The sequence below is a fragment of the Gracilinanus agilis genome, chromosome 2 (assembly GCF_016433145.1).
Source record: "Gracilinanus agilis isolate LMUSP501 chromosome 2, AgileGrace, whole genome shotgun sequence".
In the NCBI taxonomy this organism is placed as follows: Eukaryota; Metazoa; Chordata; class Mammalia; order Didelphimorphia; family Didelphidae; genus Gracilinanus; species Gracilinanus agilis.
The window spans coordinates 600,269,254-600,411,334 of NC_058131.1; the positions used below are offsets into that span (position 1 = coordinate 600,269,254).

At 38.9% G+C, this 142,081-nt stretch overlaps 2 protein-coding genes and 1 non-coding gene across 4 annotated transcripts; 2 read left to right on the top strand and 1 right to left on the bottom strand.

The window, feature by feature from the left end:
* Positions 1 to 14,660: 14,660 nt before the first annotated feature.
* On the top strand, positions 14,661 to 74,759 carry FANCI (FA complementation group I). 2 transcript variants are annotated; one of them, XM_044665445.1, is made up of 37 exons: positions 14,661 to 14,744; positions 15,815 to 15,887; positions 18,083 to 18,213; positions 18,657 to 18,813; positions 19,967 to 20,024; positions 22,524 to 22,565; positions 23,074 to 23,197; positions 23,841 to 23,926; positions 24,261 to 24,387; positions 25,471 to 25,566; positions 27,223 to 27,359; positions 28,530 to 28,710; positions 30,286 to 30,373; positions 33,680 to 33,810; positions 34,299 to 34,369; positions 34,874 to 34,988; positions 38,593 to 38,715; positions 39,410 to 39,478; positions 40,656 to 40,757; positions 48,040 to 48,216; positions 48,299 to 48,420; positions 48,907 to 49,071; positions 50,483 to 50,662; positions 51,011 to 51,177; positions 53,229 to 53,305; positions 56,025 to 56,141; positions 60,508 to 60,559; positions 60,890 to 61,017; positions 61,142 to 61,210; positions 61,372 to 61,465; positions 61,690 to 61,874; positions 68,517 to 68,570; positions 68,654 to 68,713; positions 69,530 to 69,589; positions 70,577 to 70,672; positions 74,211 to 74,321; positions 74,694 to 74,759. In XM_044665445.1, the coding sequence occupies exons 1-37, from the start codon at positions 14,661 to 14,663 to the stop codon at positions 74,757 to 74,759; spliced, it is 3,975 nt and encodes a 1,324-aa protein (XP_044521380.1). The 2 variants fall into 2 exon arrangements, with proteins under 2 accessions (XP_044521380.1, XP_044521381.1); XM_044665446.1 differs by lacking the exon at positions 50,483 to 50,662.
* On the bottom strand, positions 74,648 to 105,706 carry POLG (DNA polymerase gamma, catalytic subunit). The gene is made up of 22 exons (XM_044665444.1): positions 105,033 to 105,706; positions 104,054 to 104,249; positions 103,181 to 103,348; positions 102,842 to 102,988; positions 102,474 to 102,553; positions 101,708 to 101,890; positions 101,429 to 101,577; positions 101,062 to 101,188; positions 100,187 to 100,411; positions 97,770 to 97,881; positions 96,862 to 96,921; positions 95,996 to 96,103; positions 95,146 to 95,306; positions 93,849 to 93,902; positions 93,450 to 93,567; positions 92,936 to 93,071; positions 92,549 to 92,795; positions 81,140 to 81,262; positions 80,001 to 80,169; positions 79,590 to 79,798; positions 75,431 to 75,591; positions 74,648 to 75,176 (listed from the first exon to the last, which is right to left on the bottom strand). Exons 1-22 carry the CDS (start codon positions 105,626 to 105,628, stop codon positions 75,112 to 75,114), a joined length of 3,594 nt encoding a protein of 1,197 aa, XP_044521379.1. The 5' UTR covers positions 105,629 to 105,706; the 3' UTR covers positions 74,648 to 75,111.
* A 1,893-nt stretch (positions 105,707 to 107,599) lies between these two features.
* On the top strand, positions 107,600 to 107,672 carry TRNAR-UCG. The gene has a single exon. It is a non-coding gene; the product is annotated as a tRNA-Arg (tRNA).
* The last annotated feature ends 34,409 nt before the right edge of the window (positions 107,673 to 142,081 follow it).

A 142,081-nucleotide genomic window follows, 5' to 3' on the forward strand; every position in this document is an offset into this window, starting at 1 on the left:
GGTAAGGGTTTAAATTTTTTAAAAAAGTTTGCAAAGTACTATATATGTGTGTGTGTGTATATGTACACACATGTGTACAAATATACTAGTGTGTATTTGAACATATATGCACACACATGTGCCCTTTGTTGTAACAATCTTGAAAAGTAAGAAGGAAGGAAGCATTTATTAATATAAATATATTATCTGCTATATATCAGGCACTATGCTAAGTGCTTTGCAAATATTTCATTTGATCCTCACAAATCTGGAAGGCAGATGCTAGTATAATCTCCATGTTACAGTTGAGGAAACTGAGGCAGAGAGATTAAATGATTCACCCAACTCAAAGAGCTAGGAAATACCTGAAGCAGGATTTTAACTCAAACCTTTCTATCTTCAGGCTCCAGTCTTTATCTCATGCCATTCTTAATTTCTTCTACACATATGCTTTTATTATCCCAAATGGGGAAACTGAGACCAGGGAGATTCAGTGATTTGCCCAGGGTAACACAGAAAGTAAATATATGGCAGGATTTGACCTTAGGTGTTTCTAATTCCATCTCTAACAGTCCATCCATGATGACAAACTGCCTCTACTATTAACTTTGCATGGGCAAGATAGACCTTGAAGGCTTTTGTGGGTCCTCGGTTACTGCAAAACACCACCAAGAAGCTAAAAAATATGAAGTTTGACACTCAGAATTCTCCCCCAGTTTACTTAATCTTCTCCTTTCTGATCCCACCAATAACTTTAGGGAATCTTTCTCTCCAGCATTTATACAAAGGCTCTGCACAAGAAGGTTTGAGGATGGTTTCTTCTATGTTTATGCTGCTGTTTTAAAGAAAGGTTCCTTTTGGGAGTCACCCTTCTTGCCAAGTCCTACTCGCTGGATCTTACCTCCCTCAGTTCACAGACAGGCTGCCTCTGTGGCTGGATACAACTCTCTCAAGACCACAATAATACCCACATGAGGTGGAACCAGAGCCAGTCCTAAGAAGCTGGAAGAGCCCATCGTTAAATTTTCACTGTGAGTAAATTGATCAGTGCTTGATTTATTGTTTTGTTATCTAGACTTAAGAAAGTGATGGAGAAAATGTTATTAATGGAGATTAAGCTTAAAAGTGTATCTGGTGAACATTCTACAATACCACCATCCCCTCCACCCCCAGTCATTGGGGAATCTTTTACCAGCCCAGCTATGGTTACAAGAGCCAAAAACTCCTTTGTAAAGACTGTTTGATCATCAAGAGTCTCTTTTTTCTGCGCTGAGGATTTTGGTCTTTATAGATTGAAAGGCATCTGCCCCTCAGGCAAAGAGTTCTAGGAGATATTTATAGAAAAACAGACTCAAGAGCAACCGTTATTTTGAGATCCAGGGTGACCCCTGCTGGCTAAAGTTGATTCTAACTGTTGTTGTTTAGTCATTTCAGTTGTGTCCAATTCTTCTAGACCCCATCTGAGATTTTCTTGTCAAAGACATTAAGAGTAGTTAGTCATTTCCTTCTCCAATTCATTTTCCAGATGAGGAAACTGAGGCAAACAGTGTTAAGTGACTTGCCCAGGGTAACATAGCTAGTAAATGTCTGAGGCCAGATTTGAACTTATGAAGATGATTCTGAATTCCAACTATGGATTCTATACACTATGTCCCTTAGCTGTCCATGCCAAAGGTTAAATTTAAAATCTTGGACTTTAAAAAAATTCCTCTTTACATTGCTTCCTTCTTCTCTTCTTTCCCTTCTCCCCAGATGTAATATGATTGTCTTTAAGATTTTACATTAGAAAAGTTTAGCATTGAAAGAGGTGCTGAGAGGTGGTGGCTTGATTTTAGCTAGAGCAGAAATGACAAAAATACTTTAAAATAATTTCCATACACAAATGATTAGCATAAATGAAATAAATGTTTAATTCTTCCAAGAAATGGGTGTGACTGAAGCCACAAAGGATCTTTCCTGGATGTGGATAGTTTGTTGTTCTGACGGCACAGGACAAAGCTCCTGGACCCATTCCAGTCATTTACTTTAGAGGATTAGGTCCTTGCTTCTTTCCTGGTACCCATCCTGGACCTCTGAAGGACAAGTAGCCAAGGTAGCTCAGCTGAGGACTGACTGCTCAAACTATGAAGCAACCTTCCTCAATCAGATTTAACTGATGCCTTAGAAATGGAAACTGGATTGAATAAAGTATTATGCCCCAAGGAATTAAAAGGATTAATTAAATAAATAAATGTATTTTATTATAAGTTATTATTTATTTAGATTTATATTTATTATGTATTTGCATGAATATATAAATATATTTGTGTACATATATAATACATATAAATATATTTTTATAAATATTATTGATTATTAAAATAAATAAAATTAATTAATTAAAAGGATCAAAAGAGGAAAGCGCGCGCGTGCACACATACACACACACAATGTGTTTCCAAAGAACTCTGTATCAATTAAATATCAGTTAAATTCCAGAACAGACCTTTGAAAGATGGGAAATGCTTAAGGACCATAACTGGTACAGACTTGATTGTAAGGCTAAATTGTTAAGAATATTTCTCAGGGATTCCTGACAACCATTAGCTCCATTTCCTTTGCCCATGCCCAGCCAGACATCCTGCCTTCAGGTAAGATAATAATCACTCCCTTGGTACTTTAGGCACTGGCTCAGGTTTACATACTGTGGACTGCTCTAGTCTATTAAAGAGTTCATGGTTTGGGGAACTTTTAGGCACTGCAATGAATGTAGTGAGAGACTTTTTGCTTTGGGGGGATGGGGTTCTCTTTATCCTTTTCTTTTTCGAGGAAACATTTTTTCCCCTTAGAAAACACACACACCAGATTTTTGACCTAGTGTTACCAAGAAGAAGGGACAAAGTGATTCCCAGTTTTGCAGTAGTCAAGTAAAAAAGAGTAAGGGGTTTAAATCAACCAATCTGTGAATCTGTTAGGAAAGATTTTGGCCCCTGTCGTTGAGTATTGGGGGCTATTTGGAATTATATCTGAATTCAGTTCAGGAGCTACTTCATCTTTTCCCACACTTACTGTTTCCAAAGAGGCAGATGGTTCAGCAGAAGAAGGCCAATGCCTCTGGGAGATGTTGATTTGAAGGACTGAGTAAAACACACAATACAGTGGCTGAGCTGAATGAGGGCCACGTTGGGAAAAGCAGGAAAGCTATTAACAGTTATGCATAATGGCTGGCAGGATCAGCTCCAATAAAATTTGTTTTTAGCAACTTCTCCCATTCCCTTCCAGCCTCTTGTTCTCCCAGATCCTTCCTTGAAACCAGTGAATTCAGTCCTTTGGGACACTGTAGTCATCCCACCCAGGCTTACCTTTCCAAGAAAACTTCCAAAAATCATCACTTTCTCTAACAGAGTATTTAGAACAGAATAGAGTCTTCTAGCTGGAAGAGATCTAGTCCAGCTCCCTAGTTTTATAAATTAGAAAGTTGTGGCCCAAAGACTTTAAATTATTCATCTGCAGCCACACAGCTAGTTAGCCATAAAGCTGGGAACAGAATCCTTATTTCCTAACTCTAAACCCAGGGTTCTTTGCATTCTAACATTTAATCCTTTTGCTTTCTACTTGTTTGGGATGGGGTGAGGGGTACAGAGGCTTGGGAAAAGAAAACTCCATCCTGAGAGGTCCTGGGTAAAAATCTGACCTCAGACACTTTCTGGCTGTGTGACCCTGGGAAAGTCACTTAACCCCCATTTCCTAGCCCTTGCCACTTTTCTGCCTTGGAATATATTGTATTGTATCTAATTTGGAAGGTAATACATATATGTGTGTGTGTGTGTGTGTGTGTGTGTGTGTGTGTGTGTGTGTGTGTGTGTAACCCAATGGAATTGCTTATTACCTCCAGAAGAGGGGAGGGAAGAAGGAAGGGAAACAACACGAATCATATAATCATGGGGGAAAATTAAAAAATAAAGCCTAAAAGAATAAAATAAAATGTATTTATTCAATGTATCCTACTATAAATGTGGGATGAGAGACTACAATAGTGGAGCCAACTCTAACTTCCCACCAAATGCTAAATTTTCTGTGTGATCATTTACACCTCAGAAACTGGCAAACACTACAAATCAAGACTGCTTTCTTATTTTGTTGATTGTCTAGATTTAAGAAAGTAATGAAGAAAATGTTAATAATTGGATTAAAGTTAAAAGTATAACATGTGTATAGACCCTCCCTCCCACCCCAGTCTGTTCAGCTTTACCAGCATAGCTCTAAATGCAAGTATTCTTCTTCTGCAGAGCTTCTGGTAATTCTGAAGAATTTCAGGCAATATAAAATGGAATTTCTGGCCAGATATCTCTCTTCCTTTCCACAGCCCCCACCCCCAACAGTAGGTAAATGTTTAATGGAGTGATCATGAACCTTTTAGATAAAGAGTGCCATACCACCCCCTCCCACTGAATACTGTGACCCTCCCCAACACCAAGTGCTGTGCCCTGCCCCCCTCCTTACTCCACACAGGAGAAGGAGAAAGTACTCCCATTGGGCTGCTGGGTAGGTGAAGTGAGGGATGTCCTCAGTGAGTGTAGAGAGGGGGAGGGGAGGGCCTGAGCTCTCTGCTCCCCTCCAGCTCTGCCACCTGTGAGCTGCTCACCTTCCCCTCTTTGTGCTCCCATTGGGCTGCTGGGCAGAGGGGCAGGGGATATGAAAAAAATAAAAATGTCATCAGGCGTGGTGGAGAGGGGTCAGGAAGCTCTGCCCAAGTCCCTCAGCCTTTCTAGTAACAAACAGTGGCTGTGTGCCCACAGAGACCACTCTGCGTGCCATCTTTGGCACTCATGTCTTAGGTTCGCCTTCACTGGCCTAGTACAACTAAAGAGCAGTTAGGTTCTTAGAGGACCCCTGAGGCTTATGGGAAGGCTTTTGCAATTTTGCAGGGAATGGGAGAAACCCTATTTAAATAAAGCTCCCACTTCCATGAAATCTAAAGGAAACACAGTGTCACTGAATTTTCATTGAGCAAGCACTGATTCCTCTTTTATGTAATAAGCAAAACTGATTTTGCTATAGTTACAGCAAGAGATATGTTTGCCTTATTATCCTATGAAAGGTTAACATTAGCCCGTACTTAAGCTCTGCTTGACTATTCAGGGGAAAAAAAGCAAGTGGGAGAAAGACAGAAGCTTAGGTGACCCCTTGAGGCAGTCAGGCAATAAGCATTTATTAATTGTCTAGGAGGAGGAAGCCCAAGCAGCAAGCTCTGTGTAGCAAGGGAGAGAAGGGAGGTTAGGACTAGGATAAAAAATTCTGGATGTTGAAAAAAGGAACCAACATTTCAGGAAGTCTCCCAGAGGGAACTAGACTTTGGGCTTGTTGGATAACATTTAAATTTGGCTAGGATTCCCAGAATGGATGGGGATTGTGGAGTTTATTTAGAAAATGTTTGTAGATAAAACAACTATAAGAATAATGACCTGCCATATAGGGGAGGGGATAGAGAGACAACATGGATCTCGAAATGTCAGAAAACAGTTATTTTAAATTATATCAATATGTTAAAAATTTTAATTTTTTGAAAAACTACAAAAATAAAAGGAATGTATAACATTCAACACTTATGGAAAGCCTATTATATATGTCCAAGGTATCATAAGGAATATTAAAATATCTGCCCTCGAAGAGCTTAAAATCTAGTATTGTTATATTTGTGGAAAGTACAATGAGAAGACCTCTGACTAGGAATCAGGAGACCTGAGCTCAAGACCCAGCTCAGCTGAGCTCCTGGAAAATTTGCCTAATCTTTCTAGATGATCTCCAGTGTCCCTTCCAGAACCAGTTCTGCACTCTGAGATACCATCCCTATACTTCTCCTTCGTCTCTGACATCCCTTAAGCACATGAAGTATTAGGAGAGGGGCAGGTAGGTAGGTAGCACAGTAGATAGAACACCAGGTCTGGAGAGAGGAAGTCCTGAGTTCAAATTTAACCTCAGATACTTCCTAGTTATGTGATCCTAGGCAAATTACTTAACCTCAACTGCCCAGACTTTGCTCAGCTCTTCTGTCTTAGATAGAATTGAATGCTCAGAATCAATTCTAAGAAATAAGGTAAGGATTTAAAAAAAGAGGAAGAAATGTTAGGAGAAGAGGAATGAGAAGAACAGGGCAAAAGGGGTTGTGGTCAGTTAGACATGTTACACTCATCTAATTTGTACCCCCTCTCTGAGTAGTGATCCTTGGAACAATGTTCTTCATCATTACATCATGAATCTTCATGCAGGGAGCTATACATGGAAAGTGATAAAGGCAAGTGGACCCCACAGACCAATTCAGTCTTAGCAGGACTTGGTATAAAACTTTCTGATGTTCAAGTACTCTCTCTGATGTGAGTCAGGGGGTTACTGAGCTATACAACATTGGCTTTGTGGGTTCTTCTCAGCTAATCAATCAGTGAACAGTCATTTAGTAAGTGCTTAGTATGTGCCAGAAACTGTGTTATATGCTCTTAATTTTTAATAAAAGGCTCTCAAGGAGTTCATACTTTGATGGGAAAAACAAATATGAAAATAACTAGGTACATACAAGATATATGCAGAGTAGATGGAAAGTAATATCAAAAGAGAAGATACAACAGATGCGCTAGGGGGAAAAAAAAAGGCTGAAAGCTGGATCTGAGGGACTACAGGAAAACTAAGCTAGGTGGGACAGTGGATAGAGCACTGTGTTTGGAATCAGGAAAACTCTTCATGAGTTCAAATCCAACTCAGCCACCCTCTAGTTGTGTGACCCTAGGCAAGTCACTTAACCCTGTTTGCCTCAGGGTTTCAAGCCATAAAATGAGTTTGTAAAGGAAAAGGCTGAACCATTCCAGTATCTTTGCCAAGAAAACCCTAAGTAGGGTCACGAAGAGTCTGACACCACTGAAAATGACTGCATAATAACCGCAGGAGAAAGGGAAACTAAGATTGAGAGGCAAAGAGAGAGAGCATGCCAGACATGGAGAACAGTTTATGCAAAATCAGAAGATGAAATGTCAAATATGAGGAAATAGAATTAAATCAATTTTGCTGGATCATAGAGTGTGTAGCAGGAAGTAAAGTATAAGAAGAGAGAAAAAAGTATAAGAAAGAGAGAAAGGTAATCAGTTTTAAAGAACTGTAATAGCTGAACCTCTGTTCAGCTTTTATTTGTCTCTGTTCAGACTTTATATTTGCTACTAGAAATACTAGAAAGCCACCGGAGTGTATCAAGTAGATAAGTAACATGGGCAGACCTAAACTTTAGGAAAATCACTTTGGCAGCCAAATGGAGGATGGGCTGGAGTGTGTCGAGACAAGGGTACCATTTAGAAAGCTATGACAATGCTCAAAGGATATAAACAAATAGTTCTTTTTAAAAAAATTGTAAATAGTAATGACCAAGAAAAGGATGTAGCAAATCACTAGAAAAAGAAAGAAAAACCAAAACAACTCTGATCATTCCCAGAAAATTAGTAAAAATGACAAAAGACGAAAATGGTATTGGAGGAGATTTGGAAAGACAAGCATATAACTATTCTGAAAAATAACTTGGAATTGTGCAAATAAAATGAGATTGATTCAGTTACTAAGCATCTACTCCCAAGGAAATCATTAACAAAAAGAAAGTCTATTCTTATGCCAAAATATTTATAGCAGCACATTTTGAGGTAACAATGAACAGGAAATTCAGTAGATGCCCATTATTTGGACAATGGATAAACAAATTGCTATGCATAAAAGTAATGGAATATGATTATACTGTAAGAAATGATGAGCATGATGAATACAGAGAAGCATGGAAAGACTTATATGAATTAACTCAAAGTAAAGATTTACTTTATATATATATTTACTTATATTTACATATATATTCATAATTACTGCAACAATGTAAATGGACAGAGCATCTACAGAATTAAAACTGAATATTGCTAAATGATAAAGACCAAACCCAGAAAAGGGTTATAGCAAGATACCCCTTCCATACAAAAACTACTTAGCAGGGCAGCTGGGTAGCTCAGTGGATTGAGAGTTAGGCCTAGAGACAGGAGGTCCTAGGTTCAAATCCAGCCTCAGCCACTTCCCAGCTGTGTGACCCTGGGCAAGTCACTTGGCCCCCATTGCCCACCCTTACTACTCTTCCACCTATGAGACAATACACCGAAGTTAAGGGTTTAAAAAAAAAAAAAAAACTACTTAGCAGTGATATGGGTCCACAGGTGTGGAATATTGTGTATAATGTCAGTTTTATTTGACATGGTGATTAGGTTTGCTGCTTTTTTATTTTCTTCCTTTTTTTGTTTTATTTTCTCTTATAAGAGATAATTCTCTAAGAGAGGAAATGCAGAGGGATACAAGAGAAAATGTGGGTAATATAAAAATGAAATCTATCAATGAAATCTATACAAAATTAAAACAGAAGCAAAACTAAAGTGGAAGGTAATGGTAAATGACGAGAGTCTTAACTAAGGTGGTAGTTTTGTGAGTAAAGAAGAGATGGATAGGAAAGAAGTCTTAAAGGTAGAAATGACAAGATTTGGTTACAGACTGGAGAATTCAGGTGAATGAGAGTAAGGAAGAAACACAGAAGTTTCAAGCCCAAGTGACTGGGAGGATGCTGGTGCCATTGGAAAGAGGGGAAGGTTTTGGGGAAAAGATACTTCTGTTTTGGAAAAAGGGAGGGAGGAAAGGGAACAAGCCTTTATTACATGCTTAATATATACCAGGCACTGTGTTAAGTTCTTTTTTAAATATATCTCATCTTAGATATGTTGAGAGGCTGAATTCAATATTATGTCCAAAAGACTACTGATGATGCAGGACTGGAGCTCAAGATCAGGTTAAGGACTATATAGATCTGGATATATAGATCTGGAAATCATCTACATAGAGATGATAACTGAACTCATGGGGATTAATGAGGCCACCAGGTAGATAGTATAAAGAGAAAAGAAAAAAGGGTCCAGGACAGAGCCTTGAAAATATCCCTGGTAAGTGATAATGACCTGGATACCAGTAAAGAAGACTAAGAAGTCAGCAGATAGGAGGAAAACCAGAGCAGTTATACAAAAATCTAGAAATATTTGAGTATCCAAGGAGTAAAGATCAAGAGAGTCAAATGCTGCAGAGAGCTCCAGAAGTATGAAGATTGAAAACAGACCATTATTTTTGATAACTAAGAGATCACTGGTAACTTTAAAAAGGAAGTTTCTGTTGAATAAAGATTTTAGAAGTCAGGTTGCAGAGGATTAAAAAGAGAGTAAAGAGAAGTGAAGGTATCTATTATAGACGATTTTTTCAAGGAGTAACTAAAAAGAGGGAGAGAGATATAGAATGATAGCTAGCCGGGATGATAGGTTCAAGTGAGGATTTTTTTAGTTGGAGAGCATATGGGTATAGACATTGAGGAAGAAGTTAATCGATAGGGAGAAATTGATTATAGAAAATGAAGATAGTAGTGAAGACAATCTGCTGAAAAAAAACAAGAGATGTAATCAAGGAAAGACAATCTGCTGAAAAAAACAAGAGATGTAATCAAGGACACATGTTGAAGAGTTGGATTTGGGAAGGAGAAGAACCACTTCTTCATCTGGTACAAAAGTAAAGGAAGAGATAATGGAACAATCTGAAAGATGTGAGATGAGAAAAGAGGGAACTCTTAACAAATGACTTAAATTTTTTTATCTCTTTAGTTTTCATTTTTTTCAATTACATATATAAACAATTTTGAACAATTATAATCTGACATTTTGCCATCCTTCCCCTCTCTCCCCTCCCTTCTCCTTGAGATGGCAAATAGTGTGATATAATTTATTACAGTGCTGTCAATTAGTTGATGTTTAATATTCCTCATGCCTTGAAAGAAGACATATATTACACATACCAAGAAAGACTCATGAAGGAAATAAAGTGAAAAATTATATGCTTTAATCTGTATTCAGACTGGCAATTCTTTGTGAGGCTATGGATAACATTTTTCCTCAGGAATCTTATGAGGTTATCTTGGAATCTTGCATTGCTGATAATAGTTTAGTCCTTCACAGTTGATCATTGTACGGAACTCTTCTGGCTCTGCTTACTTCACTTTGCATCAGTTCATATGAGTATTCTCAGGTTTTTCTGAATTCATCCTGTTTTTCATTTCTTATGACCCAATAGTGTTCCATTACAGTTCCATTACAGTTGATGGACATCCTCTTAGTTTCCAATTCTGTGTCACTACAAAAAAAAAAACTGCTATAAATATTTTCATACATATATTTCCTTTTCCTTTTTCTTTGATCTCTTTGGGATACAGACCCAGTGGTGAAATTGCTGGGTCAAAGGGTATGTAAAATTTTATGGACTTTTGAGTGTGGTTCTTAATTGCTCTCCAGAATGGATGAATCAGTTCATATGACTTCAATTTTTCTAAGAAATATAAGAGGACATTCCTCGCATAGTAAATAGAAGATAATTAGGGCTATCTGGAGAATGAGGTAATGAGTCAATTAGGGAGCAGTAGAATGATTGTCTTGAAGCAATCAAGGACCCAGTTGAGACTGGAAAGCATTTTTTTTATTATTTTAAATTGTTTTAAAAGTTACATAATTCATGTTGTCTTCCTCCCCTCTACCCTCCCCCTTACCAGAGCTGAAAAGCAATTCCACTGGGTTGTACTTATATTATCACTCAAAACCTACTTCCAAATTATTCATTTTTATAATAGAGTAAGCTTTTAAAACCAAAACCCCAAATCATATACCCATATAAACAAGTGATAAATCATATGTTTTCTTCTGAATTTCTATTCCCACATAAGTCCCTCAGAATTGTCCTGGATCATTGCATTGCTATTAGTAGCAAAGTCAATTGATAATCCCACAGTGTTTCAGTTACTGTGTATAATGTTCTCCTGGTTCTGCTTGTTTCACTCCCCATCAGTTCTTTTAGGTCTTTCCAGTTCTTATAGAAATCAAGCAGTTCATCATTTCTTATAGTACAACAGTATTCCATCACCATCATATACCACAATTTGTTCAGCCACTGGGCAATTGAGGGACATCCCCTCATTTTCCAATTTTTTGCCACCACAAAAGGCGCAGCTATATTTTTTGTAAGGAAAGCATAAATTTGTAGTGGACCCAATTGGCATGGCTTTATGATTCTGCACTTCCCACCCACCCACCCCCAGCCAGTAGCCCATGAATAGGAGGGAAGAAACAAGATGATACGAGTAATCCGGGGTTCCCATAGGCAAAGTATGGTCAAGAAAAAGACAAAAGATTGAGAATGTTGCAGCGTCACATTGAATTGGTTCATGCAAGAGTTGAGAAAGGACTGACATTCATTTATTGCTGTGCCAGACTCTGTGCTAAGCGCTGGGGCTACAAGAGGTTGAGCAGTCTGGAGGAGCATCAGCATGGATGCTTAAGAGAGGACTGATGTATGGGAGGATGGGACAGTAATGCATAGAGAACTACCTAAGGAGGGTGACATATCGTACCCCAATCAACCAGCTCTGCTTTGGGTGTTTGAGACTAAGAACTTCAAAATGAGGCTGCGGGGCTGCAGAGTAGAAGGGAGAATCTGAAAGGTTCGGTTAAGAATGAGACGCATCTAATCCATCCCCGCAGAAAAAAGTAAAGCTAAGACTCCAGCCTGATTATTCTAGTTTATCAAAAGTCAGGGTTTTTCCCCCTCTATACCAGCATGGGTAATTGTTTCCTACAGCCTCCTTGCTCTCTCCCCCTCAATTTAAAAGATTCTTAGTACCTTCCAAATTGCTATACCAACTTGAACGGAAGTGGGCCGTCCGGGGGTTGTGGAGGCGGGAGTTGTTGCCATTAGTAACGGATGTGAGGTCAGCATGGTTTCCAGTTTAGCGGGAGATTCGGAGTCAGGTCCGCGGCTTTTAGGCGGAAGTGTCTCGGATGATACCGGGTCGAGAAATTTGAACAGGTACTGTGCTTTGGGATGTCCTGCCCCGCTGCAAGCCGGGGCTCACTAGCTCCAGCGGTTCTGGAGCCCGGTAATGGGAGAGTGGGCACGGTTCGGGGCGCGGGGCGGAGGTGGGGCGTGCAGCTTCATCGTATTTGGTGCTTTTCATGCCTGGGCTTGTCCAGGAAAGGGCTTGGGGGAGTGGGTGAAACCATAACCAACCCAGGATCAACCCTCGCCGCTTGTTCCCAGTGTTTGTATCTCACCCCCACCCCCCCATTCCCATTCTGGACTGTACACTCCCTGAATCTAGGAGCTCTGGACCCCAGCTGTCTCCTTTGTCCAGAGCATTATTCTGCTGCAGAAAGGTTTAGAGTGAACAATCACTATACAATCAACAAAGACCAGAAATTTAATTGCTGCAAGAAATAGCCTCATTTTTTTAAATTAAGAGATGGAACCAACTCTAAAAGGCATCTAGTCAAACCTCTTCAATTTACAGATCAGGAAGCTGAAACCCCGAGAGACTTGAGTTGCCCATGATGTCATTGGCAACAGAAGAACTAGATCTAGAATCCAGCTCTATGTACCTCCACTTAGCCCAGCTCGCCTGCTTCCTAATCCCTAGGTTCTAGGTTGATCAGAATATTCTCACCTGAATGAGAGCCTAGGAATCCCCAACAGGTCTTCCAAGTGGATTAGAACATCAGTGACTTGCTAGTTCAGTTTCCAATTATGGATGTTCCCGAGTTTGGGGAGAACCTTTATCTGTTTTATGCTTTAACTTCAAGAAGATGCTCTCTACGTGTTTGTTGATTTGTATTAGATGTATCCTCTTTCCTAATATTGGCTTTGCCTCACATCTCCTCTAAGGTGTCATCTTACCTCTGGTTATCTTGGCTAGAAACTTTGGAGTCATCTTTGATTCCATCCGATTTCTCTCATATCCAACTAGTATCTGTGCCTTAGCTTAGCTTCCTACTGCTTCTCAGATTTGTCTCTTGCTTTTCAAGTGGTCTTTATCAACTTAGATTTTAGTAACTGCCTACCTAGTCTCTTTTTTGCCAGTTTTCCCTCACTACCAGATTTCTTTCTACAACACTGCTTTAATCATATTACTCCCCTGAACCTTTGAGAGTTCACCAATGGCTACAGTAGTGATAGTCCCCTCACTATTTTTTTTTTGCTCAAGATACAATTTCTTTGCAATTATATTATAGTACCCAGGACATTTAATTTGCCAGAGAAAAGAGTTCTCAGGAAGTCCATCCAATTCTTTGTATTCCTCTGCCTTTCTTTCTCCTTCTTCAACCTTTCCTCCTCTTTTTTATTTACTTTCTTAGACCTCACAACAGAGGAGACGCCTTACTATTTTGCATGAAGCTGCAGTTGTGATTTTCTTAGTGCCAAGCCAGAGAAAGCAGACAGCAGACTGTAACCAGGGATTTTGTCACACACAAAATTAGGAAATTAAGTGTGCTAAGGGACTCTAAAAACCATTGGCCTATAGGATAAGCTCTTTAGTCTGGCATTTCAGACCTTCCATAATTGACCCTACCTTTTCAACTTTATCTCCCACTATTCCTCACTTTGAAATTTCCATGACAGTTGACCTTCTCTACTTTGCCTTCACAAAAACAATTTGTGAAGTCCTATCCCATGCCTTTGATCCCACTTCAGAAGCCTTGCCTGATTATCCCAAAAGAATACCAATAGCTCTGATAGATATAGATATCTATACACCATAGTACATAGTATATCATATTGTTTCTTAATTGTATCTAACAAGTACAACAAAGATTTGTGAATTATACACTCTTTAGTTCTCATAGTACCTTGTACATGGTAGTAAATACTCAGTAAATATTTGCATTTTATAGAATTTATATGTGAACTGGTAACCATGAAGTTTAGTCTCTTATCACTAGAGTATGCTATAAATGGTTAATATATTGTTCTGAATATATAACATACCATTCATTGCAAGGCAGCATATTAAATTGACAAATAATTTACAGTCCTTAAATACTAAAAACTTGGAATATTTTCCCCTATTCCTTTTTAAAGAAGATGCTATTGTGAAAAGGATGGTTTGTCTTTTTAAGAATGTTTTCTGTGCCAATAAGATAAAATAATTAAAGATATCTTAATATTGATTTCCCTAGGGTGAAAAAAGGTAAACTTTGGAATGAAATTATAAATTTGTGAAGGCCCACTTCACATTCACTCTTAAGTAGCAGCTCAGTAATAATAATTACTAGCATTGGTACAGTGCTTTACCGTTTGTGTAGTACTTTACAAATATTTCATTTTCTCCTCATAGCATCCTTGGGATATATGTTCTTATCCTCATTTTAAGATGAGAAAACTGAGGCAAATTGAAATTAAATGATGTTCCCAGGGTTCCAAAGCTAGTAAGTGTCTAAAGCTAGATTTGAACTTGGATCTTCCTAGCTCCATGCCCAGTACAGTGTCCCCTATGTACAGTGTACATCTATTGTGACCATTTCTATTATAATTCTCTATCCTGAATAAAAACCATGAAAGTCACTTGAATATAATAGAGATTTCCTGTAAAGGGAAGATGTTGGGGAAAATCTAGAGACTTTTCAATAGATTAAAAATAAGAATGCCTTGTTATTCTGGAAGTGAGAAAAGAGAAACAGACCAATTGACCAATTAACCTGCCACCATCTCTTTCAGTTCTGGGGTTCTATGAAAATCAAGCCCTCATGTAAAATATACTTTCTCTTTAGTTTCCTTCACAAACTACAATGGATCAGAAAATTATCTCTTTAGCAACAGAAAAAACATCAGAGAAACTACAAGAATTTCTGCAGTGCCTGAAAGATGATGAAGTGAGTAATTTACTATTGATGGGGAAAATCCAACTAGATGTTTTTAGTAGTTTCTAAAATGCCATATTAAATGAATACAAAATAATGACAGTAAAAGGATAACTAATCTTTGATCATCAGAACTGTGTTTTTCCTGAAACCACGTAAGAGAGGGCAAGAATATAAGTAAATTATACATAGATGAAAAGTACTTTGATACTTCAGGGGTCTGTGATGTCATCAATGTGGTATTTGCTGGAACGGTGCCTTTTTCTCCATATCCCCTCTTGTTCATGACCTTCAAAACTGTCCCAGGAGGTCACCTCAGTAGGGGCTTCCTCTGGACCTTTGATGTGATCAGGGGTCAGCACCAGTGGAACATGTAGGCCACCTACTTGGTATCACATACTCTTGTTTTCTGAATGGCCCACCTCTTTTTCTACCCCAAAGATTTCTTGGATAAAGTATTTCAAGCCATTTCTTGACTTGTTTCATTTATAATTAAGACTGTTGAGATTAATGTGATTCAGCTCTTCTAATATTGAGTCCACTGCTTATTCACCAGCCAAATGTCTCATATTCTGAATACTAACAATTAAGCCAATGTGTAGAACTTATCACCTTCTATCTCCTTTCTGCCACCTTTGCAATACATGATGAATGAGACTGAAAGATTTTAATGTATTGGTGCTACGTAATTGAAAATTACAGAAAATTGAAAATAGGCCTATCCCATTCACTACATTATAGCAGCAATTACTTTGAACATTAAGATAAGACTTCACTCTCATTTATTCTTTGAATTATGCCAAACTGATTTTGTGGTAGCATCATACTATTTAATTGCATGAATTATGATTACTTTGTTTTACAAAGGTAAAATCAAAAAAGGTTGGGTTAGCATCAGCATTTTATTAAAATCTGCCCATGAGCTCTGTTTTAAAAAAAAAGAAGAAGATATTTGTGCTTTTTGGTACGTTAGCTAGGGATCTGTTCCTAACAAGGTATATCTTCTCTATAATTTTTCCTAGAGAAGGATGTTTCTTTCTGTTATCTAAAATTTACTACCATTCTTCTTTCTATGACTACAGCTGACTGGTCTCCTTCAGAAGCATGCAGTGAAAGGAAAATCACCTGGAACACTGCTGAAAGGCATCTTCAAGGGTAATAATGATGATGTCATTTCCTAAAAGTGATTTAAATAAATTGCCTTATTTCTTCAGTTATTTGTTAGTCATTGGATTTGTTTACTGTGAAAATATATAACTTTTACTACAGTCTGACTTGTTCCTAGCAAGTACTTTACTACTACTGCTTGTCATTCTCCACTCTCCCAAACACACACATCCAAAGGGCATTTTCCATGCCCAGGTGGTTTTATAAAATCAAACAGAGCCACAGAATAAAATGAAAGGACAGTCGAGTTTGTTATTGTTTTTGCTGATTAAAATTGTTGTTGATCTATGCCAGATTTCAAATTATACTACAAAACAAAAAGCTGATTAAAAAAACAAATTTTATTGGATAAGATTCAAATGGTATTGGTTTTTTCATGATTAGAAGCTTTTTGCCTACCATTGTCCTTGATTTGGTGTGTATTTAAGGCAACAACAGTACAGTTACTACCTGATCTATGTTTAATTTGGAGCTAAAGAGCCTGAGGGTTTAATAAAATACTTCATCCCATGGTTCTTAAAAGCAAGTAGAGCCTTTTCATTTCTATTTCTTGAACAGGTTCATGTTCTACAATGGCATAAAGTCTGTCTCATACTCCTAAAGGTGGACATGTGCTGGAAAATTACACATTAATGTGAGATAAAACAGTGAAAGTGAAAAATGGTTTTAGGTTCCTGGCAAGTAATTTTAGCTGTTTTATTTTTTCAGTAAAGACATCCTTTGCTGCAAGGCGGCAGTCTCCCACTTTTCATGAGCAAAATTTTTTAATTATTTGAAGTTAATCCCTTCTATCACAATTCATCCCATGCTAAACCCCATCGAGGAATATCTCCACTATCTTCCTTCTCTGTGACTACTCATGTTCTGCTAAAGGAAATCACATGGCCATCTTGACTGAGTCCATTACAAATTTTCATACCTTAGCTGGACACTCTGCTGCAAAGCAATAACACACTTAATGTACTCTCTGTCACACTACCTGCACGGATTGTTTCAAACATTTTTTCTTTCTTTAAGCTGTCTATCTTTCATCTTCATTTCTTTGAACAGGATTGTCTTCCAGGTCTAGAATACATTTCTTCTCCACTTTTGCCTCTTGGAAACCTTTACCTCCTGTCATCACTTAGGTTGAATTCTACATGAGGCCTTTCTTGATTCTGATCCCCCTCCTGGTATTTTTTGCATCTGCTTTGTATATTTACTTATACGTACACATGTTGTTTCTGCCAATAGAGTGTAAGTTCCTTAATGTCAGAGACAGTTTTGTTTTGGCCTTTTATGTCCCCACACCTAGTTCAGTGACTGATTATAAAATATTTAATAGGTGTTTGTAAGACTGAAAGAGAAGGAAGATCACCCCTCTTACATGAGCTTAGCAAATGAAAGAAGAATAAAAATACACTATCAGCAACCAACACCTACCACTACTGCTGCTGGAAATGTCATAATGAAAAAGATTTTTTTCCTCTCTAACCACTATACTTAGAAGTAATTATTTTGGGGGCAGCTGGGTAGCTCAGTAGATTGAGAGTCAGGCCTAGAGACAGGAGGTCCTAGGTTCAAAACTGGCCTCAGACACTTCCCAACTGTGTGACCCTGGGCAAGTCACTTGATCCCCATTGCCCACCCTGACCACTCTTCCACCTATGAGCCAATACACAGAAGTTAAGAGTTTAAAAAAAAAAAAAAAAAGAAGAAGTAATTATTTTGACACTCCTGCCAACCTCTGGTCTTATTTCTGAATTACTGAAAAGGATGGCTTTTCTGCAATAAGTGTTTGGGAGAAAGTCCCATTTTTCAAACCCTTTGTGTACATGACTGACAACTAATGACAGTATTTTAAGATGGCCTTATAGTAGAGTTATTTGACAACTATTATTGTCACAATTAATAAGAAATATTTTTTCAAAGCAATTTTTTCCCCTGTAATACCTAATTATGCATAGAAAAGAAAATTTTCTGTGCCTTTGTTACAAGTGGCCTTGTAATTTAGCACATAAAAGTACAATGAATTTGCCTTTTGGTCAAAATGCTTAGGATGCTACTGTGATTAGCATCATAAAGATGCATGATTAGTCTTTTGTCTTTCTTAATGTGCTTTCTCTATATATCCTGTAGCATAGTAATAATAGTATTTCTTCTTTTCTGCTTTTTTTTTCCACCCCTTGCTCTAAAATATTAAGGTTCTCCATGTTCAGAGGAGGCTGGAGCCCTCAGGAGACTAAAAGTATACAAATATTGTATCCTATTGGTGGAATCAGGGGATCTTCATCGAGAAGTAGCATCTGAGATCACTGGGCTACTGATGCTCGAGGTAGGATGAAAGCTAAGGATGCCTCAGGCTGTAGTTTGTAAGAAAAGGGAGTTGAGAAATTTCTGTTGTACAAAGCTAAGTGCAGTGCCATCTTTTATTATGAGCAGTGATTTTTATAAGTCTGGTTTTTTGGACCATACAACATCTTATTAATTACGTTGACTCTCTAGTGTCGTGAGCTTTTGAAAACTTGACATGTTTGTGATGCAAAAAAAAAACCAAAAAACCAAACCAGGAGTAATTGGTGGGAGATGTTATACCCCTTCAAGGGCCTGTTCTGGCATTTAGCACAAAGGAATGATTCTTTCAGATTATTGCCTGTGCTTTTGGGAGTAGTTCATCTCTAGCTAACACTTCCATTGATACAACAAAAGGTACTGCTTCTAAGAAAGATATATCATGTTCTAGCCTTCATTTGATTTCTTTGACCTTTGAACTTTTAGGCTCATAGTTTACCCGGCTCCTCACTAGTTGAGCTAGCCAATGGATTTGTCGATGTTGTCAGGGAAGGCAGCTTGGTGAATGGAAAGTCTTTGGAGTTATTACCCATTATCCTCACTGCACTTGCTACCAAAAAGGAAAACCTGGCTTATGGAAAAGGTAATTCCTTTCTACTTTTCAATAATTCAGTTCAGCAAACATTTATTGATTGCGTGATATGTACAAAGCACTGTTAGGTGCTGGGGGATATATGAAGTAAGTGCTGAGGAAGCTTGCAGTCCTGTAGAGGGATGAGATACAAATACAGACAGCTATAATACACAATACTGAAGGTTCATTGCAGAAGAGAGGTCCATAACAAAATGCTCTATGAAGGTCCAAGGGATATGTGGAAGTCTATAACACTTGAGACCTCTTTTTGTTATAGGAATATTAAGAAATGCTCTATCAGTGTCATTAATGCAAAGTCTAATGTGTCTTCTTTGTATAGTAGATAATTCAGTAATGGATCTTGATTTCCTATGTCTGAGAGACTTTGTATTGTTTGTGCTAACTAAACTAGCAGTGAAAGTGGGGATAATGTATTTATTTAATCCAATTTAAAGAGCAATCTTTACTCAAGTTGAAAGGGAACTAAGCCCTTGAAGGAAATGGTAAAGGATGGAGTGGTTAATTTGGAGCTGATATTTTCTCTAGGATACACAGATATCAGTGTTAATAAAATTCTGTTTGGTGAATCAAAAGGTAATGTTACAAAGAGTTAAAAAGAGTTGGTACTAAGGAAAAAGATACCATGCCTAAATAACTTTCACAGAAGTTTGGGAGTGAAAGGAAAGAAAGAAATGGTAACTGTATAGGACTAAGAGAAAGCTATTTAGGACTGGGCAAAATCTGTACCTATTTTGGGGAAGATCAGAAGAAATCATTGGGGAGGGAGAAATGAAAGGAGAATGGGCAACTCCTGGAGAAAGCAAGAAGGGCTGGAATCAACTGTATGAATAAAAGGAAGAATCAGACCAGAAAAAAATAAAGTGGCTGATGGTTCTTGGACACAGGGAGGAGCAGAGGTGGGGGGCTAGATTTGCTGCTTTTGGATGTTCTCAGACTTCTCAGTGAAGTGTAGGAGGCTGAATTGTCCACTATGAGTGTGGGGATTGAGAGATTAAGGAGGAGAATGTTTGGAGCAGCTTCTCTGGGAATGAGATAGGAAATCAATAAAGAAAACTGGAATAGTTGTTGAACATTAACGAAATTCAGGTCACTGTCTCTTTATTTAAGTAGATTTATTCATTAATGCACATTATATTTTCAGGGGAGCTGAATGGCGAAGAATATAAGAAGCAGCTGATTAATACTCTCTGTTCTAGCAGGTGAGTCTGTCAATCATCCTGCAGGGATTTTTTTCAGAGCTATCCATGGCCACAAAGAGCAGGGACTTTTTTCTTTGAACAGAATGTTTCTACTTGAACTCTTGTCATATGTTATACCATTATGGAATAATTTAATTTGTTTTGAATTCTTTTGGTTCATAAGAAATTAAAGCTTTTAAATGCTCTATTCATGTGCTCAGAGAAGCATTTTATTTGAACAGCTCCCTCTTAGGGTGAGGATTTGGCTCATTAAGCATTGCTTTAGGTGAGGCCTCTTCAAGTTTCAGGTATTCTCAACTTTTTCTTTTTTTTTAAACCCTTGTCTTTCATTGTAGAATCAATATCGTGGATTGGTTCCAAAGCAGAAGAGGTCCCAGGGCTGCTAGGTAGTAGAAGTTAAGTGACTTGCCCACGTTCACCCAGGTAGGAAGTGTCTGAGGCCAGATTTGATCCTAGGATCTCCTGTCTCTCGGTCTGGCTCTCAATCCATTGAGCTAGCCTAGCTGACCCCTCAGCTTTTTCTGATGGTCAGTTTCTTAAGAAAAAGAAAAGAGACATACTGTTGACCTCTCTGTATTTCTTTTTGGCATAGTCTATATACTTCTTGTCCTAGCCTATTGTCTTTTTAAGCTTTTTAATTGACTTATTAAGAAAAGGAAGAGATTTTACCTAGAAGTTTTAGCACCTATGGAAGATAAGTAACATTATTATTCTTTTGCATTTATATACTAAAGAGTCCTGCAAGTATGGAATCCAGATACTTGGACTTTATTCCTTTGTGCTAATCTTAAGTTTTTTTCTGCTTTGTTATGAGAATTAAAGGATATTTGCAAGTAACATTTGAACTCTTGAGAAAGGGATGGAAAAATAGGTTTTCAAGAGGTAAAATCTAATTTCAGTAAATATTTTGCAATGAAAATATTATGACAATGATTTCTAAGCCCTAGTTGGTAGTTTGGTAGTTTGCTTTTCTAAAGTAGTATTTAGTATAATGAAATTTTAAAACAATAGAATAATGTAGATAATCCCTATAGATTTAGTTGTTTTTTTTTTTTTAACCCTTACCTTCCGTCTTGGAGTCAATACTATGTATTGGCTTCAAGGCAGAAGAGTGGTAAGGGTAGGCAATGGGGGTCAAGTGACTTGCCCAGGGTCACACAGCTGGGAAGTGCCTGAGATCAGATTTGAACCTAGGACCTCCCATCTCTAGGCCTGGTTCTCAATGCACTGAGCTACCCAGCTGCCCCTATAGATTTAGTTTTAAAGAATTTGATCTGTTTGATTATCTAGAGTTTTTTTGCTGTGAGCAGATAATTGGAGTTGGAGTTAGATCTAACCTGGGTTTGAGTTTTAGTTCTACCGCTTATTAGTTAAATGATCTTGGGCCTTTTACACCCTAAAATGAAGGAGTTAGGCCAGATGGTTTTAAAGGCTCTTTCTACTCATAACATTGTATGCATTAATAGTCAGATTGAGAAGGTAGCAGGGGTAATGCTTTGTGAAGAGGAGAAAAGGCAATTATTTCTCCTGTGCTTCAGAGTCATAGTTTGTCAAGAAAATAATTGAATGGTTGCTTCCTAACATAATTTTATAGACTATGAGTCAAAGGTGAAAAACCTTTTGTAATGAAGAGGCTGAAAATTACTCAGAGTATTACCTATCAAGCTCTAGATTGTCATGAGCTATGGAGTATTATGTGAGCCAATTCTTAAAACATTATTACATAATGGAAATCTACAAGAGTAAGAAACAACTAAAAAACCATTGCTTCTCTGTTCTCTTACATGTAGTCTTGGGTCCTTTTGCTTTTCCGTTGTTCAAATTCTGTGTTTTTTTTTTTTAGTTGAATTCTGTACATTGTAACTGAAAAGCTGCTGAGTAGATAATTTGAAGCTCATGGAAAAACCACCAGATATTGCTTTGTTTGTTGTTTTAAATTCTGTGTCACTTACATTGCATGATGACCACTTTAAACAGAACAATTTTTTACTTACTTCTCTGTAACTACTATTATAAACACTGCTATAGTAAAGATGGAAATAAAAGAGTTGTTAAATAAAATACCCTGAAAACCAGAACCATTTTACTCAGCTATAGAGTTGCATCCTACTTGGTGTGTATTTAGACCAGTGGTTCCCAAACTTTTTTGGCCTACCACCTCCTTTCCAGAAAAAATATTACTTAGCCCCCTGGAAATTATTTTTTTTAAATTTTAATAGCAATTAATAGGAAAGATAAATGCACCTGTGGCCATCACTGCCTTCTTGGATCGCTGCAGCACCCACAAGGGGGCAGTAGCGCCCACTTTGGGAATCACTGATTTAGACAAACATGCAGAAAAGCAGAACTGAGGGTTACAAAAGCTTACCATTCTTTATCTGGATTATGCTGTTTTCTAATAGAATCAAACAAGCTTGGAGTACCTAAAATTGTTTGCTCAGCTCATTTTTGCAAATTAAAATAAGTAACTTTTCTTCTTTTGGCATTTTGTTTAATCAGATGGGACCAGCAATTTGTAATCCAGCTTACTTCTATGTTCAGGTAAATTCTAGTCTACTTTTCTTTTTCCTGTCTGGTCTTTTTAGAAACTTGTGTAATGCTCTCATTAGATGTCTGAGCTAATAATACAATGCTTTTGTATTTTATATTAAAAGCTCCTTTTCTCTTTGGCATCAATCATATGGAATAGTGAAAAAAAGTCAGAAGAGTCAGAATACTTAGATTCAAATCCTTGCTGTTCTCTAAACCTGTGTGTAACTTTGGCAAGTCACTTAATAACTGAGCTTTACTTTGATCATCTATAAAATGGACGACTTGTACTTGGTTGTCTGTAGGGTCCATTTTGTCTCTATATCCTATGCTCTTACAGATTTTTTCCATAGTCTTTGGGCTTTGCTTGGGTGAATTTATTGTTTCTTCCAAAGGGTTCTAATCAGAAATAAATTAGTCTAATAATCGCCTTGGATTTTGGTTCTTGGAAATGTAAATGCTTTGAAGCATTTGGGCATCCAGGTTATGACCACACAACATAAAAATGTCTGATCCACAGGGATGTCCCTCTAAGTATAGAAGAGTTGGAATTTGTGGTAGAAAAGGTCCTGAGGATGCTCTCCAAGTTGGACCTCCAAGAGATACCGCCTTTGGTCTACCAGCTTCTGTTGCTTTCCTCTAAGGTAGGAAAGAAAAAGATTTTTGCCTTTAAATTCCCAAATTAGCCAGATTGAAATGGGCTGTTTGGAGTGATCCAGCCTATTATTCTATTGGGGACATAGGTTACACATTTCAGCTGTCTGGGTACATATGACCATCTCACACTTTCATACTGAGAGAAACATACTCACACAGTAGCAGACTCCATTTTGTATGCAGCAACTGAATTAGTTACTGTGGCACATAGATCACAGCATAGTGTTTTCCATTGTCTGGTTTCTCAGAGGCACTCCAGATCTATATGAAAGCATTCTGTGTCTCACATGTAATCCTAGGATATAGTCTGGGTCATTAGCTTTGTGTTTAAGAATTAGAATTAGGGGCAGCTGAGTGGTTCAGTAGATTGAGTCAGGCTCAGAGATAGGAGCTCCTGGGTTCAAATCTGGCCTCAGATACTTCCTAGCTATGTGACTGGGCAAGTCACTTGACCCCCATTGCCTAGCCCTTACCACTCTTTTGCCTTGGAACCAATACACAGTATTGATTCTAAGACAGAAGGTAAGGGTTTAAAAAAAAAAAGAATCAGAATCCATAAAGGCACTGTTAAAGCTGAATGATTTGGCTCACTTTTTGGTATTTTGTTGTTTTGATTTCCTTGACTTCCAGGGAAGTAGGACCAAAGTTTTGGAAGGAATTATAGCCTTCTTCAGTCAGCTGGATAAATCACACAAAGAGGAACAGAGTGGTGATGAGTGAGTAATACACAATAGGGTTTGAAATAGTTTTTAAAAACCCATTCTCTTGTGAAACAAATGTTTTTAGTTGTACAGATAGTTCATTTTTTTTCTGTCTCCTGAGTTCCCCTACCCAGAACCTTTGTAATCTCTCTTTATTTACTCAGCATTAAGGCCGAGAACCCACTCACTTTCTTTGTCCTGGATTGCCTTATATGTTATAGACAGTCAAAAATATTTATTGAATGAATCAATTTCTATTTTATTTGAGTCCAGTATGATTAGGTATAGAGTCAACTAATCACTCAGGCTTAATGACTTGTAGCTGAGGCCCTTCTTTCTATTCTCTTAGCCTATTGGACCTTGTCACAGTACCTTCTGGTGAACTACGTCATGTGGAAGGCACCATTATCCTGCATATTGTGTTTGCCATTAAGTTGGACCGGGAACTAGGCAGAGAACTCATGAAACATTTAAAGGTAGTGACTCAGTGTCTCTGGGTGGAATGGGGAGAGATTTAAACCAGAAGTCAGTTTATGTTGGGATGATACCAGAAATCAAGTGAGAATATTATAGCATGAACTTAACTAAAAAATAGTTTATCCTTCTACACTTGGAAAAGGGAGACCAAATGATGTTCAATATATCATTAAACAAGCTAACAGGTTTTATTTAAAGCTTTACTATAATGTTTTAGTGAAAAAAGTCCTGATTCATTTGTCAGTAAGCAGTCCTCAGTTACTGTCTATGACCTTGAACTTTGGCTTCAATTTTCTACTCTTTGAAATGATGATATTATTTGTTCTTAATTGATCATTTCACAATCTTCCAATCATACTTCTTGCTGATCAATATGAGTATAGAACCCCTGAATATTAATGCATATGATCTTGTATTTAGATTTTTAAAACAATCAATAGTTTGTAGCAGATTACTCAGGTTGTTGTCTCTTGTCAATGCTCTGTGATTGGCAGCCCCAAGTAGTGGATCATAGGCTGACTGTAGAGTCTGAGGGACCTTAATCCAACACCTGTCCTGACTAGCAAATGTGTCATGGGCAGGTCTTGGAACTCCTCTTAGCTTCAGTGTCCTCCCCTGGGAAAGGCTTACACCGATAGTGTGTCCCTCATTGGCTTACTTGGGGGATCACATGAGATAAGGCATGTAAAGTACTGTAAGCTTTAAAGCTCTGTACTAATGCCAGCTATTAGCATGCAGGGTGATTTTTTAAAACTCAGTTACTGGCCCATTCTGCCTTGTTTTGAGGGCTAGGTTTCCTAACAGGGCAGGTTCAGTAGGTACTAGATCAAATAAATATCACTAACTTAACTACTCCAGAAAAAGAGCAAACCACCAGTTTCATAGAATTGCTATGAAGATGAATCATTAATTACTGTCTGTCAAATAGCTGCTGATTAGCATAAATAAACTATATTAAGTGCTTTGAGCCCCTTCAGAGAAAGCACCATAAAAATTCAGAAATCTATTTTTATTGCACTATTTGCTATGCTGTAATTTTAAGCTGTAAATAATAACTTTTTTTTGTGATATGTGTATCCTAGGCAGGGCAGCAACAAGGAGATGCCAACAAGACTATATGTCCCTTCAGCATTGCACTCTTACTCTCAGTAGCAAGAATACAAAGATTTGAAGAGCAGGTATTTATGTGGAAGGGTGGGATTCCTCAATACCTGACATGTAGTTAAAAGAGCATTTCCCTCATCTCCTTGGGAGGATAGTCCTTGGGACTCCTAGTCTCTGCTATCATTTGTGGTCCAGAGTGACTTTTATATGTTGCCTTATCCTGTCTTTTCTTTCTTGTAGAAGAATTAGGTGATAGAGGGAGAAGTAAGACTAGAAAAAAGAGAGCCCCCAAAAAAGCAAAGATAAGAACTTTAGCAAAAATTCTGGATATTTTTACTATGTGTTGATTTCTAAGAAACTGCTTCTGATTGAGTAAAAATTAGTTGTAGAGGGTAGATTGGTCAGAAGGATATAGGAGCACCCTTGTGACCTTTCTCTTCATTAATCTTATTAATCTTCATTAATCTGAGCACCAGAGTTAGAATTTATGATTTGTAATCTCTTCTCTCAAGGGAAAGGTTTTAGATCAGGGGTTTGCAACCTGGGGTATATGAAGCTTATTGAAAGGATACAAGGAATATTTGGCAAATAACTACACTAGCCTATTAAAATATTCAAAAAGTTGAAAGTAATGTTAGTGAAAACATGTGTAGATTTAAGAGAGGATGTTCAAGAAGATAGGGCGAGAGGGAGAAAAGAAAAGAGTGTTAGAATGCATCTGAAAATTTTGAAAGACAATTACAGGAATAATTCCTGCTGATCACAAAACCAAATGAATGAGGTTTGGATTTGAATTAAGTTTCATATCCTTAAAAAAAATTCATTGTTACATTAACCCATTAAAAGATGAGTTCTAGTCAATGAAGTTATAAAATTTTTGATGCTCCCTTAGAGAAGAATATCCCATTCTTACTGATCATACTCATAAGGCTTTATTTCTGTTTATAACAACTCATCTCTGTGAATCAGAATTCTTAGACCTATTCTCAGACAAATCCAGAGCAAGAAACAAATTGGAGGCAGAACATAATATGTATGTACCTTTCAAAAATTATACCAAGAATAAAACTGTTGGTTGACAAGGAACACAGAATTAGAAGTCTCCCCGATTTATTTGACTGTTCTGATAAACATTTAACAATTTTTTGAGACTAAAAAATGTTATATTTGAAATAAATATATTTTATGAATAATCTCTTTTTATGTTCACAGTAAACTCTTAGATTTAATACCTTTCAGATAGGGAATAGGTAGTATTAAAAGGTTTACTGAAAGCTAAGGTATAAATGAGGATGGAAAAAAAGTTGGGAATCTCTGGTTTAAATTCTTATGTGCTGGGGCAGCTGGGTAGCTCAGTGGAGTGAGAGTCAGGCCTAGAGACAGGAGGTCCTAGGTTCAAACCCGGCCTCAGCCACTTCCCAGCTGTGTGACCCTGGGCAAGTCACTTGACCCCCATTGCCCACCCTTACCAATCTTCCACCTATGAGACAATACACCGAAGTACAAGGGTTTAAAAAAAAAAAACAACCTATAAATTCTTATGTGCTAAGTCTTAAGTGAAAATTCAGTAACCACACAAAAATGTTTTAGTTCACTAGGAAAATAATTTTCCCAGGAATATGAGTGGATGATGTTGGGTAGATTAGTTCCAATGTTAATATAAATGTTAGAAATGGCTGCTGTTTCTTTTTTTGTTTGACTTCTTTTTCCTTTAATGTATAATGTATTAGGTATTTGACCTTCTGAAAACATCAATTCTCAAAAGTTTCAAGGACCTTCAGCTTCTCCATGGCTCAAAGTTTCTGCAGAGTCTTGTTCCTCAAAAATCTTGTATCTCGACCATGATCCTAGAAGTGGTTAAGAATAGGTAAGTTAGTGAATAATGCTTCCCATTTGTCCTTATCACTCTGAAAAAATATTTTAAGGGTTTACATGTATGTGCCAACTAGTATCTGGGGAGACATGTTAATAAAGAAATGTAAACAAAATAAATGTGAATTTTAGGAGGTGAGACAGTAGCAGCTGAGAATATCAAGAAAGACTTTACTTGAACAGAATTTTCAAGGCACAGAAATTCTAAGAGGCATGATGAGGTGATGGTGCATTCCAGCATAGAGAAAACTAAGTATAAAGATAGGATAGGAAATATGGCATTGTGTGTGGCAACCATAAGAAACCAATTCAGTTAGACTGTAGAGTTCAGGAAGAAAGTGGTCAATATGATATGGTTGGCAGGCAGCTAGATGGCTCAGTGGATAGAGAGCCAGGCGTAGAGACAGGAGGTCCTAGGTTCAAATCTGGCCTCAGACATTTCCTAGCTGAGTGATCCTGGGCAAGTCACTTCACCCCCATTGCCTAGCCCTTACTGCTCTTTATCTAATGGAGAATTACTTACTATGTATTTGTTTTAATTCCCCATATATTTTGGATATAAAACCTTTTTCAAAGAAGTTTGCTGCAGTTTTTTTTCCCAATTAAGTTTCTCAGTCTAACTATATTGATTTTGCTTGTACAAAAAAAGTTTTAATTTTACATACTCAAAGATTGCTTTGGGGACATTCTCATTATTTTCTTCTGGACACTCTTTGCTTCAGTAAAACTAGGCCACTCTGACCATGTCTTAGGTTTTTCCACCTCCATAAATCTGGTATTTTTGTTTTTTATGCATAGTGTCTTCTTTGTCATTGAATTCCTATCCGTTCCTTTAAAGCTCACTCCAATGCCATCTCCTCCATGAAGCTTTTGCTCATTCCTGAGTAGCATTAACCTCTCCTTTGGACTTTATGTAACTTTTTGTTTTTCATTTAACCAGTATTATTGTTTACTATACTTATGCATATGTCTTCTCTATTTGCTAGATTGCACACTTCCATTGGGGCAGAGAGCATTTCATGAACTTTAATTCTATTTCCATCTAAGTTTTATTATATCTCTCCAATTCTTAGCATAATGATTGCATATTTAATAAATAGTTTTTAAATTGAATTAGTAACATATCTTTCTCACTGTCCTTTTCAACCAATATTTGTTCAATTAGTGTTCATAGCTGGGATCATGTAACCCAGGGCCTGGTAGAACTTGGTTTCATTCTGATGGACTCCTATGGACCAAAAAAGATCATTGGAGGAAAAGCTACTGAAGCCAGCCTTGCTCCTTCTAAAACACCATCTCAACAAGCATGCAGACTAGGAGCTAATATTCTTTTGGAAACTTTTAAGGTAGGCTACAAATTAGCTTCTGGTTCAGTTGGCAGAAAATATGATCTCATTTTGATGGATTTCTAAGTAATAATAAAATGAAACATTCTCAACAAGGGATATCTGTGTTCTGGAAGCTGAAGTAAAAAATTATATATATAAAGATTTGGTTTCAACGTAGGGAAGACAAGAAATGAGATTGTTTTCGAATGCCATCAGTCTTTCAGGAACATCTTTATGGCTCCTTAATATCTAGAAATCCAGTTTGGTGGGATTTTTTAAAAATCCTTGATTTACCATGTTCTTAACCCATTCTACTAATTTCCACCATTTCTAGCATTTCCTCAGAGTTAGAACTTAGAGTATTTTATATTACTTTTGTACTCTTCCCTTAAATGATCGTCCATTTTGACTCTCTTTTATTCTACTCCTTTTATATAGTTATATAGAAATATTATTTTAGATCACTAGGAACATGATAATTCTACCATGGACAACAACTGATTAAACAACTGAATCTTTTAAAAGACTACATAGGATTTAAAACATAAAAGTGTATTTTCTTTAAAATTTGAAGCAACAAATTTAAGGCATATCATATCTGAGGCCTTAGGTTGTTTTATCTTGCTTAGTAATTACATCAATTCATTTTTATACAGATGTTAATTCATCACAGTTTTCTACTACCTTATTCATATAAGTTAACTGTATTTTCACCAGTCTTAAGGGCTGAAATAAATTAGCCATGCCACAAAGAAATAGGTTACAAATAAGAATACCAAAATGAAACTAGAGGGGGCAGCTGGGTAGCTCAGTGGAGTGAGAGTCAGGCCTAGAGACAGGAGGTCCTAGGTTCAAACCCGGCCTCAGCCACTTCCCAGCTGTGTGACCCTGGGCAAGTCACTTGACTCCCATTGCCCACCCTTACCACTCTTCCACCTATGAGACAATACACTGAAGTTAAGGGTTAAAAAAAAAAAATGAAACTAGAATTTCTTGGATCTACTTTGGTAGGCTAATGCCATGCAGATGTGGTATGGCTATCTCCTAAGAACTGAGAAAAGCTAATGATTTTTGTGGTTGATAAAATTGTCATGGGCGTATATTTCTGTTTGGGAGCAATTGTGTATGTGTTTTTGTTTTTTAGTCTGAAAGAAGTAAAGGAGTCATTATTGAGATCTAAGTATTACAATTTCTAATTTAGAACTTTTTATTTGACATCATTCTCTTTATTAATTTTATACTTAGATTAACAAATGTGAGCCTTTCTTTTTTTATTTAGTGAGTCTGTCACTTGCTTATATTGGACAGAGTTGGGTAGTTTTGTGTTTTAGGATGATCCAGACCTTATTGAGATTTGTCTTCATGTCACTGGCCAAATTCTACCCAGATAATAAATAACAGAACCTTGAACTACCTTTAGTCTTTCAAATATTTATGTAATGATGATTCTGATACATGAACCAAAAATGTTCAGTTAGCCCTTTAGTAGAAGAATGATAAAGGACTTGTGCTATAAAAATGTAAGTTATTATCTTTCTTGAAGAGATTTCAATACCTGAGGGAAATCTCCATTTAGTTTTCCTCTTCTTTCAGATCCATGAGATGATAAGAAAAGAGATTGTCGAGCAGGTCCTCAACAGGGTTGTTTCCAAGGCATCCTCTCCTATCAGTCACTTCTTAGGTAATGAGTCAGAAAGGTTGGGGTAACCTGGAAATTTCCTGAAATGTTTTCACTGATCTGTCTGCAGAAAACTTGAGCAGCCAATAAAATGGAACTCTTGGATGAGGTTATTATATCCATAAAGTTCAAAAGAAACAAGAGTACAGTTGTTATATTTTTGTGTGTATACTTTGACTATGAAAGATCTACCAAGAGCTAAATTGTTAAACATTTTTTAAAATTAATTTATTTTTTTAGAATATATTTCCATGGTTACATGATTCTTGTTCTCTCCCTCTCCTCTTCTCTTCCCTCTCCCAGAGCTGACAAGCAATTCTACTGGTTTACACATAATGTGTTATTTCTCAAAATCTATTTCCAAATTTTTCATATTTGTAATAGAGTAATCTTTTAAAACCAAAACCTCAAATCATATACCCGTATAAATAAGTGATAAATCATGTTTTCTTCTGGATTTCTATTCCCACAATTCTTTCTCTAGATGTGGATAGTTTACTTTCTCGTAAGTCCCTCGGATTGTCCTGGATCATTGCATTGCTATTAGTAGCAAAGTCTATTACATTTGTTTGTCCCACAATGTTTCAGTTTCTGTGTATAATGTTCTCCTGGTTCTGGTCATTTCACTCCACATCAGTTCATGGAGGTCTTTCCAGTTCATATAGAAATCAAGCAGTTCATCATTCCTTATAACACAATAGTATTCCATCACCATCATATACTACAACATTTTCCACTTTTTTGCCACCCCTAAAATGTTATACTTTTGATGTGTAGATCTCTCTGTTTGAAATCTTGACCTATTTTTCTTCTTCCATTCATTACCAAACTCTTCTCACCTAGTCAAATTCATCAATATTCAGTAAGACAGTTTGTGCATTGCAAATAATTTGAATTCTTATGTCTTTTAGTGCTGTTTTCACTCTCATAATTTTCATTAGGGCAGCTTGGTGGTGCAATGGATAGAGTACCATGCCTGGAGTAAGGAAGACCTGAATTCAAATCTGGCTTCAGTCTCTTCTCTGCTCCAATCCATTTTGTACACCAACATTAGACTAATTTTGTAAAGCTTTATTTTCATTTTATTTTTTCCCTTCTAAAAAACCTTCAGTGGCCTTCCATTGCCTACAGAGTAAAACTCAAAGTTTTTAGCCTGGAATTAAAACCTTTCCCATTTCTTTCAGTTGATTCTCAAATGTCATGAATTCAAGACCCTTCAGAATCTGGTTACTTCTCTGTATACTTTTCCAGCCCATCACTGTTCTTCCTAAAAAATGACACCCCAAAATGAATCTGATACTGTATAAGGATCTGAGCAGGTCAAAGTATGAAACTTTCACCTCCCTGATGTCCCAGACATGAGACCTTCTTAGGATAACTTTAGATTACATTAGCCATCATGTCACATTGATTTAAACAGCACTTGCAGGCCAAGACCTTGTGACAAGCCAACTAAACTACTTTTCAAGTTCTATTTAATTCACTTTCCTAAACTTTCAAACCCTTCTACTTAGTTATCTCCTTAACCTATTTATTCATCCAAGATTTTAGTCATGGTATAGTACTTGCAAGGACTACTCTTCTCTAAATATTACTCAATTTTCAAGATTCAGCTCAAGTTCTTTGTCTGCTATGAACCCTTTCCAAACCACTATGTTCCCTAAGTGTTCTTTCCCAATTTAATATGCCTCAGAATTTTATCTGACAATAATAATTTTTAAGATATTTGGTTTGTAAAAGTACTTTACATGAATTATCTAATTTGAATCTCAACAACACTGAGATAGGTAAATAGGTATTATCCCCACTTTACAGAGGAAGCGAGTTACCATGACTTAGCCATAGTCACTTAGCAAGCAGTTATTGAAAACAGAATTTGAACTTAGATTTTCTTTACTCCAGGCCCAGCTCCATCTATTACTGTCTTAAGTTCAACTCTTTATCAAATACTATCTGGTGACATTTCCTGTATCGATTTAACCCTTCAGGTTTTTGTCTTGACCTCCCAGCTTAATTCTAAAGCTCTTTGAAAACAGTAACTATGCTTTAATTTGTTCTTATCCCCTATATTGCCATGGGGTTTCTGTAATAAATACATAGTACCATGTATGTAGTAAGCAGTTGGCAAGCATTTGTTGGTTGATTGAAAGTTTGAAATACAATGTGTATACTTCATTGAGGTAGTCTAATTGGAATTTCTTTTAACTTGGATAATTTACCAGTTGTGTTCAGCCTTTGTTGAGCTTCTTATTGTATTGAGTCTTTCATGACGTCTCTGATATGGGTGCTACCGTCTTTGATGCATATCACATCCCCCAGTACCTTAGAAGGCTGTACTTTTCAGTTATTACTGAAATAATCTATCATCCAATAACTAATCCTCTGGTAGTGACCTTTACAGGACCTTCCAAAACAGACATACAGACTTTTTCTGACCCTCAAAGTCTCCTCAAATTGGTAGGAACCACCAGAGCTTATCCTTTATTTAGGTCATAAATGTAGAAACAGAAGGAGCTTTAGAGGCCATCTAGTCTCACCTTTTACAGAGAGGGAAACTGAGGATCCCAGAGGTGAAATGATTTGCCTACAGTGACACACATAATGACTGGCAGGTGAGGGATCTTTGCAAATGCAGTTTCTTCAATTCCAAATCCAGTGTCTCTTTTCTGCATCATTTGTTTACTCATATAGTCTGTCAGCAGAGCCTTCTTGAACCCATATTAGCCTCTATGCTGCATGAAGGCATCAGAACAGGACTTCAGCCGAGATGTGTGCTATAGGTGACCTGGCAGCTGCATCTACAGATGCTGGGGCTCTGCCTCCTCCACATCCACCAGCTTCTGAAAGTCAGGAAATGAGTCCTTGCCACTGTCAAGCAGTTCAGTGTCAGAAACAGATATGGTTCTATCAACAGAAATGGCACTAAACATGATACATTACAATCTACCTACCACTGCACAAATGGGCTTTTCCCTCTGCTCTACAGTTGAAACCACCTATACATGCTGCCTTCCTCTCTGCACATGAGCATCTTGAAAACAGGAACTGTCTTGCTTTTCTGTCTTAATCACCAGCACTTTCTATGGTGCTTGGTATGTGATAAGCACTTAATAAACTATTTTTCTTTCTTTCATTTATTTATTCCTTCATTGAGGTAGTCTACTTCCCAAATACTGATGTCAGTGAAGGAAAAAGCAAAATAAACTTTTCTCTTTCCTCTGTATTCATTTTCCTTTTAGACCCAGTCAAATTGTAATGTTTGTGGTCTTTAATTATCTCAGGTGACTAATCAGAGATTCTGTTTTTCAGATCTGCTATCAAGTATCATCATATACGCACCCTTGGTTCTTCAGAGTTGTTCTTCAAAAGTCACTGAAGCCTTTGACTATTTGTCCTTTCTGCCCCTTCACACCGTGCAAGGACTGCTCAAGGCAGTGCAGGTGATGCCTTCTCAATCCAGGGGTAACTTGTCTTAGCTCATCTATTTAGTCATAAATATGTATTGGGGGGAAAATCTGTCTGCTCTATTCTATAAGCCTAAAATTAGAAGGAACTATAGTCTTTATCTCTGGCCTTTTCAACAAACATCTACTTCATTTTCTTCAGCATATTTTTAAAATCAGTCGTATAATATCTACAAAACACTTTGAGCTTCCTGGAAGACTATTGACTATGGACCATATATTCACACTGGGCTTCATGACTAGTTTTAAAGGATCTTATTTCCTTATTGTCATGCCCAATATAACCTTTAAAAAAAATCTAAGTCAAAGAAAACACTGATCATAATATAATAAGCATAATGAAAGTATAGGGATTAAAACAACATATAGATTTTAAGTATATCCAGCAAAAATCAAGCTAGGCTGAATATAGTTTCAATAACTTCACTCTGTTTTCATTTACTGATTTTTTTCTTCACTTTTAGCCCCTTTTAAAAGTGAGCATGTCCATGAGGGATTCCTTAATACTTGTTCTCCGAAAAGCCATGTTTGCCAAGTGAGTAACCTTTGGGATTCTAGAGAGAAAAACTTTTCATTATTAGAATAGGCCTGAAATTCATGTTTTACTATCTTCCACTTCAGTATGTGGGCTGCACTCTTTGAAAGATTTATAAACTCAAAATTACCTTTATACATATGTATATGCAAACATATTACTTAGTAATAATCCAGTTATCATTTAATTGTACAGTCCTTAAATGCTATTGTTCTTGTACCTCATGTCATCTTGCCAGTAAAAATAGACAAAACCACAAATATTGTCATAAGTTTAAATAACCAGTTTTAAGAATCACCTGTATTTGGAACCATTGATTGCACTGAGCCAACTTTAGGTATCTAAATTCAATTTATGTTCTATGCTTGCTTGCTCTTATAGATTCCCTATTTGTACAGAATAGATTTTTCTCAGAAACCTATTTGCAATAAAGTTGGTAACGCTTGTTGATTTTCTTTCTTTCTTTCTTTCTTTCTTTCTTTCTTTTTTAATTCCTTGAGCTAGTCAGCTTAATGCCCGGAAATCTGCTGTTGCTGGGTTTTTGCTCTTATTGAAGAATTTTAAGGTTCTGGGCAGCTTGTCTTCATCTCAGTGCAGTCAAAGTATCGGTGCCACTCAGGTAAGGATGACTCACAGTAACTAGCAGAAAAGATATTTCCACAGCTTCTTTATCTAGCTCTTAAAGCCTTGATGGTCTAATGGACTAGCTCCAGAAAAATCTAGGCCCCATGAGTTCTGAATTTTAAATTCTGATTCATTCTCTAAGGATGAGAAAACAGTTTCACTACTTTGGGTTCATCCATCTGGCAGATTTTGCCACGCCCCCCCCAACCCCCCCCCATCCCCCGGCTTCACATCGAACACCCAGGGATTTGAAGGTGACTTAAATGTTAGTGGACATATAAGAGCTACACTCCCTCCTGTAATGCTAGGAGCTTGCTGCAATGCAGGGAGAAGAGTAGTGTAGATGGTATAAGGCCAGCCCAAGAGGCCTCTAGGCAGGAGTAGAAGTTGGTATGTGTAACAGGGGTCCTGTACCTAAGCTGAATGAGAGGCAAACGAAACTCTCACTAGTAAAGCCAAGACCCCATTAAGATCAGGATTCTGTGCCTCTGCCCTGGGAGATAGAAACAATTCTATTAGACAGTTGGTGTGGTCACCAGGAAGGAGGCTGGCACTTCCTGATCCTAACTGTTTAATAAACTTTGTCAACTAGAGCTAATAGTCTGATCTGACTGCTGATGTTACTTGGCCTTTGGTAAAGGTAAAGGCAATGATTTCAAAGATCTTTAAGCTTAAAGATTTAAAGCAGTGGTTCCCAAACTTTTTTGGCCTACCGCCCCCTTTCCAGAAAAAAATATTACTTAGCCCCCTGGAAACTAATTTTTTTTTTTAAATTTTTCTTTTAAACCCTTGTACTTTCGGTGTATTGTCTCATTGGTGGAAGAGTGGTAAGGGTGGGCAATGGAGGTCAAGTGGCCTGCCCAGGGTCACACAGCTGGGAAGTGGCTGAGGCCAGGTTTGAACCTAGGACCTCCTGTCTCTAGGCCTGACTCTCACTCCACTGAGCTACCCAGCTGCCCCTAATTTTTTAAAATTTTAATAGCAATTAATAGGAAAGATAAATGCAACTGTGGCCATCACTGCCTTCCTGGATCGCTGCAGCTCCCACCAGAGGGCGGTAGTGCCCACTTTGGAAATCACTGGTTTAAAGGGTTTATTGTTAATAATTTGGGTCTAGTAAAAAGGAGTTGGAAAGTGGGTGAGGTAAGCTAAGATCCTGAATAAATTATTTCACTAAACTAGTTAGGAAATACTGAAAGGTCTTCTTAAGGTGCAGTAGTATAAGAATGCCTTTAAGGCAATCTTAACTCTGATACTCTTAGTTGCTGACCCAGGGCTACCAAGCCCTGGGCCAGATGGTGATGTCTTAATGGTAGAATTTGTCACTTGGTTGTTGGGTCTGCCAGTGAGCTGTTGAAATTGGCTAACTATGGTAGTTGTTCCTACCTATCTAAAGAATCTACCCAGAACCACCCAGACCATCCTTTTCCTCCCTAACCCTGAAGATCAGAGCCAGAAGTGAATTCAGGGATCTGGGGACCCTCTTTTATACCCTCACTTCACTTGGCACCTGGCCTGGGTCCTCTGCCAGATTTTGTGTTCTATATTGGCAACTTCCAGCTTGCAACCCATGAAAACATGGTTGCAGGATTTTATCCATAACACTCCCTCTCAAAGAATATAAGCTTTTTGAGGACTTTTTCTTTTATCTTTGTAACCTCTGAGCTTAGCACATAACCTTACTTAGTGTATGCTTAATAAATACTTGTTGCATTGAACTAAAATTCTGCTCTCTGCAAAACCCTTTATTAGATACTGAGACCAGTCAGTGGCTAAGTATGATGAGATTCCCTTACCTCCTATAGTTTATTTAGTAGGGACCTATGGGCATCTATGAAAATAACTATGGTACAAAGTAATACATTTACATATATTGAGAGAGGTGCAATCTTAATGCTATTCAAGGTTTGAGGGGAGAAGGATTATCGCTGATTGTAGAGAAAAGGGGAATCAGTGAAGGCTTCATGGCAAAACAGCATTTGAGATGGACATGATTTCAGTAGTGAGTAATGAATACTGGGAAATGTAAATATGAAAAATAATAAAGGCTGGTATAAATATATATATTAGTAATTTAATTAAAGCCATGCTGATAGATAAAGTTATTAGACCACGTGCTTGTAAGCATTCAAAACTTGCCGCCTAGCCATAATTATCTCCTGTCTCCTTCCGAGTCTGCTGGCCAAGAGAGAGAGCCTCCCTCCTAACCCAGGAGATTATAAACTCCTCTCTGTGTCGACGTAGGCCTCCCCACGCCCAAAGAACCGGAAACAGAAACCCGTTGGACCACGGGAAATGTAGTTTGATACATTTCCCAAATTTCACTTTTACAGAAAGGGCAGAATATTCCAGATATAGGGAACAGTGGTCAAAAGGATGGAAACTGCATAGTGGGAACTTTAGCCACTCTTACTGAAGCATAGCAGATCTACAAGGGAGAAATTTCAAAGCAGAATGATGCCAGGTTATAGAGGGCTCTAAATACCAGCCTAAGGGGTTTAAATTTTACTGAAGCAATAGGAAACCACCAAAAATTTTTGAGCAAAGTATAACATAAAAACAATCTGGCAACAATATCAGAGATAGATTGGATAGCAGAAAATGGAGATGAGAAGATCCTTCATGAGGCTATTAAATAGGTTAGGAAGGTAGAAGGGTCCTAGACCACGGTGGTAACTGTGAAAATAGACAAGAAGGGATATTAATGGTAGAGGTTGTAGAAATATAAACAATTGATTAGATCTTGAAAAAGGAAATAGGAAAAATCAAAGAGTGTTTCTGGCATAGCTAACTGGATGATGTATGTTACCCTTGTTAGGAACAGGGAAGTCAAAAAGGGAAACAAATTTGGGGAGAAAAGTACTGTTTTAGAAATAACAAGTTTGAAGTATCAGTGAGACAAACAGGTGAAGATGCCAGTGGGCAATTAGAATTGAAGGTCTGATGTTCAGAATAGAGTTGGAGCTGGTTTGAGTCATTTGAGAATTATTTGTGTGGAAATTATATTTGAAGCCATCCAAGTGACTGAACTCATTAAGGATGAGAGAATATAGAAGGAAACTTAAGGTCAGCCATAATAATAAAGGGATAGTGTAAAGGAGGAGAAGTCAATGAAAGAGACAAAATCTTTTGGATTTCTAAGAGACTTTTTGGTAATAAGCAACCTATTTAGGAGTCATATTCATTCTTTCAGATCACTAAAGTGCCCTTTAGTGTTTTATTATTATAATCTCTTATGGCATTCAATGGTGAATATGCCTTCCTCAAAATGTTACTTGCTGTCAAGGAATAACTGGGAACTAAAAAGAACAATGCTCATTGAGTTAATTTCAGTAAAAATGCTCTAAATCCTCAGATGGAAAATTTAGTTTATAAATCCAGGCCTCTAAACAGTTTTTAAAGCAGAGCAGCCCAGCCCTGCCATATCCACTGCTTCACATCATACTGTCTGTAGTTTATTGTTAGAATGATTAGATTTGGCAGGCGAGGGAGTGCTAGGTTTGAATTTCTTGGCATAGGAACGTAGACACATTTTCCCTCTTCTTGACTACTGCCTTGATAAAATAGAATGGATGTGAATCAATCTCATTCCTTTTTAGGTCCACGTGGATGTTCACAGCCGTTACAATGCGGTTGCCAATGAGGCTTTTTGTCTGGAGATCTTAGATAGCCTGAGAAGATGCTTAGGTCAACAGGCTGATGTTCGTCTCATGCTTTACGAGGTAAATATAAGTATGATTAAGCTCCATTATTTCCTTTTCCTCATCGACTTCTTTGGCAAAGTTAAATTCAGCCCCAGCATACCCCAGAGAATGTCAGATGGGTTAGTAGATCATTGATATTCATAATTAGGTACTCAGAACCTCTTGCTTGGGAAAAAGTATGGAGACAGTACTAGAGGAAAAGGATCTGGAGTCACCAGTCACTAATAGAGGAGAGATGGAAAACCCAGAGATATTTATTGTGAATGTTAAAAAAAAATGCTGATAGTGATAGGGAAATTACCCCAGTGCCAGAAGCATTCCTTCACTTAAACCTGAATTTGGAAACTGCTGTCTTAGTGAATTAGAGCTTTGTCTTTGCAGTGACTCTTTGTATCCTCACCATCTGTTCATTAGAGTTCAATCTTGGATAAATGGGCTTCTCTTCTGCTTTGTTAATCCAGCAATGACCAAGGAAATTCAGATGAAGAAGCCACATTGAAAATAAGTTCTGTGAGATAGGAGAGGAGAGGATACTCAACCTATTCTTTCAAGGGGATGGGAGGTCCAAAGGATAATATGGGGATATAGGAGAGAGTATATCTGGCATACTTCAAGCTTCTCAAGGGGATGCAATGTTATGTTTAACTATAAATTATCATCTTAGTCAACTTTGTAATGGAGGTTTATGTGTTGCCTATTTGACTTCCTTCAGGGTTTTTATGATGTCCTTCGAAGGAACTCTCAGCTGGCTAATACAGTAATGCATACTCTACTTACTCAGGTAAAGTATGTTTGGTGAATCAAAAGCAAAAAATGAATTCCAAAGTCTTAAGAATTTTCCGAAATGGATTATGACATGGAAAAACAAAATTTATTTTGAAGACTCAGTTTATTGTTTAGGTTATTGCTTTATTTGTAGCAGAGCTACCAACAAAACAGTGATAACTTTGAAATGTAATAGTTAGCATTTAGGTTCCCAAAGTAAATAGAATGGACTTTAGATGTCATGCAGCCCTTACCTTATTTGAACCATGATTTCCAAAGTTGGTTGGCCATTTTGTCATAGGTATTTTGGAAATGAAGTTTCTGAACATCAGTAAAGTGAAGGGTTTTGACAAGATGCTGAAGTCCAGACTCTAAATCTATTGTACTGAGGGAAAGATTGCATCTACCTTTTAGGAGGGATTCTTAACTGAAGGCTCTTTTAACTTTTCTTTTTTAAGCATTTTGGTAACTCTTTCAATAACATTATTTTAATTTTTTATCCTACATATTTTATTTTATGCATTTGAAAGCATTCTAAAAAAGGTTCATAGCTTCACTAGTCTGTGAAAGGGTTAAGGTTAAGGATCGCTTTAAAATATGGATTTTACTGCTTTGTTAATCCAGCAATGATCAGGAAATTTCAGATGAAGAAGCTGCATTGAAAATAAGCTCTGTGAGATATGAGAGGACACTTTCAACCTGCCCTTTTGAGGAGATGGGAGGTCCATGGATGTTAAATGTTTCATATGTTCAGATTTTTTTTCAATGTGTGTCATTTGTGCTGATTTTTTTTTTTTTTTGGTCTTTAAAAATATGTTAAGTGAGATGATTTGGGGGAGAAAGAATAATACTGGGGGAAACTATAAAAATACAAAAATAAAAAGATATCCATAAAAGCTCATTTTTAAAAATAGAAAATAAGATCTGTGTGGGGTAGGAATTGGCAAAAAAATCAAAATCCGTTTGGAAACCCGTATGTTTTCCTTCTCTCTTGGTAAAAATCTTAATCCTCTATAAGAACCAGAGTTTTTTAACTGACTTTGTATAATAACATGTTTCTATATACATCTGAAAATTTAAGTAATATTGGTTAATGATGATCATGTCATTAGATGATGTTAAACACCCATGTTACCAGTGGCTTAACTGAACAAACTTTTGTAAATTGTAGTATCTTTGTTTTTGCTAAGCAGTTAAAACAGTATTATGAACCAAAACATGACCTGCTACCTCCATTGAAATTAGAAGCCTGTATTCTGGCCCAAGGGGATCAGATCTTTCTTCAAGAACCCCTGGTAAGATTTTTATAACTTTTTTTTTTTGGCTTTTCTCTTTCAATTTGAATATGAATTTTTTCTTACTTTTGTGTCTCTCCACCAAATGAAAACAAACAAAACATACCCTGGTTTGTTTTTTTTTTAAAAATGCAGTCAGATAGCACAGATTCCTGCATTGGTCCTATGTAAAAATATGTATCATTCTGCATTTTTAGTTCCTCGCCTCTCTGTCAGGAAGTGGGTGATATACTTCAATATCAGCCCTCTGAAATCATAGTTGTTGCACTGATCAGCATATTTAAGTCTTTCAAAGTTGTTTGTTTTAACAATGTTCTTTTTTGCTACCATCGTTTTCATGGTTAAGCTAGGCTCATCCATCAACCTAGGATTTATTCCTACAAAAGTTTCACTATAGGACTCCTAGGTCATATGTGTTCTTGCCTCCTTTTATCAGCAAGAAGTTGTCAATTTGGACATCTTTACCATTAACTGAACAGTACAGGATTCCCCAGTCCCATCTACAAAGGGTATCTGATCTATTTGCTTACATATAATTAACGAGCTCTTGATTGGTGGTGGAGTACCTTGAATCAGGTTGAGGCCAAGTGTCTTACTTGGTTCTATAGCTATATGAAACTCCTACTCCAGAGCAAAATAACCTTGGATCTTTGCTGGTGAATGGATAAAGGAGGTTGGTTCTCTGCCTTCCTAGATGCTAATCATATCCATGGAGGTCAGAGGTCAATATAAAAATTGAAACAAATCCTCTAAAAGTTGTCTAGAACTCATTGAAAGACATGTCTGCTGGGTATCTGACTCCACATTAACAAACTTTCCCAGGACACTAGATGCCCTGGATCTGGAGCCAGCTTTCTATTATTGATCTCCCAATATCTATCTAGGGGATCCAAGTTGGCTGCTTAGTAGCAGCAAAAGTTGAAACTGCTCTGACAGTCCTTCCAAATCAATTTTTTAAAAGTGCCTGAAAATGACAGGAGTCAGAAATCCACAGCAGTATGGAGTGAGGAACTCTCCTACTGAACACAACTTGAAAGGCAAGCAGAGAGAGAGTCAATTTCACAGGATAAGGGGAAACCAGAAGAAAAACTGCACACACAGAGGACTGCTGACTAACACACACACCCCCAACCCTCCCTCCACCTATTGTGCCAGGTTCCAAACCTGGGCATAGGCCAACTTTGGGATCCTGGGATCTGGGCTACACCAACAAAAGAGCACCTCAGACCCACCCCTTAAAAATCCAGGCCCTGGCACCAGCCCATAGGGTAGCCTATGGTGCTGGACCCTTTCAAGCCTGCACTGCTACAATGAAGATCTAGCCCCGGGACAAAAATAATTTACATTGCTGAGCCCTCCAAGCCAGCAACAAAGGAGACAGAATCAGCAGCTTTCAGAATTCCCAGTCCACAGGCAAAAAACAGGCTGGGAAAATGAGCAAACAGCAAAAGAAACTCCAAACCCCAAAAATATTTCTATGATGACAAAGAACAAAGCACAAAATCAGTAGGGAACGGTAAGATCCAAGGAACCACTTGCAAAATTTCAAAGAAAAAAGTAAATTCATCTCAAGTGCTAGAAGAACTCAAAAAGGAATTCAAAATCAAAACAGGTCAAAGAAAAATGGGGGGGGCAGCTGGGTAGCTCAGTGGATTGAGAGCCAGGCCTAGAGACGGGAGGTCCTAGGTTCAAATCCGGCCTCAGACACTTCCCAGCTGTGTGACCTTGGGCAAGTCACTTGACCCCCATTGCCTACCCTTACCACTCTCCCACCTATAAGTCAATACACAGAAGTTAAGGGTTTAAAATAAAAAAAAAAAAAAAAAAAAAAAAAAAAAAAAAAAAAAAAAAAAAAAATGGGGAAGTTAATAGATATGTGGAGAAAAATAAATAGGGACTAAAAGAAATACATCTTCTTTTCAGCTACACATGGTACATTCACAAAGATTGACCATGTACTGGGGCATAGAAACATGGCAGACAAATGCAAAAGAGCAGAAATAATAAATGTAACCTTTTCAGATCATAATGCAATAAAAATAATAATTAGTAAGGGCACATGGATAGGCAAATCAAAAATTAATTGGAAATTAAATAATATGACTCCAAAATCAGTTAAAGAACAAATCATAGAAACAATCAATAATTTCATAGAAGAGAATGACAATGATGAGACATCCTACCAAAATCTATGGGATGCAGCTAAAGCAGTACTTGGGGAAATTTAAATCCTTGAGTGCATATATTAACAAATTAGGGAGGGCAAAGATCAATGAACTGGGCATGCAAATCAAAAAACTAGAAAACGAACAAATTAAAAATCCCCAGTTAGATACTAAATTAGAGATTATAAAAATTAAAGGAGAAATTAATAAAATTGAAAATAAAAGAATTATTGAATTAATAAATAAGACTAGAAGCTGGTACTTTGAAAAAACAAATAAAATTGACAAAGTACTGGTCAATCTAATTTAAAAAAGGAAAGAAGAAAACCAAATTATCAGTATCAAAGATGAAAAGGGAGACCTCACCTCTCTCAATTATATGGCAATAAATATGGCAATCTATATGTGATATAGATGAATATTTACAAAAATATAAATTGCCTAGATTAACAATAGAAGAAATAGAATACACTAGATACCCATATCAGAAAAAGAAATTGAACAAGCCATCAAAGAACTCCCTCTTTTTAAAAACAAACAAACAAACCAAAAAAAAAAAAAAACCCTTAACTTCTGTGTATTGGCTCTTTGGTGGAAGAATGGTAAGGGTGGGCAATGGGGGTCAAATGACTTGCCCAGGGTCACACAGCTGGGAAGTGTCTGGGACTTGATTTGAACCTAGGATCAAAGAACTCCCTAAGAAAAAATCCCGAGGACCAGATGGATTCACAAGTGAATTCTATCAAACCTTCAAAGAACAACTAATCCCAATACTATACAAACTATTTGACATAATAAGCAAAGAAGAAGTTCTACCAAACTCCTTTTATGACACAAATATGGTACTGATCCCAAAACCAGGTAGAACAAAAACAGAAAGAAAACTACAGACCAGTCTCCTTAATGAACATAGATGCAAAAATCTTAAACAGAATACTAGCAAAAAAGACTCCAGCAAGTGATCATGAGGGTTATTCATTATGATCAGGTGAGATTTATACCAGGAAAGCAAGGATGGTTCAATATTAGGAAAACTATTCACATAATTGACCATATCAACAAGCAAACCAACAAAAACCACATGATTATCTCAATAGATGCTGAAAAAGCCTTTGACAAAATACAATACCCATTTCTACTGAAAACACTAGAAAGTATAGGAATAGAAGGGCCTTTCATAAAAATAATAAACGGTATATATCTAAAACCATCAACAAACATCATCTGCAACAGGGATAAATTAGAAGCATTCCCAATAAGATCAGGAGTGAAACAAGGATGCCCATTATCACCTCTATTATTTAACATTGTACTAGAAACACTAGCTGTAGCAATTAGAGAAGAAAAAGAAACTGAAGATATTGAAATAGGCAGTGAGGAGACCAAGCTATCACTCTTTGCAGATGATATGATGGTTTACTTAAAAAATTGTAGAGAGGGGACAGCTGGGTAGCTCAGTGGATAAAGAGTCAGGCCTAGAGATGGGAGGTCCTGGGTTCAGGTCCGGCCTCAGACACTTCCCAGCTGTGTGACCCTGGGCAAGTCACTTGACCCCCATTGCCCACCCTTACCATTCTTCCACCTAGGAGCCAATGCACAGAAGTTAAGGGTTTAAAAATTTAAAAAAAAAATTGTAGAGAATCAACTAAAAAGTTAGTGGAAATAATCAACAACTTTAGCAAAGTTGCAGGATGCAAAATAAATGCACATAAATCATCAGCATTTCTATATATTTCCAACACATCAGAGCAGCAAGAGTTAGAGAGAGAAATTCCATTTAAAATCACCCTAGGACTAGACAATATAAAATACTTGGGAATCTATCTGCCAAGACAAACACAGGAATTATACGAACTCAACTATGTAACCCTTTCCACACAATTAAAACTAGATCTAAACAATTGGAAAAACATTGATTGCCCATGGCTAGGACTAGCTAACATAATAAAAATGACCATCCTTTCTGAGGGACTTATGGAAAAGAATGCTACCCATATTCAGAGGAAGAACTACAGGAGTGAAAACACAGAAGAAAAACAACTGCTTGAACACATGGGTTGAGGCAGACATGATTGGGGATGTAGACTCGAAACTAGCACACCAATAGAACTATCAACAATTTGGAAATAGGTCTTGATCAATGACATATGTTAAAACCAGTGGAAATATGCATCAGCCATGGTGGAGGGTGCATTTTGGGGGGGTGAAGGGGAAAGTAAGAGCATGAATTAAGTAACCATGTTAACTTTTCTAAAAAATAAATATTAACAAATGTTTAAAAAAATGACCATCCTACCCAAATTAATTTACTTATTTAGTGCTATACCTATCAAACTACCAAAAAACTTTTTTACTGAATTAGAAAAAACTATAACAAGGTTCATTTGGAAGAACAAAATACCAAGAATACCAAGGGAAATAATGAAAAAAAAAAATGAAGGAAGGTGGCCTTGCAGTACCAGATCTTAAACTGTACTATAAAGCAGTAGTCATCAAAAACAATATGGTACTGGTGAAGAGACAGAAGGGAGGATCAGTGGAATAGACTTGGGGTAAGCGACCTCAGCAAGACAGTCTATAATAAACCCAAAAAACTCAGGTTTTGGGTTAAAAACCCTCTATTTGACAAAAATTACTGGGAAAGTTGGAAAGCAATATGGGAGAGATTGGGTCTAGAGCAACATCTCACACCCTCTACCAAGATAAATTCAGAATGGGTCAATGACTTGAATATAAAGAAGGAAACTATAAGTAAATTAGGTGAGCACAAAATAGCATACTCGATAGATCTCTGGGAAAGGAAAGATTTTAAAACCAAGCAGGAGTTAGAAAAAAATTACAAAATGTAAAATTAATAATTTTGATTATATTGGACTAAAAAGTTGTTGTACAAACAAAACCAATGCTACCAAAATTAGAAGGGAAGCAACAAATTGGAGGAAAAAATCTTTATAACAAAAAACTTGGACAAAGGTCTAATTACTCAACTATATAAGGAGCTAAATCAATTGTACAAAAAAATCAAGCCACTCTCCAATTGATAAATGGGCAAGGAACATGAATAGGCAATTTTCAGATAAATCAAGACTATCAACAAACACATGAAAAAGTGTTCTAAATCTCTTATAATTAGAGAAATGCAAATCAAAACAACTCTGAGCTACCACCTCACACCTAGCAGATTAGCTAACATGACAGCAAAGGAAAGTAGTGAATGTTGAAGGGGATNCACCTAGCAGATTAGCTAACATGACAGCAAAGGAAAGTAGTGAATGTTGAAGGGGATATAGCAAAATTGGGACATTAATGCATTGCTGGTGGTGTTGAGAATTGATCCAGCCATAGCACTGCTTGGATTATACCCCAAAGAGATAATAAGGAAAAAGACTTGTACAAAAATAATTATAGCCACACTCTTTATGGTGACAAAAAAATGGAAAATGAGAGAATGTCCTTCGATTTGGGAATGGCTGAACAAATTGTGGTATCTGTTGGTGATGGAATACTATTGCGCTCAAAGAAATAAAGAACTGGAGGAATTCCATGTGAACTGGAAAGACCTCCAGGAACTAATGCAGAGAGAAAGGAGCAGAACCAGGAGAACATTGTATGCAGAGACTGACACACTGTGGTACAATCGAACATAATGGACTTTTCTACTATGCAAGGATCCAGAGCAAGGCTGAGTCTTATGATAAAGAAAACGACACATTCAGAGGAAGAACTGTGGGAGGAGAAACACAGAAGAAAAACAACTGCTTGAACACATAGGCTGATGGGGATATTGGGGATGTAGGCGCTAAACAACAACTCTAGTCCAACTATCAATAATATGGAATTAGTTCTTAATCAATGATACATGTTAAGAACCCAGTGGAATTGTGCATCGGCTACAGGGGTGTGGGGGGTTTGGGGGAGAGAGAAAGAACATGAAACATAACTATGGGAAAATATTCAAATTTTTTTAAAAATGGGGGAAAAGAAATGAAAGCAATTAAAAAAGAAAATACAAAATTGGTCAAGTGGGAAAAGAGTTACAAAAACTCAATGAAGAAAAGTGTTCTTTTAAAAAAGTAGAATTGACCTCCTGAAAAAAGAGGCAAAAAAATCCATTGGAGAAAAGAGTCCCATGAAAAGTAGAATGAACCAAATGGAAAAGGAACAGCAAAAGATTGATCAACATCTGGGGCAGCTGGGTAGCTCAGTGGATTGAGAGCCAGGCCTAGAGACGGGAGGTCCTAAGTTCAAATCCGGCCTCAGACACTTCCCAGCTGTGTGACCCTGGGCAAGTCACTTGACCCCCATTGCCTACCCTTACCATTCTTCCACCTATAAGTCAATACACAGAAGTTAAGGGTTTAAAAAAAAAAAAAAAAAAGATCAAGATCTATCTAGACTTAAATCTGTGTCTAGGGGGCAGCTGGGTAGCTCAGTGGATTGAGAGCCAGGCCTAGAGACAGGAGATCATAGGTTCAAATCTGACCTCAGACACTTCCCAGCTGTGTGACCCTGGGCAAGTCACTTAACCCCCATTGCCTAGCCCATTGATTCCCAAAGTGGGCACCACCACCCCCTGGTGGGTGCTGCAGCGATCCAGGGGGGCAGTGATGGCCACAGGTGCATTTATCTTTCCTATTAATTGCTATTAAAATTTTTTAAAAATTAATTTCCTGGGGCCTAAGTAATATTTTTTCTGGAAAGAGGGCGGTAGGCCAAAAAAGTTTGGTAACCACTGGCCTAGCCCTTACCACTCTTCTGCCTTGGAGCCAATACACAGTATTGACCCCAAGACAGAAGGTAAGGGTTTAAAAAAAAAAAAAAATCTCTGTTCATAGAATACATTCAACTCTAGAAACTAAACCAGAGGTCATGAACTAATGACACTGGTAGCAAGCCATAGAGTTTCATAGTTGCGCTGTGATTCCCTTGTATTCATCATATAACAAAACTCCCTGCTACTGTCAATTTTAAAATATATCTATTTAAAATTCCAGTAATTCATGTTGATTTGATATCCTTTTAGGTGTGGGTGCTGATGAATACTTTTCTTTGTAGACATTGACCCAATTGAGCCTGGTAAATCCCAGGAATTAGAGTGTTTTTTTCTTCCCCTGCAGGCTCACCTTTTGTGTTGTATCCAGCACTGTTTGGCATGGTATCAGAATAGAGTGATACCCTTGCAGGAGGAACGAGAGGAGGAAGAAGAGGAAGAAGGATTCCAGCAAGACTTAGGAGACATGTTGGAGTCAATTACCAATCGAATGATCAAGAGTGAGCTAGAGGACTTTGAATTGGTAATTGATGTTTCTCCAGGAATGCTATGACTTGAATGATGGAAACGTTCAATGATTTAATTTATTGAATTTTGTCTTTCAGGATAAATCAGCAGATTTCTCTCAGTCCACTAGTGTCGGTATCAAGAATAATATCTATGCTCTCCTAGTGATGGGAGTTTGTGAGGTCCTGATAGAATATAATTTCAATATGGGCAATTTCAGGTAAAGAACAACTTTGCCTATCCATTTATTGTTAATAGGGCAGATTGATAAATAAGAATCTTAATTTTCAGTATCTGTTGAACTTTTATCAATGTGTCAAGCACTCACTCCTATAGACCACAGAATGGGATGTAGTCTTTTTCTGATAGGTTCACAATCTAAAAATTTTCAACAAAATGTGCCAAATGGATATGTGAATATATAGTTTTCCCTTTGTGAGCCCCAAATTCAGGAACTTCCATTGATTTTAAAGGAGAGATTTGGAGTTTATCTTAATAGAGTGTCCCACACAGATTTATGTGACTTATGAGTATTTCTGTTGTCTAATGAAGGTAAAAGCATAATATCATTGACCTTATGATATAGTCACATGATAACAGAAAATTATCATGACCTTGAGAACCTTATTTCTTTTAAGTGCTTGCAGTGTGGGGCACAATACAATAGTTTGATGATGACTATTATTGCTTTTTTCCTTTCCCACAGTAAAAATAAGTTCGAGGAGATTCTAAGCCTTTTTAAGTGTTATAGCAGACTCTCTGATATCCTTAAGGAGAAAGCTGGGAAGGGCAAGTCTACAATGGCTAACAAAACAGTTCGTAGTTTCCTGTCCATGAAATTTGTGTCTACTCTGCTTGTGGCTCTATTCAGGTAAAGATCTCTCATCTAGAAGAGTTGTTGGGTGTTAATTTGTTTTCTGATAGATTCTAAGTTCTGTGCATTTAATAGCATACCACAAAGAGCAGTGTGATTTTTGCAAGTATATCAGCATGTATGAAGGAACAGAATTTCTTGAAAAGCTCATAGTTCGGTGGAGGAGAAGCACTCCTGCTCATTCTTAGATTCACCAATATGTCCCAAATCAACACCAATATCTCTGCCAATTCCCTACATTTTTTATTCATCACATATACAACTCAGACACAAAATCTTTTACTTTATGGAAGATAATACCAGATAAACCCTGATGAAGAAATAGCAGTTAAAATGAGACCTCAGGAAAATAAAAGATGAAGGATAACATAGGGATGAATTCCAGCCATAGTCAGAGGAAATTATATAGTGGGGGGGGGGGAGGGGGGACACTTATCCCTGAGTCAGTAGCTTGGGTTTCATTCTCATATCTGTCTTTAATTCACTAAGGTCCTCAGTTTCCTTCTCATCTTTAAAATGAAGATATGTCACTTAGGTGACTTCTACAAGCCAATCTTAACACCGACATTCTTTATAATACAGATGCCATTAGAAAAATGATGAAAAGTAAGATAAAAGGGATTTGCCTAATAGATTAAAGAACCACAAAGCAGATAAAGGCAAATATTTAAAGAGAAAATAAGTTAAAAAGGCATAATGAGGAGGAAAGGAAAGGATAATGAAGAAATAAGAATTATGGCCATAGAGCAAAAAATTGGAGGTAACCTGAAAAATCATAGATTTAGAGCTGCAAGAGAGAGTTGACCTCAAAGGCATGCCTCAACAGTATCCAGATCTTACAGAAAGCCCAAATGTTTTTCTTTAATTGAAAAATTGTATTTCAATACTGCACACAAACTCCAACAAACTTAAGAGCTAAACTCCAATAAAGTTTCCCAAAATAGTTAAGCAAAACATCATGAAAGAATGATTGTAATTAATAATACATATAACCTTACACTGAAGTAGTTTTCCATTTTTCCCAATTAATGACTTTTATTTATACTTCTTTAAAGTCTTTTATTAAAATAGTATATATTTAATTTTAATCTTTATTATTATCAATTGTATTTTATCTGAGTTTTGTTGACATTTAAAAATGACATTTTATACATATATAGATGTCTTTGTATATATTCATTTAGCTCTTTTATCTTTACTGTGACTCTTCATAGAAGTATTCCCATATTTCTTAGAATTATTCATATTCAAAAAGTATCTGTTCCTTAGCAATAATCACAGTTGACAACTCCATAATCATCAGCCCAAATAACTATTTTTCCTTTTTTTCTCAATTAAAAATCTAGGTGATCTAGGGCTAGAGAAATTTTTAGAATGTCAGTAAAAGGCTCTTTTCCCCCCACCTTAGAGATAGTTCCCAAAGCCACGAAGAAAGTTTATCTGTCCTACGGTCCAATAATGAGTTCATGCGATATGCTGTGAGTGTTGCCCTCCAGAAAGTGCAGCAACTGGAGGAGACAGGACAAGTGGATGGTCCTGATGGTCAGAATATGGACAGGATATTCCAGAACCTCTGTGAAATCACTCGGTGAGTCATTGATCCTTCTGAGCCCTTGGCTTCCATCTTTTATGAAAAAAGATCTGACAAAGAAAAGGTTTTGATTAGTTGAACAAACATAATAAACGCCTGCTGAGGAAGGCCCTGTGTTGAGGACCAGAAACACAGAGAGCAAAAAGAAACAATTTCTTCTCTCAGGGAGTTTATACTTTTTGGACTGGATCTAGGGCACAGGAGAAGAAGGAAAAAGAGAATGTGAATAAAGAGCATAATTGATCTAGCTGTGATAGGAAAAGCTAGTGGGTGAGGTAAAGCCTTTTAGCCAGTTCCACTGTTATCTGAATCAGCTAGCACTCAGGCCGGTGATCTTTTCCACAGAGTCCTGCTATGGAGGTATACTTCGATTCCCACTGCTGTTGAGGAATCAGGAAAGAAGGAGAAAGGCAAGACCATCTCTCTCCTGTGCTTAGAGGGCTTGCAGAAGATCTTCCACACAGTCCAACAGTTCTTTCCTGCCAAGATCCATCAGTTCCTTCGGGCTCTCGGTAGGTACTTGAAGAAACTGCTTTGGACCCAGCTTCTCTTTACTGCCAGTCTTTTGTTTGCAAGCTTGAAAACTTAAAAAAGACATCTTGGACTGTTGAGGATAGTTCTGATTTGCTAAGGAGTGACATCTAGTGGTCTTTAAGTTGCACTTACTAAGCTGCATATAATGGGGAATAATCATAGGAGAATTGATTATGGTATTTTAAAAGCCTATAAAATGTATGTAATATTCTTTTTTAAAATTACTGATATCTTTTGTTTTTACATCACCTACATTCCCAGAGTATCCCTCTCATTCTTAGAAAGTCATCTCTCATAGCACAAAATGAAAAAGAGATAAAACCAGCTAAACTTCTCAACATATTGGACATAGCCATAGTTCCTCCTACCCCTGCAAAGAAAGTAGGAAGGTGCCTCCTTTTTCTTTTCTTTGTTGTTTTTCAGTCATGTTGGATTCTTCATGACCCCATTTGGGGTTTTCTTGACAAAGATAGAGAAATGTTTGCCCTTTTCTTCTTTAGCACATTTTATAGATAAGGAAACTGAGGCAAATAGGATTAAATGACTTGCCCAGGACATAGCTAGTAAGTGCCTAAGGCCAGATTTGAACTCAGGAAGTTGAGTCCAGGCCTGGCACTCTTATCCCCTGCCCATCTCATCTTTGAGATCAACACAATTCAATTGTAGTCATATATCATAGCTTAGTTTTTGCATAAAAGCTATTGTTATAAATATGTATATGGAACCATTGAACTCCTTGGGTTATACCTGGAGTGGCATCTCTGGTTCTGAACAATAGTCACTTTAGCTGCATAATCCCAAATTGTTTTTCAGTATTACAGACCAATTTGTGTCTTGGCCAGCAATTATGTCTGCCCATCTTCTGACATCTCCAACATTCACTTTTCCCATCTTTTGTCATCTTTGCCAATTTTCTGGGAATGGAATGTGTATAGTTGGAAAATCTTGAACCCCTGAAACCACATTACCCAAACTGCCTTTCTGTATTTCCCACAATTCCTTTTCCTTTCTGTTTACATGCATGGTTACCCGGTCTATATATAATTTGGGTTCGCTCTGCCACACCCTCTCTCTTCCACGTGGGCTGAGTGGAAAAGGCTCCCTGCGTTTCTCTAGCTCTCTAATTTAATATTAACAAATCCTTATAAATATCATACTTTGGAGACATTGAACATTAATTTTAAAATCTACAAATGACACCTCACATTTATTTTCATTTGCATTTCTTTTAACAATTGTTTGGATCATTCTTTTATTTGATTCTTAATAGTTTACAATTCTTTTAAGAACTTTTAAGAACTTTTTGTTTATATCTTTTAACCACTTATTAGAGGGTGGCATTTGGTCTTAAAGTGTTTTACATTTCAGACTCTTATCTTACATATGTGATATAAAGATTTTCCCTGCATCAGCTATTTTCCCTCTTATCCTCATTACATTAATTTTTTTCATGCAAATGCTTTTGAATTTCACATAATTGAAATGATCTTTTAAAATCACTTTTGTAAATCACCTTGTTTAGTATCCCCTAGCCATAGCTGTAAAAAGTACCTGCTCTTGTGTTCTTCGTTTTTAATGGTAAAACCATTAATAATATTCAGAGCAATATGTCCATTTTATGTTTATTGGTGAATGATGTAATTTAATTTCTGCCAGATTTCTTTCCAATTTCCCCAGCAGTTCTCTCTAAACAGGATTTTGTCCTGGGTAATTTGTGTTCTCATATTTGTTATATATGGAGTTATTGAGCTGGTAATTTTTCTGATTCCTTCTTGTCTAGTCTGTTTCATTGATCTACATTTCTGGTTTTTTAACTAGTATCCAATCGTTTGGATGATTACTGCTTTATAATATAGTTTGAAGTCTTGAAGTGCTTTGAGGTGACAGCAGGGATAGATCGAAATTAATCTTAAATATTCCACTGAACACTGCTTAATTTTGAAAATGACCTATTCTGTCTAATAGAAAAAATATGAATCCATATCAAAAACATTTAGCTTCTTTAACTGTCTTTCTCTTCCTTTCCCAGATATTGCCAGTGAGGATGAAGGAGAAGAAGATATTAATATCACCCAGAGAGCAGCTTTCCAGATTAGGCAGTTTCAGGTGAGTGGCTTTGGGTAGGTCATGTTCAGTTTGACAGACTACAAGTAAAAAAATATCAATTGCTGCAGTGATTTCAGTCAATTGGTTTGACTTATGCACTGAAAATGATTCTTGAGAGGAGAAATGAGAATCCATAACAGAAGCAGCTGATAAGAAAGGGAATTATGGTACATGCCTTCTTTTCTTGGGGAAAAAGGCCAGAATTTTTTTCTTCTAGATCACAACATGAGCAAAAGAACAGCTTTTAGGATTGAAAGGAAATTCAGTTATAGTGAGTGTCTTAGTGTCCCTCAGGGCCCTATCTTGGATCTTCTTCTTCCTCTATACTACTTCACTTAGTGATCTCTTCAGCTCCCATGGATTTAATTACCTTCTCTATGCTGGTGATTCTTCCTGCTCCAGTTTATTTGCTGATCTATCTCACATCTCCAAGTGACTTTCAGACATCACAAATTGCATGTCCAGCAAACATCTTAAATTCATTAAATCCAAAACAGAACTTAATTTTTCCCCCACACCCTCTGTCAAAGGGAGGTGGGTTTTGGGGATAGGATAAGTTGGGTTCACTAGGACCAGTATCAGGATGTTAACTGTGGGTTGGAAGCCAACAGGACGCCAAAAGTAACTCTGACCAGGGCAGAGCCTGGTTTGAGATCAACACACACAGACCACTTAGTAACAGGGAAGTTGTGTTTATTCTAAGAGGAAAAGATAAATGGGAATTAGGATGACCCTGATACTAATGTCAGCTAACTAAAATCCCCCAGATCTAACTATCCCTTCACAGGGAGTCCCTGCTCTATCTAAATCTGCACTAAACCATCTCCCCCCCCCCCCCCCCTTAGGTAGTAGTAGAGGTAGTGGTCTATGGCAAGATTTGCAGGGCCCAGGGAAAAGATCTTGGATCCAAAAGGAACCCAGATGTTCAGGATCACAAGAAAACACAGCAGACAACAGCAAGCAGCAGGTAGGATGGGGAATCAGAATAGATCAGCAGCCATAGGATAAAGTCTCCCCAGGTAAATCCAGATAAAGACAGCCAAACCCTACTTTCATATTCTAGAATCTTTATCCTCCTGCATCTTTCCCTTGCAAACCAACCTCTCTTGTTAAAGTCCTCTCTTCCTTATAACACCTCCTGCCCTCAGCCCCTAACCTTCCTATTACAGTCGAGGGCAACACCATCCCTCTAGTCCCTCAGGTTCACCACCAAGTGTTATCCTGAATTCCTCACTCTTTTACCCTCTTATCCATGCTGTTGCCATGTCCTGCCAATTTCATCTTTGCCACATCTCTTGAATACACCTCCTTCTCTCCTCTGACTGCCACTCTCCTGGTGCAGGCCCTCATCACCTCATCTTGATGAAGCTGCTAGTGAATCAGCCTGCTTCCAGGCTCTCCCCACTCCAAACCATCCTCCATTTAGCTACTCAAGAGATTTTCCTAAAGTCAAGTCTTTTCATGTCCCTCCCCAACAATGCTTCCCTATTGCCTCTATAAAAAATATATAAAAATTCTGATTTGGCATTCAGAGTCCTTAACCAAGCCCCACCTCCCCACCGCTACCTTTCCAATCTTCTTACACCCTACACCCCAACACGTACCCTTCAGTCCAGGGACACTAGCCTCCTGGTTATTCCACAAATGGGACACTGCATCTCACAGTTCCAGGCACTTTTTCTGGCTGTCCTCCATTCCCAGAACACTCTGCCTCTTCTGTTCTGACTGCTGCCCTCCCTAGCTTCCTTTAAGTCCACCTGAAAACCCAAGTTCTACAGGAATCTTTCCCCAACCCCTCTTAATTTCACTGCTTTCTGTCAATTATTTCTCATTTATCTTTTTTAACTTGCTTTGTTTTTACTTGTTTGCATGTTGTCTGCCCCATTATAGAGTATTACCTCCTTAAGAGCAGGGATTGTCTTTGCCTCTTTTTCTATCCCTAACACTTAGCACAATGACTGACACACAGTAGACCATCAGGTCCAAATCCCTCATTTTACAGATGAAGAAAAGACTCTAAACTCTGTATAGAAGGTAAGTCATTTTCCCGGGATCATCCTGGCAAGCACCTGAGAGGACTTGAACTTCTTAGCCTCAAATCTAGTATACTTTTTCCACCTTGGCAGCTACTGTCCCACAAAGATAAACTATAAGGACTATCATTCTTTCTTTAAGGTAAAGTTATTCACTTATTAGACTCTTGAGTTTTATCCCATTCCTTTGAGTCCATAATATGATTAGATTATCTTTATCACATTGGTGACCGCTTGGAGGAAGAAAACCATTTCTTAGTTCCAAACTAGCAATTCCTAAAACACTTTGTTGTCAGCACCTTGGGTAAGCTTTATATTATATTGACACTAGCAGGTCTTCATTTGCTTTTAATCATTTCTCCTCCTGCCAAAGAAATCTCTGATTAAATTATTTCTCCTCTTTACCAAGTAGGAGAGATATCGTGGTATAGTGAATAGAGATGGCCTTGGAACCAGGAATACCTCAGTCCAGGCCTTGACTTTGACATATATTTGCTGTGTGAATCTGGGAAATCATTTAACCTCTCTTTGGTCTAAGCAGCTCTCTTAAGACTCTTCAGTTGGGGAGAAAATGCCTGTCTGCATTGGTAGAGGGAGTTCCTTACACCAGTGAAATCACTGGCCTTATCCCTCTCTCTCCCACCTAGACATGTCTGTTAATAATTTTGTGAATTTTCTTCACACAGAGATCTCTAGTGAACTTGCTCAGCAGCCAGGATGATGACTTCAATAGCAAGGAGGCTCTCCTATTAGTGACTATTCTTTCCAGTTTGTCCAAGCTATTGGATCCTTCCTCACCTCAGGTATTGGTCCTAAGCGCTGAATTCTCAAGATTCCTTTCCTCAGAAAAGATATTTTTGCATCATGAAAATAAGTGGATACCCTGTTCTAGCCTGTTATAAACTTTCTACATATCTTTGCCCCTGGCTTAAGTTAGCTCCCATTAATATAAGCTCTATGCTATCTCACCCAATGTTCCTGCCAGGTTGCATGGGGGCAAAGCATTCTGGCTTGGCTACTTAATGCCTAGATGACTTTGAAACGGGAATGTTCCTCTTCTAGAAAATGGTGGGAATTAACTAGATGATTTTATGAAGTCTTTGTCAGCTCTAAATCTATAAATTATGATTTCTACTAGTCTAGTCATCTGTACTCTTTACCATAGCCTCCTCATAGAATACTGACAGAACACAACCAGAGCATTCTGCAGGAGCCTTTGCCACAGGGCAACTGAATGTATAGAGAGGAATGATAAAGCAAGAAAGCATGGAGCCATCAAAGAGAAGTAATGCTGGGAGCAATGACAGCTTTGTGTATGTGCTATGATGGAGAGAAGAACCAGGAATATCTCCCTTTTCTTGGCTTCTTTCATCAAGGGGCCATCTACTTGCCAAATATAGAAATGAGGAGCAAGGAGGTCCTTAAGAGGTCAAGGATGCTATGCCCTTCAGGGACTGCCAGTCTCTTTCCTTCACTTGGAGATATTGGAAATGGAGTCACTCTAGGCCAGCCTGGGCCTTATAGAAAGACTGTGGAACAGTCTCTAGCTTCTGAAAGAAATGGTTGTGAGGGAGCAGGGACTGAAGGAGAAAAAAGATTTGAATAGGAAGGAGGAGGAATTATGAGGTAATTCTGAAAAAGAATGACGGAGATTGAATCTGGGGAAGAAAGAATGTAGAACCAGAAGAACTATTGAAGACTAGCACCTGTAGCTGAAGGAAGAACAATGAAGAGGAGAGGGAATCTGAAGAGAAGGACCTCCTCCAGAATGCTGTGGACTATTAGAAGACTAGATTAAATGGCAGTGAGAAAAGGGGAAATAAAGTTAGGTGTGGTTGCCAAGTTGTTAAGAGTTGATAAAAGAGCAAAGATGGAATAAGGTAATTTTCTTTCAGGATATAAAGGTGTTAATGAAATGCTAAGGAGAAAGATAATCTGTAACAACTCCTAAGCAATTTGGGAACCTGAAGCTCTCAGTCAGGAAAGCAAGGCAAATTTTCAGGTGACTTGCATGAAGTGCGTGATGTTCACATTTCCATGGCTGCCATCTATGGTCAGAGTGTGGGCTGAATCTCTCTCCTGAAAGAGACAGTCAAGGTATTTGAGGAGCACCTCTTCATGAGAAAAGATCTGAAGAAGCAAAGTGAAAATCTCATCTGTGAGAAGTTGGAAAGTGAAAGATGTCAGTCACAGAGAAGGAAAGGAAGAAGCACCACAATACACTTGGAACTAAGAAATTTGAAATGGATTTGGGTTTCTGGATCCTGGCTTAAACTATAGAATGACAGGCCCCCAAGCCAGGGCTGGCATGTACCTGACAAAGACCGGTAAGAATTTTTTTGCCAAGTATCTTCAGTGGATATGCCAGAGGTCCATTTTATCTGTGACTTGGATAAAGGCATAGATAGTGTGCTGCTCATCAAATGAAGGAAGATAACATTTGTTAAGCACATTGCATAGTGCCTGGCACATAGTAACTTAAAGAATGCTTATTCCTTCCCTTTTCCCTCTTCATCAAATTTTCAGATGACTCAAAGCTGAGAGGGATAACCCATACACCAGATGAAAGTCAAGATCCTAAAAGATCCTACAGTATTGATGGCTGAATCTAATAAGACAAAATTCAATAAGAATAAATGTAAAGTCTTGTACTTGGGCACACACACACACACACACACACACACACACACACACACACAAGATAGGGTAGGCATGGCCAGGCAGCATATTTTATGAAAAAAATCTTGTGACTACAAGCTCACCATGAATCAGCAACATGACTTGGCAGCCACAAAAGCTAATGCGATGTAGGGCTACTTTGAGAGGGGCATAGCTTCCAGGTCCAGGGAGATGAGAATCCTACTGTACTCCGCCCTGGTCTGAAAACATGCTGAATTCAAAATCCTTATGTGACAAACCTTTGATATAGATAACTGGCAGTTATTGATGCATAACTAAAGCTCAGTGGAAGAAGTTATGGCTTGACTTGTACATCTGAAAGTCATTAGCAGCATGGATAAGCTGATAAGATCACTGAGAGAGCAGTGGGAGTGATGGAGAAGAAAAGATGGCCCAGGTTAGACCCTGGGGTATACTCAGAGATGAAGACCATGCTATGGATGATGATCTATCTCTAAGGAGGCTGAGGAATCTAAAAAATAAGTAAGAAGAGATCCAAAAGAAAGAAGTATGAAAACCCAAGAAAGAAACAGTATGTGGGAGAAAAGTGGTTAATAGCGTCAAATACTTCAAAAAGATCTGGAAGAATAAGGATTGAGCCAAAGACTATCAGATTTGATAATTAAGAAATCTGGGGGGAGGTGACGGTGGCTCAGTGGATTGAGAGCCAGGCCTTGAGATAAGAGATTCTAAATTCAAAACTTTCTTCAAACACTTCCTAATTGTGTGATCCTGAACAAGTCACTAACCTCCATTGCCTAGCCCTTAGTACTCTTCTGCCTTGGAACCAATACACAATATTGATGCTAACATGGAAGTTAAGGATTTTATTTACTTTTAGAAGAAATCATTGGTCACTTTGAAGGGAGCAATGATAGAGTGAAGCCAGATAACAAAGGGTTGAGAAGAGAGAAAGAGCAGTGAATACAAAAAAAAAAAAAAAAAAGGTTATTAACTTGGGATCTGTGATCTTTTAAAAGAATTTAACATTTTGGTAACTATTTCAATGTCATTGCTTTCATTTCTAATCTTAGATATTTCATTTTAGGCACTTTAAAATCTAATTATTAGAAGAGATCTATAGGTTCCACCAGACATGCCAAAGGTTAAGAAACAAATCCTGGTGTGGCCTATTTCTTCTAAGAGTTTGACTTGAGAAAGGGAATAGAAATATAGAATGATAGCTTGAAGGGGTAATAGGATCTAGAGAAGTTTTGTTTTTTTTAATGGGAACAATTTGAGTGTGTTTGTAGGCTGCAGAGAGAGAGAGAGAGAGAACCAAGGTCTTGGGAGAAATTGAAGGTAAGAGAAAGAGGGAGTGGTTGTGAGGGCAATTAGCCAGAAATGATAGGAAAATTGAGCTCAAGGATGCAGATAAAGATATTGGCCTTAGAGAGAAGGTGAGCCATCTTTTCCTTAGACTAAGGGAGAATAGTGGTAGCCAGCATTTGTGAGGTTAAAGAAGAGGAGAGTTCTCCTAGAAAATGGCTTCTACTTTCTCAGTAAAAAGTATAAAGACCTCAGCTGTGAGAGCTGAGGAGGGGGCCAAAAGGGAGATGTGAGGAAAGATGTTTGGAGAAACAGTTATGGAGAGTGGAATCGAGAATTAGATAAAATCAAGTTTTAGTGGATCCAGTCAACATAGTTGCATGACTATACTTGTAGGAAAAGTGGAGATACATGGGCTAAATGATAATAGGAGATTTGGAATTAGTTAAATGCTCAGGTGCAGGCATCATTAATGATTCCATATCCACTTGGAAAGATCTCTCACAATGTACACTCACAGTATAGTGTGTGTGTGTGTGATCTCTGCTTTGCTCTATGCTATTTCATACTTGTATTAGATAAAGCATAGATGGCATGTTTATCAATTTTGCAAATAAGAGAAAGTTAGCAAAGCATAGATCCCTCAAAATCCTACCAGAGACCTCCTGCTAGAGCGGCACAGATGAGTTTAGAGGCAAAGACATGTAGAACAGTTTTGGAAATACTATGATGAATTTGTTGAATGCTTTTAAAAAAAGATATACTTAGCAGATTTTGTTTGTTTCCTATTCCACCACACCCCCAATAGTTTTGACTACATGAAATAGAAGCTTTTTTGCATGAACAAAGTCAATGCAACTAGGATATGAAAGGAAACCATATTCCCCACAGAACCTGGTACTAGTCCTCATTCCATATTTAATTTGATAACTCCTATTAGGAGATAGCAGGAAAATTGGAAAATTTTAATGCCTGAAGGGATGACAGGTCCTGAATGTAATTCAAACACAAAATCATTCTGAAAGAAGTCTTTCATTACAGTTTTAGAATTAATTTCCATGGACTTACTGGAGAAAAATAAGAATGGATTTGTGTCTATGTTGTTAATAAATCATTTGTTTAGTCTTGGAAATAAATGCCCAGTGATTGTTTATTTTTGACACTATTTAGAACCTATTTTTGTCACTAACATTAGCAACTGATCCTTCTCCTTTGATATAGCTTATTCAAATGCTCTCCTGGACCATCAAGATGTGCAAGGAAAACAGTCTGGGTATGTGTTTTTCTTTTTATGCTACATATAAGCCATTGTCATCAAATAATATTTATTAAAACAAATACTCTTTGACACTAAGTCTATACAAGTCCCTTAGTTTGGTGACTTTATTATATCACAATAATGGACAACTACCTACTTTTATTTGCCTTGGATAGGAAGGTAGACCCATACAGAATGGGTAAAACAAGTTTTGTTTTGGGATAGTAGACTACAGTATGATCTGACCAACTCTTTAGCTGTTTCCCTGTTTTTCCTTGAAATAGTCCAAAATGGGCTTACTGGCCTATACCTTGATCAATGATCCCATTTCCTTTCCTTCCCCAGAAGATGCCTCATTTTGCAAGGGCCTAATGAGCCTTCTCTTCAGCCTCCATGTTTTGTGCAAGAGTCCCGTTAGTCTGCTTCGTGATCTGTCTCAAGATATCCATGGACAGCTCGGAGACCTTGACCAGGTACTGCAGAATCTTCTGGCTCCTCCAGGCCTCTAGTTGGAAGCCCAGGAGCCGAGAGGCTTTTCTGATCCAAAGAGAAGATGTCCTCCATGCTAATGACCCTCCCACTTTTCTCCTTCCCCAGGATATAGAGGTAGAAAAACCAAACCACTTTGCGATGGTGAATCTAAGAACAGCAGCGCCCACCGTTTGTGTAAGTGTTCCTGCCAGAGCCACGTGGGTACCATTCACTGCGGAGCAGAAGTAACCCAGAACAATTGGAGCAGGCGGGCCCGGGGCCTCCTCACACCTGCATGTCCTGTTTCACTGCCCAGTTCTACATGCCACATCACCGGGTTGCTTTTTCTTCTGTAGTTACAGGTTCTCAGTCAGGCTGAAAAGGTCTTAGAAGAAGTCGACTGGCTGATCACCAAGCTTAAGGGGCACGTTGGCTGCGAGGCTCTGGCAGGTGGGTGCTCATGCATGTGAAGGGAAGTGGAAAACACCTACATTAAACTGTTTTATCAAAGGGAAACTATGGGGAAGAACCAATAGAACTCTGTCAGTGTGACATTTATCACTGGGGATCCACAAAATTATTTTCACTAGCCTGCTCTGTAGCTCTGATTTTAACTTCCTCTAGCTTTCAGAAAGTCAAGTTGCGCTAGTCTTGCTCTTGTTTTCTCCCTCCAGAAGAGGCTTCTCAGGAAGGGTCGCCACACCAGGCCCTGGAGAAGGCAGCCATACTGCAGCTGGGGACCCTGCTCACAGCCTTCCACGAGCTGGTGCAGACGGCGCTGCCCTCGGGCAGCTGTGTGGATGGCCTGCTCAGGAACCTCAGCAGAGTCTACGCCATCCTTACAGCTCTCGTGAAATACGTGAGTCACCGACCCACAGCCGCAGAGTCCTCTTCCAGACCCACATCATGAACCCACCATAGCCAGGGCTGCCCCATTCCCAGGGCTCAGTCAGACAGGCTTCCTCAGCGTAACTAAGAACTCTGTAGATAGGCACATGTTATCCTCATTTTTTCAGATGGCAAAATTGAGGTTCATAGTGGTTAAGTGACTTGCCCACGGTCACACAACTTGTAAGTGATGATTTTGAGACTAGAACCCAAATCTCCTGACTTCTGCAGCTGGTGGCACAGTAGATAAAGCACTAGGCTTGGAAGCTTAAATGCACAGAGGCAGGAAATGAGAAGCCATCTAGGAGACACAGCAAGTGGGACAATTTGGCTGGAGTAGATAATGTGTGAGGGGAACAATGTGTAATCAGCCTGAAAGGATGGGTTTAAAGCCAGATTCTGAAAGGCTTTAAATGCCAAACAGACATTTTTTTCCCCTTCTAAACTTAAACACCAAAAAAGAAGCATTTCCAAATGTAGCAGAATACAAAAAGAAGGCTGTATCTATGACTACGAATTGCTGTTTCACACCACTCTCTGTTACTTTAAAAACTGTCCTGCTCATCTGCTTCTTGTTCTTTGTGCATTTTTTCAATCAGCAAAAATCCACTTTCCCTCCCCACCCCCAAACTCCTCCTTGTCTCATTAGAAACAAAAGAACAAGAAGAACTCTTGGATAGTCAAGCAAAACCAGCTTCAGTATTCAAAATAAATCTCTCCTCTAACCTAGCCCTCTGCACCCTTCGCCTCTATGTCAGGAAGTGGGGAGTGTGTGGCATCAGTGGTCCCCTGCAATCGGGGTTCATCACTCCACTGATCAGATTTCTTCTTTAAGTTCTTTGTCTTTGCCATATCGTTGTTGCAGAAATTGTTCTCCTTGTTCTAATCACTCTGCATCACATGAGTCTTCCCAGGTTTCTCTGAAACTGTCCTTTTGCCATCATTTCATAGAGCACAATAACACTTCCTCACATTCATTTGCCCTAACTCGTTCAGTTAACAAATTAGAGCATTCCCCACTCTAGGGCCACCCTCTTGAATTTACATTCTTGGCTACTTCAAAAACAGCCATAAATATTCTACATCATCAGTATAGCTTGGGAATAATCTCTCCCTTCCTCTACCCTCCCTCCCTCTAATTCCTCCTTCTCCCTTCTTCCTTTTCATCTTCTGTTGAGTTAAATGTATTACTTGTATTACTTTTCAACCATCTGTTGAACTCTTCTCTGCTTCAGATTAGAGAAAAGTTCCTCTGATTCCTCCTCCTCTACATTTATTTTCATGCACCTCAATTATGAGGAATAGCATTCTGCTCTCTTGTTCCTTCTTTCTACACTAGTGTATTCCATTTTTGAACTCCCCCTTCCCTTTCTTCTCTTCAGACTCTTGGAACAGAACCAATCTACCCAAGAAGACTTTTTTCTTACTTAAAGTCCTCAGCATCCCTGGAAGATATTAAGATTCTGAAAGGTACTTGTTTCTTCTCCACTTTTAGAAATACATCATTGTATAGCTTCTTCCAATTGCTTTGATAAATTTTCCTTTCTAAATTTCTATTGACTCTTGTATCTGTAATTTCAGAATTCCCACTCAGCTCTGGTTTTTTATTCAGAGATGGGTGAAAGTCTTCTATTCCCTTGAGGTCCATTATAGGATTATATTCAGTTTTACCAAGCAGAGTATTTTTTGTTGTAAGCCTTTCTCTTTTGCCTTTTTGAAATATTATATTTTAAGAGCTCCTCTGGATTGTAGTAGAAACTTTGATATCTCTTTACCTTAGTTTTTCTAGATATATCCAGTATTTTTTTCTTTAATGTGGAAAGCTCTAGATATTGACTGTGACAACTCTAGGATTTCTTCTTTTGGAATTATTTTCAAGAAGTGATCAGTGAATTATTTCTAGCTTTATTTAACCCTGTAGTTCTAGTAGATCTTGCAGTTTCCATTTGTGATTATTTTAAATATATTGTCCAAAACTTTTGTTTTGTAAATGTGGTTTTTAGGCAATCCAACCACTCTTAATCCTTGGCCTATATTTTCCAGGTCATCTGTTTTTTATACCAGATATCTTATATTTTCTTCAGGTTTTTTTTTAATAGTTCATGCTCTCTTGTGGAATTATTCATTTCTGTTTGGTCTAATCTGCTTTTTAGAGATTCTGTTTCTTAAATAAGAATTTGTTACCACCTACTACTTTTTTTTCTAGGATATTTATTCTTCTAGTTCTTCTCTCAAATGCTTTTATTTCCTTTATCTCTTGCTTCATTTCTTCTAAGTATTTGTGGAATCCTTTTGGGGGGGGGGGGAAGGTTTTTTCCTATGTGTTTCTCTTTGCAGTTTTATGGAATTAATTTGCAATAATGTTTGATGTTAATTGTTTGATTTACCCATCTATCTCTAGCTCCTAAATTGAGGCTTTGTGTCAAGGTCATATTGTCCCCCTTTACCTCACTTTTGGGTAGAATGGTTGGCCCCGCTTGGTCTCACTCTGGATTCCTATGCTGACCTCCACCTCCTGAGGTTCAGCATCCTTCTGAATCTGAGGTTCAGAGAGCCATATCTTTAGGGTCATCTCTAGCATAGTCGAACAGTTTTGGGGACCTCAGAGCTGCAGGGCCTAGGCTCTCCCAGTCCAAACGCTTCAACACCACCACTGGGGTTTTCAAGGTCTCTGCCTTGGCGTTCCCTCAGGGGTTCACTGCCTGTGGGTACAATCTTGCAGTCTACACGTGTCCATCTCTGGTCAAGCTGGGAAGTACTGACCTGGGCTTTGCTTGGCATGGGAGGCTAGGGAGGGGAAGGGTTCTTTCCTATTCCCTGGGGGCTGCTAGCTGCCTTTTGGGCCATTTGGGGGTGGACTCTTTTGCTTAATGTGGTTTCTCAATGAATTTAATAGTTTTCTCTGTCTGGTACAAACTTCAGGGTTTTGCTGAGATAGTTACGTGTGAACTCAGTGGCTTTTGCCTCTCATTCAGGCAGACATCTTGGCAGAAAGTCCAGAGACATTTGTTTTTTATCCTAGAAATGACAGGGAACTACTTACTGAAGCATTGTGAGCAGAGAAATAACCTGGTTAGACCTCTTTAGCAATATCACTGGGAAGGCCCATTCTGTAGTCAGGCAGGACGAGGACTGTGGTCATGCAGATGGGAGGGAGAGGCAGGGAGACAAGAAGGAATGTGGGAGGAGAGGAGCCAAGGCTGAGCAACTTTTGGGAGATTAGGTGTGGGTACTTGGGTGAAGAATTGTGAGCGACTTAAAGAAATCTGGTCCACTTTCCTGACAGAAAGAGATGCAGGTGAGGAATGGTTTCTGGGGAACAAGTTTAGAAACTCAGGAGAAGGAGCCATGTTACAAAACCCCAGAAGGAGAGAGTACCCAAGAAGGGGTGGTCAGCGGTGTACAACAGTGCAGAAAGGTCAAGGCTGAATAAAGGAGCCTTGTCGGCCTTTGAAAGAGCAATTTTTGCTGATTGTTGGGGACAGAAGCTAGATCTAGAGGTGGATGAGCAAATGAGAAGTGAGGAAAAAGTTGAAGGTGAGGACAGTCTTCTCCAGGAGTTTGACTGTGCAAGAGAGGAGAGAGTTAAGCCAATGTGGAAGGGAGATGGTAGGGTTAAAAGGCATCATAGTAGGGGGGCAAGCTGGGTGGCTTAGTGGGTGGAGAGTTAGGCCTAGAGATGGAAGGCCCTGGGTTCAAATCTGACCTTAGATACTTCCTAGCTGTGTGACCCTGGGCAAGTCACTTTCCCCCTTTTGCCTAGCCCTGACCATTTTTCTGCCTTGGAACCAAAACACAATATTGATTATAAGATGGAAGGTAAGGGTTTAAAAAAAAAAAAAGGCATCATAGTAGAATGGGAAGTACTAAAAGTCAGGAAGTCAGTTTGGTCTTAGCTCTGGTACACTGGGCAAGTCATCCTCTTTGTACCCCTTTTTTCTTCATGGAATAGTTCTCACCATTTACCTCACGAGTTGTGAAGAAAGTGCTTTGAAAGCCTCAGAGTACTCTGCAAGGACAAGTTATCATCATGATCATTATTATTGTTACCCTGACACAGACAACAATTCTTGCCTGAAAAAAGGCAAATATTGTTTTGTATCCATTGGCCAGTATCCTCTGCTTTGGGCTTATTAGCAGATGTTTCAGTCCAAGACAGGAGAACAAAAAGTGGTTCAAACCTGCTAATCAAATCTCTATCCTCAAGAGTAGCCTAATACTCAGAAAGGCATAGAAAGAATCATAATGCATTTGGACAATTATCCTTGAGAATGGGTATGAAGATCTGTTCTGAAGCAGTTGGCAGGCAGAAGTGGGAGCATCAGTAGTCTTGGTAACGTGTTTTCACGTTCTTGCAGAGGATAATAATGAGAGGGCTCGTGTCCCAGATAAAGGAACAACCACTTATAGGAAGGGGCCCCTGTGGGCACAGAGCTGAGCTCTACCCAAGTATAGGAAAAATAAGAGAAGGAGGAATGGCTGCTGTTCTCCCCCATTCCCCAAAAGGAATGCTGTGCGTGTTTCTGGAAAAAGAAAAAAAGCTTCTTCCCAATTCTGTATGAATTCTTCTCCTTCGTCCTATATTCTTGTGGCATTGAGATATTATTTGACTAGAACCGCTCTCTCCAAAGTCACCCCTGATCTCTTATTTGCCAGCTCAAATGGCTTCTTCCGAGGCCTCATCTTTCTTGCTCTCTCTGCAGTCTGATTCTGTCAGTCGCCCATCCTGGTTCTCCTCCTGCCTCTTTTTGCTCCTCTGTTGTCTGCTGGGTGAGCATCCCCCAAAGCTTTGTCCCAGGCCCTCTCTCTTCTCTCTCTACCCACCCCCGCAGCTGCCAGCTCCTGCAGTATGCCATTTCCCTGGTGGGACCTCCTCAGTTTCCATGGATTCTGTTCTCTACGCTGATTCCCAGATCTGCTTCTCCAGCCTTAACTCCTCTCTCAACCTCCAAATTCTTCTCTCCAGCCATCTAGTAGACATTTCAAACTGGATGACTCAGGCATTTTAAATGACTATGTTCCAAATTGTACTTATTATTTTTTCCCCAAGTCCTCCTCCCTTCCTGAGCTCCTCTTGCTGTCCGGGGCACCACCATCTTCCCAGTCACCCAGGCTCATTCTTGACCTCTCGCTCTCTCCCCCATACCCAGTCTTTTGCCAGGTCCTAATGTCTCTCATTTACGCCTCTCTTCTCCCCTGACTCTGCCGCGGCCCTCAAGAGGGCTTTCATGGTCTCCTGCCTCGCCCGTCCCCCACTTACATCCACCCTCTCCCCAGTCACCGGTGTTCCCCCGCTCAGGAAGCACCACCTCTGACTTCCCGAGCGCCTCCTAACCGGGCACACACATGCCAGCTCCTAACTCCACGCTTGTTTGTTTTACACTCACCTTCTGTCTTAGAATCAATACGAAGTGTCTGTTCCAGGGCAGAGAGGGCTTAGGCAGTGGGGTTCAGTGACTTGCCCAGGGTCACAAAGCAGGAAGTGTTTGAGCCCAGGACCTTCCTCTCTAGCCCTGGCTCTCTGCCTACTGAGCCACCTCGGCCTGGAGCACTCTTCCTCCTCATCTGCCTCTTGGCTTCCTTCAGGTTCTGGCTAAAAATCTCACCTTTTATGGAAGTCTTTCCTTCACACTCATGCCTTCCTTCTGTCAATCATCTCCCGTTTCCCTGGTTGCATCCTGTTTGTCCAGTGATGGGCAAACTTTTTAAAGAGGGGGCCAAAGGAAAGGAAATGCTCATCTGTCAGTCTGTTATCCTCCTCATTGTATTCCTCGGGTTAGGAATAATGTCGCAACAGGATAGAAGGTTTCAGGGGGCCGCCTCTGGCCTGCAGGCTGTAATTTGCCCATCACTGTGTTTGTCCATGGTTGTTGGCCTGTTGACTCCTCCATCCGGCCGCGAGGCCCAGGAGAGCGGCTATGCTGAGCACAGCGCCCGGGCGGAGGCGCTGCTTAGCTTGCTGACCAGATGTTCCCTCGGTGTGTGTCCAGTGGAATAGTCAGGGTATGGCCGGGGAGCGGCCGCGTGAGCGCAGTCCCCATTTCATAGGTTAAGAAAGGGATGCCCGGGAAGGACGCCGGCCCTCGTCCTGTCTCCTGGGCTCCTGCAGGGCTTTTCTCGTGGACCCCCTGCCTTGTCTCTCTCCGCTCTGTCTTCTGCTCAGCTGCCAAACTGCTCTGTCTGCACTGCCGTTCGTCGCAACCTCTGCTCCGCGTCACTCCGTCTCCCATCTCCGGCCATTTGCCCGGCTGGCTCTCCGGTGCCCGGGATGCTCTCCCTCCCTCCCCGGCTCCCTTCAGAATTCTGCTGGGGCCACTTTGTGCAGGAGGCTTCCCCTCGGTGGTGACCCTTTAAGCCAGCTCGATGCTGCCTGTGTGGGGTTCTTCTTAGGGGGTTCTGGAGAGCAGGGCCCTTCTTCGTGCACTCTCCTCCCCTGGAGGGAAAGCTGACTGGGCCCAGGAGCGAGGGCCGAGCACAGGCTGAATAAGCAATGCCCGGCCAGATGGGCTTGCCCCCAGCCTCGGCCTCCGAGCCCAGCTCCTTCCCTTCCACCACGCCGACGTTCGCTCTTGGAGCCGAGGGAAGCTAAAGCCGAGGCTCTGTTTTCTGTCAGTATCTGCAGGTTTGCCGGAGCTCCGGAGGCATTCCTAACCGCATGGAAAAGCTGGTACGTGCAGAAGCCTTCCTGGCGGGAGGGGGCGGGCGAGGGGGGGCTTCACGTGTAACGGCACCACCCTCTCTGCTCCACAGGTGAAGCTCTCGGGCTCCCACCTGACGCCCCAGTGCTACGCCTTCATCTCGTACGTGCAGGTAAGAGACCAGAAGTGGATTCCTCTGAAGCAGGGCACGACGGGGATGGCAGAGCTCAAATCTACCATGTAGCAGATAGCCAGCATGGATTTCTTCCCTGTGCACAGAAGGAAGTTAGACACGATGGGCAGTAGCCGAATGATTCCCCAAGTTAGCCGCAAAACCGAGATCAGAACAAAGAGCCCCCGGGCCTCCCATCTCCTGCTGGGCACTCTGGGACAGTGATGGCGAACCTTTTAGAGACATGGAGTGCCGGGCCCCTCCCTCCCTGAGACCGAGTGCCACGCCCATACACACAGGGGAGGGAGGAGAGCTCCCATTGGGCTGCTGGGCAGAGGGGCGGGGCGTGTGAGAAAATGAGGGAGGGAAGCAGCTCCTCCAAGGCCCTCTGCCTGTCTAGTAATGAACTGGGGGGGAGGGGGCAGCCTCATGCCATCTTTGGCACCTGCGCCGTAGGTTCCCCATCACCGCTCTAGGAGCATCCCCAGGAGAGACTCTACATTAGAAGCTTTCAAAGAAAGTAGGAGTTTCTCTGCAGTCGTAGTTTGTTTTCTGCAAGTCCTTTCATTTCATTTGGGAAAAGGCATTTCCTGTGGAGTCTTTAGAGAGGAAAAGAGCATGTATTTGGGGTGGTGATGAGGCCTAGGAGAAGCCTAATGGCAGTATGAGCACAGGGGCAGCTAAGGAGCCAGATCCCCCACACACAGCTGTCCAGCTGAAGACAGACAGGAGAGCCCTTCTCTGCCTGCTCAGAGGCGGAGGCCTAGAGGGACAACTTCACGGGCATCTTGCTTTCAATTCCTCTAGAACATCCAGAATGAAAGCTTTGCAGGAGAGAAGAAGAAGGAGAAAACTGCTGCCGTTACCACAGCCATGGTGAGCTTCTACCACAAGGGCTAAATCTGGATGGGCTTTAGTGATTCATTCAGCCCACAAACATTTTACAGTGATCTAACTTGTATTTATTTTTTGTTCAATTGAAATATCTCCATTGGAGGTTAAAAACTTTTTGCAAAAGGTGTTGGGCAGCCAGGTAGCCCAACGGATAGAGCACCAGACCTAGAGTCAGGAGGGGCTGGGTTCAAATTTGACCTCAGACACTTCCTAGCTGTGAGTTCTAGGGCAGGTCCCTTTACCCCTGGTACTCATCCCATGCCCCGCTTCTGTTTTAGAGGTGATACTAAGGCAGAAGGCAAGAGTTTTAGAAAGAACAAAAATATAACTTAGGTGTCAATTTTTCTTGCAGAAAAGGTAGAGATATCAAGCTCTGTTCTGTGGGTCAATGTATAATAGCCATCAGAAGTCCTCTGTTCTTGCCTTCCCTCCCAACATTCTCATTATCTAGATGAGGAAACTAGGACAGAGAAGTGGTTTGCCTTGAGAGATTTGACTTGAACTTGGGTCTCCTTTCTCCAATTTGGTGTTCTTGCCCTGTATCACTTGGTCAGAGAGAAGGGCAAGCAACCCCTGCCTCTACACATGTCGCCTGAAGGATCATGGGATCTTAGCAAAGCACAATGGAACTGGAAAGGGAGGCATGAGTGCTAAAGAGGCTTGCGATTCCAATGGCCAAAGCAACATAAGACATTTGCAGATGCTAAAATGGACCTACCACAACCTATTCTTGAAGAGCAAATCACTTTGGAATAATATTTTGAAAAATTCATCCTGATTTGTAGTAGATCCAGGATGCCTTGATAAATCCTGAACTCACCCACAAGGTTTGCAGCTCCACCTGGTTAACGCAGCTTTAGTTTACTTTGTTCTGGTATTTGAGGTCATCAACTCCCCACTAATAGTCTGTGGAGGGCTCATATGCCACAAAATGTTGGTTTTAATACTTGTCTTCTCTTTTCTTTATAGGCTAGGGTTCTTCGGGAGACCAAACCCATTCCTAACCTAATCTTTGCCATTGAACAATATGAGAAATTTCTCATTCACCTTTCTAAGAAGTCCAAGGTAATTACAATCTTAGTACTGAATTGCAACAAAAAAAAAACGTAAAGAAAATTGGGCAGATAATACTTAGCATTTTAGTTTTGTGAAGTGTTTTACACATCTCATTTCATTTTTACAACAATCCTTGGAGGAAACTTCCATAATAGTTGTCCCTCACTATATTGTGGTTCACTTATCGCAGCTTCATTGTGTTGTGGGTTTTTTAAAAATATATATCTAATTCTGTATCACGGAGTTTTCACTGTATCGCGGGATTTTTATTTTTGGAAGAAACCACCAGTTTATTGAATGGAAAATCCAACAGCAACTCCCCCACCCACCCACTGCCCAACCAAGAAGAATAGCTGAGCCTAGGCAAGGTACTTTGGACTGCAGGACTGAGTAACAGGACTCGGGGGCACAGGAGAGCTAGGAAGGGAGAATGCCTTTCTGTCCAAATCTCTGGGATGGGGACGAGCTCAGGGGCAGGAAGGGGGTCTCAGTCTGACTGGAAGGCTGAGGCCTGTAGCCCTAACACTTGGACTTCAGTCCTTCCCCTCCCCCCCCCCCATCCTTGGGATGGGAGAGGGGGGAAGCTAGGGCTCAGACGTGCTTTCACCATGAGGAGTAATGAGACCTATAGACGCACAGCCAGGCAGGGGCAAGAACAAAGGGTGGAGGGATCCTAGTAGGGGCTCACCCGATCTGGGAGGCTACCCACAGAGGGAGAAGGGGGGAAGGAACAGGTGCTGAGCTGGGAGAATGGGAGAGGCAGGACTAGGCTAGAATGTGGGTGTGCCCCTAGAAGTGGAGCCCAGGGACAGAGGGGGCAGGGCCTGGCACATAGGGGAGTCCCATCAAATGAAGAGGAGAGTGCAGGCCAGAGCAGAGTGGCAGGAGCAAAAGCCACTGAATTCTCAAAGACACACACACAACATTGACAGGACACTTCTGAGGACACCGGGGATACTGGGCAGGGCTCCTAGAAGTAGGGTCCAGGAACAGAGGGGCCCTTCCCTATCATGCTCAGCTAGCCAGGAGACAGAGACTTAGCCTCCCTGACTGCTCCTTTCATGCTGGCTGACCAGCCAGCTCTGTCCCTTTGGCCTCAGGCCACCCTGTCTATCCCCCTCAGGAAAGCTGAGCTGACTTGAGACAGAGATGGCATTCCTGGGGTGGGCTGAACTAACTCCTAGCCAATAGCTGGGGACTCATGGGTGCTCCCACCAGCACTGTGTTCTTCATCCTGGGTGCTGATTAGCTCAGTGACTATAGCTTCAGTCTGTTTGCTCTCCCACTACTCTGCAGATGTTCACCTGTCGCTGGGGTATCTGGGACATAACTCCCATGATAGGTGAGGGATTACTGCATACTGTAAGGATGGAATTTGTGCAAGGGGGATGGGACAAAAGGAGCCAGAAGGCAGATGGTGACAGTTACTGACAGTTGAGACCAGAGAGAATCCTGGGAAAGTCTCAAGAGAAAGAAGAGAGGGAAGAGGTCTTCAGGCGGAGGACTGGGAGGAGGAAAGAGGAAGACCAGTCCTGAGGGCTTTCTGAGGATCTTTCTTTGGAAATTGAAACCCCAATTCCCTGATCAAAGCCATTCCTTCGCAGCTCAGCCATCAAGACTTCAACTGTCAAGATAGCTAAGTTTTTAGACTCCATTTTGGGAGCCATCTCTTAGTCTCCTTCACCCATTACCCAACCTTGCTGAAAGACCCCCTTTCAGTCAAAACTTACAATTATAGAAAAGAATAGAAATAGGAAATAGAATTAGAAACAGAAGGAGGAGGGGGGAGAAGCTTGGGAGTGGGAAAACCCAAGCAAAGGACCCCATAGAAATAGAGAAGAGGGCACCCCAAATTCCCTCTGCCCTTCACCCCTTTCCCCTATCCCTGAATTGTGAATAATAAAAGCCATTCATTAGTCAGATAGCTTTCCAGAGTGCCTGAGAGACAACGAGGGAGAGAGGAACCACAGCTTGGTCTGGCTGCCTCCACCTTGAAGCCGGACCATCTGCTGTGAATTTAACTGACTGGGGGGAGGTTTGTGTGAAGCCCATCCTTTTTCAGGATCAGATTGGGGTACCACATGCCTGCTCTTATAGGGAAACCTCACCCCCAATTCCTGAGAGGTGCCACGACCATCCAGGTCACCCAGTTTCAGGGTGACATCCCCTTAAAATCTCCCAGTGTATATCTGGCCCCAGGGCAGTGCTGGAAGACTCACCTCATAGACTCTCTCTCTCTCTCTCCCTTCTATCAAACATTGGTTACTGGCCCTCTTTATTATTACAATTTTGCTTGTCTAAGTTTGTCCCCTTTGCCATGCTGTAGATAGGAGAAAAATGGCTGCCGTCTGGTTCAAACAGAGGCTTTTTTTTTTCCTGAATTATTTAGGTGCTTTATCTAAGCTGGCTCTGCCAAAACTGTTATAGTAAAAAGGGCCAGTAACCAATGTTTGATAGAAAAGGGAGAGTCTTATGAGGTGAGTCTCTCTTCCAGCCTGGCCCTGGGGCCAGATATACACTGGGAGACTTTAAGGGGGTGTCACCCTGAAACTGGGTGACCTGGATGGTCGTGCCGCCCCTCTGGAGTTGAGGCCAGGCTTCCCTATAAGAGGAAGCATGTGGTACCTCAATCTGAACCTGAATAAGGATGGGCTTCACACAAACCTCCCCCCAGTCAGTTAAATTCACAGCAGATGGTCCGGCTTCAAGATGGAGGCAGCCAGACCAAGCTGTGGTTCCCCTCTCCCTAGTCTCTCAGGCACTCTGGAATGCTATCTGACTGATGAATGGCTTTTATTATTCGCAATTCAGGGATAGGGGAAAGGAGTGAAGGACAGAGGGATTTTGGGGTGCCCTCTTCACTATTTCTATGGGGTCCTTTGCTTGGATGGGAACCTTTGGGGTTCCCACTCCTAAGCTCCTCCCCCTCCCCTTTCTTCTTCTCTTTCTCTTTCTATCCTTTTCTGTAAGTTTTGACTGAAAGGGTCTCTCAGCAAGGTTGGGTAATGGGTGAAGGAGACTAAGAGATTGCTCCCAAAATGGAGTCCAAAAACTTAGCTAACTCGACAGTTGTAGTTTTGATGGCTGAGATGCGAAGGAATGATTTTGATCAGGGAATCAGAGTTTTAGTTTCAAAGAAAGATCCTCAGGACTGGATCGGAGCTGGGATGGCCTCCTTCCTCCGCCTAAAGACCTCTTCCCTCTCTTCTTTCTCTCGAGACTTTCCCAGAATTCTCTCTGGTCTCAACTGTCAGTAACTGTCACCATCTGCCTTCTTCTGGCTCCTTTTGTCCCATCCCCCTTGCACAAATTCCATCCTTACAATCCCATTTTATAGATAAGTAAACTGAGGCTGATAGCAAAGAATACTCAACCAGGGTCACAAAACTATTAAATATCTGAGACTAGATTTGAACTTTGGTTTTCCTGAATCCAAGTCCATCCTCCATAAGAAAGAACTGAAAGACCAATAGTGTGCATACCTACAATATGATTTTAAAAGCTTTGGAGAAAAGGACACATAGATAATGGAAAAACTCTGTTACAGGTAAACTTAATGCAGTACATGAAGCTCAGCACCTCCAGAGACTTCAGAATCAATGGAGACATCTTGGACACAGCTCTCCAGGAGCAAGAAATTGATGACGAGAACGAAGGAGTGGCCAATCAGGTCAGCTCTCTTTTTTTCTCCATCATGTATAAAGTATGTTTAGAAACTGTTTCAAAGCCCAGGTGAACATCTGAGAGGGGAATAAAGGTTTACAAAACATTTTCCTCCCAACATGCTGAGGTAGGTGGTACAGGTATCATTTACAGATGAGAAAACTGGGCCTCAAAGATGTCTGGAGTCACTGACTCAAGCCAAGTACTGCCTGCCTGTCCCATACACCTGCCACCTGCTTTCCCCCTAAATTAGGAAGCCTAAAGGACAAGGAGAGGAGCCTTTCCTCTAAAAAGCAGGAATGACACAAGCTTTGATAAAAGTTTTCATTTCATGATTTTATTGAACATCATTTCTCTCCCTTTCCAGAATGATGCATCTGAGCAAAGAAAAGACAGTCAAGAGCCAGCCAAGAAGAAAAGGAAAAAAAAATGAAATCCCTGAGGCTCCATATACAGTGGGACTTCTGATGGCTCTAGGGCCTAAAATGCCTTAGTTCCTTTTTTGACCTTCAGACTGTGGCCACAGCACTGTGGTTCTGAACCCACCAAAATGAACTCCAGTCTTCTTGGCACGTCAATGGAATACCTTTTCAAAAAGCAGCACATAAATATTTATTTCTGTAAGAATTTCACTTTTTTTTCCTTTTTCTTTTGGACAAATGACTGTCCCTCTACAAGCCCTGTCTCAGAGAGGGAGAAGTTAGGCTGTGGGGTAGGAGCCTTCACAAGTGTTAATGCTCCACAGGAGCAAATGAGATGCCTTCAGGTCATGGCATGTTCCAGGCTTAGCTTCTTTTCTCCAAGGAGCCTTTGGTGAGTTTAATTATTTGATAAATATCCAGTGCTTCACCTGAAAGACAATTAAAATTAATTAGAGGAACTTGTCTTGTGACTCGGGAATGATATACTAAAAGTAGGATAGAGTAGCTAAGAATGTTAATTCCCAAAAACAAAAGTTCTATCCAATGGGTATGGTTTCCTTTAGCACAGTGGATCATATTTCATTTTTTAAAATTCTTTTTTAATGAAAAAAACCTCCTAAACTTCATTCAGCAGTCATCCCTGCATTCTTTAAGTAGAAAAAGGAGAACACTATGCACTCACCTTGGGGGATCCCATATCTCCTTTCTAGTCCAGTTGGGTTGGAAGGCGTCTTACAATCCATCATCACTTCCTTCCTCAAGCATCGGTCGATATCAACTGCACTGAAAAATGCCACTGACTGGGGCAGGTCATTCAGACCTAGTTTATAGGCAAACATGCATCTGAAATAGACCAAATATTCTTCTGTTAAGTGGACAATCCTCCAAGACAAAGACTGACAGAAACCATCGCACCTTTCTCTTTTGCTCTCAAGCTATTACTTTAGATGTATGGTTTTCCACAGAATCCTAATACCAGCCACCCAAAGGGCAATGAGTTTCCCTAAACGTGAACTCCACCGAGTTGCTAGACTGAAACCCATCCACCACTAACACTTACAGGAGCTTTACACAACCAAATTTTGCTTTTTACAGAAGGGTGAAAAAAGAAGTACTTCAACATTAATGAGCAATATTGCTTCTTGTTTAATAATTGTCATATTCCTCTAATTTAACCTTGGTAAAACATAATCATGATATCAATATCAAAAACTCACATGAAAGAACAATTTTCTTTTTAAAAAATCAGTCATCAAAACACTGAGACCAGCAAAGTTCCAGAGTTATGTACCAGTATGTAAATAAACTGATTGTGCTCAGATTAGTTTTCTTGTTTATTCATGTACAAATTCAACTACCATTCTTGGATTAGAATAATGAAGGCTTTTTCTAAGGCTCCTTTAACCAGGATTTGATTGGTAAAACAACCGAAAAAGTTAAAATGCTACCCCAGTGACACCTCATAGAGTGGAGATGACCCTGGGTTCTCCAAGGCTATGCCAAAAGAGCCAAAGCCCTGTCTAGGAGGTGCTATTGTGCTTGAAAGTCTTGAAGTTAAGATCATCACAGATAGGCTGACTACTTAGTGATAAATGATTTGCTTCGCCTTCTGCAGTAACTAGTAGAGTGGCATAAAAGGACTGGGGGCACTGCTATGAATGAGTTTCCATCTATAAACTCTAGTGTATTAGTCTTTCAATGTAAGAGATAACCAAGGTTATTGGTGGAATTGAATCATATCAATCTTAACTTCATTATGAATCATGAATTTGGGTGGGAAAATATCTATTTCATTATAATTGGTTTATATTGTAAACCCATGTATTTGAATTTGTGTTTAAAAACATTATTGGGAAGAATCCATGAGACAAGATAGGTTCATATAAATGAAATACACAAATGAAACCAAAAGATAAAATTTGAAGCTAAACAAGATAACAAAGATTCTCCTTAGATGGGCAAATAAGACTTGACAGGGGAGATTTCATCTTGTCATGTTTGCCCCAAAGGGCAAAATCGAGAACAACAGGTGGAAGTTGTAAGGAGGTCCATTTAAGTTTCATGTCAGGAAAAACTCCTTAATAGAGTTGTCCAAAAGTGGCACAGGCTGCCTTGAGAAGTACTGAGTTGCCTCTCCGCCAGTCTTTGAGGAGAGATTAGATGACCAGTTGATGGAAATGGTAAAAATGGGGATTTCTTTGGTGTATGGGCTGTATAAGTTGGCCACTGAAGCCCTCTCCAGCTCTCAGATTCTAATTGTATAATTTCCTGATACTGATTGAGACTCTTCAGTTAGTTTCATAATGGCTCTGTGGCCCCAAATAGACTGTTCTGTTATTAAGTCAAAAATACGAAGGTCCTAAATTCCATCATTTTTATTAATGCTGTCTCCCAATTGTGCTCAATGTCTGTAAGTTGTGGAATACCATGTCTCAAAAATTAAAGGAGAAATGGAGAAGTGCAGGTGTGCATGCAGGTCATATTGCCAACAGAGAATTACACAGGAGAAGCAATACACTGTTGGAGGGAATATCCATCTTGATGAGATCTCAGATCTCTCAAAGAATTAAACTTATAATGATAAAATGAAGGAGGTTTGGAGAAACAGAACAATGACAAAGGTGGACATGAAATTAATCTCACACTCGACTATTTAAATATACCTATCACTTATTTGCCTGTGTCTCCTGTGAATTTAGGTCCTCTGGTTATACCTATCACTTATTTGCCTGTGTCTCCTGTGAATTTAGGTCCTCTGGCTAAAACCAGGATTCTCTCCACTGTACCATTCTCACTCTCTATCCAAAGTATAGGTTGATTACATTTGGAAGTGTTAATCAGGCTTTTCATAGGATCTCTTTCCTTTTCAATAAAATGTTGGCTTATACATTATAATTAACTTTATGTTGGGGCAAATGATTGATGTGGAATGATGTGAATAGAGTTTACCTAGATTTTAGCAAAGCATTCGCTAAATTGTCACCTACCCTTCTTGTGGAGAGGATAGAGATGAAGGAGGCAGCAGTAGTATCAGCTAGAGCCAGAACTGGTTAGATGGCCAAACCCAGAGGAATTGTGTTAGTGTTGGCATGACAAGAAGTCTCCAATGTAGTGCTCCTGAGACCTTTACTTGGTCATGTCTTTTAGACATTTTTATTAGTGACTGATAAAGGGATAGATAATATGCTGATTAGATTTGCATGATTAGAAGGATTTTATAACATACCTGATAACTAGTCTGGAACAAGTATTCCTAACCTGGCATCCATGAAGTTACTTTTAAAAGATATTCTGATGACTGGATTTTTAATATAATTGGTTTCCTGTGTATTTTATACATTTTAAAAACATTATTCTGAGAAAGGCTCCACTGGCTTCACCAGAAGTGTCCATGACACAAAAAGTGTTAAAAACCCCCTTGAGCCAAAGACAAAATTCTGTAAGAAAAAGTATAAAGCAATCAACTCGCAAATCCAAGCTAGAAGGGACATGCATAGACAGCAGTTCTGAAAATACCCGGGAGTCTCAGGGGTCTGTTAGCACAGTATGAGTCAGGAGTATAAATATCAAGTTGGGAGGACCTGGAGTCGTATCTGGCTTCAGACACTTTCTAGCTATGTGACTGAACAAGTCACTTAACCCCCACTGCCTAGCCCTTACTAAGACAGATGATATGGGTTGAAAAAAGTTAAATAAGTGTAATATGGCAGCCAAAAAAACCAACGCAGGCCTGGGCTGAATAAGCAAGAGCCTAACTTCCCTGTGAACGTGACTATGCTACTATCCCCAGAGTTTGTGCTGGATTCTGGGCACTACAGTTAATTCGAACATTGATAAATTGGAGTTTCTAGAGAGCAAACTAGGAAGTTAAAGGGCATTAAATCCATGTCAGATGAGAACTGGATGAAGGAAATGGGAATGCTTAACTTGGAGAAGACCCAAAGGGGATATTCCTTTAAGTACTTAAGGGGCTATTACATGGAGGAGGATTAAATTGATTCTGTGGCCCCAGAAGGCCGAACCAGGAGCAATAGGTGGAAGTTGTAAGGAGGCCCACTTGGGCTTCCACACATCTACTCATTTAGAACTCCTGTCAAAAAGGAAAATGAAATTAATCCAGCGTGGTTTATTCTTTTTTTTTTTTTAATTTTTTTTTTAACCCTTAATTTTTGGTGCATTGTCCCATAGGCGGAAGAGTGGCAAGGGTGGGCAATGGGGGTCAAGTGACTTGCCCAGGGTCACACAGCCGGGAAGTGGCTGAGGCCGGTTTCGAACCCAGGACCTCCTGTCTCCAGGCCTGACTCTCACTCCACTGAGCTACCCAGCTGCCCCCAGCATGGTTTATTCTTGAAATGATGCTCGCTCTTATTGTTATGTTCACATACATAGCTATATATGGTAGAGCTAAACAAAAATGGCAGACACAACACTGCTGTCACACTGGACAACAGGAATTCACACAAGTCCCAGAATAAATGAAAAAAAATCAAACCTCACAGGCTATCCCTAAACATATTTTCCTCAGAACATGCAAACTAATTCACATAGGAAGCACTACAAAAATGGGCTCTGGTTGCACAATTCTGCTCCAAAACCAATCATAGATGGGAACAACTGTTCAGCTGATTATTGGTCAGGGAGCCCCGGTAGGGAATGCTGCTCACTGCCAGGCGCAGGTATTACAATGATTGATTCCGAGGAACTGTTTGTCGTGGTTACAAGGGAAAACTTTGCTGGAGGAGGAGACTTTCTGGAAATGACTGATAGGAAAAAGGAGAGCGCCAATGCACTTTAGGATAAATGAGTCAACAAATGGAAAGTCACGGCTCCTGGAACCTTACCTTGTCAAAAGGTTTGTGATCTGCAAGGCAAGGGCCGCGCGGTAACGATCTTTTTCTGACACCAGATAGCGGACCTCATCGTGAATGCTGATACAGAAACGGCCACTGATGTCAAATTCTTCAAACAGCCATTTCATGGCCACAAGCATGAGATGCAGGTAATCCACAGCTGAACTCTGCACCACCCAGTTCACTCGGCTGGTCACAAACTGCAGCGAGGGAAGACGACACATGAGATGGTGGAAGTTACAGAAAACGCCGGGCACAGTCTGTGGAACTCTGACCCACAAGGAGAATCCCATCGGTGTGGCACTTCTCTCAGGGCAGTGAGGATGCTCTGCCTCCAGGACATGATCCGCGCGTGTCCAGGCGAAGGAGCCGCACTGGCTGGTGACAGGAAAACAGACTCACCTCCCCTCGGACCACTGCAGGCTCCAGAGCACGAGAAATCTGGCAGCCCAGCACGGGAGTCCTAGGGGCATCGGACATGGCGATGCTCTCCAGTTTGTTGAACATCTCTGACTCTGTCCCTCCTGCCCAAGCTCGATCAGCTACCAAATCCCATTTTTTTCTATGAGACCTGAAAGGCCACAAGAAAACAAGTTCTCAAATTTGGCTTCTAGCCGCAACAAGGATCCTGCCACCACTCAGAAACAGGAACATCTGAAGAAAAAACAGCACTCCTACTCTGGGGACACAGTAGGGAAAAAAGATTGTTAGTAATTTTATAAATAGAGAATTAAGGCATATAGTAGGATTATTTATTAAAATATCCTGGGAAAGACCAATATCACAAGGAAGGCAAAACTTATCTTATGGAATCCCCCACATAACTCACATTTAGATAGCTTTTTTTAATTACAAATAATTTTTAGATATATCTCATTTAATTCTATAATAACCATTTGATTTAGTAGAACTATTACCCCATTTTACAGATGAGTAAATTGAGGCATGGTGAGGTTAAATGACTTGCTGTACATGATCTGTTGGCTTCCCAGGGCTTCACAATGCAATGCCCAATTTAGGCATATCTTCCCTGATAAGGATGCTCTCCCAATGATCTCCCCCCACTCAAATCTTTCAAAGTACTTTATCTGGATCTCCTCCTAGTGCTTATGGCATGCTTCTTTGTATCCCATTTATGTACATGTGTCTTTCTCCTTGCACCAAACTGAGTTTCTTGTGAACAAGTCCAGATCTACATGTCCTGATAGCACCTAGCACAGTGCCTTTAACGTAGAAGATGCTTAATAAATATTAATTTAATTAAGTTGAAAGGCTGATGTTAGCTTTGTAATGCCTTCAAAATGACATCTCATCTGCGGTCCTCTACTCCTGGAGATTTACACATCGACTCCCTTTTAATTTATCCTGCATACCACTGCCAAATCAAACTTCCTAAAATGACATTTTCATCCTGTCACCACTTCCCTGCTCAAGAACACACCATGGCTCTTTATTGCCTACAAGCAGGACCAACCCTGGAACTTGAAACCACTAGTTCCATGGCAGCCATTCTTAAGAAGCAGACCCTTTCTTTCTCTTACATCCTGGAAGCTGCTTTCTGGATCTTCCGTAGGTCTTGAAGGGAAACCCAACCATCTTCTTTCCTGTCCACTTGAATCCCCAATTCCTCGACTAACCATTCGCCATCCTTTGACAGTTGATACCTTCGACAAAAAGAAAAACCAGTCCACAAGGGTTTAGTGAGTGCCTGTCCAATGACATGCAAAAGACTTTCTAATAAAACTAATACATAGATACATAACAATTTCAAAGTAAACCAGGAAGAAGAGGTCGTTACTAAGGATCAGTGACAACCTAGAAGAAGGAGCATGAAAGCTAAAATTTAAAGGACAAATGTTGGGGGAAAAAACAGGGAAAGACATTTCACAAAGAAGGAACAACATGAGCAAAGGCCTGATGACAAAAAGGTTATGTGCCATGTGCTATGTTAAGCCCTGTACAAATATCACATTTGATCCCCAAAACAACTTTGGGAGATAGTTAATATTATTGTCCTCATTTTACAGCTAAGGAAACTGAGGCAAAAAGCAGTTAAGATACTTGCCCAAAATCACATAGACAGTAAATATCTGAGGCTTGATTTGAACTTGAGTCTTTCTGATTTCAGACCCAGTGTTCTACTCACTGTACCACCTAGCTGCCCTAATAATGTCATTCCTCCAATTGATAAATGGTTGAAGAATATTAACAGATAATTTTCACTGTTTTTTTTTTTTAATCCTTACCTTCCATCTTAGAATCAATGTTATTTATTGGTTCCAAAGCAGAAGAGCAGTAAGGGCTAGGCCAGGGGCGGCAACGTACAGCTCTCAAGCCATATCTGGCTCTTTTGAGGGCCAGATATGGCTCTTTCTGCAGGAGCCATAAAGTCAATTTTTTTTTCAGGCACTGTTACAGGAGCGTGCGCTGTGAGCACTGTACGGCTCTCACGAAATTACATTTTAAAAAATGTGGCGTTTATGGCTCTCATGGCCAAAAAGGTTGCTGACCCCTGAGCTAGGCAATGGGCATTAAGTAACTTGCCTCAAGTCACACAGTTAGGAAATGTCTGAGGCCAAATTTGAACCCAGGACCAACTTTCTATGGGCCTGACTCTCAAGCCAATGAGCCACCTAGGTGTACCCAAAAAGGTAGTTTTCAAAGGAAACTACAATCTATCAAGAGCTATGACAAAAATGCTCCAAATCATTAATAGAGAAATGAAAATTAAAGCACTGAGCTATTACCTTCTATCTACCAGATTGGCAAAGTTGGCAAAAAGGGGAAAATGGGAGAATTTAGAGGGGCTTTGGGCAAACTGATTTAGCCATTCTAAACAGCAATTTGGAATCCAAAAGACACTAGTAACTGTGTTACTAAACATGGCCTTGGACCAGCAATAACACTACTAAAAATATACCTGAAAGAGGAAAAAGACAATATTTTTCTATATAAGTACAAAAATACGGCAGTTTCTTTTGAAGTGGCAAATAACTGCAAACTAACAAAGTTGCCATCAGTTGGGGAGTGACAGAACAAAATATGGTATATGAATATAATGGAATACTACTGTGCCATAAGAAGAGACAACCAAAGACGGTTTCTAAGAAACCCGAAAAGTCTTTTATGAACCAATGCAAAGTAAAGTGAGAACAATTTATGCAAAAACAACATTAAAGATGAAAAACTTAAGAATTCAGATACACACAATGACCAATCAGAATTCCAAAGGATCAATGACTCAAACATACTAGCTTCCTCCAGGCAGAGAAGTGACCGACTCAAGATGCAGAATGATTAATTGTACATAGCCAGTGCAAGAAATGTGTTTTGTCTGTTTATGTGCATTTGTTACAAGGATTTAGAAGTTTTTTTTAAATGGGAAGAGGAAGGTGGGAGAGAGAAAATAAATTCTTCATATTGAAAATAAATATTGAAAATAAATATTAATCCCTCTTTAACACTTATTCAAAATATATTGTCCAGATGTGGAATCAAGATGGCCAAAGTGAGAGGCTGCAATTTTACCTTAACTCCCCCAAAACCTCCTCCACAACAACCTATAAAGTAGGTCAGCCTGAATTCTGATTTGGAAAACCAAGAAAAGTCCCAGGAAGTCATTTTTCCAGCCCAGGGAAGCACAGGAAGACAAACAGAACTCTGTAGACATGGGCTCAGCACAAGAACAGAGCAGCATCAGATGGAAGGGGTGCCAAACGGTGGCTGTGGCAATGGTGGTAAGAGCAGCAGTACATGGGAATAGTGAGAGGACTGAACATTAAGCACAGAGATTTCAATGGGACCTATAGAGGGAACAGGAATGGGTGCCATCTGGCAGCTCTGTTGCTCATTAATCCAATCCTATGTCACAGTTCCAGAGTGGAGAGGAATTACTGTGGTTTCAAAGAAGCAGGTGCCCTACATAGCTATGTAAGGAGCAAGAAACATATTCCAGAAATGTAGTTGGATGGCCCTGAAATCAAGAGCCCCCGGGAAATCTCACTTCTAAACTATGGCCCTACACAATAGGTCTATTGTGTAATAAACCAAGTAGTCAGCAATTCAGACACTCTGAAACTGCAGAATGTCCCAGAGCAAGCTACCTGTGACTGAGTCCAGTCCCAGTTCATGGAAGCTCAACCTCACACAAACCAAGAGACCCAAACTGAATCAGGAATGTGTAGACCTGGAGGGCAGGGAACAGATCTCACCCCAAATTATACCACTTTGGAGACACCAAAAACTTATAAATCACTCAGACTATGCTGTTATAGTAGCAGTAAAACATAAATCTGTCTTTTATGGCCAAACACTACCCATATTAACAAAAAATTGAAAGACAAGAAATAAACTAGAAAAATAAGCAAAGAACCTAACCATAAAAAATTATGGTGGTAGGGGACAACACCCTTAAGACACAAAAGATAGTGCCTTGAAAACATATACAAGCAAAATCCTTAAAAAATTAAAGAAGGAAATTTTTTAAAAAGACAAAATTTTTAAATGAGAACAATAGAAGAAAAATTGGGAAAATAAATAAGAGCTATGCAAAAAAAATTAAGAAAAAAGAATTACCACTTTGGTAATTTATAAAATGGGACAGAGAAGGAAATGGCAGAATCTTCACCAAGAAAACCCCAAATGGGATCATGCAGAGTCAGATATGATTGAAATGCCTGAACAACAAAAAAAAGTTGCCAAAAAATACCAAAGAAAACAACTCCTTAAAAATCAGAATTATCAAATGATAAATGAGGTACAAAACTTCACAGACAAAAAAATCTAAAAGACTAGAATTGGTCAAGTGGAAGTTAATGACTCTATGAGACACTGGGAAACAACAGAACAAAATGAAAAGAATGAAATAAATAAAAAATGTGAAATATCTCATAGAAAAAAAATTGCTCTAAAAATAGATTGAGGACAAATAATTTGAGAATTATCTGACTACATGAAAGTCATAAACAAAAAAGAGATTGCATATCATATTGCAAGAAATTATAAAGAAAAACTCTCTAAGTAACTTGGAACCAGAAGGCAAAGTGAAAACTGAAAGAACCCAACAATCACCACCTGAAAGAAATCCCCAAACAAAACTCCAAGGAATATTATAGCCAAAATGCATAATTCCCAGGTCAAGGAAAAAATACTGCAAGCAGTCAAAAAGAAGTAATTCAAATACTGTAGGGTCATAGTGTTATAAGAAAAGGTAAGGCTACAGAGAGGGTAGAGGCATGGGCCAGCAGAGTGCAGGATTCTGGAATTCTGTGGGAGCAGAGCTGTTGCTAAGAGACAGTTGGCCTTGGGGCTATGTTTTTCTGGGTTTGACCTAAGAAGACTATTTCCCTGTGGCTTTTCTTACCTTGTCTTCTCATCCTACCTGCTGCTCTGTTATCCTGCTTTCCTGTGGCTGTTTGATATTTGCTGAGTTCCTGTGGTGATCCTGAGACATCTGACATCAGATTGTGAGACCAGGCCTACATCCTTGGATCTTGGTCCATCTTTGGGCCCTGCCAGACTTATACAGATCCTTTCCTTAAAACCATCAAAGGCGGGGATGGGGGTGATGGGGAGTGAGGGGTGATTAGTGTTCGCTTAGCTAAGTACAGGAATTTGGTTTTAGATAGTGAGGAGAAGAGGAGAGTAGTAAAATCACTCTAAGAAATCTCTACACTCTGTGTAGAGATATTTAGATCAGGGGGGACTTAGGTAGTTGGCATTAGTGATTAAGTATATCCAGACCCCTTCTAACCTTTCCCTTGTTAATTAAACCAACTTTTATTTAATATCTTATTGGTCTGTGTGAGTCAATCTCAGTGTCTGGCTCTGCCTGCACTGGGCTTGACTGACCTTTCCAAAACAGGTTAATCTTCTGTTACTGGCCCTAATTAAACATCAAAATCCATCCCCTGAACCTACCAACATTTCAAAAGTCAGGATCACACAAGATTTAGCAGTTGCCACAATAAAGGACTGAAAGGCTTGGAATATGATATTCCAGAAGGCAATAGAGCTAGGATTTTACCAAAGAATAAGTGACACAGTAGAAGACGCACAGAATATAATATATTCATATTATATATGAATATAATCTTATGGGGGTGGGGGTGGGGGCAGGATATTTAATGAAGCAGAGGTCATGTAAACATTCCTGGGGAAAGAGTGGAGTTGAAGAGAAAATTTGTCATGCAATCACATGACTTAAAAAAGTATAAAAGAGTAATAAACATGAGTGAGAAATCATAAGGGACTAAATAAAGTTAAACTATATTCCTATAAGGAAAGATGACAAAGTTAAGCCCACAGAACTTAACCATCACAAGGGCAACTAGAGGGAATCTAAAGACAAAGAGCACAAATGTGATTTTAGTATGTTGGGATGATCTCAAAAGAAGAAAAAAAGGGCAAGAAAGAGGGATGCACTGGGAGAAGGGGGAACAGAAAGAAAAAATGGGGAAAATTTCTCACATAAATGAAACACATAAGGAGGAGTTTATATAACAGAGAGTAGAGTGAAGGAAGGGGCAGATAACACCTAAATCTCATTCTCATCTAAATGTTCAAGAGAAAAATACAAATACACACACAACCCTTCTGGAGGGCAATTTTAAAACTATGCCCAAAAGGCAATAAAACTGTGCATACCCTTTGATCCTACTAGGTAGTGTATTACATCAAAGGGATCATTAAAAAGGAGGAACGACCTACTTTACAAAAATATTTACAGCAGCTCTTTTTGTGGTGGCAAAGAATTGGAAATCAAGGGGATGTCTATCAATTGAAGAATGGCTGAACAAACTGTGGTCTGTGTTGGTAATGGAATACTATTATGCCATAAGAAATGAGCAGGATGATTTCAGAAAAAGCTCAAAACATCTACATGAACTGATACAAAATGAAATAAGAAGAACCAGGAGAATATTGTACATAGTAACAGAAATATTGATGATCAAATGTGAAAGACTTAACTAATCTCAGCAACACAATGATCCAGGACAATTCTGAAGGACCTATGACAAAGCATCTCCAAAGAAAGAACTGTTGGAGTCAGATGCAGATCAAAGCATACTATTTTTCACATTTGTTTATTTAGTTTTATTTTGGGGTTTTGGTTTTATATGAGTATTCTCTTACAAAAATTACCAATATAGAAGTATGTTTTGCATGATAATATATTATTACATATAATATATTAATAGTATGACCCAAATCAAATTGCTTACCATCTCCAAGATGGAAGGTGGGGGGAGGGGGAGATTCAGTAAGCAATTTGATTTAGGACAGTTTGGTTTTTATAATTTCAGAAATATATGTTGAAATTGTTACAAATTAAAATTATAATTTATAATTTTATAATTTATAAATAAATTTATAAATTTATAATTTCAGAAATATATGTTGAAAGTTGTTACAATTTAAATTGTTACAAATTAAAATTGTTACGGAAAATAAAATATTTTTTAATATAAAAAAAATACATACACAGTTGAGCAGAAAAATTCATCTTACCCAAAAGGGAAGAAGGGAGTTAAAAGAAAGGGGGTGAGGGTGTGAAAGAAATAAAAAAGAGGGTAGATTAAGGGAGACAGGAGTCAGAAGCAAAACAGATTCTTAAGGAGGAGATAGTAAGAAAAAAGAGAGAAGTATAAGAATAGGATGGTGAGAAAGATACAGCAATCATACATGTGAATGGATGAACTCGCCCATAAAACAGAAGAAAAGTAGCAGAATGGATTAGGAACCAGAATCCAACAATATTGTTGGAAACACACTTGAAAGAGAAAAATATACAGAGTTAAGAGGCTAGATGGGCAATTACATGGCTCACTGGATGGAGAACCAGGCCTAAAGAAGGAAAACCTTGGGTTCAAATCCTGATCAAAGCCTGATACTTCCTAGCTATATGACCCTGGGCAAGTCCCTTAATCCCAACTGCATAGCCAAACAGCATCAATTCTAAGACAGAAAATAGGTTTCAAAGAAAAAAAGATAAGGGACTAGAGCAAAAATCTACTATGCTTTAGACCCAAAGGCATCAATGACGACTTCGGGCAAAGCAAAAGCAAAAAGGGGTTTAATTAAAAAGATTATCAGAAACAAAACTCAGCAGCAGGAGTTAGAAAGATAAACTCCATTTAAAATCACTCTAAACCAGTGATGGGCAAACCACAGCCCCAAAGCCAGATGGGGGGGAGCCTGAAATGTTCTATGGCCAGGACATTATTCCTAATCTGATGAATACAATGAGTAGGATACAATACAATGAAACTTCAAAAAAGTTGCCTTAGAAACAGACTGACAGATGAACATTTCTTTTCCTTTGGCCCCCTCTTTAAAAAGTTTGCCCATCACTGCTCTAGACAATATAAAATATTTAGGAATCTATCAAGACAAACACAGGAATTATATGAGCACAACAACAAAACATTTTTTACACAAAACTAGATCTAAACAATTGGAAAAACATTAATTACTCCTGGGTAAGACAAGCTAATGTAATAAAAATGACAACCCTACCAAATTAATCTACTTACTCAACGCCATAACTATCAAACTAACAAAAAACTTTTCTTTATGGAATTAGAAAAAATTATAACAAAGTGCATCTGGAAGAACAAAAGATCAAGAATATCAAGGGAAATAATGAAAAAAAAACAAAGGAAGGTGGCCTAACAGTACCAGATATTAAACTATACTATAAAGCAGCAGTCATCAAAACAATATGGTACTGGCTAAGAGACAGAAGGGAGGATCAATAGAATAGACTAGAAGTAAACAACCTAAGCAAGACAGTGTTCAATAAACCCAAAGATTCCAGCTTTTGGGATAAGAACTCACTAAAACTGCTAGGAAAACTAGGAAACAGTATGGGGAAAATTAGGGTTAGAGCAATATCTTACACCCTATACCAAGATAAATTCAAAATGGGTAAATGACTTATAAATAAAGAGTGAAATCATAGAGCATAAATTAGTATACTTGTCAGATCTGTGGAAAAGGAAGGAATTTAAAACCAAGCTGAATTAAAAGTAGCTTTTTTTGGGAAAAAATTCAATAAAATAGATAATCCATTGGCTAATCTGATTTTTTAAAAAAAAGAAAGCACATGGCCAATATAAAAAATGAAATGGGTTTATTTACAAACAATAAAGATTAAATAAAAGCATCATTAGGAGCTTTGTTGCCCAACTATATGCCAGTAACTAACAATCTAAATGAAATGGATGATCATTTACAAAAATATAAACTGCCCAGATTAACAGAACAGGAAATAGCATATTCAAATAATTCTATCTTAGAAAAAGGAAAGTGAACAACATATGAGGGCGAACCTATGGCACGGATGCCAGAGAGGGCATTCAGAGCGCTCTCTGTGGGTGTTTGGCCACCCTCCCTCCCCAAACCCCCCAGAGTTCATTACTGGAAAGGCAGAGGGACTAGGGCAGAGCTGCTCCCTTTCCCCTCTCTACCAAGCCTGATGACATTTTTTCACATCCCTTAGCAGTCCAATGGGAGTCCATGGGGGTAAGGTGGGCAATTCACAGGCGGCAGAGCTAGAGGGGAAAAGAGCACTCAGGCCACTCCTCTCCCCCTCTCTACACTGGCTGAGGCCATTCCTCACTTCACTTGCCCCCTCTGCCCAACAGCCCAATGGGAGCACTTCCTGCCTCCCCTGTATGGAATAAGGGAGGAACAGAGCATTCCCAGCACTCAATGGGGGAGATCAAGGACATGGCACACAGTTACTAAAAGGTTCACCATCACTGATATGTCAACTCCCTAAGAACAAAAAACACCCTGAACCAGATGGATTTTACAAGCAAATTCTGTCAAACATTTAAAGAACAATTAATTCCAGTACTACACAAATGGTTTAAAAGAATAGATAAAAGAGTTTACACCAAATTCTTCTATGACATAAATATGGTCTTGCTAGCTAAACCAGGGAAAGCCAATGAAAATAAAGAAAATCAAAGACCAATTTCCTCAATGAATACCAATACAAAGTTTTTAAATAAAATACTAAGAAAGAGATTATAGGAGATATATAATACTATGACCGGGCTGGATTTATGCCAGGAATTAAAAGTTGGTTCAATATTAGGAAAACTTTAAGTATAATTGACCACAAAAAAATCATAAGATTATATAAATACATTTTTGAAAAGGTTTTTGACAATCATAACACCCATTCCTGTTAAAAAAAAAAAACACCAGGGATTAATAAATAAGTATAACTTAGTGGAATTACTTTTCAACTCTGGGAGGGGAGAGGGAAAAGGAAAGGGAGACAATATGAATCATAACCATGGAAAAAAATTTTTAAATAAAAAGTAAAATAAAAACATTAGGAAGCATAGTAATAAATTATAGCCTTTCTTAAATGATAGTCTATGTATTCACTTAAACTCAAGAGCAAGCATTATCTATAATAGGGATAAACTAGAATTATTTTCCATAAGATAAGAGTGAAGAAAGGATCATTATCACTATTACAGGCATATCTCATTTTATTGTGCTTTGTAGATACTATGTTTTTTATAAATTAAATCTGTGGCAATCCTGCATCAAGCAAGTCTATCAGTACCGTTATTCCAATAGCATGTACTCACATCTTTGTGGCACATTTTGTATTTCTCAAGAAACTTGAAACTTTTTCATCATTATTGTGTCTGTTATGACAACCAGTGATCTCTGATGTTACTATTACAATTATTTTGGGGTACCACAAACTATACCCATATAAGATGACAAAGTTCAACAAAAAATGTTGTGTGTTCTGACTGCTCCACCAACCAGCCATATGTCTCTCCCTCTTCTCTGGCTTCACTATTCTCTGGCTTCACTATTCTCTGAGACACAACAACATTGAAATCAGGCCAATTAATAACCCCACTATGGCTTCTTATGAAAGAATCAAACTTCATTGTTGTCCTATTTTAAGAAATTGTCACAGCCACCTCAATCTTCAGCAACCACTACCTACTAGTCAGCAGCTCTACGAGGCAAGACCCTCCACCAGCAAAAAGATTACTATTTGCTGAAGGTTCAGATGAGGGCTAGCAATTTTTTCAGCAATAAAGTATTTTTAACTAATGTAAGTACATTTTTAGACATAATAATACTACTGTACATATAATAACTAACACAATGTTAATATAACTTTTATACACATTGAGAAGCCAAAAAAATCATGTGACTCACTTTATGCAATATTCACTTTATTATGGTGGTCTGAAACTAAACCCACAATATTTCTGAGGTATGCCTGTTATCATTCAACACTGTACTAGTAATGCCAGCCATAGCAATAAGACAAAAAAAAAATTGAAGGACTAAACAAAACTATCATTTTTTTACAGATGATATGGTTTCTTTAAAAAAGCCTAGAGAATCAACTAAAAAACTAATCAAAACAATCTCAGTATTATTAAAGTTGCAGGATATAAAATAAACCCACCCAAAGCCTCCATATTTTTATATTGCCAACAAAAGCCTACAGTAGGAAGAGTTAGAAAGAGAAATTCCATTTAAGATAACTATAGGCAGTATAAAATATCAAGGGAATCAATTTTTTTAAAGGAGTTTTTTTCTGGCATAAAGCCCAAGCAGGCTTCCTTACAACTTCCACCCATTGTTCTTGGTTATGCCCTCTGGGGCTACAGAATCTAAAGAATCCCTCCCCCAAGTAATAGCCCCTTGAATACTTAAAGGTTCTCATCATATGCCCTTTGGGGCTTCTTTTCTACAAGCTAACCACTTCCAGTTCTCTCAACCAATTCTGGAATGACATGGACTCCTTCAATTTCTAGTTGCTCCCCTCTAGAAACTTTCCAATTTATCAATGTCCTTATTAACTACAGTGCCCAGAATTAATGCAAAACTCCAGATGAGGTCAGTAGGATAAAGAGCTGTAAGCTATGCTTTTCCTAATTCAGTCTAATATTGCATTTGTTTTTTTGGATGCCACATTACCATTCTGATTCATACTGAACTAAGAAACCCCTAAAACACTCAGATACTTTTCAGAACTGCTGCCTACCCATGTCTCTCCCATTATGAGGTTGTTTGTATGTTTTTGATACTTTCATACATTCATACATTCATAAATTTTGTCTTGTTAAATTAAGCCCAATGCTTTAGTCTTTCAATATTTCTTCTGGATCCTAACTCTGTCATCCAGTATGTAAGCTATTACTCTCAGCTTTGTGTCAATTGCAAATCTAACCACCATATTATTTATCCCTTTATCCAAGTCATCAGTAAAACATGCTTATTTGGGTATATGATTTGGGGTTTTGGTTTTATATAATTATTCACTTACAGAAATGAATAACATGGAAATGTTTTGCATAATAATACATGTATAAACCAGAAAATACAAATAATAATAATTGAAAATTAAATAATAATAAAAATTAAAATTAAAAAAGACAATGATGGTTTAATATTTAAGGTCAGATGCTTTAATCAAGTCTTTTTTTTCTTTTAATAAAGAAAAGTTTATACGACTATAGGAAGACCAAAGCAGAATGTCCAGATAATCAGGCAGAACATACTAAAAGTATGTAGTATAAGCCTTACTATTTATTTAGTCTATGTGTCTATAGCCATAGCATATCACTGTCATCTGGTAATAAAATAACTAAATTTCAGGCTCACCTTTTTTGGAGGCAAATAACCCTAAAAAGGCAGAATCTGCAAAACTAAAGACACAAAACAACGAAAACATCACACCTTTGAAAGGCATGCCAGCCTCAGATTTCTAATATAAGCTGGCAGGCTTTCTGTGGGCCTAAGAAAGGAGGGATCCAGGGAGAAAACATAAGCAATTAGGTACTGTACCAGGGAGACAATGAATATTGCCCATCAGTTCCAAGGGTTCAGGAAAATAATGTGGGGAATAGATGAAAAAGGGATAAAGAAAGTCAAAATAAGGCAGAACTCACTGGCGGAGACCTTTGGTAACAGCATACATCTGCTGAGCTTTTTCTTTGGCTTGCTGTGGTGTCAGGCGATGGTTGAATTGCATCAGCAGTCGCTCAGCAAAGGGTTGACCAGCCCCATAAATACGGCCATAGTTGAAGATCTTGGCATGCTCTCGACTAATGCCTACCGTGGAAGCTGTCTTACTGTGCAGGTCAGTCCCACTGCTCTTCTTTCCCTGGAGGGTCATCCAACCAAAGGCAGTACTGCCTGGAGAAGAAAAGAGGCTTGGAAGCTTTCACCTAAGATGGCCCAGGACCTCCACAGGGAAACAGATCAGATGTCCTCAACGTACACTTCCCCACCACCACTTAGGCCAAAAGACTTCCTGTTCTAAATCTTTCTCTCACCATGAATTCTGGCAAAGTGGGCATCTCCAAGCACAGCAGCAATCCACAGCTCCTGGGAGTCCACGTCAGCCCCAACTAGAACATAGCCAGGTGGGGCCTGCACCATGGCTTTCAGCTCACTACCTACTCGGTCCACCTATGGAACACACACAGTCCTATTCTTCAGCCACCTATGGCAAGTGAGAGGGAAGAGAAACAAACAGACATCTAGCCCTTTCCCCACTCTGGGCAGACTACCTCGAGCCATTAGCTCTGAAGCTGAATAGAAATTATAGGATCACCAAGGAATGGGGGAGTGGATGGTAGGTCCTAAAGACCTTGACTATATCTTAGACAGCTTTGATAGTCTCAGTAATGAAAGAGATGTGCTCTGGCTCTGAAGATTTAGAGTCAGGATTTGGGAGGGTAGGGAGAAAATAAAGAAGATAAAGAAACTATAAACTTCCTTTCAGGGGTCAAAAATCTCCCTCTGATCCCCCAAATAGGAAAATGGGAGTAGGAAATATTGACATACTCTGGCATTGCTGGCTGTAAGCCAGGTGGGCTCTACTGCTCTTCGAGTGATGGTGCCAGCTGTCACCACCTGTGGCAGAATGGCCCCATAGTAGCACTCCTCATCATAATCTTTGTGCCTGCAAAGGAAACTTGTAATCAATGTTTAGAGATACTTTTGAACTCTAAAGGTTACAGACACTGAAACTGCACTATAGCTCATCCAATTACAGTACCACAAATGGATAACCCACCCACCAACTCTTACGAACATCACAGAACACCTTCCCTTTGAGAGGTAATAGGTCTGAAAGTCATATTGTTTATACTCCACCAAGAAGCCCAATTGCCATATTTAAAGGAAGAGGGCAGGGACTGACCTTGTCTGCCTGTTTACTATAGGAAGTAACACAGCTCCTACCTAATCACTGTTCGTGGCAGCTCTCCTTTCTGCAGCCACACAACCATCTGGGAACTGTGGGGAAACAAAGCACAGGATAATCCAAAACTTAAAAGGAAGCAAGTGATAATCTTCCTTTGCTCTCTAAACACAAGTCTGGTTTGAATTAAACTCTAAACACAAAAACAAGTCTGGTTTGAATCCTTTCCAACTCTAAATTCCACATAATTTTAGCCCAATTTAAAGTGTATAGTCTGGTCCTTAATTGGTCCCCATCAGGGTATTGGTTTGAGTTTAACAATGACTGGGCTTTGGATCTTTTTCAGTCTAGGACTCCCAAGATTATGTTTCTTAAGAGCAGAAATCAAACTATATTGATCAAGAAAATGATCAATCTTGGGGATTTTCCATCAACAAGTGGCTACTGACCTTATCTGGGTCATCTCAGAATTTACAATCTAAGATTAGGATACCCCAAGACTCACACCCTCAGAGCTGAACTAAAAGAATAGAATCAGACAATTTTCTTTAGAGCTAGAATCTTAGAGATCCTGTGATTCAATCTTATCATTTGTAAAATGAGGTCAGTAAGGCTCACATAGGTTTAGAGAGTCCTCCAAGATCTTACAGTTCATTACAGCAGAGTTGGAATAAGAACACAGATCTAAATCCTAAGCTAATGGTCATTAACTTGGGCTCTGACAATTTAGAAGATCAAGTGGAGAAGATTTCAGGCTATATCCTAAAGACATTTCTGGGAGAAAACCTACATGTTTGGTGAAGCTAGGGCTTCCCTAGTTCTGCGAGAACCTCCTTTTAAGGCTGTACATTCTTTAAGGATTCTAAGGTAGTATAAGGAAGATATTTTTAAAAATAATTTGCAATTATATTGAGCTTTAAGGTTTGCAAACTACCTTGCATAATATCTCATTTAAGCCTCACAATTCTAAGGAAGAAACTGAAAATATTATTATCCATATTTCACAGGTGAGGAAACTGAGGAACAAACTGCTTTTCTAGTAATGTCTGGCCCAGCCTTAGTTCATTCTGGGTTCAGTTGGTTCTTCATGTTTAGGTACCCTTCCAAGAAGACCCTCAAGTGTTTGAGTTAGATAAGAAAATACCAGAGCCAGATTGGGCCTACCCTGGGAGTTGTTATTACAAACTGCCAATAGCTTGTAAATCCATTCAATCTCCGTCAGGGGGGGGAAAAACCAAACCTCTATGTGATTTCTATTCTTTCCATTCAACCCCAGGAAAGAAAAAGGTTATTTCCATCCATAAAAGTGACCCTTCCCCAGTATTTGCACTAGGCTACCTGATGCGCTTGTGAGCATTCCTCCAGAAAGAGATCATCTTGTTGATTTCGAGAGCCCTCGGGCCACTGGCACCCCCTGGACCAGCCTGCAGTGTACCATCCTCCATCTTTGGCAGGAAATCCTTGGCAAAGGGGCTTCCCACATTATAATTATTGCCATCCTTTGGTTGTGGGGGAAAAGACCCATGGTAGAAAAGATCCATGGGTCAGGAACACACATTGAGTACCACGAATACTCCTTTCCTACTAGCCTGAACCAGTTAAGCTAAACTATTGGAGCTAAAGGGCCAAAAGGAGCTGAAGATAACCGAGAAACACTGGGTGGGGGAAATGCTGTAATAGCTAATTCCTGATGCAGTATCCAGAACTCCTGTGATTCCCTTTATCAGCTCCTCTCCTCTAACATTAGAAAAGTTCATGTCATGGCTTTTTCTCATCTCTCCTTTGTTTCCCTAACAAATGAAATGGTAGCGTTACACTGAATCTGAGAGATGTCCTAGTTCAAATTCTTCATTCTGAAGATAAGGAAACTGAAGTTCTACAGCTAATGTCTTAGAACTTCAATTTCCATTAACTACCTTGCCAAGTTCACAAAGCTATTAGGTGACTATTTAATACCTACAATTAGCCTTACTTTGTTAATGCAGGGCCAGTCATAAATTCAAGCAAAAGTCCCACTCCTAACTCAGTTCCCTTCAGGGATAAGTCTTTATTTCTTGGAAGAAGGGATACAGGGGAAAATATGGTCATGTTCCTGGGCATGGAAGGAAAAATAAGACTAAGAGGAATCATACTGATCAATCAACAAACATTTATTATATACCTACTATGTGACAAGGCACACATTTACCTTGTGTGGCAGCTTGAAAAACCAGCAGCCAGGAATGTTCACATCATTGTAAGGTCCATTGCCATGATGATAGGTTGGCTGACTAAGCTGCAAATTATTATTCTCCTCCTATGGGTATGACACATATATTAATTATCCTAACTCTCCCCTATGGATATATTGCAATTAGAGTGGTAGTAGCCAATAAGTGTGTGAAAGAACCTTTTCCAGGATCATACATGGTACCTGCGTCCCTATGCTCCTAGTTATGTCATCTAGGACAGGTTATGTATCTGAGTTTGAATCGGACATGACTGAAGTTGACCCAGAAGAAAGAAGGAAGTAAAAAGGTTCGAGACAAAGAAATACGGTCTATCTATCACTGGTGAGCATGCTAGGGGAATGGTGGCTGTGGTAGACAGGCCAAGACCACCCATATGGTAGTTTAGGTTAGACCATTTTATTTTTATCCTCTTACCTAATTCTGATCTTTACCTACTCAAGTAAATTTAATAAACTGCATTAAAATCCTAAGGACCAGGGTCCTAATTTTAATTCTTACATAAGGAAAATGACCTTTTCCCGTAAAGCTATCTCAACAGGATACCCAAGTCCCTAGATCTTGGGCACTAAGGGACAGTAGCAGATATCAGATCCCACCTCTCTCTCAAAGTCTCAACAGTATTCTAGATAGGCCTACATTAACACTTGAAGTCAAAGTTATGATCGTTAGAAGAGGTTAACCTAAAAAGGAACTCAAATGTCACCCACAGAAATTCAATGAGGAAAAAAAAAATAAAACAAAAAAATAGGTCCAGTTCATTTGCTGTTAAGTCCCACCAGGAGAGACCCCAAATTAGGAGCCCTCCAAGATCCCAACCAGTTACCTGTGTTGTTCTATCAGTTTCAAAATCAGCATCAGGTTCCAAGCGGCTCAGCTCCTCTACCTAAAGCAGGCAAGGAGAATAGTAAATAACGATTACAATATTAAATGTCTCATTTACAGAGCAATTAGAAATTTACAAAGTACTTTCCTCAAAACAACTTGTAAGGTAATTAGTACTGTTATCCTCATTTTACAGATTAAGACACTGAGGTCCAGAAAGGTTATGTGACTTGCCTGAAGTCACAAGTTTGTGTCAAGAGTTAGCCTTTGAACCCAGTTCTTTTTAACCCAAGGTCCTTCTACTTTATTATGCTGCCTCTCTCTGAAAAAAAAGTCTAAACCCACCAAAAATTGACAAAAAAATTGTCCTTCCTTTGACGCCTCTTCTGGCCAGGGTGCCCCTTCTCCTCCAACCCACATATTGGACATTTACAATGAACCTCTTCTTCCCTGAAAGGAATCATTGACACATCTATAGTACTGAGAAGAGAGACGCCAGGAAAAGCAAAGAGCAATGCTTTCATTTACAAATATCTCTTTAATACTTCATCCTCATCAGCTATCTCAATTACCTGAATCCAACTCTTAAGGAGTCAGGGAGTAAAATCTCTGAAAAAGAAGTCTTGAAAGAACAGCAAGAACAATGCCACTGAGACTCAGGGTCCCAACCTAAGGTTACACACTTATCTTTTCTCTCATCACCTATATACACCATCCCCATTTCTGAGAGAAAGAAAAGAGAAAGGCCAGCATGCCTCATCCAATTTTCCTAGAGAACTGCTTTGGAGACCCTTAGCATTGGGGCCAAGGACAGAACTCATACTCCACAGCGAGTCAACAATTCTTCTCTTTTGCTAATAAAGAAGTTTAGATGTCTCTATTACTTCGTATGCCCCAAAATGCCCTTACCGTTTGCCACACTGTACTGTTAGTAAGCATGAATTCCTCTGGCAACGACTGGAACACTAGTTGTTCTTTCCCTCTCTCCTGGCAGTATTTTTGATATAGGGCTTCAATGGCTCTGTAAAAGCAGGATGAGAAGAGCAATGTTGTCAGCTCCTAGAAACAGGGCCACTAAGCCATACATAAAATCACACATTAACATCATCTATGTTCTACTGTATTATATTTCCCAATTACATTTTCATTTGCTTCAACTACAGTACTGCAGTGGTGGGTAATGTTTGACACCTATGGAGATGAGAACCATTTAGTCAAGCCACACTTGTTGGCTCCCACTTCCTTCCAGCACCACCTCTACAATCAAAGATGCTGATATAGTAACTCTAAGACAGTAAGACAGTGAGCAATTTAATGACAACACAAAATTTTCAATCTATTCATGTTATCCTCATAACCAAAAAAACTTATGGCATTCCCACCACCCAGAATACCCATCCTTCCATATTTACCTATTAAAATCCTACCTCTCCCTTCTTTAAGTCTCAGCAAATGCCACATCATAAAATCTTGCTTGACTGCTCCCACCAGAAGTGATTTCTTCTGAACTCACACTATTTTGTACCACTTTCATGACCTTTATCACACACCATTTAAAATTAGGGTTATTTGTATATATGTATTGTCTCCCCTATTAAAATGTATGCTGCTGGAGGGTAATTATACCGCTTTTACACATCTTCATAACTTGTAAACAACTTCATAACTTGTCCTTCTTGTAGTAGATGCCAAGTAAATGTGAAATAAGTGTGTTAAGTACTATCTCCATCCTATTGTGATGAAAAGGTATGGTTAAAATCACAGAGCTACAAAGTGATAAAGCTGAGCCTAGAATTCAGGTTTTCCAATTCCAAATCCTATTTATTCTGAATCTCTATAACTTTTCAGCAACAAGCTAAGATACTACATCAACTGATTCTATGATTCTTATTATTTTTGTTATTAATATGGTCTACTACATGTATAAATTTCTTAATTCTTAACCATTCCTGAACTCATACTATAATCCCAATCTGGTCATGGTGAACAATCTTTTGAATATATTACTGCAGCCTATTTGTTAATCTTTTATTCAACATGTTTGTATAAATATTCATTAGTAATACTGAGCTACCATTTTCTTTTCCTGCCTTCTCTCTCCCTGTTTTGAATATCTGGACATCTGTTCCAGTAAAGTGGTAAAGTGCAGAAGAGAATTTCTCCTAAGTACTGTAAGACCCAGCTCAGCCCATGGCATTAGTCACATCCAGTATCCATAAAGGAGATGTTGTTTCCAGGGATCCGGTAAAATGGATGGTGAGAGGATTTTTTACTTGACAATGAGGCTTTATGTTATTTTCTTTCCAACCCAAGCTTTTACTAAGGAACATCAAGTTCCCTAAAAGCTCCCCTCTCCTATGAAAGTGCTGATTTTATAATAGGACTTTAGACATATTTACCTCTTCTATCCCCATCTCTAATGTACTAATGAGTGCTCTCTTGAACTTTAAGTGAAGTTAATGATGTGGCAATAAAATTAAAATATTATTCATCCACTATTCTAGTCTAAACTTCTCTCTGGGGACCAAACTAATGGAGGAAAAGAAAAATTAAGAAATATTGGGCTTTATGGTAGAACCAGGGCCCAATGACCCCTGAAACTTTGGTTTCTGTCACCCTCTAAGACAAATGTGAGAGTAGGAATTGTCTAATTCTTTCTAATTATAGACCTAACTCCTAGCTCTATGCCTGACACAAAGTATATATTTAATAAATAATAATAGTTAAATAACTGATCAACAGATAATATGGTTTTTTCACCATCTAACACCCAGATACTGATTTAATAAGGTCTAGGCCTCATTCTTGCCCAAATCCAATACCATTCTAAGCAAATCTCAACTAGTAATAGTCCATTAAGTTTCAGCAGAATATCAGGAAGGGGTGAGGATACAGGATTTACTGGACTATAAAAATTAATCTCTGAAAACCCCTTCAAGCACCTATGCTGATCCTAGTTACTCTGAAGACCCTTGCCCTGTATCCACAAGGTGAGGACGAAAGAAGGGAAAAGGGCAGTGGACTCATCTAAGAAGCAGTTAAGAAGTGAAAATTGTAATTTGGTCCCTCTAGCTCTAGGATGAGATGAGAATCAGAAGATATATAGAGGAGCATTGCTGGTTGTGAAGCTCCATAATTCTATGGACTAATTCTATGGTGCCAAGTCTATGACTTTTTGCAGAGTAGCCTTATCAAAGCTCTCCTTATCACACTACAAATGTCTGGACCCCTTCTCCCTAACCAGGGATTAATTAGACTAGAATCTAACTTCCCCAAATTGTTTTATCACACAAAATCTCTGAAAGGGATCTAGCTTGGACTCCTACCTGTAGGGACAACCAGCCACATCTGTCTCTGAGGAATCTACTAATAAGTTATCTTGCCGCCCAGGTACTAAGTAACCCCAGCCATGCTTCTCTGAATAGTGTACAGGGAAGCCATCCCATGTTAACATCATGAGCTTTGGAGTCACTCGCATCTGCAAACTGATAAGGCTGGGACCTGGTATCCAGTCAGGATCATTCAGCCGAGGACAGAGTTTCCGATACCACCTATGGAACAAATAGAAAGATTATTACAGGAAAGTTTTCCAACCACAGTCATTCTTCCTTCCTCCTGACCCCAACTACCCAAATCCTACATTTTCTATCTCCTGTGAAGCTGGGTCTTACAGTACTTAGGAGAAATTCTCTTCTGCACTTTACCACTTTACTGGAACAGAGGTCCAGATATTCAAAACAGGCTCAATCCTGAACTCATAGTATAATCCCAATCTGGTCATGGTGAACAATCTTTTGATTTTGTTATCCCAAAGATAATAGCAGTTAAGAACCTTTTTCAAGATAGACCAAAATGAGGATAAACAACATCTATGCACCCACACGCACTGAAGCTGGGAGCTCATGTTCTTCGTACCTCAAACCAGAACATCTTTGAACAAAGGCTGCTCAATAGGGGAAATGGCAAAGATGAGATCTAAAAATGGCACTGCTAGATTTAACAGCCTAGCTCTGAGACATGATTACTACACATTTGTATTTCTGAACTCCCTACTGCCGAATCTACCTTCTGTAGGGGAACTGAAAAAAAAAAAAAAAAAAAAAAGATAGAAGTAAGGCAAGGGAAGATGATGTAGACTTGAGAGAAATTTATCCCATGAAGTGCCCAAAGTGTCCCTCCTCCCCTTGGTCCAAAGGCTCACCCTGGATGTCCTGGCAAGTGCTGACTTCTCTTGGGTAACAATGCCACTGTCTCTTTCAACTCCTCCATTCGAGTTCTGATGGCAGAATCACTCTGCAGCTCTTCCTCTTCAATAGGAGGACCAGGATCTGCCCAGGAGAAGATGATCAACTCAGAATACAGACCCCCTGAAAAGGGAACTATTCTGCATTTCCACATTCCACCCAACAAAGCAGCCCCTATCTGACTCTGTGAGTGTTTTGCTGAAATGGAATTTAAAGCTATCCTGTGAATTTCTCCAGGGCATGTTATATTCCAACAGCTCAGCTACGTCCATCCTTAAACCTGACTTTTCATACCTCTTAACCTTCCCCCCATTCTAGTCCTACCTTCTTGCCATTCCATCTCTGAGGAATTTTTAGCCTGAGTTGGAGACCTGCATGATATATTCTGATCCTTCTTCCGAATCTTTTTCTTCTTCAGCTTAAACTCTTGTAGATCCCACTCCAGGTCCCAAAGCCAGGGGTTATCTTTATACCTGAGGAACAAGACTACTCAACACTCATACTCAGCTAAGAGATCTCAATGCCTTAGCTCACTTTCTACCCACTTTGTGCCTCCAAATAGTCTACTAGCAGCCATGCCCAGGCCCTCACTGCCAGGACTACCTGTCCCCAGACACTAGCTGACAGGCATCATTAGCAAGGTCCATCAGAGACTTCTTCATCTCCCTCTGCAACTCCTCATAGGTACTCTGCGCCTCCACTAGGTAGCGCTCCCAGTTCTGGTTGACAGGAAGATAAGACACCCCCATCTCTAGCATCCCAGCTAGTGTGACAGGGTGAGGGCACCTGTAGGGATGAAGAAAGACCAACCTATGCTTTAGAGAAGGGAAGAGAAGAAGGAAGAGGGTGTACTGGAAAGAGCACAAAACTAGAAATCGAAAGACCAAAGTGTTAGCTCCAAGACTTACTAGATCTGTGATCTTGTACCAGTCATTTAACATTTCTGAGTCTGTTTCCTTTGTCTATTAAATAAAAATAATGATACTTGCACTACTCACCTCACTGGCTAACACAATATAAATGGGAGCTATTAACATAATAGCCTTTGACTTTTATAAGAGGAATCAAGACCCAACCAACCAACCAACCTCCCGCTCAACCCCAAGATGAATAGAATTAAAAAATGGTTTCCTTTTCCATCTTCCCTCCTGATGCTTCCCTCTAGGGCTTCTGTAGAAACAGTCAGGGGCTAGAGACACTAGTTAATAACCAAGTCTCTCGATGGACTATTCCTAGAAAAATAGCAGATCCACTAGGCCACCCCCACCAAGAACAAGGACCTGCAAGCCAAGAAACTCCTGATGAAGAGACTCTCTCTTGCCTTATGAGGCATACCTCTAGGCTCCTTCTACCCCCAGGGTCCTCTCACCTCTCCATGAAGAGTGGCAACTGTTCCTGAAAAACTTCATAGGTGGCCTGCACATCCAATGCACAGTACTGCATCAGATCCTGTACAAGACAATAACAAACAATACAAAGTGGAACTTGCAGAATCAAGATTTTTTTTCTCTCACTCAAGACAGAAACTGATACTGCTATCTGAAGAAAAAACTTCAGTTCAATACAAGCCATATATTCCAAATGAATACACAATAAAGAATCAAAGAGAAAACATAATCATGATAGCAATTTACAAAAAAATCCAAAAGCCACAAATACCCTCATTTTCTTCTTAAATCAAAAATGTTTGTGTCTTCTTCAACAATAGCCAAGCCACTGATCTCTTGACTACTATACCTGAAAGTTCTCCCTGATATCCTTCATAGTCCCTTTGACAAACAGTTCCCTGGCTTCTTTCTCCAGAGGTGGTCCCCCTACATACAGACTGTGTACATCTGCCAGGTTGTTGATGCTGCTGATGTCCAACCAGTCCCAGGAATAGATCTGGGAAGATGAGAGAACAAATAATTAGCAATGCTCCTTTCCCCTAACCTCTCCTGCCCTTCCCTACCCAGCTCTAAAGGAGGCAAAAGAGGCTGGGAACCTTAAGATGAAGTCAGAAAACCAAAAGAACTCTGTTTCAAATTACTTTTGCTAGGAATGAAAAGGTGGGCCCTCTGTAGTTTCCTCACTCACCAATGGACCCTTGGCTTTACTTTGGGTTTTCTTGATATGCTTTTGAACAAGCTGAGAGCCTTTCTGCTTCCCCTGTTTAGCAGCCATCCAAAGGCTGCGCTGGAAGCTGCTCAACCCAGAGATGGCCATGTGCATACTCAAAGTGTCCAAGAAGCGCATCCGAGAGCCCTGGAACATACACAACAGCTGAGGTGTCAAAAACACTCCATTTCAAATGCTCAACTTCAATCCAACTGGTCACTGTCACCTGAATACTTAGCATACATGCTTACTTTCAGGTTTTTGCTTATGCCAAGAAGCATGACCCTGCAATATTCTATCTACCCTTCTGTGATTATCCAAGTACTACTCCTATTTGAGGCTCAGTTCTAATTCCATCTCCATTGTAAAAGTCTTCTCTGATCACCCCAGTCTGAGGGTATCTCTTCCTCCTCTGAATTCTCACAGTATTTGTCTGTACCACTCATTTAGCAATGACTCATGAATAGCCTTATTTTCATCTGGACCTATTATTTTTTTAATTGCATTATCTGTTATTTAAAATCTAATGTTGTCTTTTTTTCTCCAGACCACAAGCTTCTTGACCACTGAGGGGGGCAGTGATAACTCCTCAGTACAACTAGCCTAGAATGGTTTCTTGAACTGTGGGGATCAAAGATGTAGTCCTTTATTTTCCCCAGCTTCAGAATTATTTAATATCATAAATCCTTGACTATACAGGTACTAAAATACTGGGAAAACAGAAAAAATAATTGCTTTACCCACATAAGGCTAGAAAATACACCAAAATAGAATCATGAACAGAAAGCAAGTAAATGAGAAGCCAATAAATGGTTCCATACAAAAAGAAAATGATAGATGCAGAATCCCCACCTGAATCAAGTACTGCTCCTTTATGAAGGCACGATCAAAGCAAACATTGTGCCCTACAATCAAACGCTCTGACCAATCCTGCTTAGCTGGACCACTAACACCAGCAGGGGTCTCCAGAGGAATGAGGTCAGATAGGTACAGGCTTCTGGCCCAGGAGTATCGTTCCTCTAAAAGCCTTCGGCTACACCAAGAATACCTAGAGGCAGTGCAAAAATGGGGTTGATGTCACAAAGAACACAAAAACCCCAGACAACTGTGCATATAAACTCTGAGACTAAGACTGGATAAGACTGGTCCATTTAAGTTCTTTGGCTTAAAGTGTGGGAGTCAGCACCTAATTCCTTCACTTTCCTTACTCTAGCAACTGTTACAAATAACAATCCATTGTAAAGAGGATTTTTTTAATTTGTTGATAAATTGGTGTGCTTGAATATGGAAAGGTTAAAATTACTCCAGACTCAAGGACTGAGGAAAAAGATATAGGACTATCTTACAGAGGGGTCAGATGTAAGCCAAAAGACAAGGAAATAACAAGGTAATCTGAAATATCCATGATATACCAGTATCCATAGCCATGATAAAGTTCCTGGAATAATCTACAATTCACAGGAAAGAATTTAATCCATGAGAGCAGAAGCTATGTCTTAGTGCTTGGCACAAGGCTGCATCTGTATACTGGGCGCTTAATAAATGCCTACTGAATTAAATATACAAGTCAGGATTCTGTAACCAGGTCAAGGCACAAGAATATCCTTATGCTCTGGGTGCTATTAGCTAAACTAAACAGAAGAAGCTGAAAATGAAAAATGGAGTAAAGCACTGGCCAAGGAGAGACAAAAGTAAAGGACAATGTGAGAAACAGTATTGAGTTGTTTTTAAAAAAAAAAGCCATTAACAATTGTCTCATTTGTCCCTGGCGACAACTGTACTATGGAGTGGGTACTCATGTAAATGCTAAGGCAGCATGGCTTTAACTTACCAGGAATTTGGTGATACAGCCACAGCCAAGGTTGGGCAGCTGCCCTCTGCTATGCAGACCTCCACATCAAATACCAAAGCCCGCTCCTCAGGGAATTCCACCTGTTGTCCCTTCCCATCAGGCTCATATCTAGTCCAACCTTCATTCCAGGCCCACTTGTTGGGTAGAGGGGGCAATTCAGCCTGGAGCAGCTCATGAGCAGCCTCTAGGTAAGGCAGGCTTTGCTTCTGGGCTAGGATGCGGAAGTGCTGGTCCAAGTCTTCCCCATAAAGACGAGGTAGCTGCAGCTCTACGTCAGGAAGAGCAGAAGTTTCCTGGCCCCAGAGGCCATGCTTCTGCAGATGTTCCACACTCCGCTGTATGGCTTCCTTAGAAGGCTGTATCTCTGGTTGCCCAAAGATCTGCTCATGAAGCCCTCTAGACAGCATTTGAATATGCAATGCATTCTCTCTCTTTTGGCACTCATCTCTAACTCCCACTGAAGATGCCTCCTCTTCACAGGACTGTTGGCTAACAGAAGAGCCAGAAGCCCAACGCTGAAAACACCAAGGCTGGACCCCACGGGCTGCTACCACTCTCCATACCAGGCGACTCATCTGTAGTGGAAAAGAGCTCTGGACTAGGAGTCTAAAGCCCTGGGTTCAAGTCCCAGCTCCCCCACTTACCAGCTGTGTATCTTTGGGTAACTCTTAACCTCTCTGATCCTGTTTCCTCATCTGTAAAATAAGGATATAAAAACTGCAGAATGTGATAATTGCAAAGACCCTTAAAGGAACAAATTTATTTCTCTCCCCTCTCTAGTCACTTCCTACAATGTAGCTACTTCCTTCCATTTCCAGTAGAAAAGAGCTCTTGAATAGGAGTCTAAAGCCCTGAGTTCAAGTCTCATCTCCCCCACTTACCAGCTATGTCTTTGGGTAAATCTTTCAGCCTCTCTGCTGTTTACTCATCTGTAAAATGGGAATAAAAGAATTACAGAATGTGATAACTATAAAGACCCTTAAAGGAATAAATTAAACCCTGATTCCCCACCCCTGACTACTTCTTACAAGGCAATATACAAGTATAAGTGAATATTGCATTATCTAGCACTTTCCTAACTTTCTAGTCTTCATATATCTTATTCTCCTCCACTTCTTTTACATCCAATGACACTAGACTCTTTGCTGGTCCTTCCACAAGACATCACCTGATTCCATGCCTTTTTATTGGCTCTCTCTCATGTCTGGAATGTTCTCCTTTTTTCTTTGCCTTCTAGCTTCCTTCCTTCAAGTCTCAATTAAAATCCCATCTTCTACAAGAAGGCTTTCCCAATTCCTCTTTAATGTTACTTCTCTCATACCTAAAATGTTCTCCTTTCTCTCTCTGCCTTCCTTCCATCAAGTCTCAATTAAAATTCCACCTTCTATTAAAAGCCTTTCTTGATTCCCCTTAATGGTAGTCTTTTTTTTTCTTTTATTGTCTTTAATATATCTGTCTACATCTTGTTCTTACAAAGCTGTCGCCTCCATTAGACTGTGGTCTCCGGGAAAGCAGGGACTATTGCTTTTTATTAATTAATTGGATGGGGGAGTGGGGTGGGGATGCCTGTCACATTAATAAATCCTACCGCTGTTGCCTGAAGGAGCAGGGAGCAATCGAAGTGTAAAGAGAGAGAAAGGCAATGAAGAAGCCTCTCACCAATCCCCCCGCAGGGGAACCACCATCCATCTATCCATCCATCCATCCATCCATCCATCCATCCACAGAGGCCTTCTTCCTAGGTGCTCCGCCCGCCCCTCAGGGGTGGCAGAGGAGGCATAAACACACCCCTGGCATCCCCAGGCAAGGGAGCACAGCTGTCGAGTGGGGGGGGGGGGAGGCATGAAACCACCCCTGGCATCCCCAGGCAAGGGAGCACAGTCTTCTAAGCTCCGCTGGGACTGGGGGGTGGGGGGGAGGTGCCGTACCCAGGTTCCGGCCCCACCCCTCCCCCATATCGCCCCCGGACCCCAGCCTTGTCCCCTCCCCTCGGGAGATTGCCAGGAACACCAGGTTCTCACCTCTCCTCCTCCTCCTCCTCCTTCTCCTCCTCCTCTTCTCCCTTCTTCTCCTCCAGTCCCACAACCTGGGGAGCCCGGAACTGACCGACAAGCCAGTAGCTGGGCCTGCACAGCCTCGGGCTAGAGTGCTACCTCTTCCGCCGGTCCGACCCCGCCCGGCCCCGCCCCGACCGCGCCGCCGCCGCCGCCGCCACCACCACCGCCTCTAACCCGCCGCTCCCCAGAACTCGAGCTCCCGCGGTTCCCCTGGGACCGAAGCAATTGGGTAAGTGGGGGGAGGGGCGCAAATGGCAGGGTCAGCAGCAGGAAGTGAGGGATGGGCAGCTAAGAGAAGGAAGAAAAGGGAAAGGAAGACAAGACCACCAGTGCCCGGCCCAGACCCTCCCCGCACACGCACACCGCGCAGCCTCAGGAACCTGTTTACGTCCCGCCTCCTCCCGCCTGAAGATCGGAGATTGGTCTAGAACGAAGCACAAAGTAGTGACGCTTCTTTCTAAAGTAGCTCGAAAAAGCAGATTTGCGTGTGGCCGCGTGGCCTAATGGATAAGGCGTCTGACTTCGGATCAGAAGATTGCAGGTTCGAGTCCTGCCGCGGTCGCAAGTGTTCCTGGTGGCTGGAAATTTTTCATTCAACAAAGACAATATTGAGATATAAACGTGAGTATTTTTAAAACCTACAAAGCATCATCCTGCAGTTCAAACCTCTGCTTTTATAAAAAAAGAGGGCAATTCAATAATTCAAATCCAATTCAGTGCGGTTATTCATGCAGTTTGCACTTACTTGCGTTTCAAAAATTGACAATTTTTAACATTAAAAAGACTACAGTCACCCAAGCTCACCGTATTATTCCTTCTACCCGCAGAAAGAGGCACTGACTTTGGGAGCCAGGAAAACAAAACGATCCTCGCATTCTTCTCAGCCCTGAAAATGGCTCTCAGCAAACCAGCTCCTGCATAATTATTACAGAAACAAGCCAAGGATGCGTCCTAACTCAAGACTACCCCATGCATCTAGACTAAAATCCCAACTCCTGCGCTTGGCTATTGAATCCCTTCCACCAGCTGACTCCAGATTATCTTTACCGCCTGGATCCATTTTGCTCCCCACCCCCTCTCCCACACCAACCCTAACCACCGTCTCCACGTTCCAGTCAAACTGGCCTCCTTGCTGTTCCCAGTCACATACCTGCAATGTCGGGTTGCCTCACCTCTCTACCTCTTAGAATCCCAGCTCCCTTCAAAACTCAACCCAAATGTCTCCTCCAAGAGGTCCTCCTGGTTAACGACTCACCCAAATCACTTTAAATCTATTTCCATGTAACTTACATTTACTCATCTTTGACTATGACTAGAGAGAACTGTGAAGGCAAATGTTTGAGCAATGGCTCTGAAAAAATGTACAATTGATACTTTTAAGTTTAATCTACATTGTTAACATTTTCTCTGTGTCTTTCTTAAGTCTAGGCAATTAGCAGAACAACAAAACAAGTTCTGATTTATCCTATTTTCTCATTTCCAAGGTTTAAATGCTCACACTCGAAAGACCAACTCTTATAAACCTGTATGAGTTGGCTCCGGTTCACCCCTGAAAGGGACCTTAGAAATCATTTAGTCTTACGTAATCATTTTACAAATATAAAAATTAAGGCATAGAGACCTAAGGGGGCTTGTTACATAAAAATTAATGCCAGAGTAGTTGTGATCTAAGTTCTAGGTCTTCATAGTTTTAAGATGACTCATTTGTCCTACTATATCTTAAACTACTTAAGGATGAAACACTCTCTAATTTATTTTTTTATCCTCAGCTCAGGATTGGTAAATATTTAACAACCATTTCTCCAGGGTGGGGTACATGTATTCACAACACATTTTTGAGTTTAATCTGCGTTATTAACTTTTCTCTCTATCACTTTCTTAAGTCTAGACAATCAACAAAACAATAAATCAAGCCCGGGTTGGTAGCATTTGCCAATTTCTTAGGTGTAAATATTGCCACAAAAATTTAACAATCAGCTCTTCAAAGCTTTTACAAGCTACATCTAACCTGCCTCTGTTGGCAGGCATTCAAAAATGTTTGTTAAATGAATAAATGAATGAGGGGGATTTTTTTAAAGACAAATGACCCAAAGGAATGAATTTGTAATAATGGAATTTAAAGCATAATAATGACAATGCACATTTTTATATCATTTCCCCCATAATAGTTTCATGAGTTAGATTATGCAAATATATTATTACTCTGGGTTTGAAGATAAGGAAACCCAGATTTAAGGGGGCTTCCTACATAACCATGATCACACAGCTATCATCAGATCCAAGATTCAAACAGGAGTCTCTTGATTCTAAGTCAAACATTCTTGCTAGTACACTCCCTACCTTTCTTAATCCATTTGCCCTTTGTGTCTTGAGGAATCTGAGGGAAAGGAGATGATAAGGACAGAGGAAGAAAGAGAAAACATCCAAAAGCCATTTAAATCAGACCACTCTGGTTTTTTTAGAAATTAGTCCGAGTTGCCTATGTTAAGGTAACACACCTCCTCTCGCCCCATAGTGCCAAAGGCTCTTGTCCCTGACTTTCTTGCTATACCTGTACTATCCCCATCTATAAGACATTTGGATCAACTTCAGAAAAATGAGAGATCCATCCTGTAAGGGTAATATTGAATAATGCACTTGCTAGATATGGACTACCTGGATGGGACATGCAAAAACAGGACTAGGGTGTAGGCAAGGTAGGCTGCTACCTAGGGTGCAGCCAGTACACACTGTGAAGATGCTCTTTAATGTTGTCTTTTCTAAATGCAAATGCTTTTTAAAAAATTATTTATTTTGGGGGGCAGCTGGGTAGCTCAGTGGATTGAGAGTCAGGCTTAGAGACAGGGAGGTCCTAGGTTCAAATCCAGCCTCAGACACTTCCTAGCTGTGTGACCCTGGACAAGTCACTTGACCCCCATTGCCCACCCTTACCACTCTTCTACCTAGGAGCCAATACACAGAAGTTAAGGGTTTAAAAATGTAAAAAAATAATAATAATATTTATTTTTAGCATTTTTAAAAATTTGGGGTTCCAGATTTTCTCCCTTCCTCCTACCCCCTCCCAACCATTGAGAGGCAGACAAAATAGCAATTGTACATGTGAAGTCATATAAAACATATTTCTAGAATAGCCGTGTTGCAAAACAATAACAATTCACACAATTTTAATACTAAAAATCTTCACTCTCAACAGCACAAAGGTATTAGATTAAATCAAATTACTCTTGAGTAAAGACTCAAAAGCCAAATTGTCTAGTATAGAACCTTACTTTAGGGGGTAGGTAGGGAATGGTGTCAGAAAATTTGAAAAAAGAGACAGCTTTCAAGTAATGGTACCAATACAAAAAAAAAAAAAAAAAAAAAAAAAAAAACTTGTCCCTGCACTGAAAACATGAATACCTTTTTTCTCTGAGGGCATATAATGAAAATGGGGTGGGGTTGGAATGGTTGGTACTTGGGGCAGAAATGGGAAGAAATCTAAATCATACTGAGATTCTTTAGCTCAGCAGAGGCTAGATGATTACCCTGAGGAGAATGGTAGGAAAGAAAATCAGGGCATCACAGTATTTCCATAACAACTGCCCTTGAAATAAAGGAAGGAGTGAGAATTTATTTTTCTATACTATTTTAATTTCTATAAAAGGGTCAGAGAATTCCATCCAGTCTACTGCTTTGTTCATTTTCTTTGCCCTTGGGAATCCCAGTGAACGTCTTCCCTTTTAACAGAATCTACTTAATAGAAAGGAGAGTCAAGAATTCTCTTCCTGCCTTGTAATGGTAGGTTTGGGGAAAGGTTGAAGGTTTGATGCACCACCTTATAATGATGTCTTGGGATGTTCAAAGGAGGAACTGGATGAGCTCCTAAAATTCTATTCATAGACCTGCCTTGAGGTCCATTGGTGTCTTTGGTCACCAAGAAGGCCAATGACCTGTCATTTTATTGATTAGAATGCTAGCTAAATTAATAAACTAATATTCTTACCCAAAATCAGGCTCAAAATAATTTTAATTATAACAAAAGGTTGAGTTCGTTATTTTTTTCTTTCTGCCTTTTGTTGTTGTTTTTGTTGTTGTTGTTGTTGTTTACTTCTCAAGTAGGACTTTTGGTAAACTATATATCATCCCAGCATCTGATTGCTAAGTGCCTGGAAGTAATTTCAGAGAACAGTGAGGATACTTTCCCTAAAAAATTCTCTAATTAGAGCTTATTCCTTTTGTTTAAGAAGGAGTATATTGCCACTTAGTTAAATATAAATTCCCCAGGGGAGGATCTCATATCTTCATATTGCTAATTTTTATCATAAAGGGGACCGCCTCATTTATAAGGCATATAACTGCAAGTAGTTCCTTAGGGCTGAATTTTGGACATGATGGGTGAGCTGGATTTCATGGAGGTCACTCGTATAGCAATTTGACATTTGGATGATAGGCTCTCAATGGGAGTGCCTGAGATTCCAAAGGAATTCAGGGTCAGATAACCTAAAAAACACTAAATGGGAAGCAGAATATTTGTATTCTAGGATCTTGCTGCTTTTTAAATTTTAAGCAAGTCAATTAATTTCTCTGTGCCTTAGTTTCCTCGTTTGTAAAATTAGAGTATTAGACTGATCTCTGAGGTCTTTTCCAGTTACATTTCCTATGAAGGGTTGATCAAGAGCATATTTTTAAGCGAAGGAAAAAGGAATGTGAAGGCACAAACTACCTGGGAGTGGAGGAAGGAAAAAAAAATGACAAAAGTGAAACACTGTGGGAAGAAATGACAACCAAAATGGTCAAATTTATGGATCATAATTGAGGCCCTGAACAAATAATTTCATCTCTTTGTGATTCAAATTTCCTACCTGGAAAGGGACAGTTGGGGTGGGATAATTATAAAATCGAATGATGGACGAACTTTTGAGATCATAGACTCCTATGACCATCAATCAGATTTTAAGCTACACAAAACTTAATGATCCAATATTTTATAGACAAGGAAATCAAGAGCTAGGGTGGTTAACTGACTTGTTTTGATCATTCTTTAAGTTATTAGCAAAGTCAGGACTAATACTCAGGCCACCTGATTGCCATCCAGTGCCCTTTCTTCTACACCTGCTGCTTCATTGAAATTCAGAGGAAATGGAATAGACAATGTCTAAGAGACTCTTCTGACTTCTTAGAGACCTACATGGCTTGTCAAGGTAGTGAATAAGAATCTTCCTGAGTGTGTCCATTTATAGAGATAACTCTAGCAGGCTTCCTATCTACCTTTGGTTATATAAATTATCACTTACTTGGCCTGATGTGACTTGACACCAGGTGGCAGTGTAATCCTATTTGCCACCTTGAAGTCAGTCATTCTAGACTTCTAAGTGGGGCTTCCTGAAGAAAAATCCATTTTCCCCAAGAATTGCAGAATTGCTGACCTGGGAAATGATATGAAAGAATGGGGAAAAAAAGGGGAGGGTGTCCTGTTTCATCAGGGAAGTCTTGCCCCATATTGTTGACAATATCTCTCTCTCTTCCTTTTCATTGACTAACCTTCTTGGAAAAAAAATCGTATGGATCCATTTCCTCACCCTCTTGTAGTCCAAATTCCCCACCCATCATTCTAATGAGATCATTGTTTAGAAGGTCACCAGTAACATGCTAATCAAATGGCCAATTCTGGTTTCTCACTCACTTTAACATTGTTACAACCTTTGAAACTTTTAACTACTTCCTCCTTCCTGATGCTTTCTCCTCTCCCTGGACCCACAGGACTCCACATTCTCTTAACACTCCTTCTCTTAACACAACACTCCTTCTCTGCCATCTTTGGCTGTTCTTCCCAAAGCATTATGGTACCTATTTCCCCAAGGTAATGTCCTTCTCTTCTTATTCTGTGCTCTTTCCCTTCACAATCTGATCCACTCAATTCCCATCTCTACTCAGAAGAGATGTTCACATGCCTTTGTCTGCCCCTGACTAGTTCTGAGCTTGAGACCTGAATCTCCAACTTCCCAAATGACATATGTTCTACCAGCACTTCTAATTGAACCAATCCAAAAACAAACGTTATTTTTCCTACTTAACTTCCTTCTTGATTTCCCAATTCTAATAGTGCAAAGTAGAATTCACATATTCTCTCATGTATGAGAACTTGTTCTTAATAAGGTTTTTCTTTCTGCCTTACTTTTCACATTTAATTGGCTATAAGTGATCTCTTCTAATCCCTGATAATCATTGTATCCAGTCTCTCCTCTCTATTCCTACTGTCATCATGTTAGGAATAGTAGGAGTGGTATCATGTGGCATTATGGACTTAAAATCAAGATAGATTTGGATTCAAAATACCTTCTCTGTCATTTAGTGGCTGTGGGGATCATGGATGAGTCACTAAACCTCTCTAAGATTGAGTGTCCTCATCTTTTTAATGAAGCTAATAATAACTACAACATCTATTTCAAGGAGTTATAAAGATTAAATGAGATAAAGTTGGTAAAATGGTATATAAGTCTCAATTTTTATTCTTACGGGCTCTCATGACCATTAACCTGGACTATAGGAACAGCCTCCTCCTTAGTAGGTCTTCGTAACTCTATTCTCCCTTTACCATCATCCCCAAATCCTTCATACTGTTGCCTAACTTATTTTCCTTATGGATAGATCTAGTCATATCACTCCTTGTTTCCATAATTTTCAGTGGGTCTCTACTGCCAACTAAGTTCAGATTCCTTTTCTTGGCATTCAGGTTCTTCAATAATCTGGTCCTTCTACCCCTCCAGGTTTATCTCACAGCATTGCCCTCCATGTACTCAATAGTCCAGCCAAATGAACAATTCACCATCTTCAGAGTATTCCCTAAACTTTCACAAACACACAGTTCCCTATTCCTAGAATACTGTCTCTCTTCCACATCTAACCCTTACTCAGCCCTGCCTTCACCTACAGAATCCCTACCCATCTGGTGGGAAATGATGAAGTGAATTCCCTGGAAACACTTCTTAAATAATAGAGGGCCTAGAAGGAACTGCCCAAGGGCCACTGTCCCCCACCCCTACCCCTTCAATCAGAGGGAAAGAAGGGCCCCAAAGGCAGGGGATATTGAAGAGGTATGAACTTTGGGGTTGATTTCATCTTACAGGCTTGAATGAAGAAATTCTGGAGATCATGAAATCCAAAAGAGCAGCCAGGTAGGAAATTAAATATTTATTGATGGAATGATATAATAATAATAATGCAGCTGTGCCTTAATTTCTCCATATGTAAAATGGGGACAATAATATTTGTGCTTTATAAATCTTAAAGGACTGGAGGTTAGAGTGAAGTATAAATGAGATGGAAAGCACATGAAACAAAGTGGCATATAAATGTTGTCTATTATTACTGACACACAAAAAAGTAAATAAATTCAATAAGCCATTTTCCACGTAAAGGGAAGAATATCAGGCATAATAAGTGGAAGGTGAAGATAGGAGTGTGATCTTAGATAGGAAAACTTTCACCCAAGGACAGAGCACAGAATAGATCAAAGGAGGCTACAAGGCCAGGGGGATTGAAATAAAACTGGTGGGTAGGAAATTTTTGAATGATTAAAAAGAAGAAAGCTGAGGAGTTTGAGGATGGGGAGAAGTCTAGCTTCCAGCTCTGAACAGTACCAAACAGGCCCTTGCCTCGTTGGTAAGTGGAATTAAAAGTGCTTTCCAATACTAAAATTCTATGATTCTATGGTCACCTAGTGAACAGCCTAATCTTTTTGCTCCTTTGGGTAGTGGGAATATCCTATAGGCAACATTCTGGAAATTCCTAGAAACTGCCCAAGTCAGTGTTGTCTATCAACTGTGTTATGAATGATAAATAGCTGTTATAGATAATAAATATTTATAGCCAGCTGTTATGGGTAACTAATATTTGTGGAGGTTGATAAAAGCTTCATAGATCAGTTTTGTACACCACTGAAACTATTTATTCTATGAGGAGAGGTAGGGACAGGAAACAGGAGGTAGGAAGTAGGAGATTATATCTATTAATCTTTATACTATATCTTAAAAATCTAAATCCTATATTTATATAATCTCTAATAAACCCTAATTCTACTTGCCTTTCTTGGCAGGATCTTCTTGCCCACAAAGCAGGCCTCAATCTGGCCTACTCTAACATATTAAATTCTCTAATTATCTAATTGATGAACTTTAATGAATAAGTCTTTAACTTCTCCAACCCAAAATCTCAAAACAAACTACCAGAAGTCACTGTCAGAATCTCTTCACAGAGAAACACTGACACTGCCCTGATCTCTCCGAAGCCAAAAAGCAGGACCCACTTAACTGAATTTTTCTCCCTTTTATAATTGTTCTCTTAAAGTGGCTGAGGAAGAGAGCTATCTTCTCTGCCTCTTAAAGAGACAGAAGGAGGTTTTACAAAACTCTCAACCTGTCAGATACTGTCTCCAAAAAAACAGTGGGAGATTAAGAAATTCCTATTAACAACTGGACCTCTTTTTTTATTCCTATCCAAGCCTCCTAGCTTAACCTGTGGAACAATCGGCATGCAATATATATTTGATAATATCTATATCTATCTATCTATCTCTATCTCTATCTCTATCTCTCTCTCTATCGAGAGAGAGAGAGAGAGAGAGAGAGAGAGAGAGAGAGAGAGAGAGAGAGNGACAGAGAGAGAGAGAGAGAGAGAGAGAGAGAGAGAGAGAGAGAGAGAGAGAGAGAGTTAATCCATCAATATCCTACTTGATCCCTGCTACTTCCCACATCAAAATCCAACCCTTTCCAATGAGGCTAAGCTCCTCACTAACCTCTCCCATACATCATGCTAAATGAATTCTCCAATAGCTAAAAAACTGACTTACTTTTCCCTACCAAGTCAAGCTCTACTCTTCCTTCAGAGTCCAGTTCAAAACCAGTTTCTTCCATGATGCCTTCTCTGACTTCTCTAGCCCACAGCAATCTTTTCTCTTTCCTGAATTTTTATAAACATTGTCTGTGACCTTAGCCAAGTTAATTATCCTTAAGAGTTAAGTCTAAATAATGTTTACAGTCCCTTAAAGTTCTGAAATTCTTCTTTGATTTTGTTTTTCTATACTATATATTTAGCTCTGTGGCACCCTTCCAGAGCCTAGCACAGTGCCTAAACCTGAAGCTTAATAAATATGTTGATTTATTGATTACTGTGCCTTCTGGTCATCCCACTTAAGGGCCTTCCAGCAAGGTTAACTGGGCTATTAGGATTATTAGTTATCAGAATTTATTGATTTCTTTATTAAGTATCTGTTATATGTAAGTTATTATAATAGACTAGAGGAAATGCCTTGTGTTATTAGCCAGGCCTTATTCTTGCTAGCCTGGTGTTTGAAGTTTTCAGTTGGTACAAAACAAGACACTCATAAGCTATCTAAAGATTTTTAAAAAGGAGTTTTATTTAGCCATAGGAGGGAAAGAATATTCAGCAAAGATACCGTATCTATTCATTTGGCCACAGCTTTATTGCCTTTGATTTGACAATGTTGGTCAGAAACCCAAGGGAAAAGAACAACTTTTGCCTTCTTGTGCCTCCTTTTGTACTTAGGTCACCAAGAAGTCAAGTCAATGGCCTGAACCCAAATCCACCCCTCTTGAGTTAAGGATGATTTTGATATTTTTAAAGGAAAAACTTACATGGTGGATATTGGTACTACCACAGTATGGTAATTAAGAAACTTATCATCCTCATAAGCAAATTAGAGAAGCATGGAAAATTTTATCTGTCAGATCTATGGATGAGGGAAGAATTTATGCAAGAGATAGAGAGTATTATAGGATATAAAATGGATAATTAATCCATTAAATGAATAATTAAAAAGTTTTTTTGCACAAACAAAACAATGTAGCCAAGAATAGAAGAAAAGGAGAGAACTGGGAAAAAATTTAACAGCAATTTTCTCAAATATAAAGGCTTAATTTCTCACATATATGGAGAATTGAGTCAGATTTATAAGAAAGCAAGTCATTCTCCAATTGTAAATGGTCAAAGGATACAAACAGGCAGTTTTCAAAAGAAGAAAGCAAAGCTATCTACAGTCATATAAAAATTCTCTAAGTCACCTTTGGTAAGAGAAATGCAAATTGAAATAACTCTGAGGTACCAACTCACATCTATCATATTGGCTAATATGATTGAAAAGGAAAATGATAGGGGCAGCTGGGTGGCTCAGTGGATTGAGAGTCAGGCACAGAGATGGGAGGTCCTGGGTTCAAATCCGACCTCAGACACTTCCTAGCTATGTGACCCTGGGCAAGTCACTTAACCCCCACAGCCTAGCCCTTATCACTCTTCTGCCTTAGAACCAACACACAGTATTGATTCCAAGACAGAGGGTAATGGTTAAAAAAAGAAAAACAGGAAAATGATAAATGTTTGAGGGGATATGGAAAAATTGGGGCACTAAAGTACTATTGGTGGAATTGTGAACTGCTAGCCATTCTAGAGAACAATTTGGAGCTATGACAAAGGACTCTAAAACTGTGCATACCTTTGACCCAATAATACCACTGGTCTATTTCCCAAAGAGATCAAAGAAAAAGGAAAAGGACCTACATGTACAAAAATACTTATAGCAGTATCTTTTGTTGTTGGCAAAGAATTGAAAATTCCAGGGATGTCCATCAATAGGAGAATGGCTAAACAAGTTGTGGTATATGATTGTGATGAAATACCATTGTGCTATAAGAAATGATGAGCAGGATGGTTTCAGAAAAACCTGGGAAGACATATAAATTGATGCAAAGTGGAGTGAACAGAACCAGGAGAATACTGCATATAGTAACAGCAATACTGTATAATGATCAACCATGAACAACCTCATTATTTTGAGCATGACTATGATCCAAGACAATTCCAAAGGACTTATCATGAAAAATGCTATCCCTCTTCAGAGAAAGAACTAATGGAGTCTGAATACAAATCAATTTTTTTTACTTTATTTTTATGGGGTTTGTGTATTTTCTTTTGTAACTTTGTGTTTTCTTTTGGCTAATACGTGTGTTATTAGAATCAGATCCGCAGGACTTCATTTCCCAGCATCCCACTTTCCTTCTCATGTCTATGTGGTGATGTAGGGAGGATGTAAGTTTTGTGTAGCCTCGCTTCTCTCACTCTTCCTGTGATCCCATTTGGTGGAAGTAGTATGAGGTGAGCAGGCAGGAGAACTTACCCACATGGTCTTATTTTTGTTAGATAACTAGATTTTTATACTTCTCTTTCCTTTGTATTCCTTCTACTTCAAGTGATTGTTAATAAACTTTATAAAAATTAGTACTTGGAGTATTGGATATTAATTTAAATCTTACATATGGAAATATGTTTTGCATGACTTCATATGTATAACCAATATAAAATTGTTTGCTTTTTTAAGGGGGAAGAGAATTTGGAGCTCAAATTCTTAAAAAACAAATATTTAAAAATTTTATGTAATGAGAAAAAAAGTAAAATAGGAGAAATAAAAAAGAAAAATGTTATTCTCATCTTCGAGGAATTTACAGTGTGCTCTTATTCTCCTTTGGTGATTCAGAGAAACATTATGTGGATTGTGTTTGATTGATTGAGAGGCAGAATGCTGACCTAGATGGATATGGTGGTTATGTTCTTTTCCTTAATAAAGATTTATAACGGCCTGACTTTATTATAATAGATTATCCATTATGCCTCCCCAACATAGGTGTTTACAGCTACTTTAAAGCCATTGTTTAGAAAAGTTACCCAACTTGTATTTCAGTACCTCAAAAGACTCATGATCCCATTTATATGGGTATTCCATCTAGTGATATAGAGCATAATCCATCCACATCTTTTTTTATCCTGTACTAAGTCTCCCTTGTTCATTATCATCTCTTCTTCTCCTCTGTCCTAGTTGCTTATTGTTCACATACAATGGGAAATAGAGACCCTACCAAAAGAAAGCAACTTTGACTTCTTAGGTGTATCTTGATGACATGAGTATATGAGTCTGGGAGGCTATTCTCTCTATTCTAAAGAAACAGACAAGATTAAGGAAAAGGAAGAGAGATTTGGAAGAATACTGTATATTAAAAATGTGTACTCGTGTGAGGAAATTTAAGTGCCAGAGCAAGGAAATATGATGGAAAACATTGGATAAAGATTAACAGAGGGAGAAGTGATATTATCATGGGAGTATATTATATAGATCTCATGAATAAAAGGAGGAAATAGATGAGAAATTCAGGAAACAGATCACAAATCTGGATATCTGAGATAGTGAAAGAGGATTTAAATTATCTGGCATCTATAGGAGCCCTGTCTCTCTGTCTCCCTCTCTCCATCTGTCTCTGGGTTTCTGTCTCTCTTTCCTTTTTACTATCTCTCCCAAAAGCAGAATAAGTAATATTTTCATGGCTTATTTTACTGATAATTTCATCTTTCAAAAAAAAAGAGGAAGTGATGAGGAAAACTGAAAATCTTCACCTCATTCTAACCAAGAGAAATATTGCTGAAATAGAAAACAGTAAAAACATCAACAAGAGAGACAGTATCAACATGGTTTGGAGAATTTCATCAAATTGTTGCAAGTCCCACACTCATCGACTTCATCTCCTCTGAGATCCACTGCATTTTAATATACAGCTAAAGATATGGAAAATGTAATATATATATACACTATATATGTGTGTGCACAAATATAAATGTGTATATAATATTTTGGCAAAATCTGAAATTATCTTCTTAGTGATCTTTTTTAAAAATGTTCATCAAAAGCACTGTATTTATCTCTCTGAGGAGCACCTGTGAGCCATCATTTATGATAAGGATGTCAATATTAATTAGGTTCATTTTCCTCCAGTAAAATATTAAGAACTTTGCTCTTGGGCAAGTAACTCTTTGAAAATACCAACTGTAAATTGTATAATTCTTAGCAACCTATTCAGCCACACCAATTTTGCCACTCTACCACCATCCCTTCAAAAGCAGGAGGTAAGAATGATTAAAACAAGACCAAGGGCCATTTTGCATTTTTCTTTGTTGCATGGGTTGCCAAAACCAAAGAATTCATCACCTTGTATACCACCTGCAGGAGATGAACTGCTTTGTATTAAGCTTAGGCTACTGGACAGTAAGCAAAAAATTCCTAGGCTGCTAAAAAATGAGTAAAAAATAAAATGGACTTTGGAAGAAACTGGGAGTGACTGATTGTAATAGCACTCAGACCAGGGGATCTCAAGCCTAGATAGAACCTCTGATGGATCTTAGAGCTCTGTCTTGAGATACCATAGAGGGCCCTAAAAATCCAGTCCCATGAGCCTCAAAGATCCAAGGGAACCTAAAGTAAAGGACTTAAAAAAAAAGTAAATGAATTGGAAAACAGGTCAAGGAGAGATAATTTAAGGATCATCAGACTCTCCAAAAACCATGGTTTTTTTTTTTAAAAAAGGCTAGACACTACTTTTAAAATTTAATTAAAATTATCCATATTCATGGACCAAAGACTAAAATAATGTTAAATATAGAAAAGATACACCAATAACCTCCTAAAAGGAGCCCCAAAGGCAATGTCCCAGAAGCATGGTAGTTGAAATCTAGACCTCTCACAAAGAAAAATACTACAAGAATTGAAAAAGAAGTAGTTCAAGTACCAGGGAACTACAGTCAGCAGCACACAAGACCTGGCAGCTTTTACCATAAATAAAAAGAGATCTTAGAATATAATATTCCAAAAGACAAAATATTTAGGCTAGCAATCACTAATAACCTCTCCTACAAAACTGAGTATACTTTTATATATCTTGGAAGTGAGGTGAAGATGAAAAGATAAAAAGGCTAGAACTGAGTAGAAGGTTTAAAATGTAAATATAACAATCAAGAGACCAAAACTTAGAGAGGGAAATTTATTTGAGCAACTAGAAAGGACTTTGCAGTAATGAAATACCTTTTTGAGTTCCCATTAGAATTTTAATGTCTTCAAAGTGTATTGAGAGGGGACAGCTGGGTAGCTCAGTGGATTGAGAGTCAGGCCTAGAGATGGGAGGTCCTAGGTTCAAATCCAGCCTCAGACACTTCCTAGCTGTGTGACCCTGGGCAAGTCACTTGACCCCCATTGCCCACCCTTACCACTCTTCCACCTAGGAGCCAATACACAAAAGTTAAGGGTTTAAAAAAATAAAAATAAAATAAAAATAAAATAAAACTGTATTGAGACAAAGGATTTGGAGGTGTATTGTTTCGGTTCTGAGGGCTTTAAGAGAGAAAAGAGGAGGGCAAAAAGGAATATAGCAATATAGAAAGGAGGAAGAAGGGGACAGAACTCAAAATTTCTCATAAATGATATCCATTTGTTTTTTTAATTCAAAGGTATTTTATTTTCCCAATTACATATAATAATAATTTTCAAAATGCGTTTTCCAAAATTATAAGATCCAAACTGTCTTTCTCCTCCTTTTCCTTCCCCCACTTGGAGATAGTAAGCAATTTGATCTGGGCCATACACGCATTATGCAAAACACGCTTCCATATTGGTCATTTTTGTAAGAGCAGACTCATACATAACAAAATAAAACTATAAATACACTGATGTAAAAGATAGTATGCTTTGATCTTCATCCATCCAACTCCAACAGTTCTTTCTCTGGAGGTGTACTGAATTCCCTGTCATAAATCTTTCAGAATTGTCCCAGATCATAATTGATATCCATCCAAAGAGTATATACAATTACAGAAAAAAGAGTGAGGAGAATAAGCACCAAATGAAACTCACTCTAACCCAAACCCAACAAAGATTGAAGAAAGAAAGAGAGGGAGAGGGGGTGGAGAGAGAGAGAGAGAGAGAGAGAGAGAGAGAGAGAGAGAGAGAGAGAGAGACTTTTAAATTAAAGAATTAATAAGAAAAGAAATAAGGTTAAAAGAGAATAACATGGAAAATGGAATAGTCACAAATAAAATGAATTTTATCTTTAGAAGTTGGATCCTGAATGGAATATTAAAAGGGGGAAAAAGGAAAACAAAAACCCCTGGAAATTAAGAGAGTGCCTTTCAGTTGGTGAATAGTAGAATAAAACATGTGACAATACATTCATGTAACATAATATTATTACAGCATAAAACATGACAAAAGAAGTGATTTCAGAAAATCTTGAGAAGACTTTTATGAATTGATACAGAGTTCATTGAAAAGGAGAATTACTCTGATTAAAGCATTAACCAAACACATTTCAGAGGACCAGTGATGAAGCCACCCATCTCCTGACAGAGATGATAGACTCAAGGTGCAGAAAGAAACATTCTCAGGAATAATCACTGTGGAATATATTGTGTTATAAGAAATGATGACAAATTAAATTACCTATTTACTGCTATACCTATAAAACTACCAAAAAACTTTTTTACTGAATTAGAAAAAACTATAACAAAGCTCATTTGGAAGAACAAAAGACCAAGTATATCAAGGGAAATAATGAAAAAAAAAATATGAAGGAAGGTGATCTAGCAGTACCAGATATTAAACTATACTATAAAGCAGTGGTCATCAAAACAATATGGCACTGGCTAAGAGACAGAAGGGAGGATCAGTGGAATAGACTTGGGGTAAGTGACCTCAGCAAGAATTGTTTTAATTTGTATTTCTCTAATCAAAAGTGATCTAGAGCTTTTTTTCACATGACTATAAATAGGTTTTGATTTCTTCTTAAAACTGCATGTTCATATCCATTTGTCAAATGACTTGTATTCTTATAAATTTGACTTCGTTTTCTATATATCTGAAAAATGAGGCCTTTATCGGAGAAACAGATTTCTGCTTTCCTTCTAATCTTGGTTGTATTGGTTGTTTGTGCAAACCCTTTTAAATTTAATTTAATCAACATCCATTTTATATCTTGAAATATCCTCTCTCTCGTTTGTTCATAAATTCTTATCTTATCCATAGACCTGACAAGTAAAATTCCATACTCTCCTAATTTGATTATGCTATCGCCCTTTATTTCTAAATCATATACCCATTTTGACTGTGTCTTGTTTTATATAGTATGAGATGTTGGTTTGTACTTAGTTTCTCCCATACCGTTTTCCAGTCTTTCTAGTAGTTTTTGTCATTTACAGAGTTCTTATCCAAGAAACTTGGATCTTGTGGCTTATCAAACACTAGACTACTATGGTCATTTACTACTCTACATTGCATACCTAATCTGATTCACAACTCTATTTCTTAGTCAATACCAGATTATTTTGATGATTACCACTTTATAATAGTTTGAGATCTAGTAAAGTTAGGCCATTTTCCTTCAAAAATGTTTTCATTAATTCCCTTGATATTTTTCACCTTTTGTTCTCCATATGAATTTTGATATAATTTTTTTCTAGCTATATAAAACAATATTTGGTAGTTTGACTGATATGGCAGTAAATAAGTACATTAATTTAGGTAGAATTATTATTTGTATTAAATTAGCTCAGCCTACTCATGATGATCTTTTTCTATTTGTTTAGATCTGGCTTTATTTGCTTTTCTTTTTTTGAGAGGGAATGGCATTTTATTTTATTTTTTGTAAAGATATTTCATTTTACCAATGGCATGTAATAATTTTCCACACAAGTTTTATGAAGTGATATGATCTCAATTGTCTTCCTTCCTTTCCTCTCCCTTCCTGGAGCCGGTAAACAATATGATCTGGGTTGTATACATATTATCACGGAAAAAGTATTTCCCTATTGTTTATTTTGTAAAAGAATACTCCAATGAAACCAAACCCCTAAAATAAAAATCCAAATAAGCTAAATTGAAAAGTCGTATGCTTTGATCTGCATTTTTAGTCCAACAGTTTTTTCTCTGGAGGTGGATAGCATTCTTTGTCCTAAGTCCCTCAGAATTGTCCTAGATCATTGTATTGCTAAGAGAAGCCAAGTTTTCACAGTTGATTATTCCCTGTTTAATTCTCATAAAGCCCAAGATTTAAAAAAAAATTTGAGAAAACATTTCAGGAAAAGAAACTCACTAACTCCTTGAATCAAAAAAATGAACTGTTTGGAGAAAGTGCCATGAAGAAACCTCCACTACATCAGAAGAGCCAGAATGAACTTTGGAGTGTAATTGATTGAACTGAAGGGGGCTGAACACATTTATTCTGAATGTAAACTCATGCCAAAGGGGACTGCCCCCTAATTGGCTTTTTGTCAATGCACCTAGAAAACATTGGTTTTGCTCTCTCTCTCTTCTATTTCCCTCTTATCTCTAACTATTGTAGTTTCCTCCTAGAAAGTACAATATTGTATGCACCTTTAGCTAGAAGATCTTTAGAGGTATAAACTGGTTATATTAAATGATTCACTGGAGAGACTAGTCTCCCAAAGAATCACAGGGGGGATTGTGAAGTGTGAATCCCCCAGACACTGCCCCACCCCCCCACCCCTCAGTGCTCAAGAACTTGTGAATCCTGTTTATGGGAATTTACATCTTCAGAGAATGAGAAGTGTGAATCCCACAGACACTGCCCCCTCCACTGGCAGTGCTGGGCAATTTGGAAACTGTGATTGGCCCCTGTGAAGAGGGGAAGGGACAAGAAGTCACTATAAAAACCCTGAACTTCTTCAGCTGGGGGCAGTCTTCTGGAGATAGTCTTCAGGACTGGTCAGCTTGAGTCTTCAGCTTGAATCTTCAGCTTGGAGCTTCAACTGGTGACATGTCTCTTGGAGGTGACTTTGGACCTCAACTTCAACTTGGACCTTGGTTCTTGGATTGTTTCTTGGGTGACTGAGCAGCTGTTTTTTCTCTTCCTGGTTTCTGGAGAGATTAGTTTAGAATAGGTCTCCTTTTTCCTGGAGGAGGCTGTATTGGTGGAACTTTTCCAGAAGATCCCACCAGGTCCTCTGGCTGAGAGTTACCTAGCCCTGCTGGGGTTGAGTCAGACACTGGAACAACATTTAGTGATAGGCTAAACATCCTCTCTACCCTCTTCTTACATTTCTCTACCTTCACTCTTTCCACCTTTTTGTAAATAAAGCTACTAAAAGTCATTTTGGCTTGAGCTATAATATTTTTAAATCAGTGACCACAATATTAATTTAGAATTTTCACATAGTTTAGTCAAACCCTTCATTTAATTCCTTACATCCCCAATATTGCTGTTATTATGTACAATGTTCTTATTTCTACTTATTTCACTCTGCATCAGTTCATGCAGGTCTTTTCAGGTCTTTCTGAAATCATCTTGTTCATCATTTCTTACCACACAATAGTTTTCCATAACCATCATATACCAAAATTTGTTCAGCCATTCCCCAATCAATGGGCATCACTTCAATTTCTAATTCTTTGCCACCACAAAAAGAGCAGCTTTAAATATTTTTGTAATAGCAAGTCCTTTCACATACACACACACCCTTTTATATCTCTTTGGGATACAAATCTAGTAGTGGTATTACTGGATCAAAGGATCAAATTGTTTTAATGTTCCTTTGGATATAGTTCCAATTTGCCCTCCAGAATGATTGAATCAATTCACAACTCTACTTGTAATGCATTAGTATCCCAGTTTTGCCACTTCTCCAACATTTGTCACCTTCTTTTACTGTCATATTGGCTAATCTGAGAGGTGTGAGGTGACACCTCAGCATTGTTTTAATTTGCATTTCTCTAATCAAGAATGATTTAGAACATCTTTTCATATGATTATTGATAGCTTTGATGTCTTCACTGAAAATTACTTGTTCATATCCTTTGACCGTTTGTCAACTGGGGAATGGTTTGTATTCAACTAAATTTGATTTGGTTCTCTATAGATTTGAAAAATTATATCTTTATCAGAGGAATTTATTATAAAAATGTTTTTTCCAGTTTGTTTCCCTTCTAACCTTAGTTACATTTGTTTTGTTTGTACAAACCCTTTTAAATTTAATATAGTCAATATAATATAGTAAAATTATTTATTTTACATTTTGTAATGTTCTCTATCTCGTTTGGTCATAAATTTTTCCCTTCTCCATAGATCTGGCAGGTTAACTATTCTATTTTCCCCTAATTTACTGATAGTATCACCCTTTATGTGATACTATGCCCATTTTGACCTTATCTTAGTATAGGGCAGTGATGGGCAAACTTTTTAAAGAGGGGGCCAAAGGAAAGGAAATGCTCATCTGTCAATCTGTTTCTAAGGCAACTCTTTCAAAGTTTCGTTGTATTGTATCCCACTCATTGTATTCGTCAGATTAGGGATAATGTCCGTGCAACAGGATAGAACATTTCAGGGGGCCGAATCTGGCCCCTAGGCTGTAGTTTGCCCATCACATAGATACTGATCTATACTTGGTTTCTGATCTGGTCTTATTTGTATAGAAAGTGTTTTATAATTGTGTTCAAATAGTTACTGAGTTTGTCTTGGCAAGTAGACTCCCAAGTATTTTCTATTATCTAAAGTTATTTTAGGAATTCCTCTTTCTATCTCTTGTCATGGTATTTTGTTGGCAATATATAGAAATGCTAATGAGTTACAAGAGTTTATTTTATATTCTACAACTTTACTAAAAAGCATGGAAAGCTTGTCAAGTACAGGACTTTTTTGCTAAACAACCATATTATCTTATTAAACTATTTCAGTCAATCTAAATTAATATTTTTTTTCTTTTATTTTATTTTTAGTCCATATCTTCTCTCTTAGAATTGAAACTAAGTATTGGTTCTAAGGCAGAAGATTGGTAAGGGCTAGGCAATGGGGGTCAAATGACTTGCCCAGGGTCACACAGCTAGGAAGTGTCCAAGGCCATATTAAAACCAGGACCCCTGATTCCAGGCCTGACTATCTACTAAACCATCTAGTTACCTCTGTCTGAATTAATTTCTTTTTTTTTTAAACCCTTAACTTCTGTGTATTGGCTCATAGGGAAATGTCTGAAGCCGGATTTGAACCTAGGATCTCCCATCTCTAGGCCTGACTCTCAATCCTCTCAATCAGCTGTCCCTGAGTTAATTTCTAATCAATATCATTCCAAAAATTTGATGTACCTTGCCAACAATCATTTATTAAGCACCTTCTATGTGCCAGTCACTGTGCAAGGTAAACCCAGCATAAGTGCTAGTACAAAGAAAGGCAAAAATAATCCCTGCCCTTAAGAATCTTACAATCTAACAGAGAACAAAAAGTAATTTCTTTGTTTCTTACATGCATTTGCATGTAAATTCTAGAACTTATTTCTTTCCATACTGAATGAGTGTAAGGGGATAGAGAGGATAACAGAACATTCCTATAAAGAGGTACAGAGACCAAAATAAGATTGGAAATCCTAACCTATACTTTTATTTCATCTCAGACACACAGATATGGTCTCACCCTTGATTTCACCATCACCCACAAATATTCCATTTCCAGGATCAAGAATTAAAATCTCGACTGGACCCTTATTGCCACAAAGTAATCTGTTTAGTATTCCCTAATTGAAAGTCTATTGAATTCCCCAAAGAGGCTGTTTCAGACCTTCTCCTTGAGTCTTTCTCATTACTTCCTTTCAGTATAAGGCATCTCTGCATACATTACTGAGGAAATAGTACTCATTTATCATAAATACCTTCTTTTCCCTTTTTGTTAATCTCCTTATTCCCTCCTCATGAAGAAATGATTTTTATTCTTGTCAAATTCAGTCCCTCTACTTCAACTCTCAATCCCATCCCATTCCAATTCCCCAAGTAGACTATTCCCTTAATTATATCCCCTTTTCTTTCATCTTCAACCTCTCAATCTCTTGGCTTCTTCCTTGCTGTCTAGAAATATGTCAATGTCTCTGTTATTCTTAAGAAGAAAAAAACTTTTCCCTTGGCCCTACTATCCTTTAAAATTATCAACTTATGCCTCCTGCCCTTTCCCAGAAGAACTTCTGAAACAATTTTTATCCATTCAATGCCTTTACTCCCTCTACTTTTATTTACTTCTTAATTATTTGCTGCCTGGCTTCAGACCTCATCACTCAACTGAAATTGCTCTTTCCAAAGTTGCCAGTGATCTTTTAATTGCTGAATCCAATGGTCTCTCCATTCCTAATCCTTCTTGGCTTCTCTACAGCATTTGATGTTGCCGACAACTCTCTCCATACTGGGTTTTTATGACACTGTTATCTCCTGGTGTCCTCCTATCTCTCTGACAGCATCTTCTGAGTATCCCTTGCTTGGATTATCAGCCAAATCCCATGTCAAAGTTCAGTTTAAGAGCAAAATCCTATGCAATTCCTTTTCAAATCACCTTGGGTTAATTTGTATCTCCTTTATACCTATTTATATAGGTATATATTGTTTCCTCTGGAGAGAATGTTAGCTCCTGGAGGGCAGAAAGTCTTTCATTTTTGCCTCTGTTTCTAAGTGCTTAGTACCTAAGAGCTGTATGCTGACTGAGTTTCCTAAAGAAAGTAATTGTGCTTTACAAGTATAAGTCTTCGGTGTTTTCTATAAGCCTTTGATTTCTCTCATCCCTTGCTCCCAAACCATATTCCTGAAATATTTTTCATTGCTCTCTCCTTTGATTTGAATTTACCAAGTACAAAAGGATAAATTGATTTCATTCTTAAGTTGTAACAACAAAGAATAACTGGTTCAACAGCTCAATATTTAATATCAATCAAGACATAAAGCAGGGAGAAGCATGCTTGCCAAAAATATTTTCCATTGACATGGAGGAGGTCCAGAGCAGAATCCAAATTGAACTATAGGTGGTGACAACCCTGTAAATGTTCTGGATTATGGATCAAGACTTGGAGCATTTGCAGAACTTCCTAAATGAGATCTAGAGTTGCTCAAAAGAAATCTGTCTAACCAGAAAAAAGAGGATGAAGTGTAATGTAGAAGATGGCAGGCTGGAATTCCCGCAAAATACAAAGTCATTCTGGGTGAGGCTTGACCTTGTACTTTGCAGGAATTCCATCCTGCCATTCTGGGTGAGGTTTGACCTTGTATTTTGCAGGAATTCCATCCTGCCATCTTCTACATTACCGAAGAATACTTGGTGTTCAGATAATGATCAAGCATTTGGATACACAACCTATAGAATGCCTCCACTTGGTAATGACAATACCAATGCTAGATGAATTAAGCCTAGGCTTGATAAGAGAGAGGAGAACAGGCCAGATTACCTTTGCAAAATTGCCTACTTCTCTTGATGACCTCTAAATTTCTTCTGGACAGCTAGATAGCACAGTGGAGGGAGTGCCAAGTCTGGAGTCTGAAAGATTCATATTCCCAAGTTAAAATTTGATACTTTAGGAAACTTCTTAGCTGTAAGACCCTGGGCAAGTCATTTAACCTTGTTTGACTCAGTTTCCCAATCTATAAAATGAGCTGCAAAAGGAAATTGCAAACTACTCCAGTATCTTTGCTAAGAAAACCCCAAATGGGGTCACTAAAAATAGAACACAACTGAAAAACAACTGAACAAGTTTCCTCCTGAAACAAAGATTCATCTTTTTTATACCAATATTCATCATATGATGTTGGGTGACTATGAATCATTTGTGCCATAAGAAATGATTAAATGGATATTTTCAGAGGAAATTGAGACCTCTGTTAAGTGATTCAAGGTGAAATGATCACAACTAGGAAAAAATGTATACAACCTCAACAAAGTTGTAAAGAAAAATAATTTTGAAAGACTTTAGCGCTCTGAACAATACAATAATAAACCATGGGTCCATAGGAAAGAGGATGAAATATGCCAACCACCTACTGCCAAAGGGGTAGTAGATGTAAAAAATACAGTGAGACAACCATTTTTTCCCATGGCCAATGTGGTGATTTGTTTTTCTGGATTATGCATGTTTGTTATTTTTATTAACATTATGCACGTTAAAAAACTTTAAATTTTTATTTTATAAGATTGTTCACTGAGGGAAGGGCAGTGGAAGAGAAAGAAAATATATGTTCATAAAAATAAGTTAAATCAATATTTTTTAAAAAGAAAAGAAGTGGGGAGATCTTGTCTAAGCACAAATTGCTTTACCTCAACTTTACACAACTCTTCTGTGGTCGAAATATAAATTGTCTGGGTTAGTGCAGCATGCATAACTGTAGGGGTCTGAGCTGGAGATACTTGTCAGCTTGGTTTGGTTTCCTAGGGGGTGAGTCTTTGAGACTTTGATTGCATTTCCCTATAAAGAGTGTGGGCATGTCCATTAAAACCTTGTTGAGATGGTTGAAGTTATCTCCTGGGCTAGGGTGCTTGTCAACCTATTCCTAACTCATTAAGGATGAGTGATGAAGTAAGTCTCTGTGATTGTGGATAATTTGATCTATTCTGGACTGGCACCACCCCCTTTGTACTAGACCTATAAAAAGGAGTCTTGAAGGTAGAAATAGCCTTGGTGAAATTCTCAAAGATGTGAGCTCAGAAAGGAAAATTATAGTAGAGCTAAGAGCAGATCTGAATGGTGGAGGAGAGGGAGACTACTTCTGTAACACCCTCCCTTGGGAATCACTAATGCCCTCTTTAGAAAGTTTTGCCAGAAAATAATAAGTATTACCTAAAATCATTAGGAAGTATCATCTGCAATGGGGATAAGTTAGAAGCCTTCCCAATAAGATCAGGAGTGAAACAAGGATGCTCATTATCACCACTATCACTTAATATTGTATTAGAAATGCTAGCTCTAGCAATAAGAAAAGACAAAGTTGAAGGAATTAAAGTAGGCATTGAGGAAACTAAACTATCATTCTTTGCAAATAATATGATGGTATTCTTAGAGATACTAGAGAATTGACTAAAAAACTAGTTGAAATAATTGATAACTTTAGTAAAGTTTCAGAATACAAAATAAATCCACATAAATCATCAGCATTTCTATATATTACGAACAAAGTTCAGCAGCAAGAGATAGAGAAATTCCATTTAAAATAATTCTAGATGATATAAAACACCTGGGAATCTACTTGCCTAGATAAACACAGGAATTAGATGAATACAATTACAAAACACTTCATACAAGTAAAGTCAGACCTGAACAATTAGAAAAGTATTAAGTGTTCATGGGTAGGCTGAGCTAATATAATAAAAATGACAATTTTACCAAAATTGATTTACATTTTCAGTGCCATACTGATCAAACTACCAAATAGTTATTTTGCAGAATTAGAAAAAAAATAATAACAAAATTCATTTGGAAGAATAAAAGGTCAAGAATATCAAGGGAATTAATAAAAAAAAATGTGAAAGAAAGTGGCCTAGCAGTACCAGATCTTAAACTGTACTATAAATCAGTAATCATCAAAACAGTCTGGTCCTGGCCTAGAAATAGAATGGTAGATCAATGGAATAGATTAGATAAACAATATTCAGGAGTAAATGACCTTAGCAACCTAGTGTTCAATAAACACAAAGGCCCTATCTTTTGGAATAAGAACTCACTGGGAACACTAGAAAACAATATTGCAGAAACTAAGTATAGACCAATATCTCACACCCTGTGCCAAGATGAGGTCAAAATGGGTATCTGATTATTGATATAAAGAGTGATACCATAACCAAGGGAATATAGAATTGTTTACCAGGCAGATCTTTGGAAAAAGGAATAATTTATGACCAAACAAGAGATAGAGAACATTGTAAGATGTAAAACAAAAAATTTTTATTGTATTAAATTAAAAAGCTTTTATACAAACAAAACTAATATAACCAAGATTAGAAGGGAAACAACAAACTGGGGGAAAATTTTATAACAGATTTCTCTGAGAAAGAATATGAAAAATGTCTCTGAGAAATTTCTCAAATCTATAGAGATCTAAGTCAAATTTATATAAATACAAGCCATTTTCCAATTTACAAGCAGTCAAAGGATATGAAGAATAAACAATTTTCAGTGAAGCAATCAAAGCTATCAAAAATCATATAAAAAATGTTCTAAATCACTCTTTTTTTTTAAACCCTTATTTTCCATCTTAGAATCAATATCATGTATTGGTTCCAAGGCAGAAGAGCAGTAATGGCTAGACAATAGGGCTTAAGTGACTTGCCCAGGGTTACACAGCTAGTAAGTTTCTGAGGCCACATTTGAACCAGGACCTCCTATTTCTTGGCCTGACCATTGAGCCACCTAGCTGCCCCCTCTAAATCACTATTAATTAGAGAAATGCAAATTAAAAGAACACTATCTCACCTATCAGATTAGTCAATATGACAGTAAAGGAAAATGACAGACTGCCTTGGGCTGGGACTCTAGACTTTTCCACAGGTTTGAAATTTCAAGGGGTGTGGGTTGGTTTGTACCACTATTTGCCCAGGCAGGATCTCAGAGTCTAAATGTTAGCTTGGTATTAGGTTCTGAACCTGGGACAACAGATGTGGGGTGGGGGGAGGGGAAGGGGTAGGAGAGATGGTTTGCTCTTGGCTTGCTCCTCCCTCCTTGCTACAGCCTTTTGCTGGCATTGCTTTCCTCTCACCCTAGTTCCTCAGACGATCTCTGCCTACCTTTTGGGTTTTTCTTTTCTTGAAAGTTGTTTCACTTTAGTTGGTTCTTTCACTCCTGTATTTGTTTTGTGGTGATATTTTAATCTTGGTCAGAAAGAATTCTCGTGGTGACACAGAGCAGCTCTGGTTCACTCCTCCATCTTGACTCCTCCTGGAAGTCCTTCAAGTCTTAACTAAAATTCCACCTCTTTAAGAAGTCTTTTCTAGTTCCCATTAATACTAGTGCCTTTCCTTTGTGATTATCTGGTACATATTTTGTTTTTATGTAGTTGTTTGAATATTGTCTCCCCCAAAAGACTGTGGGTTCTTTTCGAACAGGGACTATTTTTGTCTTTGTGACCCCTTTAATTAACACAATATCTAATATATATTAAGCACTTAATAAATGTTTTCTGGAGGGCTTGATTTGATAAAAAGTATCTTGGCAGAAGGCGTAAGGAAATACTCATTCTATGCTTCGAGTAAGGAAAAATTGAGTTCAAATCCTGACTCAGATACTCGCTGGCTGATTGAACTAGATGATTAAATCACTTAACTTTGCTCAGCCTCACATTACTCATTTGTAAAATAGAGATAATAATAGTCCCTATCTTATAGGGTTGTTGTGAGTTTCAAGTGAGATAACATAAAGTGCTTTGAAAACCTTATTGTATAAATGTTATTATTACTATTCATATTACTATGAATGTTAGATATTATTATTCACAACTTCCAACAGCACCTCCTCTCTCCAGGAAGCATGGACAAGACACCTCTATCTTTAGCCCTTAGATGCACAGTGCTCAGACAATGAGCAACAGGTCACTCAACGCTAGTTGCAAGTTATTCTTCATACTCTGTAGTCTTGGTCACTAAAATCCACTGCTAATGTAGTCCAGCCTCAGGGATAAGGCATGTGCTGATGATAACCTGCAAATAGAATCTATTTTATTGATCTTTTTAGTACCCATTAGCAGCTAAATAAGCAAATGCTCTACTAAGCCGTGCTGATAGGTGGAACCTCCCTGTGTTCATGACAATTCATGGCGGTAGCTATTGCTGGGCTAGTGATTTCCTACTCCCAAAGTGACCAGGCAATGATCATCTCATGCACACTAAAACAGTTCTCATTCAATTTTATTTAGACTCCCTGTTCTCCCATCATTATTAGGGCTCCAGGTAGCTGTGGATGGACCTCCACAGTTACATTCATTATACAGGAGTATCATTATACTGTAGATCTCTCATTGACTCTCGGTGCCAACCAGAACCAGATATTGGGGATCTGGGTTCTACCCTTATGGATATGAGCCTGGCAACCCAAACTCCATTAAGACTTTAATTTTTTCCCAAATACCATTATTTAGAGGATATATTTAAGCATAAAGGAACAAAAACCATTTCTCCCATATCAACCAAAAGATTTCCCAGTCAATCTAAAGCTCAGAATTCAGGTCCCATTCAGAGATATATTGATTCACAGACCTCTCAGCAGGAAATAGTCTAGGAAAAACTCTAGGATGAACTAAAATGAATTTTGTTCCAATTCCCCTACTTTTGACTCAGAGTGTCCCATAATGCATCGATTTTCTTTATGAATCAAAAATATAATACCTGTATTAATGACAGATATAAACCAACTCAAAATTTAATAAGATGTGTAAAGTTAGGAGGGGCATTAATAACCCCAGTTTACTTAAAAGATGAAAACACACCTTAATGAATCAGTCAACAGGATTAGGTATGAATAAGGACTATCTCTCTAAATGAATCAAAGACATTTTTAACAAGGAGTCTTATATATAAAAAGTCTGCTTATATTGCATGAAGAACTCAACAATGCCCTAAGGGCTAGTTCAGAACCCAAGAGATTTGAGTGCCTGGAAGTACAGAGAGAGGATAGTGTTCCTGTAAGACCCCCTAAGAAAGAACTACTTGGAAAGCAAGAGAGCACTTCAACCTCCTCACCGCCACTTTGCCCTTGGTCAGAATAAGTGTCCAGAACTTGTTCACACCTAGTTCTGAGTGATTTATTCATTCAAGAAGTGTTCTTACTAGACAAAGGCAATTACTTTTAAGTGGAATGTGACCATCAATGGACTCTGTTGCAGAGAGATGTGCTTAACATAATCCTCACTTTATTGTGGTGCAGACATTGCATTTTTTTTTTTTTTACGAATTGAAGATTTGTGGCAATCTTGCATTGCAAGCACCATTTTTCCAACAGCATGTACTCACCTTGTATCTGTGTCATATTTTGATAATTCTCACAATATTTCAAATTTTTCACTGTTATTTCATTATTTTTATTATTTCACTATTATTATGGTGATCACCATATCTTTGATGTTACTATTTTAATTGTTTTGGGAAGCCACAAACTGAGCCCATCTAAGATGGTAAATTGAATCAATAAATGCTGTAAATGTTCAGACTGCTCCACCAACTGACTATTCTCCCATCTTGCTCCCTCTCCTTAGACCCAAGATCTGAGAAGATTGACTCCAATTTGAAAAGAAATTCTAATGTGTATAAAATAATATCAAACAGTATTGCTTGCTACAGAGAAATATTTCATGAAAGGAAGAGTCAATTGATGCAACAAAATTATTGTCTTCTTTTAAGAAATTGCCACAGAAAAAAAAAAAAAAAAAAAAAAAAGAAATTGCCACAGCCACCCCAAACTTCAGCAATCACCACTCTGACCAGTCAGTAGCCATACTAGCAGCAATGCAATGACCCAGGACAATTCTGAGGGATTTGTGGAAAAGAACGCTAACCACATTCAGAGGAAGAACTACAGGAGAGAAAACACAGAAGAAAAACAACTGCTTATACACATGGGTTGATGCGAACATGTTTGGGGATGTAGACAGGAAAAGACCACATCAATGCAACTATCGATAATATGTAAAGAAGTCTTGATTGATGACACATGTTAAAACCAGTGGAAATGGGAGTTGGCTATGGGGGGGGGGGGAGAGTTTGAGGGGGTGAAGAGGAAAGTAAAAACATGAATCATGTAACCATGGAAAATTTTCTAAAAATAAAAAAAAATTCTATTTAAAAAAAACATTGAGGCAAGACCCTCCACCAAGAAAAAGATGATTCGACAAAGGCTCAGATGATGGTTAACATTTTTTTTAGCAATAAAGCATTTTTTAATTAAGACATACATTTTAAAATAAGCATAATAAATAGTATTACACACTTTCAAATATGGCCTCAGACACTTCCTAGCTATGTGACCCTGGGCAAGTCACTTAACCCCCATTGTCTAGCCCTTTCCACTCTTCTGCCTTAGAACCAAAAAAATATATTATCACATACTAAATAGTCTACAGTATAGTATAAACATAACTTTTATATGCACATGGAGGCCAAAAATTCATGCACCTTGCTTTATTGCAATATACACTTTTACAGTAGTTTGGAACTGAACCCAAAATATCTCCAATGTATACCTGTAGTCCTGTGTAAAACAATCTTAAGAAGTCTGTCTGCTGAAGTGTTTTCTCACTCCTGTGCTGTCACTTTCTTAAAATAAGCACCTACTGCCACCTGCTGCTATTCTCTGGGATTGCAACTACTAGGTGCCTGTTTCTCACAATGAAATTTTTTTTTTAATTTAAATTCTCCTTTTTTTAAACCCTAATATCTTTATATATATCCTTCTATATTAATTTCATTTGTTACAGGGCTAGGCAATGGGGGTTAAGTGACTTGCCCAGGGTCACACAGCTAGGAAGTGTCTGAGGTCAGATTTGAACCCAGGACCTCCCCTCTATAGGCCTGGCTCTCAATCCACTGAGCCATCCAGTTACCCCTCACAATGAAACATTAATGGCTCACTTGTGTTTCTGCACAGCCATAAGGTTATTTTACTCCTTTTGTGAGTCAGACCTCACAGATACTTCCAGTCAGCACAGAAATAATCTTTTGGGTCAAATGTGTCTTTTTGTCCTACTTTCCTTCCCTCTCAGTGGACCTCTCCCAGTCCCACCTGGTATTTTGGTTTAGGCAAGTAAATTAGCTCCAGCTCCCATGATACGTCTGGAAGATAGGACCACCATAATTCCGATTGCTTAGGAAGTTTATTTAGTAATACTCAATGGCTGAGGTATAGCTAGACAACTTTGTACAATGTTCTTTCAGCTGCACCTAAATTGTCTCACAATTACATTCTTATAATTATTTATTAATACAATACATTTAGATTGCTTCAAAGAATGAAGAATCCCACTTTGTAGCTTCAGATCAATGTGCACTCTTCAAATATTCAAAATAGAAACCAAGCATTTTCCTAGAATCAAGAATACTATTATAAAAGCTCTTTTTTTTTTTTTTTTAGTAACTCTGACCTTCCATTTTAGAGTCAATACTATGTATTGGTTTCAAGGCAGAAGAATGGTAAAGGATAGTCAATGGGGTTTAAGTGACTTGCCCAGGGTCGCATAGTTAGGAAGAGTCTGAGGCAGGATTTGAACCCAGGGCCTCCCATCTCTAGACCTGGTTTTTGATCCACTGAGGCTCCTAGCTTTACACACACACACACACACACACACACATACACACACACACACAAATGCCCTTTCTAGGAGTCATTAAGCACAGTAATATTCTGTTAGTGGAGCCATTGATTGGTCAAATCATTCTGGAAAATGATTTGTGATTATGTGAGAAAAGTAACTAAATTTTTCATACCCTTTACCCCAGCAATACCACCGCTGAGAATTTAACACAAGGAGGGCAAAGATAGAGGGAAAGGCCCCATCTATGCAAAAACATTTATAGCAAAACTTTTTGAACACATGTAGAGATATACAGCATAAGATGCTTTGATATTCAATTACTTTTTTAAATTCACAATTTAAATCTTATTTTAATCATATATTTGTTTTATGTCACCTTCATTTCTGAATATATCCCTCTTTCTCTCCTATCCAGTGAGCTAAAAATCTTCTTCTTTTAAATAATCTAAAAGACAAGAGGGGGGTAAGTAGTTTGCAAAACCAAATAATATATTTCTGATAGTATATACAATATTTCATGCTCCTAGACAACACTCATTCCCTAACTCCTCAAAGAAGGGAAATTTCATTATACATGTAAGTTATTATCAGGAAATTCCATTTCTATAACACCTAAGTATTTACCTTGTGATAAGTCAAATTTTATGTGCTACTAGAAATACTTATTAGGAATAGTAACATTCAGGGAGCACAATTTTCATACCTCACCCAGGGTCCACAAGAGCTTTTGGGGGAGGTCTGATTTTGTTTCTTCCAAAGGAAGTAGTGACTGAGTAAAAATCAAACACAATATAACAGGAAAATTCAGCAATAGATGGAAAAAATGGAACTCTCTTCTGTGTCATTGGTTAGTGAAACAGTGAAACAGGCAAAAAAAAGGCATTTGAGAGTTTGAGAAAGGAGCAAAATTTCTGGCTAGAAAAAAATAGTGGCTGTTATAGACAATTCCAGTTTCTGACGCACATATACAGAAATTATTCACTTGCCCATGTTTTGAGCCTTCTTCTTCTCACCATGAGTTACAATTTATGACAAAGAACTCCTAAACTCTCAATAAGAAAGAGTTATTTCCAATATTTCTGAAACCTTGAGATCCAACCTGGGTCAGGGAAGGAACAGCTGACTATGAAGTCCCTAAAAAGAGAGAAGCAGGAATGCAAGGAAGATTTGACATTATTAAAACAAGTAATATAATTAACTATATTAAAACAAAAGTAGTCCAAACCACATGACTATATCAAAAGATGCAGAAAAATCCTGAGGCAAAATCCAAAACTCATGTATGACAAAAAAAAACTACAAAGCATGTTCAAAGAAGGAAAATTTCAATATGATAATCACATATCCAAAGTAAAAAATTAGTATTATTTATGGTGGGGAAATACTAGAAACTTTCTAGTATTCTAAATGTGTAATTATGACCCATTTGGTTCTGAAAAACAAGGAAATGTCAGTCATTCAAAAAACATTTATTAAATGTCTAATATGGCAAATGCTGCAAATATAAAGAATGGTAAAAGACAGTCTCTAGGGGGTAACTGGGTGGCTCAATGGATTGAGAGCCAGGCCTAGAGATGGGAGGTCCTAGATTCAAATCTGGTCTCAGACACTTCCTAGCTGTGTGACCCTGCTCAAGTCTCTTAACCCTCATTGTCTGGCCCTTACCACTCTTCTGCCTTGGAACCAATACACAGTATTGATTCTAAAACGGAAGGTAAGGGATTAAAAAAAAAAAAAAAAAAAGACAGTCTCTGCTTCCAAGAAGCTCAAAGTCTAATGAAGAGATAACATATAAACAGTTATGGTCCAACAAGCTATATACAGAATAAAGCGGAAAAATAAACAGAGAGAAAAAAGACAAGAATTAAGGATTGAGAAAGACTTCCTATATATAGGTTAGGATTTTAAGAACTTGAAGGAAGTCAGGGAAACCCAGGGTCAAAGACAGAGAGGGAGAGGATTTCAGGAAGAAGAGACAGTCCATGAAAATGCCTGAAGTTGGGAGATGGAACATCTTGTTCTAGGAACAAGAAGGACAACATATCACTATATTAAAATGAAGGGGGAGTGAAGGTAAAAGACTAGAAAGGTGGTGGAGGATCAGGCTACATATAATGGGCTTTGAATGCCCATGAATATAGAGGATTTTACATTTGATCCTGGAGGTGATAGGAAGCCACAGGAGCCTCAATTTCCTTGTCTGCAAAATGTGGATAATGCCTGCAATGCCTCACAGCATAGTTGTGAATATCAATTATGTTTATGAATGCAAAGTTTTATCCATCAAAAGTTCTACAGGAGAGCTGGCTCTCATGAAGGCTCACAAATTCTGCTGAACAGTAATCAACAGGGACTGTAATTTTTCAAACCTTTCCTAAAGTATACAAATATCTTATCCGACTCTATCCTCTTATATGGGGCTATAGTGACAGAATATCTTTCAGATTCAGTAGATTGTGCACTTTAATATTCCTTTCAGGCTGTGTGGAACTCTTACCTAGTTCCCCACTCCTGTCCAATCTAATTTCTTTCTGGAGCTGGGCTTATGTGCTTAGCTGTCTTAATTTCCTTCATTGTTTTCCAAGAAATGCTTCTAAAGAAAGTCTCCTTGCAGTTTCCTGGTTAACTGTAGAATCACATCTGCACTTAGTCTCATTTGGGGCTGGTGGGAGCTCTAACAAGAGACCAAGTTTACTTAGGAAGCAGCATATTGTAGGTGCCTCATAACTATTACTGGGGCCTGAATATTAGAAATATTGAACAATCCTGATTCAGTGGAGAAACTCTTCAATAATTTGTTTTCATTCATTTAATAAACTAGCTTCCCAAAGTCTTCCATTTTATGAAATTCTACAGAGCCACTCTAACCAGTCTTGGGGTCCTACTGAGGAGGACTGTCACTGACCAGGAGTCAGGTTCTGTTCTTAACTATGCTACTAACTGACTCTGACCCAAATCATTCAATCTCTCTAGCCTCACTCTCTAAAATAAGAGTCATATGCAATCTACAAAGTTCCCTCTAGTTCTACTATTCTTTGATTCTAAGACCTGCCCCCCATTCCCACCCTTCCAGCTAAAATACTGCTTTGGAATAGAGGACCTTCTCCCCAGTTTGTCTTATGGATCCCAAAAGGAGAAAAATCGGAAAACATTCTCATGATGCTAGGCCACTCCTACCCAAGTGCAGGCTATTTCTGAGACCATGTAATAATAATAGCTAAAACATGCAATATAATTGGTACTGTTATTATCCCCATTTTACAGATGAGTAAAGTGAGGCAGACTATAGTTTGGTGACTTGCCTGAGGTCACAAAACTATTAAGTGTCAGAGGCCTTATTTGAACTCAAGTCTTCCAAACTCCAGGCTCAGCACTCTCTCCACTGCACTTCGATGTCTAAAGTAACCAATGACCAACAATAGTCTCTGAAGTCAGACTATTCTTGTTTCTTGCTGTTCTAGGAAGATAGGCAAGATGGAGCTAGAAACAGCATTTAAACCTAGAGAGAAAGAGTGAAGTGGAGAGGCTTTGTTTAGTGGAAGAAGGTAATTGGCCAGAGGGATATGGAAGTCAAAAGACAAAAGGGGATTGAGCCCAAAGAATCATGAAGGATAAAGAGGAAAACAACTCCACCAAGGATAAAGGGGAATCTTTGTGCCCATGTTTCTCCTTCTAACTGGGTTTCTCTCTGTTCCCATTCTCTAGTCTTTCCTGAAAACCAGACTCACCCCCCATCACTTCTGTAGTTTCCTTCTCCTCTTATTTGGGCTGAAGAGGCTGATGCTGCTGCCCAGAGATTTCTCCAGCCCTTCCTTCATTGCAACACCCAGAAATGGTGCCCCACCCAGTAGAAAGGGAAAATGGTGGCTAACTCGGAGTTAGGGGTTGGTTGAAGGTTAGGCCTGTGGGCCCACAGGCCTAACCTTCAACCAACCCCTAACCACTCCTGCCACCAGTTGGGAAGTCAGAAAGGCAGGAAAACTTCCAAGCTCTGCTAACCAGCATAGGGTTTTGGAGCTCAGATTCAAAAAAGGGTGCACAGGGGCTTGTTCTCCAAGATTTTGTGTGTTTGGACACAGTGGTCCAGAAATGACAGGATGCTGGAGCTCAGACTTCTCCTGGTCTTATCTCCCTGTCCTTTCTGAGGTCCCCAGGGAATGAGATTCACACCATTGTGGAATGTTTTCTTCCTGATGCTCCTCTCTACTCAGCTTCTCCAAAACACTCCCTACTTCTTCCAGCTCCCATTTGCTCCCTGCCCCCCAACCAGAAATGGCTTGCCTGAACTAAACCAGTGCTTTAATCAAATAAGAGTTTTTAACTTTTGTGGGAACAGCCAGGTGCTACTCCAGTGTCTAACCTCACTCTTTCTCCTAAAATTCCAGTGCTAGACTCAATCACAGGAGTGAGGCGAGCCACTTTGGCACTTTTGTCTCTGTGCCTGAGAAAGGGGGCCCACAGGTCCATTCTGATCAGAAGGGCAAGGAAGTCGACCCAAGCAGTCCTCTCCAGGGAGAGAGGATCAGTGGGAGTCCTCTCCAGGGAGAGAGGATCAGTGGGCTGGCCACATACATTCAAGACTAAAAGGAGTTCCCTTAATTCTCTCTGGGAGGTGAGAGGTACTGTACTCCTTATACCTGTGGTGTGAGGTCCAGAGGGTCTTCCCTGAAAGAAGAAATAAAGGACTCCCCAAGCAGCAGCTCTAGCTCCTTGAGAATCAAAATCTCAGGTTAAAAGCTGAGTACCCAATTGCAGTGAATAGACCCAAACATATCAGCCTACTCTAGATCTCCCAAACAAAAAGCTTCTTGTTTCTAAACCTATGTCACATTGTCTCTAAACATGTTTTAATCCAGGGACTTTGGCCTTAAACTCTATTTCTCATCATCAGAGCTTATAAAGATCTATAAAAATATGTAGATCATAGTGTTGTGGATTCGACAAAATATGAAGCCCTGAATCTCCACTCTTCTGGCATTACCTTTTCCAGCCAGGAGAGGGAAAGGAAGAGAAAGAAAGAAAGAAAGAAAGAAAGAAAGAAAGAAAGAAAGAAAGAAAGAAAGAAAGAAAGA

What these genes read in the sequence shown, in the direction of transcription:
- POLG (XM_044665444.1), bottom strand. Translation starts at nt 105,628, where the DNA reads ATGAGTCGCCTGGTATGGAGAGTGGTAGCAGCCCGTGGGGTCCAGCCT. An exon ending in AGAGATGGAATGGCAAGAAG is followed by an intron (nt 101,189 to 101,428) that starts GTAGGACTAGAA and finishes TCTCCTGGGCAG; the next exon opens with ATCCTGGTCCTCCTATTGAA. An exon ending in TTTTCAAGCTGCCACACAAG is followed by an intron (nt 95,307 to 95,995) that starts GTAAATGTGTGC and finishes CCACAACCAAAG; the next exon opens with GATGGCAATAATTATAATGT.
- FANCI (XM_044665445.1), top strand. Translation starts at nt 14,661, where the DNA reads ATGGATCAGAAAATTATCTCTTTAGCAACAGAAAAAACATCAGAGAAA. An exon ending in CGAAAAGCCATGTTTGCCAA is followed by an intron (nt 34,370 to 34,873) that starts GTGAGTAACCTT and finishes TCCTTGAGCTAG; the next exon opens with TCAGCTTAATGCCCGGAAAT. An exon ending in CCTTCATCTCGTACGTGCAG is followed by an intron (nt 68,714 to 69,529) that starts GTAAGAGACCAG and finishes TAGAACATCCAG; the next exon opens with AATGAAAGCTTTGCAGGAGA.